Source organism: Neolamprologus multifasciatus, chromosome 6, assembly GCF_963576455.1.
Source record: "Neolamprologus multifasciatus chromosome 6, fNeoMul1.2, whole genome shotgun sequence".
Classification (NCBI taxonomy): domain Eukaryota; kingdom Metazoa; phylum Chordata; class Actinopteri; order Cichliformes; family Cichlidae; genus Neolamprologus; species Neolamprologus multifasciatus.
Genome location: NC_140444.1, coordinates 22890802 through 23005627, shown reverse-complemented (window position 1 = coordinate 23005627; position 114826 = coordinate 22890802). Strand labels below are relative to the sequence as shown.

Genomic DNA, 114826 nt, shown 5'->3' with positions numbered 1-114826 from the left:
ACAGCATAAGTTAAGCTTGAATTAAATTTAAAATATTTTAAATTGAATTTTACTTAGATGAGTCATGGTTCCAATTAAGCTTTAACCACAAATAGTCGCAATTATCGCAGAACAAAGAAATAGCTTTCAGCAGTGAAGCCCTTGGAGAGCGTTGTCAGTTTAGTTTTCTACAATTACAATTACTTTCTTGTTAAAAGCCCATTTAAACATCACAGAGCCACAGAAACTGTCTCTTAACTCAGAATAGAAAACTGCTGAGAAATGTACAGCTCCTGTGCAGTGGGCTAGTTAGTTGGGCAGTCTAAACGTACTGACCTGAAGACGGACTCGCAGAGATGATTGCTGTGTGTCTTTTATGTGCCCTGCAATTACCACTTAGCTCAGCCTGTTAACTTTTCAGGAAATACAAATATAACAGGCCCAAAACAAAAGTGACCTATAAGACCTAAAAGTGATCTATTTTGGCTCTCATGTGGCCTGGTCCTGCACTTTTCTAATCCGGGTGATGCTCCATTTGACTCAGTTCTTTCCGTTTTAATCGTATATCAGTACAGAAGCAAATAGAATAGTTAGAAAATATAGTTTTTCCCGTTCTGTACCAGAGCTGTTGTGGTGGTTTTGTCTGAATGGTGACACCTATCATATAGGAAAACACTGCAGATCTGTGGCCACTGTTTGACTGCAAAGCGATCAATGCGGGGCCCTAAAGGGGCCCTTAGTGAGGTCAAGTTGATCATGATTCTTGTCAGCAAAGCCAGTTAGAATCTGTTGAAAATATTACTTAAACTCAGCGATCACATCTGAGCCATTGCATTATTGGATGCAATCCATAAAGCAATGGATAATCAGACAAGTCAGCGTGGGTAAAGCAAACTGAAGGGTGTCGCACATGAGCCTGCGCATCGACAGCTTTTTTTCTTACTATCTCCACCTTCCTCTAGCATGTAGCGGTCTCGGTTGGAATCTGGCATCATTGGAGTAGGGGTGGTGGTGGTGGTGGTGTGCTGGGTGACTGGAGTGATTCTGTGATGAGCTTGTCCAGGTGAAAGGGTAATTGCTTCAAAGGGGTTCCGACCGCAGAGAGCGAGGCTGCGACCAGCGAGAGGGAGGGCTCGACTCCTCCGCGAGAGCACTTAACACCGCCTCCCCGTGCATTCATCTTCCACACCCCTCCCTGCTCCCACCTAGCTTCTAGCTCCTGCATGCCCAATGCCATTGCCATTACTGCCTTTTCTTTTTTTTTCAATCCTACTCTCCCCTCCTCCTTCCACCCCTCCATCAAAGTACCACTCAGCAGCCTCTTCAGAAATTACAATCGCTCAGGGTTTAGGCAATTTGACCAACTGCAGGGCCTGCATGTAAGGACAGGGAAAGGGGGGGGGGGGGGGTGTTAAGACTGCAGGATGAGCCTTTGGGGGCAGGGTGGTGGTGGGGATTGGAGTAAAATTACCAATTCAGTGGCTGAAGCACTGCAGTCATAAAACCATGGACACCAAATGAGGAAAGCAAAAAAGAAAAAGAAAAAGGTACCAGAGAGGGTCTCATATCCAAGAGAGCTAACGGCCTCAAGTTTCATTTGACAGCTGCCTGAACCAAAATGTAAATTTCTGTCAAAACCACTCATTGTTTTGGTAAAACATAGAGATTAGTGAGAATAATGTTCTTTAAGCATCTCATTCATCTTGCAATCACAGAGAGTTGAAGGATTGTTGTTGAATTTTTATAGGGAAGTGAGTAGGCAGAGGGGGGTGGAAAAAAACTATGATTTCCTGGATGATGACACTTGATCATTTCAGGAAGAAATGCAAAACAAAGTCAGAGCTGATTTCATATACTTGCACTGCGTTGCCAAAGAGTTTAAATTCAACCCCAAAAATTTACAATTAAAATTGAGATCGATACAGAGAAGGAAAAATTAGGGGGCGACAGAAGAAAACAAAAAAAAAAAACCAAAAAAAACCCAGGAGAGTCTTTGAATTCTAAGATGAATGTTGATTTTACAGCGAGAAAAACACAAGATCCAATTCCACACAGAGAGACGTAATATACTGTAGCATGGGTCATAAATGCCTTGGGGAAAACCCGTCCCCTGTGCCATTCGAAACACTAGCGGAGGTATTCAGCGAGCACCAATTGCTCTAAGGAAAATGCCTGATTTCCCACTCCATCATAGGTTGAATGGTAGGCTTTGGGATGACAGTCCATTTCAGAGTTTTCCATCTCACTTTGGTATAAGACAAGAAAAGAAAAATGCTTGAATCACATGTGAAAAACGCCATCCAACTATACTCATTTCTGCTGATCACTAAGGGGAGGAGATATTCCTGCAACTTATGGAAGATTTAATGCTTTTACACGGATGCATACTGCGAATAATATACCTCAAAATGAGCTATAGACCCGGAGTCGGTCTAAAAGCGCAGAGCGAAAAACCAAATACGTTTCTGTCACTCGTCATTATCTGTCAGAGCAAAGTGTGACTGCCTGTTGACAAGCCTCGCAGTTGGGATGATGTGGGAAAACAAGCATGAACTAATTCTAATGCAAACCCGTGAATCTGATGAATCGCAATCATTCTGCGCGCTGTGATGAATGGCGACGATGCTAACTAAGACCATTCATCAACTCACCATCACTTATCCTAAGGTGGCTTAATGCTTCATCCACTCAGACCTCACAGCGAGCGGCCAGCCATCCCTCATCACACCACGATTGCAAGAGCTTTGCACACATTTCAATCTCGTCTTGTCATCTCTGCCTCGGGCGCCGAGATCCACCCTCAAAATCATCATTTTTTATCAGCTCCAGTAAACCTTGGGACCCTGGACAGCATTGAAGATGCAGATTTTTAAGGAGTGGAGAAATATAAGAAATCAGTGAGCCCAGTCTGTTTGTTTATGTCTGTGTGGGGGGTGAGGTATTTTGGTGGGGGAGTGGGAGGTGGGAGCGTTGATGAGGACGGCCAAGACAGGACTGAAGGGGGGGGTAGGTGCAGTGACAGGAAGTCTTTCAGCATAATGGTTACAGTAAATTAGCATTCGAGCTGCGCCGCGTGTTTAGCACTTTGCGATTGGGTTCAGCAGAGGCCTTGCCCAGACTGTCCCTGGGGGAACTGTCGGCAGCAGTACAGCGGCACAATGGGCGTTACCGGGCTGTCAAAATTAGATAATAAAGCACCGCAGCGCTGGCGGATAAATGCGTGTGAGAGGGCATCCATCTTGCAAGCGTGTTGCTGAAGAGGATGCTGCTAAATGACAGTGAGGGCTCTGTGTGTGTGTGTGTGTGTGCAGAAATCTGTGAGATGACTGTGGGGAACGGTTGGGAAACAAACTTTTCTTTTCAGTGCTGCTTTACCCTCAGAAAAAAATCTAATATAAGGAATTATGATTTGAGGGTTTATGAAGACGAGGAGAAAAACGTTGAAAGGGGACTACCGAAGAGGTGGAAGAGAAGGAGAAGACATGGAAGTGTGACATAAAGAGGGAGACTGAGGAAGGAAATTAAATGTCGGCCGGGCACTTAACCTTTCCCTAATAATGTGTGGCCTGCTGAACCAGCAGAGCCCCTGATGTTTTATCAATACTCCTAATTAATGTGCAGCTGCCATACTTTTGACGCAATATGGCTGAGTAATGCAATCGATAATGCCATATTCGCATTCTATATCTCTCTCCCTTCAAAATGAGCATGAACTTTAGCATTTAAGCAGCGATGGTAAGCCATACGCCTGTATTCTTGTTATTGTTAATAAATGGCAGGTTGGGTGACATGACTGTGAAGCTAGTGTGACTCACCAGTCGGGCTATGGCGTTATGGGAAATTTGACTTTTTCAGGCAGTCGTGTTTAAAGAAATTCAAATTGGCACGTCAAATGAAAAATACGTTTGAAAAGATCTGAATGCAGTACATGTAGAGGAGGCACTTCTAAAACAGGAACTTGACCAAGCATCCGACATCACTGATCAACCTTTCAGTGCTTTTCACACCACAACATTAAATCGGTGGCTAAAAAATTGCTCTCTTTAAATTCAAATACCTTCAACAGCCAGATGTTTGGGTGTTCTTTTAAAAGTCCATCACTCTAATATCTTCTTGACAAATGTGCTGAATGGACCTGTTCCTCTACAACAGTTTAACTGAGTGGTGTTACAGGAGCTGAAGTTACTGACAGCACAGGCAGATGTCGGTGACAGGAGAAGAGCATTTTACTTCCTGCATAACCTTTGGTGTTTTCTGACAATGGAAGTTTCTCCCTTCACTCAGAATTTAAGTTCATTTTTTTCCCACACATATATCTCACAACAGGGTGCGTGTTGTTTCCAAGATTTTATTTTGTATTCACATGGGGTGGCACAGCAAGAAGGGTCCACAGGAAATCAGAATATTTGTGTCAAACTGGTGTAAAAAAACACAAATTTCTTACGCAGCACCGACTCTTACTGTAGATTTCTTATTAGAAAAGTGGAACTGACAAAGAATTTAAACAAAATTTTGTCTTCGGTAGTTGGGTACAAGGTTGTTAGGCATTTTACTTAAGTATAAGTTATAATCCTACTTAAGCAGCTTAATAGTGCACAGACTGTACAATCAAAATATTTATTTAAAACACTTTTCAGAATTATATTCAGTGTCATGAAAAAGTCTCTGCTTATCCTTATCAGTATCGCAGAGGCAAGCCGGACTCTATCCCAGCTACGGCGAGAGGCATCGTACAACCTGGGCGCAGGTATAACACAGAGAGACAGACAAACATTCACACTCATATTCAAACCCGTGGCCATTTAGATTTATTGTTCAACTCCACCACCTGCCCTTGGCCTTCCTGTGTCTGCGTGCGTTCTCGCCGGATACTGCGGTCATCAAATCTTAATATTAGACCAAAGCTATGTAAAAAAGTAAGTGTCCTCTAAACATAATAACTGCTTGTGCCACCCTTGACAGCAGCAACTGCTATCAAGCATTTCTGATAACTGACAATGAGTCGTTTACGTCTCAGTGGAGGACGTTTGGCCCATCTTTGCATTTTGTTTTTTAATTGTTTAATTGTTTAATTGTGTGTGTTTCTGATGGCTGGAAACACACACTTCTACTTCAGGTTTTGCTGGTAGAGAGCAGAATTCATGGATCCATCAATTACAGGAAGATGTCTGAAGCAGCAAAGCAGCCCCAAACCATCATGCTACCACCACCATGTTTGACTGTTGGCTGATGTTTGTTTTATGCTGTGTTAGTTTTATGTAACAGGATTCAGACCTTTCAAAAAGTTAAACTTCAGTCTCATCGGTCACAGAATATTCTCCTGAAAGTCTCCGGGAACATCAGGATGTTTTTTAGCAAATGTGAGACGAGCCTTTCTGCTCTTTTTGGTCAGCAGTGGTTTTCTCCTTGAACTCTCCCATGGACACCTTTTCTCTCTTTCTTATTGTTGAAACATGACTGCCTGCAGTTCTTTGGGTGTTGTTCTTTATTCTTCTGTGACCTCTGGGGTGAGTCGTGGATGTTCTTGGAGTCATTTTGGTAGGCCAACCACTCCTGGGAAGGTTCACTGGTATTCCAAGTTTTCTTGGGTGGGATTGGTTATGTTTTTAAATACAGCCAGGTAGGTAGGTAAGGTGCATAATATTTACCATATTACCATATTTACCTGTGGATGTTTGTGCTGTGTGTGAATATTCATGATCAGTTTTGTGTGTTAATGACAAGTCACCGTTAACAGCGTCTTTAAGCAGTGTATTTCAGTGTGATGTATATTTCTGCCAGATGCAGGTATTTTGTCTGGAGAAACCAGAAACCGTTGTGTTTTAACCTAAACTATCTTAATAGTTATCTGAACCCAACCCAGTGCTTTTTAGTCCCTAAACTAAACTTAATAAGTCACAATATTTATTTCTTATTCATACACAAGAATCAGTACTTATAACAGTGAACTGATGAAACATATACATAAATAACATACAGAGCTGAAAATTAGCCTAATCTGTGAATTTAACAGTAAGCAAAGAATATAATGTTACTATACTCATCAAATATGAAAAAATATTCTTTAAATAGGAAAGTGATGATTGATATTGTTTTATAGAATAAAGACTTTTAAACGTCTTGAATACAGTTTAGAAGCAGAAAGACTCAGTTTCATGTTATCTTTTTGTATTTAGACCTTATATCCCAATCGATGCTTTAGCAAAGTAGGCTTGAGCTATTTGTTCAAATGTACAGCAGGGCGAGTGCTCGTCCTCAGATTTCATTCTCCGCGTAAATAGTACCTGTCTTTATAGTGCTGCACATGTATCTCGCAAAGAGAGACACTTTACAAATAGAGATATCTTTCATTTAATCATCCGTCGTTCATTCTCCTTGGTGTACATTGTGCTTGCCATTGTGAGCAGCACTGCTGCTTCTTGATTAATGGCTTTTTCAGAGAGGTGCTGCTAATGGCTCTTTAATTGCTTCGACTTCCTCTCTGAGCTTCCAGGATTTCTACTCCTGTTCCTTACACTGCAGGAAAGAGACAGTTTATACGGCGTGAGGGGAAAATAGTTTCCTACAACGCTCCTCCCTGCAAGGCGCTCTTATGTTATAATAACTTGTGAAGAGGCTCACCGTGGAAAAAGTATAGCAACGGTTTCTGAAGGTGCATACTATGTTGGAGAGTTTGTGGTTACCCTGAAGAGACTTCTGTCTTTTATATATGCTTTTATACTTTGTTTTTGTTTTTTAACGTGAACGTTCTTGTAAATCTGAAACACACAAATCTTTACACCATATTCAGAGAAGAAGAATATGTGGTTTTATTTGCCCAAAAAAACGGTTCACAAACTGATGTTTTCACCAAGAAGGCCTAAAAACAATAAAATGCATTGGCACGTTTTCCCACCCACACAGAAACACAGTGAAGTGATTTTGTGAAAGTCGACATCTAGCCGGTAAGAAGCCCGTATCTCTGCCTGTGTTTAGAAGGGGAATATGCAGCAGGCCCTTTGTTGTGGTTTTCACAGCCAGGTTTATCTCATCTGGAGGTCCGTAGCTGTCATAAAGCAGAGAGCACGGCGAAGCATGGCAGGTCATCTATCACCCGTGCACACGCTCGAAGCTACCGCCTCTATAGACATAAATGCATCAGTAGAATCAACTGTTACATGTGGGCCGGTGACAAATTAAAGGAAAACCAGAACACTTCAACCTGCAGTGAGGGGATCTCATGGTTTTCTTATTTTGTTGGTATGATTTGGGTCCGCTTGTCCCATTAGAAGGAGAGGTCACTGTATATACATTTTCTTTATTCTTTGATATCTTGATGGGATACCAATGATTCAGTGTGCTACACTGGAAAAATGTAAGATCTATCTTACTTTACTGCAAGGCTTACTGTAAGGTAGTGTGCACGGGGCGTCATATTAATATGCATTACTGCATGTATTATAAATGTTAAGAGCAATATTTAAAACATTCAAACACATAGGCCTACAGTGCATGCATGATAATGAGGATTTGTTATTTTTATAAACTTACTTTCATTTTCAAATTTGACTGTGAGATGTTTCATAGACTACTGAGTGATACTTTTACTAACATCTTCATACAATACAAACACAATGAAATTCAGAGCAACACTTTACAGTGTTAAAAAGGGTATAAATAATATATATACAATAAATAAAGGGAAAAATAAATCAAGCTAAACAAAACTAAATGTGTACACCATCCCTGCGTCAATGATTTTGCACTGTTCCCATCAGGAATAATTAAAAACAATTTAAAGTGTTTAATTCTTTAGTAGCCGTGGGGCAGAAACTGTTCTTTAGTCAGTTTCTCCTCTATTTTTCTTTTTTCTTTTTTCGACTTGTATGGCAGTAATTCAAACAGATTATAATTTGTACATGACGTGTCACTGAAATTTTGGGGAGTTTTTGGACCAGGACTACGATGACACAGTAGCTCATTATGACTGATCATAATCCACAATTAGCACAAACTAATAACAGTAAAAACCAATTACAAGTCATGAAGGCTCACAAACTGTCACGTGTAGCACAAACTGATCTCAGTTGCTCTAGCTGAAGTAGTGATCTTTGTGACAGACAACGCCATCACGTTAGCTCGTTGGTCCTTTGGCCAGATGAGCTAAAAATGTATGAGGCTACAGTTTTAAACAAAGACTGTAAAAACATGGATCGGTAGCTCCTGAAGCCAATGCAGAAGTGCCAAAAAATTCACATTCTGTCTGAAGGCCACCAGATGGCGATAGTGGAAGGTTTCCGATCCTGTAAAAAATCTATAGGAAAACTGCTTTCCATCTCGCCCTCTGTTAACACCTACCTTCTGAGTTTATGGGCTCAGTCACTTGCTTTGGGTCACACTGAATAAAAAGTGAATTCAGTTTCGTAAATCTTGGTAACTAACCGCATGCTCATTGGCTAACAAACCATTAGCCAAAGAGTTTGCTGTTTCACAGTAGAACCCGCCCTTCCTCCTCATACCCATTTTTTGCAACCAAACTGCAGACAGTAGAAAAAGTAGCTTCGAAACAGAACTTCAGAAACCAAATGGGTGGCATCACAGTAGCTACACCCATACGTCTATACAGCCCATGGTTTTGAATGTTTCATAGATACAGCAGGACAGTCGTGCTTATGTGTTGCATGGAATTGCATGGACACTAAAAACGAGTCAGCATTAATTTAAACAAAAACCTATCGCAGATGAAAACTTCTAAATGTATTGTCCAGTTGTTTTGAAGTACTGTTTCAGTTTTACAACACAGTGAGAATACCCAGACTTTTGTAGTCTAATAGCTGGGTACAAGAAGGGAATCATATGGTGTTTGCTTCTTAATTGCAAAATCTGAAACCAACCAAAGCCCCAGCAGATTTTGGGCTGCCATGTCAGACAGCATTCCACTTTTCCATCAACACCAAATGAGGGAATATCTTCTGAGGAATGGCCTCTCATCCATCCAGCAGAGCTCTTATAGCCAGTGTTAAGGTTTTTGTTTTTGTTTTTGATGTATTATCAACCGTAGATATTACAGCATTAAAAAATTAACACAAGCTGACAATATAGCACGTACTGACGAGACATAGCAAATTTAATAATCAGCTAAAAATAAAATATAATCATTAAGGGTCAGAGTTTAAAGTTGTCCATCTAAAATGCTAATCCGTGGGTTTAACAGCATGTGCAACAAGAATCACCCTCCTCTTCAGATATTGATTGCCATGCAGACAGATATTGGAAATCATTTCTACACAAGCTTCTGGTATCAGATGTACACAACAGCTGCAAATAAGCTCAGTGAGTTATCCGACATGCCAACGGCTCTAACATGATCAGGAGAGCAAAGCTTTTCCACATTGAATGCTTTTTAAATTTTATTTTACTATTTCTATTTATTTGAACAAAGGTATTTTCCTTTACAACATTTTAATGTGTAGGGGGTTTTTTTCAACTAAAAAGAAAAAGTGAGGTGCATGATTGTACATCAGGAGCAAAGAAGAACCGATATACGGAATATTTAAATGTACATGCACGTACAGCTGGCCTATGACTTTGTATAAGCCAGCGTAAAGTCAGGGGTCCATGCAGGCTGTGAAGGCATGTATGTGTGACCTTGGGAAACAAGTCTCACATTATTATGTGTTGAAAAGAGTCACCTTGTGTGAAAGCAATAGTAAAATAACTGCTGCCATTTCTCTAGTAGATTTGGGGATTTTGGGTTGCAGGATTTATACTTTTTTTTTTTAAAGGAATGCTGTTTCATTATGAATGAACATGACAGTTGTAACATTTTTAAAACATTCACATTACATGATTCACAGGACTCCAGATGGATTTTCATGCAGCAATAAGTGAGGAACTGGAGCAAAGAATCCACTTGACTAACATATCATACAACCAGATGCAGGCGTGTCCATGTTATATGCAAAGCATGTTTGTTGTGGAGGTGCTTATATTTACAGCCGTAGCTTTAAAAAAAAAGCCCCTATTATTGATTCAAGCTTCTGACTAATTTCTAATTCATATAAATAGAATGAGCTGTGGAGCATTGTAACCTCTACCCATCATTATTAAAATACTTGAAAATACAGGTTGTATCAAACAAAAAAATCTGGGGTCACTGCAGCCTCTGCCACTGTTATGCTACGTACAGGCAACCACTTGAAGGCACCCAGTGCCCTGTTTCTAACAGCACGTGTTTCAATCGTTACCAGTGAACACTTTGAAATCGAATTATTCTTTTTGATACACCCTGTATAAAATTTCAACTGTACAGTGTAACTTTTTTAGTTTCATGGATTTTTTTTTAAATCTTTCATTGTCATGATACATATTAAGCTGCCACGCGGCTACCTACACATTACACCTACATGAAGCTCCTGGCGCTTAGTTTTTGTGCTGATGTTAATGCCAGGAGAGGTTTGGATCTCTGCAGTTACTGAGCAAGCAGAGCGCTGGTAAGTTGTATGTGTGTTTGCTAAACACTTCCACTTTGGAGTAATACCAACTTATAGTACACTGTGAAATATCTACAACAGAAGAAACAGCTCACACTGACTTTTTTCAATGGTGCCATTCTTTTACGGAACCACGCTTGAACTCAGTGAGCTCTTTAGAACGACCCCTTCTTTCACACATGTTTGGAAAGGCAGACTACATGGCTGGGTGCCTGATTTTTATAAAGCTGTGGGAGTGAAAACACCTGAATTCAAAGATTACGAGTTGTGGCACAACACTTTTGTCCATATAGTTCATGTTTCCATGCCTGACAAAGGTTTATGCAGCAGTTTCCTCATTTAAAAATGCTAGTGTTAAGTATTATTTAGTCCAGTTCTTTCTTCCAGCACTCATCTAGCAGCCAATCAACATCCAGGTCCAAGTCCAGCTGACAACAGGCGGTCATCAGTGAGTACTTTTCAAATAAAAGTGATTTTTATAGCACACATGTGCAGCAGTGCTGGGGTTTGATTGCAGCTTGGTAGCCTTTAAAAACTGAACAAATATGATTTGGTTTTAAGTAGCCTGCTATTACCCTCCAGCTGCAGTAAATCACTGTATGAAAATGTGACATTTCAGTCTCCAAATCCAGCAGTTTACTCCGTAAAAAACTTCATGCTGGAAGATTCAAGATTCAAGACTCTTTACTTTAAACATAACGATATTAAAGCAATATGTAGTAGTGAAAACAAATGGAAATGTAAATATACAGATTTAACACAATATAATAGATGCTGCACAACAAACCCCGACCTCAGAATCTGCAAATCAGAATAAATAAATAAAATACTATTGATTTCCAAACAATTAATCTAAAAAAATCTTTTCATATATGTCCTTGAAAAGGTTGAATACAAAATGAAACAGAACACCGCAAAAACAAAAGAATGAAACAAACAAAGGAAACAAAAACAGTAGAAATGTCTGAACCAGAAAACACTGATCTGTGTATTACAGCAAGTTTGATTTTATAACTTAAACTTTGGTTCACTACATCTGCTCTTCAGTCTAAGAAATAAAATAAAAAAATGTTTGTGTGCTTTGGCACAAGGCGTGAGCAGTAACTGCACATTGGATTTCCAGCACGTCATATTATATATCCAGTGACAGATGGATGTTCCGATCAGTCCCCAAAAGCAGCTTAAATGAATTCAAGTTAAAGTACGAAACTTTTAACGCATCTCAAGAATTGATAATACGATGACCGAGCCTGACTCTTACTGCCACAGCGAACGATCTGATTGTTTAGTACATGAGAGATTTTAGTGTTGGTGATTTTGTTCAGAAAAACATTATTAACTTTGTCATCAGGAATTATTAGTTTGATGGGCAGCCATGATGTTTTCTTTACACAAGGTTACTAAAAAACAAACAAAGAAAAGTTAATTTCAAGGCTTTCCAGAGTACTGGCTTTTCATTCTCCTGTAGATTTCCTGAGCTTTGAAGGACATTTTTTTTTTTTTACCAAGGCTATTTTATGCATGTGATCCTTCTTTTAAAAAAACAATTTAACAATCAAAAATAATCTAGCTGTAAGAAAAGAAAGGGACTACCTGCATTTAGCCAGTTTGCCTCACGTGATGAGCTTCAGCCTAATTTCTTCATAGCGTGCAAAGCAGATGAAAAACTGAATGCAAACGTAAACACACTGCAGCATTATTGATTACTTTATACCATGTAATAAATTACTGTGTGCACCATGCTGAGCTCAGAGTATAGTTTTCCTGCTTTTGGGACCTGTGTCAGTCACATGCTGGTGTATTTGTGTTACACAGCATCACCTTCAAAATCATGCAGGCTAAACTGCAGACAGTAGCTCTCCAGCTGTTGTTGTTTTGCTAGTTTTGGGCTTGTTGGCCTTCTGTACCATGGCTCTGCCTGTTCCTTTTTAATTGCCCATGACTTTTTGTTATGTCTGCAGAATGCAAACAATTGGAAATCTTTTTTTTCTCCCATGCATCTGCCCCTCTAAAGGTCTCTGCACGGCCCTGTTCTAAACCTTAGTGCAACTTTTTGCTTTTACTCAGTGATGTGGGGAGCCCAGCATCGAGCGGGCTCTTGCTTCTGGTGTCAAGTGCCGATACTCGCCGGGGGGGTGACTCGGCACCTGGTGGACAAGACAGGTGGGGGAGCTTGGCTGGAGCGATACACCTGCAGGTGTCCTAAGGTGTGCTCAGCAAGGACAGAAATCTCCAGTGGAGCAGAAGGACAAAAGCTGGCTTGATCTTGGTTTTCAGTATGACTACAGACCATGAAAGAAGGGCCTCGCAGTCCTTCTGACTTTTTGGGTTTAAAGTAGGAGATGTCAGAAAACTTACCACAGGGATAACTGGCTTCCAGCAGCCAAGCATTGTTTTTTTTAACCTTGAGTGTCAGTGCTTCCTATCACTCTGAAGTAGAATTCACCGAAATTAATTTGCTATTACGTAGGTGGCTTTGGCTCAGCAGGACGAGCATGTCCTCTAGTGGTTTGATCCTCTAGGTCCTCTAGTCCTGAGGTACATGTTTGTGTGAATGCTTGAAGTAAGAAAGCCCTTTGTCTGGATGAATAAAGGAGAAAAGCATTATGTAACCAAACCCAGTCCATTTAAAGTCCAGAGGACTTGCCAAAAAGTCCACCATGCAACAGAAGGTAAGATTCAACATGTTTCACAGTCACTGAACTCTTCATTAACCATGATGCTGGTCTTTTATATGAACATAAAAGAGAAAATGAGACTGAACAGAATTAAATCATAGACTGTTTTTAATGTCCTAGCCTGATAATGCATGGATGTGAAAAGCAGTCAATAATACCCCAGTTTGTTCCATCAGACGTCACATAGATCAGAAATGCTTCCTTCAGCATGTAGTAATAAAATAACATCTGTAGCATTTATGCATGACTGTAAAAATGCTCTCGACATTTGGTTGCGTATGGTTTCAAACTGTATTGATTTCAGTGCAGAAAAGCCTGCGTCAACATCACCGACAACCATCAGCAAACCAGCGACCGCAAACCTACAAAACAAGCAGAGCTGGCAATAAATCGTCTGTTTTTCAGCGGCCACAGTGCTGGTGGTCGTTCATTTCTCCATTTCCATCTTTTTTTCTTTCTTTTTTTTTCCTAACAAGGGAGGTTCGGGTGGGCATATCGTTAATAACGGAATAGTGATTCATCATTTAATTATGATTTGACAAATGCTCGCGCCTTCCCCATTCTCGGCATCCTCCTCCCTTTCAATTCTCCGCTCTGCCAAACTGTCACGCACTCCCCCCGTGGGATTAATTCGAGCTGTCTGTCTTTGTGAGGCTGCCGGCGCTCTCAGGGCGGCGGGTGCACGACACTGTCAATGAACAGAGAGCCTGACACTTCCAGGGAGCCGCACATAGACGCACGCTCCCTGCTCCCCTTGTTATTGTTTTCACCTTAACCCCTTCCTGCCTGATTCCATGCCTGTGTGTGTGTGTGTGTGTGTGTGTGTGTGTGTGTGTGTGTGTGTGTGTGTGTGTGTGTGTGTGTGCGTGCGTGTGTGTGTACCTTCCTCCACCTCCCCACCTCCTCTCTCTCTCCTGTCTCCTTTCTCCTGTCTTTTCCTCTAGCTTTCTGTGCCTCTGTCTCTCTTTTCCCCGTCTATCTCCTCTCTCCTGTCTGTCGCTCTTCTTCTCCCTCCCTCCCTTCCACCCACCCAGTCTCTCACTCTCCCTCTCTCTCTCTCAACCCTTACAGAGAGAGGGACAGCACCATCAGGAGGAAATATCACACAAAGGAAACGTGAATGTAGCGCCAGTGGGAAGGAGATGTGAACGGAATAGTAAAAAGTCATCAGTCAATTAAAATATTTTTACCTGCTTATAAAAGTTCAAATATAGATTGTGTATCTATTCTAGGACTTGTGCATGTGCAGGATGGACACACACACACACAAAAAAAACTCAGATCCATTTGGAGCCATATAAAGCTTCCTGGTGACAAGTGACGCTAATGGGTGGCCATTAAAAAAAGGCATGTTTGAGCTGAACTGGAGCACTTGTGTAGCCAAATCCAGCAGGCCTTAGCCCCAGCTGGAGAGATAAGGTTTAATACCAGTCACGGGGCCCGGTCTTATCTCCCCCACTGATAGAGAGAGAGAGGAAGAGAAGGGAGCGGGAAGGGAGGGCAGGCGAGGAGAGAAAACAAGAGGGACAAAAACAAGTGTCTTGCAGGGACCCTAGCTGGCTGGCTGCGTGAGTGCGTCCTCCTGCCGTTGGCATAGAAACTAATCCACGTTCACATTTAGCACCTGACTCGTTTTTTCTGTGGTTGTTTTTCCCCACCTCTCTCTCTCTCACACACACACACTATAGCTGTGGTGCAGTGGGAGTTGGGGGAGGAGAGGGTATCTGTGCGCTTTCTCCCTCTCATAATGAGAGGAAGGAGGGAAGGGGGGGCGACAGGGGAGAAGAGTTGAGGAGGGAGGGTAAGCCGCCTGGATGGTTGTTCGGCTGGCTGACACACTTGGCCTAAAGTATCCAGCTGTGTCTCTCTGTAGGACACAAATGTATTCACACATGCCTAGATCCTCACTTCTTCTGCTGATCTTCATTACACACCTGGACGACGGTAGAGAGTATCGGGGAGGGTATTGACTGACCGGGCTAAGCGCGCAGAAATCAGCTGCTGGGCGTCTTGTAGTGATGGGATTTCTGGCTCTTTTTAGAGAACCGGCTCTTTCAGCTCGGCTCACTACAAAGAGCCGGCTCTTTTGGCTCCGAACCAGCTCTTCAGGTTGTTTTGTTGCTTTAATTAATTTATTATTAACAATAATATAAAATTATGCACAAAAGGAATTACTAATGTAAAAAAAGTGGTTTTATTTATATATGTTTATATATAATACATGCGGTGGTCCCTAGAGACAAAACACGTACAAACTCCAAAACACATTTCTAGCTTTAACTGAACTTCAAAACAGAGCTACCTAGATCACTTAAATTACACAATTGAAAGCATATGTGTATTGTTTGTGTATTTACACACAAGCACTCATATATATTCAAATAATTAAAAAAAAAAAGTTCATTTACCTGTTACTACCACACAGCTTGTGTAGCCACTAGGTAACAAAAGCTCAATACAGCGCCTAGCATCCTGGAGCTCTTCTGTTGTCTTTTGTACGTGTTTTGGAGTTTTTACGTGTTTTGGAGTTTTTACGTGCCTTGTGTCTAGGGGCCACCGTAAATATACTTTTATTTATTCACTCCACATAAAATGTAATAAATAAATCATATAATACAAAAACCAACTAGTCACAGTTCAACTTTTAACTATTTAAATTTTCAGCTTTTTCCTTTTAAACAAATTTAAAATGAAACAACACAAAACACTGCAAAACCACAACACAATTAAATATAAATTACAATATGAAAACAAAAAGAAGATGCACATTCTCTGTCATATGGGCCTGCATGAATAAACTTTCTAAATCCTTTATCATCTGAACTGAAAAATAGTTTGTGGATGATTACTATACCTTTCTAATGTGACATTGTCCCTGGCTCTCTTTCTCTCTCATCTCTCCCGCTCTGTCCCCGAGCTAATCGAGCTGTAACTACCGCCACCTCCCCACCTCTGCCCCAGCGCAAAGCACAAGGCTCGCATGCTGAGTGAAGCGGGAAAAAAAGTGTGAGAGAGAGGTTGAGAGAAAAGAAACAAAAAACAAACAGGGCTCGCGATAAGGAGCCGGCTCGCCTCGTTCACGTCAAAGACCCGGCTCTAAGAACCATTTCGTTTGCGACCGACACATCACTAGAGTCTTGAATGTGTTTGAGACGGGTGTTTAAACGTCTCCCATTCTTTTATTACAGCGCACCAAGCGGTGTTGTTGTCTAGCAGTCCACAACATTACACTCAAGGTAACTTTCCACTACTGTAAGACAGAAACTGTTTTGTTGTGATTCCTCAAGGCTTCAGATGGAATTTTTTTTAGTAGCCTAAATTCATGTGATTTGTTTAGAACCATAGAAATGTGCAACATGTTGTCATCTCATAGAATCAGATACTGTCAGGAATACACTTTGTGGAGAAATATCTACAAGGTATGTTTTGAAATGGTATTTTGAGATGCAGTACAGGGAGCCGAAAAGGTAAATCTGTTTCTTTTAATCAACTCTGTATTAGATGTCAATAACACAGAACTATAGACCAGCAGCAATCCTAGGCCACCTCGGCTAGCTAAAGAGACATTTTGTTATCCTTGACTGATTGGTGAGCGGTTGTCCCAAAGAGGGTGCTAAACCAAAAACCTCCTTGATATTGCTTTGGTTGTTGACTTCTCTTGAAGCACTTGCTACCTAACTGAGCGGTATTTTATAAATGCTTAGCGAGCAGTTAACGAGTTAGCAACAATCTGCTAGCAGCCAAAGCAATAGCAAAGAGGTTTTGAGTGCAACAATGTATCCCTCTTTGCAATCACTTAACACAGCAAGCAATCACCTGCAACACACGCTGAAGGGAGACAGGAAATGTGTTTAACTTTCCAATAACTTCCAAGAAGGGTTTAGCAATTTAGCATAAATTGATGCAAATTAAAGGAGAAAGTGACATAAAGGAAATACAATTATAAAGTTCAATGCCTCAAGCCATAAAAAAACACAAGAAAACCAACACCTGGTTTTAATTTTAATCCGATAATTTGCTAGTAACCTTGGGCTTGGGGGCGGAGGGGTGTTGCTAACTGGTCTCTAGGGCTTGCGTGACGGGGATTTAGCAATCAATTTCAACAGCAAATGACAGAAACCCCTTGCAACTAGGGATGGGAATTTATCAGAATTTAGCGATAGGCTGGGGTCGGCATTTGCTCAACTTTAACATAATTTAGAGGTTTTGCCTAGCTTAGGGTTAGTATGCATTATAATGCAGCTGTTTCTCTCCTGGATGCAGTTTGCACTTTACCATCCCACTCTGGTCCTTTTGTGCATAAAAATAAAAGTGATGTCGATATTCATGCTGCAGACTGCCATTATTTTCCTCATCTGGTACATGAACTGAAGTCACCTAATTGTAGTGCAAGTGCAATAGACAAGTGGGACTGGTAGGAAAGGAGACTAAGATGTTAAAACAGCAGTATTTAGCAGAGTCAGAATGAGAACAGGTTAAGATGTTTGGAGGAACACCTAGAAACTACAAGGGGAATTGAGGTGACCGTTTTGTGTTAATGAAACTAAAAGCTAATGACACTCATCTTTTCAAATTCAACACACTGCATTTTGCCTCAGTTTCATTTTTTGGGCACAGGCAAAGTTCTAGAAACCAGCAGAAACAGAGACATCTTCTCTTTTAGTTATCTCGCTTATATTCCTAGTCAGCTCAACAGTTTGAGGGGATGATATGGTTGCATTGTAGAAGCTGTGGCTTATGCCTCTTCCATCAACTACAGACGTGGAGCAACCAATGTCTTTTTTTAACTGCACAGCAAGATTTTTTTTTCAAATGCATTGTGTTCTGCTACAATCAAAGCCAGCTCATGTGACACCACTTAAGGTAGCTTGTCAGATTTTGTAAAGCTCTGGAATAGAGATTTAACAAAGTCAGTGCCCATTTTATGCCACTTATCAGGGCTTGGGTCACTGTGGCAGCAGTCTGAGCCGAGTTGGCCCGACTAGCCGCTCCCCAGCTTCCTGCTCGAAGCACTTTGAGGTACTCCCCAAGTCAAGAGACATAATTTCTCCAGTGTGTTGAGGGTCCTCCCTGATGGACATACTCCAGACACGTCTGCATCTCAACAGCATCTCTATTGGCTCGGTTGGTTGTGAAGGTTTAGCGGCTCAACTCCGATCCACTTTTGAACAACTTCCATTTCATTAAGGAATAGCCCAGACACCCAACAGAGGAAGATTATTTCTGTCATTTGTATCTGGATCTCATTATTTCTACAGTCTGTACTAATGAAGGACAACAACATAGAAGGATGGGTAAATCAACAGCCTTACTTTGACGCTCAGCTTTCCCTGAGCACACCCTCTGCACCAATCCATCCATCAGTCTCCCGCTCCTTTCTTCTCTCAGTTGTGAACAAGAGCCTGAGACACTTGGACTCCTAGACTTGGGCCAGCAGCTCATTCCCAGAAATCCAGGCTAGATGGTCTCATTGTTATGCGCCTGGTGGATAGAGGGTTTTGACACAGGATGGGAGCACAGTATCTCTATTTTCGGTAAGAGTACTTGGTTTTTAGATTTTACCTTTAAAAGGCTCATCTGAATTGCAATTAGCCTGACCCTCACCCAGAACCAGTTGGGAGCCTTGGGAGTTCCTACAAGAGCTAGCTACCCTGGCAGTAGAGTACAGGGCTCACTGGCAGAAAAAAACTGCTTGACCAAGATATGTGGCGGGAACTCCTTCAAAAGTAAATATAATCTCAGCGGATTATGGTTTCAAGATGTTTCTACACATAATCTTCAGACTGGCCTGGATAATCAGCTCTTAGTGTGAAGTTGGCCTCTCTGCCATGTCAGATGATTTCAGGGAATTTTGCTGAGGTCAGCAAATCTGTTTGAGTTAGACAAATTTAACAAATGGGAATGTAGTCTGTATTTACTGGAGGATGCTAAAGACATGTTAACTTTTCTACATTAGCAGGCTGACAAGTTCTGACCCTGTGAGGGTGATGACTAGGGATGGGTATCGTTTAGGTTTTATCCGATACCAGTACCAAACCGGTACTTTTGAAATGGCGCTGGTGCTTAAACGGTGCTCGAACCGGTGCTTAAAGAATGGAGAACACAAACTTTGTCCAAAAACTTCTCATGTTCAGCTGTTTCTTTGTAAAAAGATAACAATGTTAGCCTTTTCTGCAGCTATAGGGCATATTATCTATGGTATCACTCTTGGCTGGAAGCAATGCTTAAACAACGGAAAAAAACATAAACTTTGTCCAAAAACCTACAGGACAGTACAGATATCACATGGGTGAGTTAGCGGGGTAAGGTCCTTCTAATATTTGATTGAAAGTATTTAGGCATTTTGTAAATACAACTCAAATCAGTAAAGTCAAACATCTAGGGCTGCATAAATTCATAAAGTGGCGAGTGTTACGCTAAGCGTTACTTAATATTAAAGTTACGCTTTCTAATTCATATTTTTCTTTGTCTTTGACTAAAAGCACGTTCCTCAGCCTGAGAGACACAAAGGGACACTCTACCAGTAGACTTAAGACAATCTTTTATTACCTGGCTTTACCTCAAGTTGTTTATTGTAAATGCAAATATAATCAAATACACAGCTGAGCCCCATTAACCCGGTAACACACAAAAAAGAAGAGTTTATCACATCTGATATCAATGTGATTTTTTTCTTGCTACATTTTTAAGCAATAGAAATGCAGGAATGTAACACAAACATGAACACAAATTAAAACTTATATATGCAAACGGACATTTAACTTTCTTTAAATTTGTCAGGTTTGATAAAGGTGCAGCCCATGCAGAGCAGACAGGTCTCAGGGCAAGAAAAGGACACATGACAGCAGCTGGTTGACTCATTCAAAAGACAGTTACCTGCTTTGTTCTTACCTGAACCCAAATGGAAATGACTCAGACTTTGCACTAGAGAGGGGCAGGGTAAAATCAGTTCAAATGCTGATTTATCTCAGTTGAATATTTCCATTCTTACAAACAGGTCTTTCTGAGCAATGTCTAGAAAAGTTTAGGGTTGCAGTGCAGGTACATCAACGCTGTGCTTTCCATTGTTCTACTCTGATTTTCAGGTGTAAATCACACCTGCTGCAGAAGTATGATTTATATGCTGCTGACATTAAGTAATACACCAAACCCCAATCACCAGTTTAATATTTCTGAGTAAAATATTCTCTGAAAATGTCTGGTAGAATTGAAAAGAATCGAAATGAGCCTTTCTAAATGAATTAATGCAATAGAACTAGTACGTAACTGTCATTCAGCACTCTCTTAATGATTTTTTGATGGTCCATCATGAAGACGTACTAAAACGTTGCTAAGCTGAAATATGGTGCAAGACACCCACTAGTCAACAAAATGCTCACATGAAAACATTTATTTCATGTTGCACGTGCTGCAAAAACCTACACAAACAATCCACACCGCCACAGTCTGACGCTTCTTAGCAAGATGTTTATTTTCTTTCTTCCTTTTTACTTTTTTTTTTCAGCTCTAACGTCATTCTCCCTTCCCCACCCCACCCCCAACCCCAAATGATGCACTCCCCCGTCTCTCACTCTCTTATTGTGACATCAGTCAATGAGCTGGAAGAAGGAAGCGATGCAAAGAGGCTGCTGGAGCGCCATCTCGCTTCCGTCCCCTACTCTACCTCTCTTTCATTTGTATGTGTGTGTGTGTGTGTGTGTGTGTGTGTGTTCTGGTGTGTGTGTGTTCTGGTGTGTGTGTGTGTGTCTTCTTGTTCACGCGTGTGCGTGCACTCTTGTACACTCACACAATAGTCTCTTAAAGGCTTTTTGGAGGATGCTGTAGTGAGAGCGTGAGGTGCTTTCCCGTGGCTGTCCTTCAATTCCCCACTTACCTCTCAGAAGAGCTCTCTCTGCTTCTGCACTGCCCATGTCACAGCCATTGTCCCTAATTAGGGGATTCAGGACCCAAGCCCATTCAATTAATGTGCAGCAACAAAGCACCACAGACTCACCCACTCTTCACCCTTTCACCCCCTCACCCGTAGCCCTGAAAAGCCCTTTCTAACCCTGTCGCAGTAGTGCCATTAGATGGATTGAGGTAAGAGGAACTAGTTAGGAAAAGGGAATTAGTGTTGAGAGCAAGGGAATTTTTTTAGTAAATTGTAATTATCAATCTGGAGCTAATTTGGCAAAAAGAATGAAGTTGCAAGATGCTGAAAATAAACAGCCCGACACACGTGTATTTAAACCTGAAGATAACACTGAAGTCAATACTGTGACTTCATAATGCAGCCCGTTCTGAGTGAGACGGCCAAAAGCAACCATGTTAAAAATGCTTAAAGACAAATGGTCTCAGGCTCATTCAGTTCAAGTGCATGGACTGATAGTGAAAATGCGGAAAGGGTGATGAAAATGACAGACTATCTGCAACTACAGTTTCATCATCATTCACCTTCCAGCAAAGTACTTAACCCCCATCTGCTCATTGACAGACTGTCGTCCTGTTTACGGGGCCGTCGCACTGTGGCTAGCTTTAAAATTACGAGGACAACTAAACCGACAAAGGAGCACAAGAAAAGTTTTCCTGGAGCCTATTTGGGAAAGTATTATTGTTATATTGTTACTAGTGTTTGTAGCAGCAAGAGGTCCAAAAATTTAGTAAACTATTAATTTAACATTATCCCGCCCGTCTTAGTGAAATAAGTCCATGTATCAGGTGAGTTTTTACCAAATCACCATTTTTTTACACTCTAATAATCTTTCTATAGCTGAATACTAGCACTAGCTATCCTAGCGCCTCTGTGGGGCTGGACTTTGGCACAACGGTACTAAACATCAACTTTTATAATTAGCTCAAAGATTAATGAAAATGTTATTGGTTTTGCAAACATCTGCTCACAAAAAAGATTTGTGATTAAAACTGTAAAAAAATGTACAGACAGCATGCCCAGTGTGTGTGTGTACATTGTGTTACTGCTGGACTCTGGATGTTTGTTGTGGTTGGTCAATTATGCCCTCACTTGCGCATCTTCACTGTTGTGCGTGTTCCCAAACTGAAAACACACACACAAAAAGACTGTTGTCATTTTTCCCTGGTACAGTGAATAAAAAGACCACATACAGTAAGAAACAAGACAGCTTATGAAACTACTTGCTGTCACTTTGAAAGAAAAACACTGTCCGGTTGTTTTTTGATGTATGATTTTAGCAGCAGAGCCTCTATTGTCATATTTTCCAATTTGTAATGCCCCAAATGGGTTATGGGCCACAGACAGGACTTAACAGTAGCTAAGCTCTTTGACTAGAGAGCAATCTTGTTGTAATACATGCTGAATGTGCAATTTACCCCTGCCATGGCTTTTGAACTATATGCTAACCAAACCAACCTTCATCGCTTTGTGGTGATGCCATTGCCCACATTTATATTTGTGCAGACTATGTCGACGGGACATGTAGTTACATTCTTAGAGAGGTGCATGTTGGGTTACAGCGTAAACTACAGTGTAGGATTTCAGATGTTTTTTCAGTTAAAATGTGCCTACAGGGCAGATGTAGCACAGATCTAAATCCCCAGTTTGCCAGAGGACAAAGTATCCATGATTTCCCAAAAAAACTTTGTTTCATCAGTTCACAGGAGCTGTCCAACCTGACCTCAGTGCATCTCAAGAAACATTTCTGTATCTTTATCCCATGTTTGTTTTTGTAACTTATGGATGCATTGACAAATTGCATTAACAGACAGGGGTTCTGTTCCTGAGTCTTTGCAGGAATTTTCATTATTAGTGAAAGTGGTTTAAGATGATGAGGTTCTTTCTTCTGGGAGGAGTTGCTGGTTTTTTATTGTTTGTTTGCTTGTTTGTTTTTATGCTACACTACACATAGAAAAAAGGCTAAAGGGGTATTGAGTGCATTAAAATGTGTTGCCAATGAGTTCTGACCAACCTTCAGTATGCAACTAATGGCGAGTGCAAGTGTGTTGTCTTTGAACAATTTTGCACCAAATCTTATGGTCATCTATCCATCAGTTTCTTCTAAACATAAAATTGTTAAGCACTTGATCGTATGAGAGGAAAAGCTGGGGCGATTACCATATTTATTAAACTCTCTGTACAATATTTTGTGGCAATTCATCCAAGAGTACTCAGCGATCTCCCAAAAAGAAAGGAAATCCCCCACCAGGATAAAAAAGATGTAACAGGTATAACAGTACATGTAGTAAACCAAGGCCCTAAAAACTCTATGCTTGATCTAACCAAACATGTATACATCTGTGGCCACAGTGTCCCTGAGTCTGTGTGGACACCTCCAGCAGTGTGATACTGATCTTTCTTCTGTGTGAAATGATTCAATTACTTACACTCACCCAGACAGGAAATTAGGGATTTTATGTATGAAGTGTTTTGCAGGGGTAGAGGTGTGAAAAGGCTTCTTAATGAAGCGGACTTGCCTGGGTTCATAAAGAAGATATCTAAGGAATGGGAGAAATACTGCATCCTGAACCATTGACCCTCAGGCAACATGTAAAAACACATACAAATAATTGCACCGAAAACAGGCAGACGAATATCTCAGGCATATAAACACGAATGCATTATGCTCTGGTTTGCAGTGGAGCTGAGCGGAAACCTAGAGAATGGCTTTGTGTTTGACACCATCTTTTCCAGGGTTTGCCAGATATTGGAGGTGTGTGGAGAGCAAGATGGAGGAACACTGGAAATCTGATTGTTAACACATACATCATCATCATCTGCACTCTGGGCCAACCCATTCTCATCCGAGCACATTAAACGCTGCCTTTATGTCAGCTGCAAATGGCATCGCAGCTCATCGTACCCTTCTGGAGTCTCAAGTCTGCTGCCTATGTTTTTAGGCGCTATTGTGACCAAACAGTGGAGAAACAGGCAAGCTGGGATAAACAATGGCTAACCTCAGAGTTAGCCTTATGATCTATGGGTCACCTGATCTACCCAGCAAGCTAAACCAGCAGCCACTATGATGTAAATTTAAGAAAGAACCATAGGTCCACTGTTATATATGTTCAGGCTGAACTTTGATGGGAAAAATGTATAATATTACTTTGTTTGACAATTTTATCTCTCATGAAAAAAATATGAAAATTCCCAGCATTTTTAGATGACACAAATTTTAAATCGCTCCAGCTAAGCCACTGGGAGGGGTTTGTCAAAATGTAACAGCAGTAACGTTGAAAGAAAATAAAGATCCATTAAAGTCAGAACGGCTGCTTCAAGGCTTTTCTGTAAGTTCCAACATCACATATGTATCTAAAACCTATTTTGCCTGATCCACACCTGATCCACACATCTTTTGACAGAGTTTTGTTAGCTTCTAAGCAACTCATTTAGAAACGAAATAATAATTCTAACCTTTGTTGTTAGGTTATTTTTAGTTTCACTGGCACAAACAACAATGTCCTCCTCTGGTGTAGATCTTCATCGACTATTCAGCAACAGATTGCAAAATGTAGCTATTCTTTAAGGGCTAATAGGTATGTAAGTGCTTTTCAGATTTCTCGTCCATAACATTTGAACAGTTCCAGCAGAAAATGAAATTATTTTATACTGTATGTCTGTAGCGGGGACAAAAATGGTGTACACATAAAGATTTTGCAGTCATAAACTAGGGGATTGACTCAAACATAAAAATCACAGAGGAAAGTTCAAAATCAATATATTTACAGTGCTGCGAAAAACTATTTCTTGCGTTTTTTCACATTTGTCACACCTACACGTTTCATGGCTTCAGGGCGTGAACCACAACCATGTTTGATTTTATTCTAAATGCAACAGGATTTAAACCTTCCAAAATCTTAAGTTTTTGTCTCCTTAATCTACAGAATATCTTCCCAAAAGTCATCAGTGTTTTGTGGGGAATGTGAGACGAGCTTTTGTTCTTTTTGGTCAGCAGTGGTTTTCTCCTTGAACTCTCCCATGGATGCCTTTTTGCTAGGTCTCTTTCTTTGTGTTGAATCATGAACTGTAAACTTAAATGAGATAAGTGACACATCCAGTTCTTTAGATGTTTTTCTGGGGTCTTTTGTGACCTCCTGGATGAGTGATTGAGTAATTCTAGTACGTCGGTCAGTCCTGGGAAGGTTCCCCACTGCTCCAAGTTTTCTCCATTTGTGGATAATGACCCTTACTGCGGTTCATTGAAGTCTCAGAGCCTTAGAAGTGGTTTTGTAACCTTTTACAGACTGATAGATGTCAATGACTGTTTCGTCGAATTGCAGTCTGATGTATTGCTTTTGAGATCTTTTAGTCTGCTTCGCTTTGTCAAACAGCTTCTATTTAAGTGATTTCTTGAATCAACAGGTCTGGCAGTAATCAGACCTGGGTGGGGTGAGTGAAAATGGTAAATCACAGTTAATTCATGATTTAACAAGGGGGAGCAGTTACTTTTTTACACCGGATTTGGTCGATTAGGATAATGTTTTCCCTTAACAATTGAAATAATTTAAAAACTACATGTTATATTTACTCGGGTTACCATCTTTTAATAATTTGTTTGATGATCTGAAATATGTAAGCGACAAATATGGAAAAAACTGAGAAATCAGGAAGGGCGCAAATATTTTTTCACGGCACTGTACCTGCACGTGATAACTAATTTACAACATCGGGCTTGTGGGTGTAACTCACATTCATGCTTTGGAGGCACACTTCATGCATGAGATGTCAGTTAGTGCACTAAACACTGCAGGCCAGGAGCATTAAATACTTACTGACGAGTATTTAATATTTAAAGGCAAACAGAAACACAAAAGTTATGTAAAAAAAAAAAAAAAAAAGCTGAAAAATAATGTTAGATGCTTAGATTTGATACTAGGTTCAAATTGTCAAAAAAAAAATGTTTACTTTGAATACCAGATCTGAAATGTCCATTAGTGTACTGCAAGGTATAAAATATGAGAAAAACAATCTTTAACAAAAAGCGGTCTGCCTAATTTTGACAGTGAAATGCTGCAAATGAAACATGGCTGAACAATCACTGCAGCTGCTCAGCTTTTTTTTTTGTATTTCCACCACAACTAGTGGAGGGTAATAGCTCTCGTCTAAGTGGAATATATTTATCCTTCACAAATGTCAAACCGTTGTTGCCACAGCATCGTTGCTACAACAGCAACGGCGTGTGGCTAGCGATTGCCACATGGGCATATCACACAAACACACAGCTGCACAGGCACATACACACACACGCACACATATAACACACCTGTAAACATATACCGTGTGCTGGTATGTCAGCAACTGTCTCCTCCTCTCATCACATCCATAATACACATTTTCCTTCTGCTCCCTCCTCTTCCACACCCCACCCTCCCATCCATCCACACAGCCTCCCCTGATGTTGTGGCCTGCCCGTGACAGTAATTGAGGGAAGCTGGCTGGAACAGAGTGGGGAGGGTGGGGGGTGAAAAGGGAAGGATGGGAGGAGAGAGAGATGAAAAGAGGAAGGGAGGGGGAAACCATTCATCTGAGACCCATGGATGTGGAATGGCATATTACCGGTCTAATGTGTAATTAGATAGATAGGGAATAAGGTCAGTGTGCTCTGAGAGGGGGTAATAGTCGTTGGCACAGTGCCATCTAGTGGTGCAATAATAAATGGGAAGCCTAATCCTCAGGTGGACAGTTGTGGAATAAATAGGGATCAAATTAGAAGTTAACGATGATTTATGGGATATTCTTCACCGCCTGCGAGTGGAATTTCTCATGTGATTGTTTGCCATTGGCACTTCCTGCGGTATAGCTGTCACATTTACCGCCAGACAATCGGGCATTTATTCATTGTCATCGCGTGGTTTCTGAGCTGATATGGCCACCTGATTTTAATGATTTTCCTGCTGACTGCTTATAATTTACAACATTTCAATTAGGAAATTAGATACTTCAGTTTACCACAGAAGGCAGGAGACACAGATAGATGCCACACACACATACATAGTGTCTCATAAAGCTCGTTTTCACATGTTTGCTGTATTATGATCGTACCTCCTGAACAGAGATACCGGCCTTCACTCTTTGCATCCATATGACAGGTGGTTTGTCCAGACCTCTTGGAGCCAGGCAGATCACATGACAGGAAGCTGTTAAAGCTGTTGGGCCCGTGATAAACAGAATTACTCCCACCCTGTGGGCAGGCAAATAATCTCTCAGTGCATTTACTGTAAATCTACAGGTATGTGTTAATGTATAAACAAAGCTTGTGTTTTGCTAACGTCATGGTGTGTACCCATGGAAATTATTTATTGGTGCATATGAAGGAAGTACACATTAGTGTGGACAGTGTTTGTTCACATTTCATCAGACACCACAGCTAAATAAAAAACATATTTTACATTTAATTGTCACAGACTGGCAACCTATCCAAGTCATCCAGTGACAGATGGAATAAGCTCAACAAGTGGTTAAGAAACTGGATGGATGACTATGAGCACATCTTACAAATTTCAATCAATAGTCCATAAAGGCCCTAATTCTATTAAGCTATAATTCTGCAAAGCCTGTCTGACAGACTTTGTTCTGTGCACATTTGCACTTTCCAAATCCAGCTCTAGCATGCATAAAGCCTGCCTAACTTGCACAAAAACGGCTTTTATTATTACTTTTAATGAGTTTAAGCAAGCTCCTATACTGTGGGGCCTGCTTCATACAAGTGAGAGAGAGAATAGAGACATTGTCATTTCTCATTAAATGGTTTAGCTTCTCTTGTGATACACATTTTCAGCAGGGATAATGTGTAATACGTGCGTGCATTGTTAGACTATTGATGGGCATTTTTCACCTGTGTTTTCGACCTTTTCATAGAATATATGTACAACTGGAAAGAATAACAATATCTGAATAGAAAAAAAAAACAATTATTATCCTCTCCCCAATCCACCACCCCTGAGTGTCTGCAGTTTTTTGTTCTTACCAACACTAAAAGAAGGAAAACAAGAGGTACCAAAACTGGACTGCTGGTTAGCCTGCTGTCTCAACACAACCAAATCAAAATGCTCAGGATATTCACTATAACATACAAAAGTGTGTGTGTGTGTGTGTGTGTGTGTGTGTGTGTGTGTGTGTGTGTGTGTGTGTGTGTGTGTGTGTGTGTGTGTGTGTGTGTCCACACCGGCACCCTCCTCTATCGTTCTATTACATGGGCCAGTGACTGCGGCATCTCTCCAGTTTCACCCCTCTGCTCTCCCAGACGTCTCATATTGCCCGGAGGGATGGTGATGATGTGGGAGGCGGGGGAGGGAGAAAGGGTGGGTGACTACACACATTATCTGTCTGAGAAGAGCTCAAACCGCACTGCCGTAGCCTCTATCTCCTCTCTGCTGACTTCAACATCTAACATTTGGGCCCAGTAATCTCGCGTTGCTTTTGTTCACGCCGCAGCGTGAATTGTTCGTTTTGGTGGCCGATAAATCGATTATTCGCTGAGACAAGATGAGTGAGGAGGCACTCATCTTTAAATCTGTCTGAGCAACATGACAGATTTATAAAATAGGCTTTCATAGCCACATGAGACTGGTTTCATTAGTACATTTTACTTTTCCTAGACACCACTTGGTACATGTGTTATTTATTAGGTACACATGTTCGATTCATTTTTATATACGTAGCGCCAAATCACCACAGCAGCAGTCTCATCCACACAATTATCTAAGCAGCCAATCATATTGAAGCAACTCATTGCATTTAGGCATGCAGACACAGTCAAGGCAACTTGATGAAGAACTTGGAAAGAAAAGCGATTTAAGTGACTCTCAATGTGATTGGGTTGTTGGTGCTAGACATGCCAGAAAACAGCACAATCATCTCTAGAGTTTACAGCAAATGGTCTAAAAACTGAAAAAAATCTTCAGGGAGCAGCAGCTTTCTCTACAAAAATGCCTTGTTGATGCCGGAGGTTAGAGGAGAATGGCCAGACTGCTTCAACCTGATAAGAGGCCAACAACTTCTCTCAGTACTTGGTACAACCGAGGTATGCAGAAGAGCATCTCTGAATGCAGATGAGCAGCAAAGAACCACACTGGCTGCCACTCCAAACTTCAGTTCCTTGCATTACTGATTGAGGATGTGGTGGTGCAATGGTGTGCAGGACATTTTCTTGGCACACTTCGGGTGCCATATAATCGCATGTGCATTGCTTAAACACCCAAGTATTGTTGCTGACCATATCCATCCAAGGGTACCCATCTTCTGATGCCTGCTTCCACAAAGTTCAAATTATCTCAAACTGGTTTTCCGAACACGGCACTGAGTTGACTGTACTCAGAGACAATAGTGAAGCGATTTATCTTCCAGAAAGATCAATTAGATAATCAGCAGCCTAGAAGCATGGCTGCTCCTCAAGGCAGACTGTGCACAGCAAAAACCAGTGCACTTTTCACCATCCAATAACCTTTTCAGAGCTCAACTGAGCACCTTCACTGTAATGAGTGTCACTATTCTGCCCCCTAGTGACAAAATGTTTTAAAAAATCCTCAGTCAACTATAATAGTGAAAGGGTAATCTAAGGTTGGCTGATTGTAAAATAATGACCATAAAAGATAATTGGCATTTAAAATGCAATAACTGTTACTAAGGACACTACATAAGTTATCTCTCATCGTAAAGCAAAGGTCTCTGGCATGAAAAGTACAAGTGATTGCACCTTTGAATCCTAGGACTGGTTTATCATGTGACGCTACTTTTTTAGAGCGATAGGTTTCTCTTTCGGTTCATCTTACAAGTCACCCTTGCACAAAAAAGCAGGAGACTATTAATACTCCCCACCATCACTGCTCATTTATTCAGCTGTTTAATTATGAGGTAAATCAATACCTACACTATTCATGTCTGGCATATTTATCTTAAATCGTGTTTATTCATGGTGTCTGTAAACCGAATATATTCACTTCCTCTGTGTCTGATATCATTTTTAGTTAATGGTTCAGCCTTAATCAAACCACGCTCTATCTCCACTGACTAAACGCCTCCGCAAACACACAGGAAGTGAGCACAGAGCACAGAGCACAGGGAACTAGATTTCTTGGAGAAAGCATGGACAAAAATCTGAGACAGAGATATGTTTACTTCACACTCATTGCTTATGGACGAATGAAGAGTACAGTAGAAATCCTGATGGCAGGATAAACAACTGGGGGGAGACAGCTGCCTAACACACCCTTGCCACAGAGCAAACACCTTTACTGGACCCCACCTTTTAACAAAGCTATTATTATTATTATCTCATTACGCTTTAATCTGGGAATGCAGAAATAAGCAAGGGTGTTCCTAGAGGGAGTTTGGGAAGTGCAAATAATAATTACCTGAAAACCACATAATTTCCACATAATTATTTTCCTCCCCCAAACTTCCCTCTTCATAAAATTTCTCGCAGCTTTCCCTGAATCTTCGTGGATCTCCATTTTATATAAATATGACACATTTCCATAAAGCTGCCTCTGAGCCAAACATGCAGTCACTCAGGCCACCCACACAACTCTGAGCGGACATGACTATCTTTGGCAGGAACTCATTGAGGGGAAGGGTTGATGTAACGGTATACAAAAAACCTCAAGATGCTTTTACATCTGTGGGACTGTGGTAGAAAATCCAAATTCCGAGTTTGGAAAAACCTCTGACAAAAATTAGGAAAACCTTTTTTCTTCTTCTTCTTTTTTTAATTTTTACCATGTTGTATACTAGTTATAAGACTAACAAAACTTGCTGGGAACAATTGAGTAGATTTTTTAAAAGGTCACATCAATCACTTTTGTCCTTACAAAAGCGATTGTATCCTTCTCTGTTTACATAATTACATTGCGCAGGAGTGTGTCCTAAAATTAACTTTAGAAAAGCCTGCAAAGATGCCACAACTAAGTGTGTGGCATTTTTCGGCATTATTGGAAAAAAAAACACACAAAAAAAAATTAAAGAGCTACAACCTTCGCCTCACAAAAACAACACTTAAGTTATTATTATATTGATGAAACATTAGAAAGAGCTCGTCGACATGATTCCACCAGGTTATAAAGAGTTCATAAACCCATTGGTTTTGTTTGTGTAAGCATATCTTAAGGTGCTGCCAGTAATCACAGTCATAATAAGGAGGAATGATGTCACCTTTTCTTGTTAATCACTAACCAACAATGGAAGCAATGCTGCCTTTATTACTCCCTCAAGTCCAAATCTGGAGAAACACACATCTATGAGCAGACTATGCAGAACATTTCAATATCTCCAGTATCAGTGCACAATGGACTCCTTGTTAGAGTATTCGACTGTTTAAACATTGTAAAAGAACCGCATGTTAGCCTTCTGACAGTCAATATGGCTTCTCACACTTTCCATGTCTCTATCTATTTCAGCATTATTATTAGGGCGGCCCAGTGGCTCGGTGCAGCCGTACATATGTGGGCGGGTGGCTGCTCAGTATGTGTGTGACTGGCACAATGAGAAAATGTCAGCGGAAGCAAATCCTTCCCTCTCTTCACGCTCTGCTCTCTATCTGGAGTCCCTGAAAATTGACGACCTTACATGCCTCTAACAAATAGTCCACTGATACCGTGGATGTGTGTGTGTGTGTGTGTGTGTTTGTGTGTGACGAAATAAGATCAAGGGTGGAGTGCTCTACCCACACTATTTGTTAAAACCATGAATTAATACGCACATAAACTTTTGGATTAAAAAGATGCATTTAGAAGATTTTAAAACAAATTAACATCAGGAATAAACATGTCGTGACACAGAAATGTAAGGCAACCAAGTCACTATGAGCATATTATCTAGTATTTACAGAGAAGACAGATAACCTTTTCTTTGTGCTTGACATTTGGAGCCTAACTATACTCATCTTGAGTAGTATAGAGAGCATCTCAATAAACTCCTATAAGCAAGAATGTCTGCAACTGTGTGGAGAACATAAACTCCCCTTTAAACAGCAAGAAACCTCCAGCAGATCCAGGCTCAGGCAGGGTGCAACTATGTGCTGGGACCGGTCTCAGAGGGGAAAGACAAAAGCGCAACGAAGGGCACAAACAACATGAAGGTAATGGCGTGCAATAGTAGCATATAAGCTCATTAAAGAGTGAAAGAGTGGGTAGCATTAGCCCTTAGCAGCATAACTAAGGGATGGTTTAGGGTCACATAATCCACCTTTAACTATAAGCTTTATTAAAAGGGAAACTTTTGGGGTGACTAGCTCAGGAGGGTGAGATACCAAACTCCAAGTTGCTCTCCAACCGTTGGAGTGTGTGCGAATGTTGGATAGAAAGCACTTATAGGTGCTTTCTATATAAGTGTTTATGTGATTGGGTGAATGAGGCATGTCATATAAAGTGCTTTTACTGCTCATGCAGAGTAGAAAAGTGCTATATAAGAACAAGCCCATTTTCAGTCTAATCTGAAAAATAAAGAGGGCGTCGGTCCCTTCAGCCTGAACCGAGAGCTGCTTCCATTGGCTCTGCCTCCAGTTCCCATTTAACTATGGGAAGCATTTCTGGATTTTACTGGGAGTCAATCGGTGTAAGCTAGAACAACAAACACTGTATTATTTATTGTCCACAGTAGACGATGAGTGTCTCAGTGTCATTTACAACCAACATAAACTAACTTTTCAAGCTGATTTAGAAAAAGCTATTAAAGCATCACTCTAAACTGTCGAGTGTCCAACAATTCATAGTAGAGGATAATTGTGTTATTTAGACCTGAACAGTTCACACTATGTATCAAAAATACAAAATAGTACTCCACAGGCAGATAACCGTGAGTATTTTCCACTCTCTTTATATATTAATACATAAAATATATACTGGAGGCCTTTCAGTTTATTAAGTATTAATATAATTAACTGTGCTCAACTAAATATATATCTAAATATATAAATTACTGTATAATACAATATATGTATGAATTAAAACAAATCCTTGCAGATACAGCCGACTGAAAAAAAAGATCTAAAAGGAGTTTAATGTCTAGAATAGTGTTATTAGCTCACGGATGATGAATGAAGATGGTGATTAGTCAGCAAAAAAGAATGCAAGGCTAACCAAATACGTATCTAATGAATGGATGACTTATAGAGTTGTTAAAAAAGTAACCTAAATACACAACAAAAGCCTCCCTCTGTCTGGTTATTACTCCTCAGCTCGTGCAGACTTCAAAGCAAAAACACAGACATAACAAGGACTTTATCAGCAATACAGTTTACTGAATTATGTGTGCTTAACCTTAGTCTCGGTTTTTGATGTGTCTTTGATATCATGTGCGGTCTGCAAATATTGGGAGAAAGGCTGGATCAGCCGGTATGTCCTCTCTAGGTACACAAGTCACCGAGAAGTCACCGATCCAATGAAAGCCTGACAACAGTTTACATAAGAAATTAATTTTCAGGGACGTGTGAGAAAGAATTAAGTTACCAGTAACATCGAGATGATGCAATAAAGGGAAATAATTAGAAAGCCTGGTGGGTGGGCAGGGCAGGGATTCATCACAGCATGGCGAAATACCACAGATTGTGCAGAACTGCTTAGCAGCTATCAATAGAAGTGTGGTTTTAGTTAGAAAACATAGCTTCACGGTGTGCTGATGCCACTGGGTGGAGGCAAAATGAAGGTGGAATATAACTTTGTAAATATGCCTTTGTGTGTTTGAAGAGGTTGACATAAAAGCATACTTTTTAAGTTGAACTGCTGAACTTGCTTTTTTTGCTTTGAGGAAGAATATAAACAGACCTAGATAAACAAGACAGGCCTGCCTCTGCAAACTAACGACAAGCAGCATCAGAATATTTATATTAAATTAATTAGCAGGCAGCCGAGACTCAGGTCAAAACAGACAATAGAAAAAAAAAGGGGGATTTTAAACGAAGAGTCAGCAGGAGGTGATTTCATTCGCCGGGAATCAGAGCGAAGGTATTCCCCTTCTCGAGGACTGTGGTTAGGACGGCGGCAGGCACAGAGCAAAGTGCGAATGGTGAGAGATAAAAAACAAAAACTGAAGATCCGAATCATTAAAAGGTTTTGTTCACATTCAGAAGCCATCGAGAGCAAACATCAAACGGAGCACAAAATTCCTAAACCGAGGAATATAACTTGGAAGAGGCTCTGTGGGAAACGCCATTTAGTTCTATGTATAATTAGCAGATTACAATGATGCCCACATCACTATTGACTGGTTTTCCCCCAAACTAAGTTGCTAAATTTACCTCTGAAAAGGAGGCCTTTCTTCTCAGAGCATTTTTCTGACCAGAAGGACATTCCAACTGCAGTGATGTCACAAAGTTAATCCCTACAAAGAAAAACCGCTGAACAAGACGTGTTTTGATGAATCTGTTTGTTCTTATTATAAAGCTAACTTTAAATGCCCTTTTTCTTCTTCTTTTTTAAACAGTGACCTGTTTATTTTTTCATACATATAAACTGGTGCATAAGCCGTTCAGTCACTGTGCCCTTTTCTTAAACCAAACACAGACACATATACACGAGTGCGTGCATACAGGGGACTTCCAGGCCAACACACCTACACCCACACGCAACGGTATTTAAACTAAGCAGTGACACACTCACTGCATCCGTATGTCCTTGCTTTTACACTACCTTATGTGCACCATAATTTATTACTGTTTTTTAAAAAGAGAGAAGAAAATGCCCTACATACCAAACAGCTGCACAGTCATCCTCGGCAAACTACTACTTTTGAAAAGGAGAAAAAAACCTGCAGTCAAAAATTTAAAAAGAAGCTTTTATTCAAGTGTTTATGCAAGTTTTTTGTTTTTACTATTTAAACTAACATGGTAGCTGCTAACATGTGCAAAGGTTACAGCTTGGAAAATCCTTGCACATTATTGGAACCTAAGTTAACTTCTTACACCACTATTGACCTTTCAGGTCTTGTGCAACAGGTCAGCCGGACGTGGTCAGTCGGTTACACTTCACAGGTTACTGTAATGTGTAAAGTACAGTAAGAAAGATTTGCTGTCATTGGTTGGCTGTATTGCACTAACTAAAAATTATTTAAGTCCACTGTGAAGTCAGGAAGACTCACAAAATGTCAAAACACCCCCCAAATTAAAGTTATGACTTCAGGGCTATTATAACTGAATGGTCAGTAGTAACCACGACCATAAAAAAACATGAAACAATTGATTTGACCTTGTCCTTGAGCACAGTTTGGGTAAAGACCCATCAGTTGACTGTGTGTGTTTGTGTGAGCTTGATTGAATTCCGACCAATCCTGAAGCGGAAGCCATTGTTGTAAAACGTGGAGGCACGTACAAAGGATGACCTCAGTTCAGCTGACTGAGCTAAAAATTGTCTTAAGGAATTTTTTCATCTATTAGCAGTCTAGTGTTGCCAAAGAATTTTATGTATCTTCAGCTTAAAATTCCCCATCATCCAAAAGGTCATTAAGAAATAGCCGTGAGGAGAAACTGTTGAAGTCATGACTACATGCATTAAATATTTAAAGAACGGTTCCTTTTTAGTGTATATCTGGTGCACGGGGTCTACCTACTTTACTCAATGTCACCTCAATTCAAATATCAACCAAATATAGAATTTTAACAGAGAAGGCAAAATGCCAAAAAAGATATAAAACAGACTCTTGTGGTCAAAAGGTAGGATACTTTCTTCTCCTGGTCTTGAGAGTGATCCCAGTCTTAGCTGAGAAATTCAAAATTCGGTATTCAATTTAGATGCATTTTATTGCCCTGAGCTCTGCTTTGAAAGGCGTCTGGTTTCCTACATGACCACTTCAACTTTCTGTCTTAATTTGAGTGTGATAAAACAGCCTGAATGAAGCATTGCTCAACACACTTCATTCAAAGATTGAAACCAGGATCAAGCTGAAACAATCACAACTGTGATACACAATTTGGCAATTCAGTTGTTCTGCACACGACAAAGACGCCCACACCTCTTCTGAGCTCTGTTTTCAGGCTAAAGAAAAAATATAAACCCGGAAGGGAGACTCTTCAGATGCGATTATGTGAGTATAAAGTGTACACAGCGACAAGGAAGTAAGACACTGGAGCTTAATGGGTTAAGCAGAGGTTTTTCACTGGAAAAGCGAAGTTTAAAACCCAAAGAAAGCTAAAATACTTTTCTTTACAGATGCCTGAATACTTACACACGTTAAATAAAGTGCCTTAAAGTAATTCTGTCTTGATTTTTGTCGTTCTATTTCAATCTGAATGCAGCATCGCTCAAAACGATTCATCCAAAGAATGAAATCAGGAACTGCTTACTGCCCACATGTATGCTGACTAGCCATCATCCTAAAACTATTACTAATCATATTACTAATCATACATCAAATCACAAGACTTGCTATGCGTGGCATGCTGCAAAAGCCAGTTTCAAAATTGTTTATTCCTAAGAAACTCAAAATAAGATGGTGAATGGCGTGACAACAGGCAGCAACACAGACCACACCTTCCAGTTCAGGCTTCAAAAATCCTGGACATATGCTGTAGGCGTAGAAACTATATTTCAAGTCTAAACCCAGAATTATTTCAGCAAATAATTTGGTGTATTTTTTTTTTTTTAGAGAGGTGACGCTAACATTTAACATCATTTACAGAGGTCGTTTACATGTTGTTTGTTTTTGCCTCTCCTCCATTATGGCCGTTCATATGCTGATCACAAGGTCAAGATTAAAAGTAAACCTGACCTTGAGGAGCATTGTCGTCTAAGGAAACACCTGCACATTGAGGTTCTCCCCTTTTAATGAGAAATTTAAGATTATGCAGGTGAGGTGTGTGATACAGTACCCAGATCTGATTAGAGTGGGGGGGTGTTGAACTCCAGGCCTCGAGGGCTGGTGTCCTGCAGGTTTTAGATCTCACCCTGGGTCAACACAACTGAATCAAATGATTAGTTTATTACCAGGCCTCTGGAGAACTTCAAGACATGTTGAGGAGGCAATTTAGCCATTTAAATCAGCTGTGTTGGATCAAGGACACATCTAAAACCTGCAGGACACCGGCCCTCGAGGCCTGGAGTTCGACACCTGTGGATTAGAGGTTATAAAAACGTGGTTAGGTACAACGGACAGTGGCCAGGGGAAGATGGTGGCTGAGGAATGCATAATAAAGGATTATAGATTTTGTATTTCTAAAGGGTTAGAGGTTAGACACCAGAAGGAAGTGGAGAGCAGTGAACAGCAGAGCAGCTTGGTTGAGTGAATGAACGTGACGGGAAAGAGGTTATGAAAAAGATTTTGTCATCTGACAGGTAGAACAACCCCAGATGTGGTAAAACTGGTTTAAAAATGAAGAAACACAGCATTGCAGTTTCACTATGACACCAGTTACCATTATGAAAAAAGGAAAATTTAAACAATTACTTTTATCTGTTTTGGCTTAGATAATCACATATATCAGACATAAGGAAACCATTAACTATACAGCTGCTAGTCAATTACCATCGAGCTGTGGAACCTCAAGTCTCCTTTTCTCTGAGTATTGTCATCTATTTAATGTTATCTGAACACAGATTTCTACCCTAATGAAGATAATGTGATACTGAAAACTCTGGCACAGCTATAACATATAGATGGGTGAGACTGCTTAGTCATGTTCTGTTTTTAATGGTCAAATGTGAACTGCACAAAGTAAGTCACAATATTGATTGGATATATTCACAGCCAGCTAGATTGATTTGCTTCTTAACATTACCATATTATAAATGGTCACCCTGAAAAAGCAGTAATTATGCAAAATGTCCCAAATATCTTAAAGTCCTTACTGCTTTATGTCGTAACTTTACATATAACTAGCAGCATAGTAGCAGTAATAAATTAACCTGCCCACTCTGTCACTAAATAGAAAATAGAAATTTAAAAACTGTACTGGAGTAAAAACAGTAAATAGTACAATATTTTTACACTGAAATACTGTGAAAATATAACACTTACATTTAGCTAACTCGTAGACAAAATTATAAATAGGCCTTCCTCAAAGAGGATTCTGCAGCACTACTTGATAAAATGCAGCCTACCTAGTTACTTTAATCCGCTGCGTTTTTTAATTAAATCACGAAAAACTCCCAAACAATTCTGTTTAGTCGAGGTTTGTCACATTTGTCGGTAAAAACTGATTTCCAGCATCCCCTCATAGTAAAAACTCGGTTAAGCACCCGGGAGCAGGACGTGTTCTTTCAAACGAATTTTCTGAGGCGCATGCGCACAGTCGCACCACTGCAACGGCTCTGCAGTCACAGCTAGACGGTGACGTCACTCAATTCAAGTGATAGGCAAGCCCGGACACACACCGGCAGGCAATGAGCGGCGTTACTGATCCGACCCAGGCAACCGGGGGACCCAAAAAAACTGCTGAGCCGGGGACGGCTGAAGACCACACCGTAGACCACACCAGCGAGGAGCCGGGACTATTCGACGTGTACCGTGTCGCGTTAAGTGCCGTTTTTTGTTCCTCGTATAAGCATCACCGGGCTACCTGTCAGAGCAGCCTGACACGGAGCTTATCGCAGCAGGTTTTTATGGACGTGACAATGACTCTCCAGGATGAACTGACCACAGCCGCGGCGAAGGGAAACACGGCAGCGGCGGAGGCTCTTCTGAACAGAGGGGCTCAAGTTAACGGAACGAACAGTTTTGGACGAACCGCTCTGCAGGTCAGTGCTGTCAGTAACAGCCCACTTTCTCCCACTTACACGGGTCTCATCAGACGGGGTAACTCAAAGTTTCCAAATGGCAAACGCAGGCATAAATCCTTATTATTTCTATTATTTTTACAACTATTAGCTATTAGAGATTTATACATGTCATTAATAATAATAGTAATCCTTAAAAAAGAAAGAAAGAAACGACGGGTCTGAAAGTGACGCGCTTTGTTGTGTTTATGGAAGTCGCGTATTTTTATTGAGGAAAAGCAACAATCCCGGATCCCTTTGGTTTATTGTAAAAGCTGTAACGGCATCAGACTATAGTGAAATGAAACTACAATGTTGTTTCTTGCCTTTGGATTGGCCTAAAAAACTAGGCTGCATTGCAATATATGTGGCACAAAAATACTTTAACAATATAAAGCATCGTAATATATTTTTATGCTTTCTTTATATATTTACACACACATATATGTGTATATTTGAATTCATGGCCCACATGTTGCGCTGATCGGTAGTGAAATGCCTCTGTCCCTTCAGTTGTTGCACTACAACAACTACAATAATCCATCCTATCTACATTCTTTGGAGCTTTTTGAAAAACCTGTCGCGTCAGTCACAGCAGGCCTATTTTGGTTGGGTGTAGAAGACTCGGGTTCAAGTAAAATGAAAGTCAACACTAAAGTCAGCCGCATGATAATAAATACATGAATAAATAAACGCACAGGGTTAAGTGTCTGGGCAAATAGTGCAAAACTAATTAACTGGCGCTGTACTTGTGCTTAATGTGCGCCTATATTAGTGAGTGACAGTGAGTTTACACAAAATAGTTTTTGTGCTTCAGACTAAAATAATCGGATTCAGTTAAATCGGTTAATATGATTCCCGGTCATGTTTTTTTTTGTGTGTAGGTAATGATGATGGGGAGCACGTCGGTGGCCCAGCTGTTACTCGAGCATGGGGCGAATCCCAACGTGGGGGACTCAAGTACCGGGGCAAGCCCGCTGCACGACGCTGCTAGGACGGGCTTTCTGGACACTGTGCACCTATTAGTGCAGCACCACGCAGACCCACAGGCCAGGGACAAGCTAAACCGTCTGCCTGTCGATTTAGCCAGACAGCACGGCCATGGAGATGTTGTTGATTTCCTGGAGAATCTGCAAAATCCTTAACGCTGTGATGTCTTTTTTTTTTTTTTTTTTAACCCCTTGCAACCGGTTCTGAAGGTGGACTTTGCAGAGCAGGGGCCTAAAAAGGCCTTCAGCCGAAATTACACACTTGAAGTTTTGCTGTAAAATGCAATATTGCTCTTTATTTATTCACTTTCGGTGTGTATCATTATTTTATTTCTAACGAAATCAGGGTTGTCGATGGGTCTATGTGTAAAAATGTAGGCCACATTTTCACACAACAACATCGCAACTTTTGTTAATTTAAGAATACGTTTTACATGTTGTAAATATAATGTACAGTTTTTCCTAAATATTATATTGTTTGCATATCAGATATTTAAGTAAATAATACAAAAATATTTTAGAAAGAAATTGGAAATTTTGCGAAGTTTGAACTCTTTTTTTTTTTTTTCTTCTTCTTCTTCTTTTTTTTTAATCCGGGATGCACACTACTGAGTCCTAATCTTATTATTACCTGATACTGATATTCTGCACCTTGATGTAAACTGTAACACTGGTTTGTGAAGGCTGGACTGCTGTAGGATGCGTACTGGAGAATTAAAAACAAATGGAAAATACATGAAAAACGTAACTCTGAACTCAGTAGTTCAATTATCCCAAAGTAGCTTTTGAATAAATTAAACTTTTCTTAAGTTGGGGTAGGATTAGACAAGTTTGTAACTGCTCCGTCAAGCTTCCTTTTCCAGCATGTAAATTGACGGGTACGGAGTTGTTGGAGGCAACCCGGTGTGCCTGTTCTTTGTTCACCTGCTTTACTTGTGTTGCTTATTTTAATTGCTCTATTTCGAACATGAAAATAAAAATACAACCAAGCGGTTTTGAGCCGATACAGACTGCATACAGCGCATGGTAAGGATTATTATCATGCCAGTATTTGTGCAAATGTTTATTTATTCACTGAAGAACTGACGTTTACGGAGCTCGCCTAACGGTGCTTTAATAGAGTTTTGGGTTAGAATTACTTTTAGTGGTACATTACTAACTCCTCATTAAAAAATAAAAATCTGAAAAGATAAAGAAAATAAATTGTATAAAGCTGTGTTAAACATGAGGATGGCTTAAGTTCACCTATAACCAAAGGTGTATTCTACAACATACAGAAATCCACTCCATAGTTCTAGTGTTTGCTTCTTTTTTACATTTTTATAAACGGTAACAATAGTAAACCCTTTCAAATAAGATTTAATTGATCCTGTGTCAGACAAAAGTATCTTTAAGATTAAACTAGTGATTAAACTAGTGATGAAACAGGAGCACACTCCTGTTTCAAGAGCAAAAAAAAAAAACAAAACAAAAACCCTAAATTGTTCCCCTTAGGATATAAACACATGCCACAAACCAACTGAGAAAATATTCACTGCAAGTCCAAGTAACTTAATTAACCACAAACTCAACTCGGATTAGTCAAATTCTAACTTTTATTGAGACAAATTATTCATACTACAGAAAACAGGCTGCTGAATAAGAGGAAGAAGAGGCTACTAAATATGCTGTGCAATGTACATAGTAAGTTCAAGTTAAGAAAATGTAAACAAGAAAAATCTCAAATGACTACAATATGATGCAACATGACAAAATTCCCATTTCAATTCATGCTTGGGGAAAAAAAAACCCAAACTGTCAGTATAGCAAATAATTTGTGTTTCCCCGCCACTACCACTGTTGGTACATGTTTACTGCCGATTTGACAGCTTTTCACTGACTTGGTTAGGGTATTTGCAGGTACAAAGCAGCATGCCATTCAAAATTAGATGTTTCTCTAGTCATTAAACACACAGTCAAAAAGAGCAAATAAAAATGAAATGATTCCGTAAAGACCACAAGAGTAGCCAGAATGAAGTAACATGTAGACGTTCAGTCATTCTCATGCTGACAATAGATTCAAGCTTGAAGAGTAGAAGCTTAAATGCAACTAAGGCAGTAATATAGTATTTGTGTGCTAAACTTGCAAAGCTTTAAAAATCATCTTCATATAACCAGAAACTAAGACACCAGTGGCTTACAACCAGCAAACACATACACAAATGTGTCCACAAAATACTGAATACTTAAAACCTTTTATTAGAATGTTTAGACCCAAACGTGGTAACTGTAACAAACATCCATTTCCTCAACTACAGTTAGAGTGGAAGGGCCCTCCCACCTAACACTGTGAGAGGAAAACATGCTCCAGACATAAATGAGTGATCTCTGAATCAGAGTGAAGAGTCAACACAAAACACTGAACATCCAACTAAATAAAGACAAAAAAAAAAAAGTGGATTCTTTAATGTGAGGCACTTTGTTGTGATTCACTGATGACGATTGGACGGGCAGGGTTGAGTTTGCAGTCGGTGTTTGACTCCGTGTGGGTGGTTGTCTGGTCTCTTTATCCTTTCTAGTAGTTTCCTCTGCATTTAGTGCTTCGGTATCATTACTGAAGACTGAGCCATCAACTGGAACAAAGAAAATATGTTATTACCAAAGTGTGTCACTGACACAGTGTCAAGGAGCCTTTTCTATATTTAGGAAAAGTCGTTATCAACATTGTCTTTAAGAAAGTACTAATTTTTGATCAAAAGTTAGCACTGTCATTAAAGAAAGTTTTGAAGAGAAAACTAAGGAATTTCAGGCACAGTCGGTGCAAAAACACTGGAATACCGAGTGTTTTTCAAAATTTTAATTAATACATGTTTATCATGGTGCAAGTACTGCAAGAGATCCAACATAGCACAATGTGTCCTATTGTCTGAGTGAGCCCCCCCTTTTAGAAAATTTTGTTAATAGGCTCCCCCCCCCAAAAAAAAAAAAAAAAAAAAAAAAAAAAAAACAGCCATGCACCATCAGGTTTTGTTATTCTTTAAAAATGCTGAGAGAAAAATAAGTGAGATCAAAGTTCACGATAACCAGATATAAAGCAAACAGACCCTCTTTCACAACTTGCGGAATGGAAATGAATCATCATAAAGCTGACGGCTTACTTTCAATGTATTTATTGTCTGAGCCCAGTCCATCTGACTAATCTGGGGTATTGCTGTTAACAGGATACTGCTAGCTTTGTTTGCATTCTCCTTCATCGTCTTCAGCACATTGTCAACACAGACCTAGGACAAGAAGAAGAAAAGAGAAAAATGTACAGCAGCCATTTAAGAGGAATCACTTGCAATAGTGCAAATTTCACTTCCTTTAAAATGTCACAGCCACACATTTCGAAAATAACCATCTTGGTGTGTATTTTTATTTTGTCTACTTTGAGTGAAGTAAACACTCCTCTGAGAACAATTCTTGAAAGCAGAGCATGATGTAAAGAGAGGCACCATCTTGTAAAATCAGAGCTGTTATTATGAATAGATTATGTATACACTTTAAAAGAACGACGGTGTGAACTCACAGTCGCTAAGATGTAACACACATAATGTGGCCTCCTCTTTACTCAAGTCACAATTACACAAAAACGACTAATTTTACTTTTCATGCCTTCGGTGAACAAACCAGTTCAACATAATGGTGAATAAAATTCACTCAGCTGAAAAATGACACCACCCACTCCTCCCGTAAAAGGCCAGTGCGGTTAATGTAGATGTCTGCTTTTCTCAAGAAAGATACACTTTCATATTCTACATGCAACAACACACAATTTCTTTTGCAGCTATGCATTACAGGTGTAATTTTTAACAATTTGAAAATAAAAACTGATAATCTTTAGTGTGAAAATACTTTCTGCATTACTAAGGTGGTGTGTGGCTATAACTTACAAGATTATCGTGAACAGTACTCAGTCCCCCAATGTGGAACCAGTTTAGTGCATTTCCACAAATGACTGGAAGTGATGCTAAAAAGCCGGCATCAGTAGGGCAACACAAAATTGCTGAGCTAAGAACCACCAAAACCAGAGTCGTGTGTGTGAGAAATTCACAAATGTCTGGCAAATGGAGCACATGCTCTTCTTCCCTGTAATGTTATCCTTTAAAAATAAAATGGATAAAACCTTCAATCTGGCACCAAGGCACAACTGACTGCACCTTCACTGTGCTGGTGGAAAAAAGGTATGTGAATATGATCTTAATAGCACTGGTTTAGTAAAACTATACAAAAATAAATAAATTTAAAAAAAAAAAAAAAAAAGAGGAAAAAAGTTCAATTAAAAAAAAAAACAACTTGAGGTTGTAAAAGAAAACAGATTTTCAAATTAGGAAACAGAATTATGTAAAACATTACTTGACATTATTATTATTTTTTAACTGACTCATTTAAATGAAATATCACTTCACTTTATAAAAGAATTTAAACATTCATGTGCGAGCACAGCAGAAACAGAAAGCTACTGGACAACATGGAGAGCAGTTGATTGTGAAAGTACCGGCTTAACCAAATCAGTCACGTCAGGACCTGTGAGTGAGCCACAGCAGTAGGTGGAAAAACAATATTTTGCTCTTTGCACCTGTACTGGGATTGCTGCGTACATTTTACAACCGTCACCTGTGCTCTGAAATTTAGTGACTCATGGTTCAGTTTCGAGCCTGCTGAACCATGTATACGACACTAGCAATCACTTTACTCACGTGGCTAATGCAATACAATGGAGGAACTAAAAATCAAAACGGTGCAATAAGCAGTTATACAACACAAACCTGGAGTTCTCATTCCCATATTTTTGTATAAATGCAGTGAAGTATTAGTTTATAATCCATCATTCTGAAATTCATTCAGCCACAACTACAGTGTACATTACAGTAAGTTGCACAACATTACTTCCATCCTGTGTACCTCCTGTAACCTTCATTAACCCTTCCCGTGAGTGCTTGTTTTTATGTCACACTCAATGATTAGGTTCATGTTTTTGTGGTATTTGTCAGGATGAAGACAGTGTAGCTGATGACTCAGTGTGACTCAACCTCCTCTGGCAGGGCTTCCACCGGAGGCTGGCAAACAAGCCGACTGGTTGGAGAGGGACGAGGGAGGGGGGGGGAGGCCAGGAGGTAGTATCAAGCTGCGAGGGAGTGAAGGGGGGGCGGAAGGATGTGGCGAGCATTCTCTAACAGGAGGGGGAAGAGGTCAGCTGCAGGAACTCGGAAGTGGAGTTGTGAGTTGGGCTGGATCAGTTCTACATAAGCCAGCGCTCGCCCACACGCAGTAGATCAACTGCATAATCCAGAGCGCCTGACAGAGGCCAGGTCACTCGGAAGCCATAAGAAGCCACAGATACTTTTGTCTACTTATGGAGCACAGATGTTAAAAACCTCCAACCCATCATTTATAGTGAGAGTGAACGATCTGGTTTAGAAACTCGTTGTGATACAGTAAACTTTAAAACTACAGCCACTACTTAAAATACACTGCTCAAAAAAATGAAAGCAAATTTATTCGATTTCAGTGTGGGGGGAAAAATTAATACTGGACATCTATACTGATACGGACTGGGTAGTGTGGAGGAATGAAAGGATGCCACATAATTTGGAAATGAAAAGTATCAACCTACAGAGAGCTGAATTCAAAGGCATCCTGAAGATCAAATGAAGCAGCGGACTAGTCCATTTTGCTGATATTTCATTACTGTAATTCACACTGGTACTCAGTTTGTTTGGCCCCCACATGCTTGTACACATGCCCAGCGATGTTGGACCATGCTCCTAATGGGACAATGGATGGTGTCTTGGGGGATCTCCCAGATCCCTTGGCTCATGAACAGTCTGAAATGAAACAACTGATGCCTAATGACAGCTAGGGTGACGCTCTCTAGCTTAGTAGAGACATTCACACCAGTATCCTGCTGGAGGTCACTTTGGAGCTCTGGCAGTTCTTGTTCTGTTCTTCCCTGCACAAATGAGCAGATACTGGTCCTTCTGATGGATTTGACTTTCTACAGCCCTGTTCAGCTCTCCTTGAGCAAACCTTCTGGCAATAGCACGCATCAATGTGCCATCCTGGAGGAGTTGGCCCACCTGTGCAACCTCTTTAGGATCCAGATATCCAGGCCTCATGCTGGCCAAATGCAAAACTAGTGCAAAAACAATCAGAAAAGATGAGGTAAAAAAAAAAAAAAAAAAAAAAAAAATATATATATATATATATATATATATATATATATATATATATTTTAGTGGCCTTTACCAGTAAAACCATTCCTGTTTTAAGAGTTGTCTCACTTTTGTCCCTCTAGTGCACCTGTTAATTTCATTAATGCCAAAGCAGCTGAGACTGATAAACAGTGCCCTCTGCTACTTAACTGGCCATATAATTTTTTTTACTTTAATTGAATCGAATGACTAAAATTAAATGGCCTAAAACTAACCCATTTACTCTAATTACAAAAAGGCAAGACTAATTTTGTTCCCAGAGCTGAACACTGCAGATGTGACAACATGTTTCTGTACGAGTGTTTATTGCTTTGGCATCATAAACATATCAGACTTTGTTATCTCAGAGGTAATCTGGGAGGACTGGATATAATTGCACTGAAATTATTTTAGTGCGCTATTTGACGCAAGAAGTGGACGTGCATTTAAATTGTGTTGCACAAAAGCAACTGAGGGAACTCGTGACCTGGCCAAGGCTGACCTCGCACAGCTTGCCAAGATGGCCTTTAAATGAGCTTCTGAAGAGCAACCTGGAGTTAAAAGGTTGTCACAGGTTGTACCTGGTCGGCCAGCCAGCAGGAAAGTTCCCAGAGCTGATGTTGTGGTTTAAGGCAGTTTTCTATTTGTTGGTAAATTTTGTTTTCCATTGTAAAGAAACAAAACCATGTCTGCACTGCGTAAAAAGATGCTATGATAAGCAATACTTAGCTTGCTAGTGTCTTCTTTGTTTTGTTTTTTAAATGTATCAACACAAGTCATCAGGGCATGTGCTGGATCAGGCTGAATAGGGTGACTGTCGTTTAGGAGGGTTTGAAAGGTAAACTCCAAAACAGTCTGCTGCGCTTGTTGACATTTAGTCACAGTATTATGAATCTACATACTTTGAGGTGCGATTTCTGTGTCATTTTTTTAAGCTTTGGCATAGGAGAATGATATGCATATTCCTTAACCTCCCAAACATAAGTGTATTGTTAAGAAATTAATGTTAAAAAGTGATTTATTTATTTTTTCCAAAGCCAAAAAACTAACGGAGAACTTCACCTGCAAACTCTGCTGATCACAGCTTAGCAAAGATAAAGTAGGGGAGCCAGTTTGAGGATTGCAGAACAAACAAATGATGATTAGGCTGCAAATAAATGATATGATAAATGCAACCTAATGCCATTAGCTTTATGCTACCCTTTTCTTAAAGTTGTGCAATTATCTTCGGGCCTAATATCAAAAAGCTTACACTTAAAATCAGTCATATTCATTCAGCTCTTAAATAATGCTCTTTAATTTTGTCGTATAAAATTAAAATGTTTAGGTTGGTGTTTGTTGTGTAGTGGGCCAGGGAAGAGGCACAATCCACCGTTAACTGACCCACTTTAACAGGGTATCATCCATTGCCACTGACTCACAAGACAAATAAAAGCTTGAAACATCAAAGTAATAAAAACGACAGTTAGGACCTCTGGCCCGCCACTCACTGCTTCCTCGTGCTCCTTCCAACAGTCGTAGTCTGTTGCCATGGCAATGCTGGCATAGCACAAGCCAGCCTCCTTGGCGAGGACCGCCTCTGGCACGGTGGTCATATTGATGACGTCAGCACCCCACTGGCGGAACATCAGGCTCTCTGCCCGCGAAGAAAACCGAGGCCCCTCGATAGTCAGCATGGTCCCTCGCACATGACATTTGACCCCCAGACTCCGCGCCACCTCCACCAAAACCTGCAGGGAATATCACTATCATTCTGGAATAAATCACTACCCGCTAGGCTGGGTGGCAACTGCTTATCTGTATGCCGTTTCAGTCTACTGCAGATAAGCAGACATTCATTCTAAACACAGACGCTACGCCCATGAAAACACTGTCTCTGAAGGTCCATTATTTTCCTTGACCAGGAGAAGTTTTTCATGTCAATATTGGAAACTATTATGGTTTTATTCAACCTGGTGCATTCTGTGGCCCGAAAACAAAAAACAGTAGGTAACCAGCAATCAGACAGTAAAGCCTTTCCATCAGCACACAGCAGCAGATATCCCACGTTAGTTGAGGCTCCCATTTCTGGAAATGATGCGGGGTTAATATTTGTTAGAATGGTACGTTGGTTCAGTCGAGGGTGCTGCCACAGCAGATGCCCGCAGAGGACAGGACACACAACTCACCACCAAATTACCTGTATTACTTTCCCATCCAACAGGACATCGCTTAGACTTGATGCTAGAAAGCTGGCAGGTTAAAGACCATTTAATGTCCAGTTTGACTGCATCGGATATTTGTGCTCTCATATGCACCTCAGTCATGTAACGTCTAGAAAAGCATCACAAAAAACCTCCTTTACGTTGTCAGACAAAAAGAGCCACAGTGATGTGCATTTTATGCTATCAATACTTACATTGAATAAAAATAACCACTTTAGGAGAATTTAGTATACAGTGGTCCCTCGTTTATCGCGAGAGTTGCGTTCTAAAAATAACTTGCGATAGGTGAAATCCGCAAAGTAGCCAACTTTATTTTTTACAATTATTATAGATGTTTTAGGGCTGTAAAACCCCTCACTACACACTTTAAACAAGAGAGAAAATGTGAGAATGTTCATGCCTGTCTGAGAAAAGTGTATAAACACTCAAAGTTCAAACCTTCGTAGAAAAATAAGTCCAGTATTATAGAATGAAACCAAAGATCAGACCCTATTCTCAGGTCCAGAACATAGGAATAGAGGAGCCGCCAGAGAATTCAACATTAATGAATCAATGGTACGGAAGTAGAGGAAGCAAGAAGAATGAGATGAGTAAAGTTCGACTTATGACTGTTTTGTTTCGCTTAATGCGCCCTAAAATCCGGTGTGCCTTATGGTACGGAAAACACGGTAACTTCTACCTTCCTTTAGCATGTCCAGAAGTCCAACTTTTTGTACGATGATTAGCATCTTCCTCTGCCTTTTGGGTGCTATCACGGGTGCCTTTGACGGTGCAAAACGTTTTGTCGACATTTTTGTGTTTGTTGGGGAGAAAACACACAGTGCAGCACTTCAGAGTCACACTGCTAGCGATCGAAGATTTATGTAAATTTGACAAGCTGAACACATTCTGTACTGTACAGGAGACACGGCATGAAGGAGATTGACTAACAATGGTCTACAGCTGATCAGGACTCAGAACACAATGCACTGTAAAAAAAAAAAAAAAATTATATATATTTATTGATAATAACAATAATAATCTGCGAAACAGCGAGGCTCTAAAAGATGAACCGTGTTATAGCAAGGGACCACTGTACTGAGCAAAATTACATGGCAGTTACAAAATAACAAGTTTGACGTAGGACGTGTTTAGATTTATAGACTTACCTCTCTAGTTTTGTTGCAGAAAGGCTCAGCCATGGGAATATGACAAACACCTGGGGGACTGGTGGGCTGACCATCGTAGAGTGTTTGAGACCTCTTGGTTGTCCTACCAAAAAAAAAAAAAAAAAAAAAAAAAAAAAAAAAAGCAGATTGGGTTTCCATGACAAAAATATAAAAACACTTAAAGATGTAAGATTAATAACTTTGTTTCTGTTTAATTTGTTTATCTGACCTAAAGTTGAGAAAAAGTGTGAAAAGATATGAGGAATAACTGCAGAAATACTGGGAATGGCCATCAAAATCATTCTAGACAACATGTCAACATGAATGAGGTTCAGAAAAGATTCATTTCATAATCATAACTATTTGGCTCATAGAAATCTGCAAATTTTTGTGGCATGACCAGTTTCACAGCAGTCAGGACTAGGGATGGGTACCGGTATCCGGTGCCATGATGGCACCGGTTCTGACATAAACGGTAGTAACCAGACCAAAAAGCAGCGCACATTTCGGTGCTTTATTTCCCTGAGATGTCATACACTTTGGATTCCAGCCAATCATTTTACCTTTCCGAGGATAGTAGGCAGGCCCAGGTACTTACGTTCTTTTAGAGCAGAGCTACAGATTAAAAATGCCCAAGGCGAAGCGGTGAAAAGTCTGGCTGTACTTCACAGCAAAAGCAAAACTCAGCAGCCTGCAACGAGTGCTTTAAGGTGATACTGTGGAAAGGAGGTAACACCTCGAATCTGATGAAACACCTGGCGACGGATAGCGTTTTGTTAAAAGCAGAGAAATGCGCCGTATTTGATAGCTTGCTGCGAGACCTCACACCGAGCACATCTACTGTGGGTGGGTTGCCTGTTATCGGACCCGGAGTTAGCATCATCCCCCAAAAACCCGAAGAGGAGAGTCCTGGCCCCTAGCCCTGCCAGTGTAGGAGAAATGATGACTGCTGATGATGGCAGCAGCAGTCGTTCTTCTCTGCGTGAGTAGCTTAATGTTGTTCATGTGTAAGCTAACCACGTTATTAAATTAATGCATGTAAGGTGAACTAGCAAACACCGTTGTAGTTACATGTGGCTGTCTTCTTGTTTGATGGCAGATACTCCCTTCACCCTGGCCAAAAAGGCTAAAATGACCAAAGAAAAAGTGGAAAACAGCTAAACATGAGGTTTTTGGATAAAGTTCATGTTTTTCCCATTGATTAAGCACTGCTTCCAGCCAAGAGTGATACCATAAATCCCCTATAGCTGCATAAAAGGCTAACATTGTTTTCTTTTTACAAAAAAACAAAACAAAACAAAACAAAAAAAAAAAAACAGCTGAACATGAGAGGTTTTTGGACCAATTTTGTGTTCTCCATTCTTTAAGCACTGGCACCGTTTCAAAAGTACCGGTTTGGTACTGGTATCGGATAAAACCTAAACGATACCCATCCCTAGTCAGGACTATAAACAACAGAATGGAAGAAGCTAGGTCTCAAGCTTCGCTATAACAACCGACCTAAAGTTTTCCCTTCTGCTGAGTCAGTGCTGTTGCAAGAGGCAAAGTGCCAGCCTGTGTCCCCATGGTTCTTCATGGCAATAGGTCAGAATTGCGCAAAAGGCTGATTCACTTATCCAAAACATCAGGATTTCTGTGCTCCATGTAGCCTCTTAGCTTCTTTTGTATAAAGGGAATTCTGTGTGGATGCAGTCTGGACAAAGCCATTTTCTTCACTGTAGAAGAAATTTACTTCATATTACTGATTTACCAAAGTAGCCACTGTTTGCCTTCATGGCTGCTTTGCACTTTTCTTGTACAGCTTGCCAGAAGTGACTCTGCACATTCACATGATTTCCTTTTTAACTGTATTCAAAAGCATTAGCTGCATCATGCTGAGGTTCTGCTGGTATACACCAAACAGACCCATCGGACTACTTTAGTAATCCAAAAGGTGAAAGATTACGTAAGTGAAAGAATTGTGATGATACATTGATGGTGGCTTCCAGCAGTGGTCCTGCATTATACAGCAATACACTTGCAATGAAAGATACTGACCAAACAACCAATCAAAAGGTATGCAGCATGAAATGATGCGCTCGTCAATGGGACACCAGCACTTGTTTTTAAAATAAGGAGGGGAATTCCAGCCATGCATCAAATCTGATGATTCACGTATCAGCACACACTCCACATTGCTTTGCCTCAGTGTGCTTTGCACCTTAAGAGAAATCTCATACTTGAAAAAACACAAAAACACATCATGAAATGGAAGACTGAGTTGCCTCGGCTGCAGATAATTGGTTTTGTTTTCAACATGCATGACTAGAGCTAATGTCAGTGCTTCCCAAGATTTAAGTAGAGGCATCAATTGTTCAGAGAAGGCTGTGTGACTGTTTTAACTGTTACACAGAATAATAAGGAAAGACATGTTTGGGACAAGGAACACAATGAATAGTGGAGACCTGTATGTTGGTCAAATAAGTCATAATGATGTTTCTAACAAAATGCAGTTAAGGTGAAATGTTGACATCTGCAAGAGTAGTTTTAGTTGAAGCGGGTGTGATTGTTCTTTGGGCCGTGCTGGTGACATTGCTGGCAATTCATTTCAGATCTCAACACTTCAATGAACAACAAGTGAATGAACACTTCCATCTCGTTACCACTTCGGCAGGACATTAGCATAAAACACACCTACAGCCTGTGTAAGAACTAAAGGAGGAGAATTAGAGTGCTACACCTGACGGATCTCAATAAAGGAGTGCCTAATTGGGATCCTGAGACTTGAGCCTAATTGGACCACAGAATAAATTTAAAAAAAAAGCAGGAAAAAAAATGCTGAGCATGAAAAGTCTCTTAAATGCTCCAGGTGATGGCCTTATGAAGGATTTGAGAGAAGAGTGTGTGCAGAGCTTTTATGATAGCAAAAATCTGACTTTCAAGCTATGCCAAAAACTCGTCCAGCCAAAAGTTCTGATACCCCAGCACAAACAAAGAAATATATGGTGTATACACAGAGGATTGCTGTGAGTTATACATTGCAGAAACCAAAACACCATCAGCTTTTTGAAGAATGAGGGAAAAAAAATTATGCCTTCTAATACTCATTTTTTTAAACTCTGTGCATAAATCCAGATGTGTCATTTAATAGTTGTAATGTCTTTTTATATACAGCTGACTCATGGCGCAGCTTATTTGTTCCTTTTTTTTCCCCTTGGGGATTACCAAATCCTAAAATAATTATCTTAGAGATCCAAAATATGAATGCCTCTGTCAGAAATCTTTTAAGCTGATGCCCAACCCCATCATAACTCATAACCCTGGCAGTGGAAGAATAAAACTCAGTGTTTGAAAAGAGCTCCAGAAATCTGTGTCTCAGTTTAAAACCATTAAACAATGATGTGCTGGATAAACAAGGAGATGAGTACAATGCACAAGGCTACAAAAATCAAGTTATCATGGTCTGGTGTTTCATTACCATTTTTCACTTCACAATTGCCGTTGTAGAAAATGGCTCACACACCCTGTAATTATCAAAAAGTATAATTACTTCAAAACTATACAAAGAATGTTGTTTGATCCCTTTTGTGGGTTCATCCTCAGGTTCAAACCAAAGTCCCTACTTGAGTCACAGTTTGAACAGTGATAACAATCAGTTTCCAAAGAAATTTAACCAGTTACCCTGCACCTGAATATTTCCTGCACCTGAATATTTCCTGTACAAACAAATCTGAAGTATAAGAATGGATGAAGGGTGTCGGGGCTACCAATCAAACAGGGTGAGGAGCTCAGTCCTTTGGGATAGTTCTGAGTAATGGGCTCCGAACCAATGTTCCCACGTGCACAATTGCACACTGCTGGCACGGTTTCTGCGCACAGAAAATCTGCGTTGCGCACAAAAAAAAAATCTAACCTGAATTAAAATTAATACTTTAACAATTCTGTTTTGCAGTGTTAGTCAGTGAGTGACTGGCTGCTCCCATATGGGATTAGAACGATGCCACCTTATCCCATAGTCCAGCCAATAATGCTATTCACATTCGTATATACGCAGCTAATCAACGTCGTTGACAGGCTATGACAGCGTCCTTATGTGCTGACACCGGTGTTTTAGCGAGCAAAGCGGCGTGGCTGATGTGAAGTGAAGCCACGTTTATGACAACGTGGACAACCATTGGAGATGTGAGCAGGACAGGAAGAACAATTGACGGAAAAAGTGTGGACTTTATACCAGCTTTTAAATTGTGTTGATAGGCCACGAAAACCAGAGTTACAATAAAAATATCTGCAATGTTTGGTTTCCTTGCTGAATACTATCGTTGTTTATATTTACTGCGTGAAGAAACGGTAAAAACTGTGTTTTATAAGAAAAAGGCTTGAAAGCGCTCTCCGCCTGTGAGCAAAAACAAACTCCACCCCCCTCTCCCTTTCCTATTCGTCTAAAAAAGTACCATTCGACCAATCAAAAAAATGATATGGCAACGTGGCGTCTAGTTGTTAAGAAATGGGGGGAAGTTTTAGGAGTGACGGCGGTGCTTTGAGATGTGAGAGATTTGAGACATTTAGCTAACTACACAAATCTTGTGTAGTTAGTGTGTAGTGTAGTTTTGTTGTGTGTGTCAGAACAATGAGGCGACTGCTGAATGTTACAGGTGTTACAGCAGTGATACATCTGCTGTTGTCAGGCCTGCAGGTATCAGGCCGTTGATCAGGCCGTTGTTCTCCTTTATCTCATAGTGGACAGAAATTATTTTTTGGAGAGGCACAAATAATTTGTGTGGCATCAAATTTGATGCAGAACAGCTGATTGTTCTGTAAATAGTTTGAAATGTTTATTTAAAAACGCCTTGGCTACGTTTAAAAAAAAATAGCTGCAAAAAACTTTGTTTGCCAAACTGAGTAACTTTTTTGAAGTAGTAACTATATAATTAATTGCCTAGCATTGGTCATTATATCCTGTATTTTGCAGACAGAGTTACAGGACTCTCTCCCAGACCACAGACTCATAATACAAGTCAGAGCTTTATATTAAAAAAAAAAAAAAAAAAAAATTAAGTTGTGTTTTCGAAATTGGAGTTCAAGTTATTTTTACTTCCAATAGTGTTAACATACTACACAGGTGAATGACTAAAATTTTTTACATTTTCATTGTAAGTGGGCTAAAGCAGTTAATTAAAAGTAGTCTAACATAAATGTAAATGCTGTAATTTGATTATTTTAATAAACCATGTAACTTGGATGGATTAGATGCCGGCGTGACCACAGTGCACACGTCTGATGTTGCTCACAGTGGTCCAAGGGACCGCTCAGGGAGTTTGTGTGTTCGCTCAGACACGTGAAAAATTAGAGGGAACATTGCTCCGAACCCATCAAGAGGAACCAGTTGAGACGGTTCAGGAATCTGACTAGGATGTTGCCTGGACGCCTCCTAGATGAGGCATTTAAGGTATTTCCAACTGGAAGGAGGTTCCAGGGTACAGCCAGGAACAACTGAAGAGATTCCATCTGTTTATTAGCTCAGAAATGTCCGAATGTCCGATGGATAGAGATGGATGAGGTGGCCAGATGGACACAGGTCTGGACATTATTGCTTAGACTGACCCTGCAACCCAAACTCATAAGTGGCCAAAGAAGAACAAAAAATAAATGAAGCAGTAAAGAGTAATTTAAACTTCTTCAGTCATGACACCGATCTTGTGGCCCATTATTAGGTAATGGTGCTAATGTCGGCCATAATACAACGGTATTGTTCATGTGGCTGGGAAAACCTGCAGTTAGTTGAAACCAAAAAAAGTTGTTTGGATCAGTGATGAAACACTTATTGTGTTGAAAACACTGAATCTACATGAACTATATAAACTTTTTTCCTGGATTATTGAGTGTGCATAAAGCAATATAAGACGAGCTGCATCCAAAAGCAAAAGAACTTCTTGCAAAGGGTAAACTTAGAACCTGACAGTCTGTAGATGCATTTTAAAAGTACAATTTAGCACAGTGTTAGCCATGATTAGAATCTGACAAAGTAAGCTCTTATAGTGACCATGTGGTTTGCACACAACAAATAAGCAGAGGTGATGGCACGAAGTAAAGCCTTCAGCAGCACAGCATGCTGTCACATGCTGTGGGACAAGTCTGTGCATGTCCCAACAAGCAACTTCCTCATTTCCGATAAACAGATCTTGTTTGTTCTTGATACTAGTAGTTTATCGACTTCAACAAAACAGGCAAACCCACATGCAAACTCGCTCATGTTGAAATTCATAATAGAACACACTGACATAAATTAGGGAAGGCAGACTACAACTTATCTCAATTCAGCTAGATGCATGCCAACTCTTGAGTCATAAGGAATCCTTTTTACACCTCTCAATGCACATATTGTGCCATTTAATAAAATCTCTGCTGTCAGCTAACTGAGAGAACAACACTCCCACAAGGTCGTGCTCTTGGTATGCTACAGCAGAAGTATGTGTGTATGCCTTGAGGTCAGAAACAGCTGACAAGCTATTTTTTCCCTCCATGAAACAGAAAGAAATTATCAAGGTTTACCAGCAAGTGTGTTTAAGCAAGAATTCAGTCGTGTGCTACAGTTTTAACCACAGCCATACAATACCAGCGATCACTTGCAAGCCATAACCCTTTTATCTACCTCCCCCCCAGTTTGTTTTGTCATATATCATCGTATCGCAATGCTTGTTCTCCCTCTGCTCTTTCCCTTCACCTTAAAAAAAATAAAAAACTGTAGAACATGGCTGCCCCTTCCTCCCCACCATCACCAAGTGCTTCCTAACCAGAGGCTGTTTTCTCTCTCAAGTAGGATTTTTTCCATACAATACAAAATAATGAGCATTAAAGATGAAGCTGCGAATTCTTGTGGATTTTGAGGGATAAAACAATACTAGACACAGTTTTTTTGCCATAAGATATCTAGTGTTTTAGAAAGTGGTTTGACACTAAATATCAAAAGTGCATATATGAGTGTATTCATTTGCATATGTTTACATCTATAAAATCCTCAAAATACTAGATCTTTATTAGTTTATTAATTGGAGATGATTTCTTTTAGTCAAGTATTTTCGGTGCACGGACAGAGACACTTAAAAAGAGTCATCCTTATGTCAACAAGGTTACTCTGAGTCACACTTTGACTCTGTGGACAAGAAGGAAACTGACAGGTTATAAACCAATTCAACCTGTTCCCTTGAATATTTACTGCACATACCAGTCTGTCTTTAAAAAAGCCAAGGATCAGTGTTCAGTCACTTGTCCTGTTACTACCGGTAATTGTTGCACGGATACTAAACGTTCCTTTCAGTCTGTAAGAAGAACTACCATCCCAAAACCAGATTGTACATTTGCTGCACACAGTGTATTTTTATAGCATTGCATGATAAAATATTTTAACAAGCTAACTAATCAAGCTATATTATCCCTCTCTTACTAAATGTTATCAAACAGATAGGAGGTAAACACTTTGAACCTTGACGTCTTTTTAAATTGAAAGCCAAGTATTTATTAGCCAATTAGGATTGATAAGTTACCAGTCCAGTAGGGCTGCCACAAACGATTATTTTTATAGTCGACTAGTCAGCGATTATTTTTGCGATTAGTCGACTAATCAGATCATGCGTCCATTGGACGCAAAACGTACAGCTTATTGCACCAGCACGCATCTGCTCTTATATAACTATCATTAGCTTACAGCTTGAAGTGTTTAAGGTATGTGCTAACTAAAAATAAAGACAAGATGATAATTTATTACATTTTAATGAAATTTGCAGATTGTTTCGGTGAACTTTAATAAACTCCTTGCTATCTAAAATATAACAGGACACCGGAGTATATTCTCGAGCATCTCACACTTCTGATGATCAGTTGTCTGCTTGACGTTTATTCAACTGTGTAAAAACTATAACTTTAATCTCAGCCAAACGGATTTACTCAGAAACAAATAAAATACTGAAAAAAGACAAACAATAACATTTTAAAGTTATCTAAGTGACTTATATATGTTTAATCTGAGTAGCGAAAGACGGCAGTGGGCTTGAAAACGATTTGCCGGGAGTCTGGTGTTCTCAGCGGCTCTAGTAAGCCGTGAACCCCGGCTCGCTATCGAGCTGGTGGGTAACAGAAGTCTCCGAAAACGTCGGAGCGCTTTTGAAAATATGTGGTGTCTTGATAAACTGAGCATATATTTGAGGTTTACACAGTTACATTCTCGCCTGAAAATATGTTAAACATTTATTTTGTGACACAGAAAGAATAATAAGAGTAATATCAAAACTAACTAGCTTCCGCCATTGTTGAAAACTGAGCTGGGCCGCACTATGAATTCTGGGACACAGCTTCTTCTTCATCGGGGTTTAACGGCAGCTGGCATCCTTGTACATGCAGTGCTGCCATCTTCTGTTTCAGCCTGTTATTACACTCTTAAATCCTACTACTTATTCCTGCGTCTTTTGGGATCTTACAAAGCTTCAAACGATGCGTCGACTATTAAATTAGTCATCGACGATTTTAAAAGTAGACGTAATCGTGACTAGTCGACTAATCGTGGCAGCCCTACAGTCCAGTAGTATTTTTTCCAGCTGTTACCTCTGACGACTAAATAAATGCATTCAAAAGACACATATACACAAGGCAAGCCTTTATGGAAAAAGCTGACTGACCAAATGTGCGATATAATATCTTGCAGTTGCCGTTCACCTTGCTCCTAGTAATACGATTACCATCTTTTCTCTGGATGTATCTATTGAGACACTCTGGGGCCATCGTATTTATACATTTAAAAACTAATTTAAGAAAACACAAATGATTAAAACTCTTAAAACTAAGTAGATTATATTTCTTTAAAATGTGACAGTGATGCCACCGAACAGATTTTTAATCCATCATTTTTAAAGATTGATTATATAAGGATACCACAGGCTGAATTGTAGATGGTGCTGCTTGGGTCCAAACTGTCATACAATATGAAAAATGAGAGAATGTCATGGAATGCATAAATAACTGAGCTGCTGAAGTGGGTATATAGTGCCGAATTAACTTAAAACAATTCAGATTAGCCTTGACCGTCTTAGAAATCTTCTTTACATGCTTGTCAAATTTAAGATGTGAATCTAAAATTATTCCTAAAAACTTAAAATCTTTGACCTCCTTTATTTCTTCGTTCCCTAACTTGATTTTAAAATCATTAGATGAACTTCGTTTCCTAATAGAAAAAAAAACAGTTTTTATTTGTTTTTTTAATTCAATACAAGATGATTTTGTTAGATGTACCGTTAAGGTGTCTGCTGCCTCGCCAGGTGACTTAGCTGGTACGTGTATAACTGCATCAAGTTGGCAGTTAGCTTTTGGACAACTGGCCGGCAAATCATTTATAAACAAATTAAATAGCAATGGACCAAGAACAGATCCTTGGGGAATACCCATTCTGTTTTCCAACATGGACGACTTATCTTTATCAACCCTCACACACTGTTCTCTTTTGTGAAGATGGGACTCAAACCAATCAACTGCTTGCTTTGAAAAGTCAAATTTTATCAACTTGGAAAGAAGTATGTCATGGCTGACAGTGTCAAAAGCCTTTTTTAGGTCAAGGAACACTGCACCCACAGCATTACCATTATCCTACTATTATTTGATTCTGGATTTAACAGGATGCCAATAAAGAAAAGCCAATATGGGAGAAATACGGTCTCCCTTTCTAGTCCCTGTCAATACTTATTCTGCAGCATTCTTGATCAACTGAAGGCTTTACAGAGAGTTTTTAGGACAACTTGATAATCCTGAGTAATAATAGTAATACCTGTATTTAGATTTAGGAAATTAGAGGTCATCCAGGGCTTCACATCTCTTTAAATGGTGGGTGTCACCTGGCTTCATGGACAGATAAAGCTGGGTTATCATATGCATAAATGAGGCAGGTGCCTGAAATATCTGATACTATAAGACTGCACATTTGTGCTTATCGTGAACGTCGATGAACTCAAACAGGAAATGTCTTTAATAACCGTTATTAGTTTTGTTTAGGCAGTGATGGGGACAGTCACAAACAGTCCATTTGAGAAGCTCCCCAGGTGCTTGTCACTGTGGTCTGCAGCACTACGAGGACAGCTTCTTGTGGTAGACTTTAATGCTTTCTATTGGAAAATTGTAACATTTTGTTTTTCTTAGTTTTTATAAATTATAAAACGGTGTTGTGAGGCAGAAGAAAAATATTTTTAGGTTTAGGCCAATTACCACCATGATGCCATTTATGTGTGCAAATAAATCAAATTTGAAATAGTCTACTTTAATAAAAACAAACAAAGTGGTCCAATTGCTTTAAAAATGGTAAATAAATACATAAAAGATTTTAAAAAAGACCAGTTTTAAAGGCATCAGCACGAGCACTTGTAAATTCATTAGTTTCCTCAGTGACTTATTTTTGAATTTGGAAGCCATAGCAAGCATGAGTCAATTAAAGCAGTGATACATATAAAAATATTTAAATATAACAATTGTTTATTTCCATCTTCTTTTTTTTTTGCCAAAGCAACAGGCAAATGGGCAAAAAACTCAATAGTTGCTACAGAGCCACAGGCTTGAGAACCCTGAATGGGATACTGTGGATGTGGTTGAAATATAGCATGTTATGCACTTAAAATTTGTTTAAAAAAAAAAAAAAAAAAAAAAGGACAACTTTTATCTCTCCCTCCTAACTGCAAGCTCTAAATTGAAGAAAAACAAATTCAAACACCACTCTCACCGTGCTCTAATGTGAACGTTATAATGAAGACTATTGTAAAACTTGTGGCAGACTAGACTAATATTTAACTAGGCTTATCCAGTAACCTGGCCAATGTGTTAATGTGAATACAAGGTAAACATTAGGGGTGCAACGATACACAAAATTCACGGTTCGGTTCGATACTTTGGTGTCACGGTTCGATATTTTTTCGATACAAAAAAAAAAAAAAAAAAAAAAAAAAAAAAAAAATGTTCATGCCTTTTTAATTTGTCATTTATTAAAATTATAAATATATATTTTAACTCAAAAGTACAGTTTTTAAATTTAATGTTGCTGAAACAAAAAAGTAATAAAAAAATATATATATATATATCTGATCGAGAAATCACTCATCTTTGGAAAAGAGAGTTTATTACAGAGAAATGGCTCTTTCCAAACTAAAAGCTATACTATACGCTTCTTCTGGGCTTTATTCTCAACAGCATATTAAACATATCAGGTCCCCATAAGGAGAATCATGTGCTAACGGCTGTCTAAATGACTCGGGTAAAGTTTGTAGAATGTGTGCTTGTTGTTTTTGTCTGCTTCCACTTGTCTTTGCACTAGGATGCTGTCGGAGTAAATGTGCAGTCATAATCGTTGTGTTCCCACTAGTGCGGTCAGCGTTAATCTCGTTGAAATGACATTAACGCCACAACACGGCAAATCTCCGTTAACGAGCTACCACGGATCGCCCCGTGCGTGGGGCTGGACGGCCAACACGTTAACGAGCTAACGCAGTAGTTCCCACCAATGTAATTGAGCATTGCGTGGCACATCCAACATACTGTTTTACTTTAGTCCATGACGCGCTTACCTTCAGGGTCATACGTCACATGAAAACCAAAAGAGTTCCAAACGCCAGATCTGAATGAGGGTGGGGGAGGTTCAATTTGCCATGTTGCAAGGAGAGCTTAACTTCTGTCTCGCTAGCTTGCGCTGCGCTCAGTGAATCTGCGTTCGACTACTCCGCCTAGGCTGCACTGTCGAGTGCAGATCCACTGAGCACTCAACACAGACAGCATCGTCAGAAGGAAAGTTGATAAAAGAAATAAAAAATTTTGTATTGTTCGATACATATGCGTACCGAACCGAAAGCACTGTATCGAACGGTTCAATATCGATACGAGTATTGTTGCACCCCTAGTAAACATGGTATTCTGCAACAGAATTCTGCAAGCATGAAGTTAATTTAATAATTAGAAAACCTAATCACAGGGATTACCAGTAGCAGTAATCCCTGCGATATGTGAGAGGATGCACAACAGACTCACAGGATAACCACTAATAATGACTTCTGACAGAGTCAGTCTAGATATAGGAACAAAAGTAAACATTTAGCAAAAACTAGTCTGTCTATATACTCAAAAAAGACAAACCCTGCTAGTTTAGTTCAATCAGTACACAGAAACAATAAATGCGCTGTCACACCATATTAATCTTTTAGACTTCCTTCTTGAGTTATCGCATTCACAAGATTTTCAGAAACTTCACATCTGACCTGGAGCTTGAGGTCACGAGGATTCAAACTCATCTGAGAGTTTTAGTAGATACACCTAGCCATGCAAGAATGCAAGTGTTGGGTTAAGAGTTGATTGAATGTCATGAGTGTGGTGCAGAGCTCCTTTTTCATATTTGAATAGTAGAGGTCTTTGTTTATCTAAGAAAAAAATATATATATCAGAACTATTTTTCCTATTCTTTTTTTTGCCATCCCTGTACTGAACTGTTGATCAGCTCCACACTCTATACAGGAAGTGTTCATAGGAATTATCACCAGGTTTTTACTCCACCTACAAAAAATAATAATAATTAAAAAAAATAAAACAAAAAAAATCACCGCCTACACTTAATGCTCTACTTTTCCTGAAAGAAAAACTAGTTTCATGATGTGTCAGAAAACGTATGTCTGAATCTTAACCTACTAATGGACTCGCAGAACTAACCTGTCAATGAACTGATCTATGATGACAATATCTCCTGGCTGGATCTCCTCCCGGAGAGAGCCACAGGCAGTGGTAACCAGCAGATGTGTACAGCCTTCTTCTCTCAGGGCCCAAATGTTGGCTCGGTAGTTGATATTGGATGGCATTATGGTGTGTTGTCTCCCGTGCCTATGAATAGCAAAATTCAACATTTAATGTGTGTAATTAAAAACAAACAAACACACACACACACCTATTACATGAAATAACTAGGATGTGCAAATAATACAGTTGTCCACTAGATGGAGAAAAAGGAGAGGAAATTTTCACAATTGGAAAAAAAAAAAAAAAAAAAAAAAAAAAAAAAAGGGTAAACACATTACCTTGCTAGGAGAACACAGTCCACATTTTTTATTTTCCCCAATATCAGGGCATCTGATGGCTGTTTAAAGGAGGACCAGGATAATTTATATATACACACAAACTTCATTGTCAAGGCAATACAATATTTCACATGTAAAACAGGGCATAACCCAAGTAGAGTCTAATATTTATACTACTTCACCTGGAGCACGACTTCACAAGATACAACTAACCTTCCCGTATGGTGTTTCAACATAGCGCTCAGTTCTGCCCTCCAAGATATCTGGATCATCAAGACCTGAACCCCCGATTATTCCAATCTGAAAGATACGAGAACAGTTCATAACTTCATTCTATAGAATGAATCTCTTGAAACACGTTTTTTTTTAAGACTTTTCAAAATAAAAACAAAACCACAAAGCAGCTAATTACATATTTACTATCATACATGCGAAGAATGGAAGTACAGAAGATATATTGGACAAAGGATGTTGAAAGGAAGACCACAGAATGGATGCAGTAAAAAAAAAATTAAAAAAAAAAAAGCAAAAGAAAGACGGAGCTGCCAACAATAGTGCCAAATTTGCCATTTATTAAATGATTTAATTTATACTTAACCTTTCACTATATTTTAATAGGAAAAAACTACATCCAACAGCTTATTTCGTGGCTCATTTATGATTTTTTTGTCTAGAAAATGTTTAAATGTAAATAAGTGAAATATTTAAGAATATCACTAACGACATAGTCCAAAACAATCATAGGGTTGACACAACATCCCTCTATCAGTTTCAACCAAAAACTGAATATACTTCACAACTGCTTAGCACACACCAGTACACTGTCATAGCTAGTGCAGCAACTCCTGCAGCATCAATATTATTGTTGCATATTTGGTGGCTGCTCTCTGGTCATAAAGGGATAGACATGGTCATTAACATTCCATAGTTTTAAGTCATTGTGGCAGTAAGGACAGACTTGACCACATATTCGCTCTTAAACACATGTTTATTCCGGTTGTCGTTTTCCTTAAAAACACGCCCGCAGCTCTCCAGCTGCGTCCTACACACAACAACAACCAACTCTTCAGGTCCCGGCACGTTTAATAGGGAGGCGTGATGAGCTGATCGAGCTCAGGTGTGTCTGTCTCCCCCACAGCTGCGCCATGAACCAAGTATGTGACTCACTACCCTATAGGGCAAAACATACTTTGTCGTGACAACCAATAGCAGACAGCTAGATGTACCGCAAGACAAGGAGGAGGGGGAACACCTGTTTCTGCTTGGATCATCTATCCATGGATGAAAAACAAAGATATGAAGAGAAACTCCATATTGTGTCTCGGCAGCTCTAGTTAAATCCTTGAAAGTGGCAATGCCTCTCCCAAAGCTCCAGTTCAGTGACATCTACTTGCAACTTGTAGAGAATTGATCACCTTACACTGCTGCCAGGATCAGTGGTTTCAAAGTATGGACAGCTACAGGCATCTTGATGGGTGTGTCCCAGTAGCTCTGATTTCACTTGAAAACTACGGATACTCATGTAGAGTGTGGGGTTTAAACGATGCTCAGTTAAGTACTAAGCGGGCCAAAGTGTGCCAAGAAAATATCCGTCACATTACACCACCAGCAGCAGCCTGAATCCATGCTTTTATGTTGTTTACACCACATTCTATCCTATCATCCGAATGCTGGAGCAAAAATCAATACACAGACCAGGCAACGGTTCTCCAGTTCTCTATGGTTCATTTTAGTGAGCTTGTTCCCATCACCTCGAAGTAGATTGGTCTTTTTCCCCTGACCTGTAGCATTAACAAGGCACTTTTTCCCAGAGAAATGCTCATAATTTCTCTTTCTCAGACCACTCTCTGTAAACTGTGGAGGAATATCCCAGTAGACCAGCCTGTGTAGCACCAACACAATGTCACGTTAAAAGTCACTGAAATCCCCCCCCATCTTCCATATTCTGGTGCTCAGCAGGTCATCTTGAACATCCATCTGCATCCCTATACGCATGGACTTGCTGCCATGTGATTGCTAATTACACATTTGTGTTAATGAGCAGTTGAAAAGCTGCTTGCATACACACGGCAATCAATTTCATTCCCCACTTCATCTTTCTGATAATAAGTGTAGTTATGCAACGTTTTAACATGTAATGGCTTCTTGTACTGAGCTTTTATGACCTGCACAGTTGTCATTTTTTGATACCCTGCTGACAGCTGTAACAGTACAGCAGCCGCGTGCACTTACTCTGGCCACGTGCCATACCAACTGTACCTGACATAATCACTCTTTAGCTTCTTTTAACAGTATGACACCTTAACAGAAATCAGTACGTTAGCACCTGAATTTTACCTTATATTATTAAGGCAGGGAGCGTACTTTACAGACTTGTAAAGCTTTGCTAACACGGTGCTAACGGTTAAGGGCTTTTCCTGGCATACATAACGGCGCCCCAGCAACCTTTAAGTTACATTTTTCATGGATGTTTCTCCTTTGTCAGCGCGTTCAAACACACAGCATTCAATCACTAAAACTTCTAAAACGACATTAAAGTGAATGTTAATACCTTAATAGGTACAGCGGACGCCATAACGACAGTTTTCTTGCTGTTAACAGTAGAGCTAGAAAAATTCAGGCTTTTATACATCCGAAAGGAAGCGGACATCAAATTCCTCTTCCTGTTTGTTTTTTTTTTTTTTTTCCAAAATAAAAGCAAAGCAACATTTGATTACTTTTATGTATAAAACATCCCTGTTATAGTAATGTTTGTTCTGGTCATGATGTTTATATATTTAAATGCACAATTAAAAAGAAAACAAGTAATGAATTAATCGTATGATTGTATTCAGCAAAACAATTTACATCTATATATGACCACGTCAAACGTCCAGTGCAACATTAAAGAAACAAGCCAGGTATATAATGAAAAATTGGTATGCAAGATTTTGTTCACTGAATATACAACCATTTAGTAAAAGATTATTTCCTCGCTTAACTTTCATTTTGGTTTCATATTTACATATCTTATGGTTTACCAACAGTCATGTTGCCGTCCTGTGAAAAACTAAGCACACCCTCACTGTTTCCATACGAATTAAGAGAGTAAGTAGCAGCCGGGTATTGCTAATCAGACGCAGTTGATTAACAAGTAGGCACTCGTCAGCAAGTATGAGCGCCTCTGTTTTTTGGTAGTGTGCTGGTCTGGACCATTCAGGCGTATGTTAAAAAAAATCCCAGTCTTCATAGGAGTGAACGTCAGAGGCTACACCCAAGTTCAGAACATGCAGTGCTCAGAGAGATTATTTTAACTTCCTAAGACCTTCCATGGCATGCATTTTTTTATTTCTCTTTGATATTTGGGCATACTGGGACCTGGTGAATGTAAAAACAAAGAATTACCTGATTTGATTTGATTTTTTACCTCATTTTTGTTTCTAAGAAAAATGAGAGCCACATATGAGGATATTAGTTTAAAATTTCGATAGAACAGTAGCAGTATAATGTCCTTGTAAGTGAATATCAGGCCCTTGTAGAGCAAAATTGAGCAACAAAGTTCATTAAGAGTAAAATTAGAAAATGGATGAACAAGTATGGTTTGTTTGGAAGGGTTACCAAGAAAAAGCTTCTTCTCTCTAAACCAAACTTTTTAGCATAGCATAGGTTTTTTAGCATAGGTTTGCAACTTTAAAAAACACAACTTCTGAAACAATGTTCTTTGGACAGATGAGACCAAAGGGGAGATGTCTGACCATAATAATGTACAGTGACCTGTGTCGTGAAACAAACATGGCATATGAGCACAAACACCTCATACCAAGTGTCAGTGGGGTGATGTAGGGGGTAATGATTTGGGCTTGTTCTGCAGCCACAGGACCTGGGCGCCTTCAAGGCGCCGCCTTGTAGTCATTGAGTTGAGCATGAACTCCTCTGTTTACCAAAGTATTCTCAAGGCAAATGTGACCCCATCTGTCCAACATTTAAAGCCTGGATGAAATTTTGTTGTGAAGCAAGCCAGAGAGAACAGTAGCAAATCTACAACAGAATAGCTGAAAAAGAAAAGAATCAAGGTGTGCAAATTCCAGACCTCAACCTGACTGAAACGCTGTGGCAGACCACTCAGACACCAGTGCATAAATGAATGCATGCAAACCTCAAGGAACAAAGAGTGGGCCAAAATGATGAAGTCACACAGAAAAATTACTCATTGGGTATGCTTAATATTTCCCATGATGGGAGAGTCCTGTGAAATTTTCCTTTTCACACAACTAAAAATATAAATGAACATGAATAACAAGCACCTGACAGAAATGCATTAAATAGTGTCCTGGAAAAATTGTGATTTTAGAATGGTATTTATCCAACATTAGTCGGTATAGTCACTATATAAAGTAAGCTTGACTGCATAAACTAAAGTGTCATCAACAAGTATATTCAATATTAACTAAATGAGATGTTATCACAAAATCAAATGATTTATGAAGTGTTACAGTGTCACTACATATGGCAACATAGTGATGCCATAGCATCTGATAAAGAAACACAAGAAACTTCAGGGGAACAATGATGCACCTGTGTGCCAGCTCTCATTGTTGAACTCTTGATTGTGTGGGAGGAGTTTGCAGGCAAACAAACAGAGATCTCGTCTATTAAATAGTAGGACAATTCAGTTCACCAGAATATTGTAGTCCACTCCATTTGAAGCTTGAGATGTAATATGGGGATTTTTTTGTTTGAATATTTTATTTCTGTTTTGCATTATTATTTTACAACCCTTTAAATTAACACATACCTTAAGTACCTTCATAAAGGCTTTAATTGTTATCATTTTCTGTGGTTTACTGCATGTTTTCAGATTCATTACAAACATTTCACCACCAATTTTTTTCTATAAATTTAATGTACTTTTACGTACATTCTCCATTCACATCTTGGATCTGCCTTGTTTTATACTGTTTGCTTGAGTTTGAAGCTGTAACGTAATACAATAAAAAAGGGGGGAAATACTGTGACTGGTAATTATGCTCTTTTTCTCTGACACACAAGGAATCTTTACAATTTATTTAGAAATAAAATTCAATACAAATGAAGTTATTTTGAAATCAAAACATTATATTCTTTTGTCTCCAGATTATAGCCGACTGATGGCAGCACAAATTGTAATCAGCATTAACCCTGAGAGACCCTCAGCACATAATACAACAGAGTAAGAACTGACTCTTACAAAACAAAAACAAAAAAAACAACAACAACAAAAAGACGACACTTCCAATATTATTCCATTTGTCTTACATAAAGTAGCACATAGCAGATATAAAAGCATTGTTTTAAGTCAGGCCATGGAGGTCTAAAAAGGTCATCTTTCTCATTGTGCATACATCATACCATCAGTTTGTCAGTGTCCAATGTAATATCACTGTAGCAAACATGTGACATGTGCTTTCACCCTACTGAACACTGTTGTGATTTAAAAAAAAAATGGTGGCAGGTTGCAGCAGCTGAGGGTAAAAATCTGAAATAGGATTACAACAGTGTATCTGCAGGGGTAGTGTCTACTGTGTCATCTGTCCTATCGTCTGCGGGCTCATCATTATTAGCATTAGTGGCCTGAGTGATACTGTCATTAGCAAAAGAATCGCTGTCACTATCAATGGTAATGATAGTGGGTGAACACTTCTCTGTGTGTTCGCTGCTCTTGTGCATTTTGCTTTTCTTCTTGTGTTTCTTCTTTTTCTTATGGTGACGCCTGCCCCGCTCATGTGCCTTTTCCTCATTGAGGAGCTCCACACTGAGACTCCTGCTGGTCTTTCTAGACTTCTCTTTGGATTTTTTACGGTGCTTCTCTTTGCTTTTTTTCTTGTGTTTTCTTAATGCAGAGGAGTCACCATCTGCATAGGAGTTAAACGCTGTGGTACTGGAGGGATCCTCTAAATGTCTTCTTTTGTACTTCCTCTTCCCACCAGGCTTGTCATAATGAGATTTCCTTCTGGCAGAAGGGGAGCGGCTGCTGGAATAAGTCCTGGATCGAGAGTGCCTCCTGTACCGTCTCCGCAAATCCTTGTCGCCGCTACTGGAGCGAGAGCGGAAACCTGAGCATCTGCGGCTGCTGTAATAGTATGAGTGCCTTTGTGTGTAATGGAGCCCGCTATCGTTTCTCTCTTGGCTGTAATGGCTATATGACTGGTAGGTGTAATCACTGTCCCTTTTATATCTGTCACACCTGGAGTAGTCTCTGCCATTTAAATAAGAATAACTTTTTTCAGTGGAATAAGTGCTGACACTGCTGTGGGAGATCACCGGGCTTCTGCTAGAGTGCCTCCGCTCTTTACTCCTTGACCTCCTCCTCCTATAGTGTCTGTCCCTTGATTTGTGCCTCTCCTTAGATCTCTCTTTGCTGTCAAATCTTCTACCCTGACCTTTTCTGTCTGACTTCTTATACGTCTTGCTTGATCTTTCTTTTGAACTTGAGTGGTGACGATCATCTGTGTCTACATTTTCTGATAGTCCAGCCCCACTGCGATCACTGCTATGTAAAGTTGCAGGACTGCTACTGGTGAATCGAATGTGTTGAGGCTGAAGAGGCACTTCTTGAGTATCGTCAGCAGACCACTCAGAGTCAGAGGAAAGCTGAACCACCTCAGGAGTCCGATCTGCTGTTGGTTTAACAAAACCCACAACGACACAGTCATCACTATCAGAAGATACACAGTCTTCATTATTGCGTTTGCCCTGAGTCAGGTCTGTTTGGTTATGAGGACTCATTTGCTGTGGTGAAGTTCCAAACTCTTGTGTCTCTTCTTCCAAACTACTGTCAGAGTCTGAGTCCAAGACTGACAGACGCTCTGTCCTGCCCTGCTCTGCTGTCGTAGAATACGACGGCCCAGGTGTCTCATCATCCCACAACGAGAGGCTCAAAGCAGATGTGGAGTCATCTGGGTTGTTCAACCCAGTAGAGTTGTCTTCATCCTCTGAGATAGCGATTATTGATGAGTTGGAGCTGCTGTCTTCATTTGAGGAAGGCGCCGGACAGTCGTAGACAGCGTGCTGATCATATGCCTCCATGTTGAAGGGGGACTTTGCGAAGCTGATGAACTCGTGCATAAAATGCTCTGCGTGACTGTGGAGGTAGTGCCTGAGCTCTTCCTGAATAGCTCCGTCTTCCATGTTATATCGTGTAATGTGTGACATGATGATGTGTTGAACCATGTTGCCCAAAGAGCCATGGGTTCCATATAGCACATTCAGCTCTCTTTTCAACCAGGGGATCAGTCTGTGAAGGCAGGCTGGATTTCTTCTGTAAAACTCCGCTGAGGTGTCTCGGGAGCGGCCACCATCCTGAACATTTCGAACCCTCACCCCCCGTCGGTACAGCTCCCGTCTAAAGTTGATCATTTCTTGCTCTCTGACACTGGCCACCGCCCTGCCTTCCCTTGCAGCTCTCCTCTGGGTTGCCAGCCTCATCATCATGCGCCGCATGTAACGGTCTGGCCGCTGTTGGTAGGAATTTGTTGGGCCTTCAGATATTATACCAATGTCAGGAGCCAGAGACATCCTTCCTCTCAACTGTCGATGGGCTGCGGTGAGAGTTGTGCGGTATCTAAACCGCACTCCCTGAAAATAACCAAAAGAGCCATTGTCCACTGGCTGCAGGTCATACGTCTTGAAGTCTTGCTCTGATTTTATACTGTGATAAATTGAATTAAACTGCTGTTTACACAGCGGACACTCTGCTTTGTTCTTGGACCACTCGAGAATGCAGCGGAAGCAGAACCTGTGCAAGCAGCGGTCAAGGCGGGAAATGTTGCTGAATGTGTCCAAGCAGATGGGGCACTTGGAGTCGGGTGACACCTCTGCAGATTTTGTTTCGGAGGACCTTTTTCTGCCATTTTTTTGGCTCAGTTGCAGGGCGAGCTTGACTGCTGACATGATCTGCCATGATAACAAAAACACGTTGAAAAATGAAAAATAGTTAAATACATTTACCCAAAAAAGGCATTCATGGAGCTCTAAACTTTACTAGTTTGACTTTATAATAAACACTGTTAGAGGACAAGAATGTAACTTTTATGCACTTGATTCCACTGTGACTTATACAGATGTTATTGAGTGGCTCACTTTACATTATACATTGATAACATTTTCTGACATTGCCATAGTAACTTATACTGCAGACCTAACCAGTTCCAGAGCAAGATCAGAGATCACCTCCTACTGACCAATCAATTCTCCAGAAAATAGTGTCACTATTTCTGGAGGACTATTCCAATTCAAACTCTGGTGCATGAAAAGTCGCGGGGTCTGCAATGTTAAAAGCATGTAAAGTCTTTGTCTTTCCCTGATGACCATCAGTAATAAATAATATAAATATAAATATCTCGCTATGGCGAGATACTCCTATGGGGTCGTGAGGGGAAGAGTACACAATAAGGTTACTGTTTGTCTATTAATGAATTTGACTTAAGGTAAGAACACCACCCACACAACTTTTTCTGCTTTATGTTCTGTAATATTTATTTTGTTGCCTATCATACAACATATACACACATGACAATGGCACATCTGTGACAGGCTCATGTCTGAGCACTGATATACTGGTAGGGCTACATGTTATTATATTATACTAAAACATTGGTTAAAAAACACTACAAACAACAGGAATGGGTGCTTGCTTGAGGATAACATGGCGAGCGATATTGTTAACAGTAATATTATTACAGTTAGCCATTCGGAACAACTATTTATGAGCTACATGAGCGATAAAAGACATATTGTACAGCCCTTAAATTGTCTTTCTTGGCCATCGATAATCTCGACAGACATGTCACAGAATAAAATCTATACACTGGAATGACCCTAATAACCGTTTTCCACTTTGTTTCTGTTTATCATTTTGTTAGCTTAGCAACTACAACACTTGTGTTTCCTTTTGGAGAAGTTGAATAATATCTAGAAACTATAACTTAAAAATCGTCTTTAAGAGCTGTTACATATATAGTAACAAGCCCCTGGGATATATGAAATGTTACATAAACACCAACGTGACTTAGCAAAACAATAAACAGTAGTTTGAGCACACATTGACCAGGTTAGCTCAAGTTAGCAGGCTAGCTACGGACGTTACAAAGCTTGGAACTCTGTGGCTACTCGGGACGTTCGAGAAAAGTTAAGTAATAATTACCTCTGAATCCTTCAGACAGCCACGAATGCGGTGACACCTGATTACTTCTTCCCTTATTGTGGAAACACATTAATTTCTATATGGCCATCAGTCCTGGAGTGGCTGTTGACAGAACTACGAACCCCTCTTTCTTCCATAACACACCGTGAATTCAATGAGCAACTTCCGCTAACTTCCTTCACAATAAAAGTTAAATTTTCAGGTTTCGCGGGGGGGGAATGGGGAAATTAGCGCCCTTCACAATAATATCAAGCGCTATCGTCAGATTTACAATTATATTCTTAGTGCCCTTTGCCTGTCAGCAAAGCTATGCCAAAACATTTTGGAGAAGGATGACTTTCTTTAAAACTCATGGCATAAGTGCAGTAGATGCACTTATGGAGTAGATGCACGTATGGCGTGAATTTAGAAATCCTAGGTATCTTATTCTTCTTGAGTTATTGCATTCACACGATTTTCAGAAAACTTCACATGTGATCTTTAAGTTGAGGTCGAGGTTTTTAGTAAATACGTTTTTGGTATAAATTTGAAAATCCCAGGTGACATCTTTTCCACATTATCATGGTCACAAGGTTTTTTTTAAAGGCATCTTTCAAGTGTTCATCTGCACATGGCCATCTTTGCAAAAATCAACTCTGACCGACTGACTGCACAACCTCCTTTCAAATAAATTCTTTACAACTGGCACTGTAAATGGGATTGTTGTTAAGTGTTAAGATCAAGTGACTTTTAAGCCCACAGCATGTGATTTAAGTAGTTTTCATACCCAAGCCATTTAGTCACTGCTCTTGCCCTTGTGGGTATGTAATCAACCCCGTAGAGACCACTACCATCAGGATACAAACTGTAATGATTTGTGAAGATCTAATGTAGTTAGAGTTACTATGAACAGATTTTGTCCTCCATAAAAGATATTACTTTTTACATTTTTGGTGCTTCTGTCTGTTGTTGAATGCTGAAGGAGTATACCAGGTTGTACTGCTTGAACACATCACACAGATTAGTCCTCAGGCTCCCCTTTCCCAGCCAACAGCATCCCTAAAGCTTACCAATTTTTTTTTTAATGAACTTACACATCACCTGACAGAAGAGAACAAATCTCTAACTAAAACATTTTTAAAAAAAACAATTCTACCAAAACCGTCCAAAGACATTCAACTTGTGGGGATAGGTTGATTGGATAATCCAAATTGCCACTAGGTGTGAATGTGCGAGTGAATGTGAGTGCGAATGGTTGTCTGTCCCTGTGTGTTGGCCCTGCGACAGACTGGCGACCTTTCCAGGGTGTACCCCGCCTCTCGCCCTATGACAGCTGGGATAGGCTCCAGCGCCCCCCGCAACCCTGAAAATAATAAGCGGAAGCGAATGGATGGATGGAATTCTACTAAAACACTATCACTAATTTATTCTGTTAAGTCAAGCTCACACTCATAACTTTTGAGTATTTTAATCACATATACAGAATTTTTTACAAGAGAAACTCAAGGAAAAAGCTGAACTATTTCCTCTTCAATGATGGCCATGGGTCTCTGGGAGATCTGGAACAACTTCGCCCGTCTCCAGGATCGTGTCACCCTAAGCACAAAAACAAAAAAAGTATTAGTTATGGTAAAACAAGGTAACATTCAGTTACATTTATACAAATATATGAAGAATAAATGGGGTATTATGTGAGAAACAAAAAATGTTAACTGTTGGAAGTAATAAATAATAAATGGGTCACACTTACTGGGAACAGCTTGGGTTTCAACTCCACAATGCCATACGGCCTTTGCTGTAGGGAACAATGACACGGAATTTTAATATGCTACCCATTCTGATCGAATCAGTCAGATGATCTCCATCTACAAACGAAATCCAAGGTGCAGGGTTCTCTAGTTTGGCCAAGAATAAGTTAATACTGCATGTCTGTAACTTAAAACTCTTTCTTCTTTTTGTGCAACTTACCTTGGTTGCATACTACCAAACAAATTAAATACAATTTAAAAAAAAAAATAGCTATCTTCTCCTTGAACTTCGTATTATGGCTCTATCATCCATCTCCTGTCAGTATTTAAAGGCTTAGATATAAATAAAAATGATCAAATGTGGAAACTTACAGCAACATGGTATTTCACGTAGTAGTGAACAATCCAAGCGGGTATCAGCAGCCGTGTTAATGTGAAAACTCCACCTCTGTACGCTTTGTAGGTCTGCAAGGACACAAACAAATATCAGTAAAGAGAAGAACATACGGAATCATAATGTTTACAGGGACTGAGTTTGTTCTCTTGCTAAAGACGCTGAATATGTGATATACGGTTTCAGATAAAGGGCCTAAAGATTTTAAGTGTTCTACAGATTATGAAGACCGCAGCTCCACCCCCAACATCCTATCTCCAGTATATCCACTAAGCCATACTCTGCACACGCCCAAACCATCTGAACCTCTCCAAACTGATTAACCTGAGTTGTTTCTATAATTTAATCTGATCTTATCTTGCCCATTCACCTTCACCATCTTTACTTCTAGCATCTTCACCATTACACCTGCTTTCCTCTCATTCACACACACATTTATTCTGTCTTGCTTGACTTTCATTTCTTTTCTTTCCTGTGTAAAGTTCTCTGCAGTGACTACCCTTGTATCAACATTTTCTAAAAGCTAGGGATGCACAGATTTATTCTGCTTTATTCCGCTACGTCTTATGGCCTTCGTCAGGGTCATAACAATGCATAATACACAACATTTTTAATAGCATAGGTATGGATTTGTCACTTTTAAAACGTTGTCTGTAAACTTATTGGTGAGTCAATCAAACCATAATTTTTCCCCAGCATTAAACTATAGTGCATATTTTAAACTAAACTAGGTATTGTTGAAGCAACAGATTTTACTGACACCATGCTTAAAAATTACAATTTGAGCATTTATTGTTTGTTTGTTTGTTGTTGCTATTCTGTGGCAAGGAAACAAAGAATCCACTCCAAAAATACATTTTAGTGCATTTTCTGCTTAGTTGAGGCAGCTTAGTTCTTGTATCTAACTAAAGATAATCCAAGGAAAACCTTAGATTGTGTCACTGACATTGAACAACATCACAATATAAGCTGTAGTAGATGCGGTCTGTGTGTGTGTGGCATGAAGCCTGCAAAGTAAACGCGGTCAACCACGTTAGCAGTAAACAGCTACCCTGGCCCTTGTCCTTAATGAAACGCTACTAGTAGCAGATAAACCGCTCGGTTTGATTCCAGCTGTAAATGTCATTATTAGCGGTCGTCGGATCAGCTGTGTACGAGAACTCACGTAAACCCTCCACAGGCTCTTGGGCTCCAGAAAACCAGCCCAGAATTTGGCGACAGGGCCAGGCGGTTTAGCTTGTACCACGGGCTCCCTCGGACTGAGCTCCTGGTCCTTCAGCCACTGCCTCCGGAGTTTCGTTATCTGCTCGAAACGGAGCTTTTGGTCTGGTGTGTACCCAGACATCTCTTATTTACTAATATTCAACCTCGAAAGACCTACAATGACACCATGGAGGACACCTCCCTCTGCAGGAAAGTGCACCGGCGAAGAAGAAGAGCCGGAAATGGGACACATATCGTTCTGTAGTGTATTATAGCGCGCCACCTGCTGCATGAACTGGTTACTGGAGGACCAATGACAGTAGTGAAACAAAATGTTGCACTCAGCTCTAAGTGGAACAAAAGCGGGCTCACACAATAGCAATATATACCGAAATCAGGAATAGATGATAAATTCACAGTATAAATAAAAACATTTTTTAAATGTGTGTGGTGGATACCACAAAGACACAGGTGTTTTCTCATGTTTGTTACCTTTGGGTTGGGCCAGCAGAGTCACAGCCTCCAGGAAGAAGTCCCTCAGTCTGGTGGTTCTGCTCTGCAGCCACTTTCCCAAAGGGAGGGAGACAAACGGTGTGTGTGCTGGGTGAGTAGTGTCTTTTAAGCTTCAGGGGGCTCTTTTCAGCATCTGCTTATGTACATGTCTGTAGTTGTTGGGAGGCTGCTGCCAGGAGCCCTTTGAGGATCTTTCTTATCTCCATGATCATCTCCTTTGTTTTCCTGACACTGATGCAGAGACTGTAATCCCTGCACCAGCTCTTCTGTCACATTAAATTCCTCCCTGCAAATAACTGTGAATAGTTTGATCCAGAAATTGGTTTTGTGGGTGACAAAAGCCTCAAAGTGACCAGAATAGAATGAAAACCTGAACTAATGAGATTTTCATCAATAATTTAAATGTCTGGTACTGTCATGTCTGTGGTTCATCCTGCCCACTAGATGGCAAAATAAACACAAGACTGATATGGAGCCTCAGCGGCCTTTTAAAGGGACAGTGTCTCGCCTTGATTAGGCTACTCCACAGTTCATGTGAGCATTAAAAAAAACAATGATTTCTAAAAGTCTGGTTTGCAAACTGGGATGTAAGTTTGAGCAGAGAGAGCTCAATGACACCACAGCCATGTGAAAAAGAAAGTTGTCACAGGACTCTCTGCAGCCCTGTAAATAAAAAAAAACCCTAAGTGCACTCTTACTGCTTCCATAGAAATTAAGAGAGTAAAGTAGCAGCCAGGTGCTCCTGATGCAATGCATTCACTGATCATCAGCAAGTGTAACATCTCCATGAAAGCAGAAGCTTTGGCAGTTTGTTGGTCTGGGACAAATTCAAGGAGTGTGAAATGATATAATGTGCAACCATACATATCCTACTGCAGGGTGGTCTCATAGTGACGTTTAGTGAACAACTGTAAAAACTGTTCACTGGCTTCATCTTCTCACTGTTTTTCTAGAATTAAATAAGTGTCTTTACTACATTGTAATGGATGCAGCTAATGTTTATTTTAGCTTTTAGCTGACTGTTTAAATTAGAACACCAGCAGGCAAGAATAGGCACGATGGGAATCTAAATACAAGTATTTCATTAGTACTTTTCTGAAAACTGTAGGTTCCTCGTTAAATATATATATATATATATATATATATATATATATATATATATATATATATATATTAAAGGTTCAAAATTCGGGACTATAGCAATCAGGTCTTTGTATCACACAACAGTCTCCAATGCGTGAAAAGAGAAATGTTTGTGAGAGCTTTTACTTTAAAACGACAACCGGAAGTGGCTTTACAGTAAAACGGTCCGACCTACGACTCGGAGCTGGCTGACCGGGTTCATATGACATTATGAATATAACTAGCTAACATCAGTTAGTTTGTTGGCTTTAGGCTCAACAAACAACTAATATTTATTAGCCTAGCATTAAAGTAGCAGCAACTACAGGTAAGCTTGCTTATACTATTTCCGGAATGTTTCACATTTAGGTTAGTGGCCATTTAACGGCACGGGAGGCTACCGAAACTTGAAGTGCGGTATTATTGCTGTAAACCTCTTGTCAAACTCTGAACTCAGTTAACATTAAGCTGTGAAATAACCGGTCTTTTACTTAAGCTCAGTATAACAGTTAGAGGTAAATCACTTGAATTATGTGGCTAATTAAGTGGTTTCTGGAAGCTAACTAGGTAGCTCTTAGCTGTCCAGCAAACCAACGGTAACGATAACCAGCCAACCATATGTCAAGGTGACGTGCGTATATTACGTAAGGACCTACGTCATGTTGAGCTATGAAAATGTGAAAAGTCAATAAAAGATAACAAATGGTGGTTTCAAAAATGTTTTATTGGTGCTGTAATTGGAAAAAAATTTATATTTGGGGACCCATTGAAGTCTATACAACAAAATCGAAAAACTTAAAGTCACCGGCCACTTTATTAGATACACCTGTTCACATTGTTTTAGCTAATCGACTAATCACATCGCAGCAGCTCGGTGCATTTAGGCCGGGAGGTATGCTCCAGATGACCTGCTGGAGTTTAAGGTGATTTCAATGTGGCGTTGTTCTTGGTACCAGGCGGACTGCTCTAAGCATTCAGAAACTGCTGATCTACTGGGATTTTCCTGCACAGCCATCTCTAGGGTTTATAGAGAATAAGCCCAAAAAAGAGAGAGAGAAAATATCCGATGAGCTGGTTGCAGGTCTGAATGATTGTCAGACAACCTTCAACTGATGGAAAGGCAATAGCAGCTCAAATGAACACTGGTTACAATCATGATATGCGAAAGAGCCAACACTACATCAAGCTCTGAAGCAGCAGAACAAGCTGTTACTCCTATCAGCTGAGAACAGGAAACTGAGGCCACAATACACACATGCTTCCTGAAATTGGACAATAGAAGCTTGTAAAAATGCTGCCTGGTCTGATTAGTCTCTATTTCTGAGACATTAAGATGACAGGATCAGAGTTTTTGTGTAAATTATATGAAAGCGTGGATCCATCCTGCTTTTTATTAATGGTGCAGACTGTTGAAGTTGTAATGGTGTTTGAGATACTTTCTTGGCACACTTTGGGCCCCTTATTACCAACTGACCATCATTTACATGCCACAGCCTATCTGACTATTGGTGCTGACCATGTCCATCCCACCCAGCAGTAAAATACTCTTTATTCAGCGTTTTCCCCAACCCTTTTCCTCACTGTTCCCTTCACTTTTGCAGGATCACCACAGACTGTGGATGGAGTCAGCACCAAACTTTTCACTGATTTGTATAATCACAGCGAGGGACCTCAGGGTTTGGGATTCACACCGTCCTGCACATCATCAAAAAAAAAATGGTCAAGTATTTCTGTAGCAGCACCGACATCAGGAGTACATGGGACCATGTTGTCTCTGCTTTCTGGCAGAGGTACCCAAACCCATTCAGGTACTCCAGCATTCTCATAGTCAGTATTTTATCAAAGGTGCTCATTAGAAAACACAAGGAAAGATACCTCTAGTAGTTGTTAGGGTCGCTAGCAGCATGCCTTCAGATGTCAGTCCTCCTTCAGCCGTCACGTGGAGAGCCATAAAAATTGCTACTAAAAATTAAGCTGCCAAAAAAAACGAGTCCTTTTTGACTTTGGGATTACCATTGCTGGCTTTTACTTTTGGTGAACATTTGAATGCTGTGTGATATCTTTTAAATGCTTTCTATTTCCCCTGATCTCCTCACTAGTTGGAAGGTAGGAATTACATTAACTTTGCTGAACTGTGGTTTGGAAAATTTAAATAATTATGTAGTGCAATGTTTTAGTGTATTGTTTAATCATTCTTCAAAACTAGGCAGTCGTGCAGGTGATACCTGTATATTGTTTCACTTTTGTAGGCTTGGAAGCAAAACTAAGTTTTGCTGATCGAGGTGGGCAGGTGGTTTATGTGCTTCTTGTTTTTTTTATGCCTGACTTAGACGACATCAGAATATTTTACTTGCATGTATTTTTCTTCTTTCTTTTGGTGTATATTATGATGGTGCACTCTTTGAACGTACACTAGAAACAGATGAGAAGCCTCACAGTAACCCTGTAAGTGAAGTGGCTGTGTGTTTTTGTGTCGCCCAGCACCCATGTTCTCACGGAGGACGTCGTGTACCGGGAGGTAACAGCAGACTACCGGCTCCTCTCCAGGCGGCTTCTAATGAAGACCAATCGATTGCCTCGCTGGGCAGAGCGGCTCTTCCCCTCCGGCATGTCTCGCTCTGTGTACATCATCGAGGACTCCATCGTGGACCCAGTGAACAAGAGCCTGGCCACCTACACCTGGAACCTCAACCACACAACTCTCATGGTGAGGCTTTGTGTTGTTGTTTTTTTCCTGCCGTCTACTCGTTGAGCTGTTTCAGAGAGATTCTAATCAACACGCAGCCAGTTTCCTGTGTTATGCCTTTTTCCTGATGGGTTTTAATCATCATTGCCTTTGTGACCTTGTGTGGTGGAGAGAAATTAAATTTTTCACTTGACTCTGCTTGTTTTTCTGCTGAAGTTGCTGTGAAAGTAGATATGTGTTGTTTGTGTTTTGTTTTTTTACATGTGAAACTGTGTAGGACTTCTGTCAAAGCTGTCATCTTGCTGCCATGATATAAGGAAAGTAATGTGGTCTGACATCACATCACTGTTGTGGTTACAGGTGTTGTAGAGTACTGTGGGTTGCCAGAGTCTGGCACACGCGATAACAGGAATAAAGAAATCAGTTCACACAAGGACAGAGATCCTTATTTCGCACACGCATTTATATGCACAACTAAATGTTATATTTTTATGATCTTTTCTTAAAACTTTAATGAAAACTGCACTACAGTACTGCACAACAGCATGATACTTGATGATGCTTGTGTTTTTAATTTGCTGCAGTTTGAAACATGATGGCTTCATGGGAAAATATGGAAAACATTTTGAGACATGATAGTTCTGTGCAGGTGTTGAGACAAAAGCAGTTCTTCAAATCCTTCAAAGGCTTTTGCAGAAAGAAAGATCGTCTTTAGTGAAGTTACGTCCCCAGAAATCTTGTTGCCAAGACCACGAGTTACTTAAAATCCTGAAATGATGACTTCCATAGTAAATTTGTTGAGTTGCATCTTAGTTTATTATAACCTGCTGTCACTTTTCTTTCCCAATCAAGTCTGTTGAGGAGCGTTGTGTTTTCCAAGGCTCAGTGGAGCATCCAGCAACCACACAGCTGAAGCGTGAGGCGTGGATATCCTCGAGCATTTATGGCTTCTCCAAACCCATTCAGGTACAGACAGACCCCAGCCAAAACCACTGTATGTAAATGTGCCTGAGACCTGCATTCACTCTCATTGCCAGCAGAGGGCAACTCATGTAGCTGCAAGCAGACCTCTATGAGGAAACAATCAGACTTATTTGATTTAGGAGCTCAAAGTAAGCACTTGGTTGCTAAATTCAAATCATGATGTTCCTTTTTTAAAAAAGTTATGATCCCGTGTTTAGTAAAATAAACAGTATAAAGTATAAAGATTTATTGTGCCGTTTTCTTAGTTTCTTAGTAAGATCAACTGTTTGCTCAAACCATCTATAAATGTCTAACGTGCTAAATCTGCAAATTCAAAAAAACAATCCACAAACCACAGAGCGATGTCATGGTTGCTTCTCCCAACTTTTATATACAGTCTGTATTCTGTGTGTGATATACACAAGACACTAAATGAATTCTTTTCTTTCAGTAAGAGCGGATCTGCCCTTTAGGTAAGTTAGATGTCAGTCAGCACAGGAATGATATGAGTACTCTTAGAAGCATTTATTCGTCTGCTTTCATCTACTCTACAGCGGTTCAGATAGAATAGATGCAATTATTTTCACTGTAGAGGCCGATGTCCTGAATTTTCAGGTCTTTACTTTAACGCTCATGCTAAAATAAAATAGTGGGAGAAGTGAAATAACAGCAAAAAAACAAAACAAAAAATAAGTCTACTAAATTGGAATAATTAAATATGGAAGATGCTAGGCTTGTTTGGATATCCCCAGAGACTTGCAGTGACAAGACGGTGTTGTTTCCCAGACAATCTCCCCTGTGTAAAGCCATTTCCTGTTCTGTCTTCTCACAGGAGTTTGGTTTGGCTCGCTTCAAGAGCAACCAGGTGAAGGCCATGAAGGGGCTGGAATACGCGCTGTCCAACCTGCAGGGTATGTACACTTCATGTGTGTTCCAGCTGAAACAGGGCAGAGAGCAGGAGGAAAAGCAGAGGAAAACAAAACAGCTTATTTTTAACTGTTGCCATTTCTGGAAGGGGGGAAACTTAAACAGGAAGTGGAGCTTTCTTTTTGCCCCAGAAACACAGGACTGCTGTCATAACAACCTGAAGGGGCTCACCCCTGCCACTCTGGACTCAACACTAAACTTCCCAGCATCCTGAAAATACATAATTGACAAATAGCCTGAAGAAATCTTACTCCTCCACGTGCCATGTGATAAAAGGCGGGGGGATATGAAACCATGACAGCTACAGTCACAAATGGCTACAATTTCCTAATTTAGGTTTGGACAGAAATAATTTAGGTAGTCAATGTTGCATAAAGAGAGTTTAACAGAGTAAATCATAATGAGGGATGTATGAAGAGATGTATTAAAGAAACAACAACACTTAGAGATGAACCATCTGCAGATGAGTCACTTTTTCTAGTGTTGATTTATCAGTTTCTCATATTGGGTAGGATTTAGTTTAAAATGATAGGACACCAGCTAAACCTGAAAATATTCACATTTGAGTGATTTTTTTTTTAGTACTGTAAGTCTGCACACTACAAATAACCTCAAATAATTTGTACATTAAGTGTGGAAAGTCAAATTTAACCCCAAAGAATAAGATAATATTTACATTGTTCCAAACTGTGTGTTGTGCTGATGCAGCGTACGTGTGTCTGATTGTTGTGATTCCGTCCTGTTGCCACTTTTGTTGATGCCACTACAGGAATCGGCATCAGGCTGAGCGTCATGGTAAGTGTGCTAGGACTGAGGCATCCATCTGCCATCCCAGGCGTTGCCCGGGGGTTGTCACATGTTGCTGCACAGAGTAGACAGCGTAGCTGAGGCAGTAACTTTCTACCCTGTCTGAGCAACAGTGATCTAAATAGTAGTTTAGAGTATAGAAGTAGATGTGTTGTTTAGTTGATTCTGATGTGATTCTTATTTTAAAACAAATTAAATACGGTTGTGATGTTTTGAGTCATCATCATCCACTGAAGGAATTTCATCAAATTTGGCACAAACCTTCATGTAGAGAAGATCACACTCACTGGACTCTTTGTTAGGCAGGCCTGTTCAGATGTTTGTTAATGCAAATATCTAATCAGCCAATCACGTGGAAGCAGCTGGGTGCCATTTAGGTATTTAGACCCAGTCAAGATAACCTGCTTAAATTCAAGCTGTGCATCATTATGAGGAGGAATTTAAGTGACTTTACATGTGCCGTGGTTGAGGGTGCCAGATGGGCCGGTCTGAGTATTTCAGTAACTGCTGATCTGCAGAGATTTTCGCAACCATTTGTACGTTTACAGAGAATGAAAAAGAGTTTATACTTCTTCTACATGTTTGGAAGAGAAGTGTAAGCTTGGGGCAGAGGGAAGGTTTTTCAGCCTTATCTTAAGCAAGAGTCAATGTGAGCATAGCATTTATGAGAGCGTTTTTAAGCACTATTGTTCAGTCTTTGTTTGTACACACACAGCTTCAAAATAACGTCCCAGAGGCATTACAGAAATGGCTACAGAGTGGCAAAACTCACTTTTAGAAGGATTTCAGCATATGTTGTATTCTGGTGGTAAACACAATGATGAATTCGATTTTCTTAGTCAAAAAGGTTTGTCCTTACCTCGTTCATTTGTTAGGGAAATTGTCAGTGTAAAGGAGAAATCTATGGTTATGTGTTAGTTTGCTATGTAAGAGCACATACAGAGAGATGGACTGATGAGGGTGTGTTCAGAGGTCGTCAGGTCCTGAGATGTCTAAATGTAAACAGCCGTATTTGTTTCATAACATAATGAATGAAAATCACCTGAAATGCCACAGCACAGAAACAGACCGGAAGGTTATTTCCCACCCGTGTTTGTAGTCTGCAACGACTCTTTAACGTTCAGGCAGTGTGGGTAAACCCAGACGACGGGAATGCTGAAATATTTCTGACATTTTGATCACACACAGGGGTGGATTTTTTTGTTTGTTTGTTTTTTATTAACATGGTTTCAGCAATGCTGGCAGCTAGATAAATAAGTTTAAAATGTATTAATTAATTAAAAAAATGAACTAATGAAATGAAAATAAATAACTTTAAAAAATACAAATTAATACTTTTTTTTTTTTTTTTTTTCGGCCTGTCCCATTTGGATTTTTAGCCATCAGAATTGTTGTCTGAAGGATTTACTTTACCTATTGGATCATCATGGCCTTGCCATATTGGTCCATTTGATTGACTTTTATTATAATTATGCATTTATTTGATCTGATTTTGGTTGTTACAGACGGGACAGACATGACTGGGGGACAGGACAGGGAGAAAGAATGAAAGAAAGAGAGGGAGAGAAAGAAAAATAGAGGGGAGAAGAGATGGTGAGAAAGGGGGAAGACGAAAAAGAAAAACAAACAAAACACCTGGATCACCTGTATGGAGATAAGTAAAAACAGAAGAGAAAACAAACAAAAAAGAGCAACATAATAAATACAACGCCATCACAATAAACTAGATAACAGTAGATACTAAATATTACATGTTATTGTGCAGTACGCAAGATCGACAGCGCACAATGTGCTTTGAGGTAGCAGCCAAGAAAGGTGTAGTTTGTGTCTGTGAACACCTGTGTGTACACCTGTGTGCACACCTGTGTGGATCAGCACGCTTGTATTCAAAAGGTTTCTCCATGTAATGATCTGCTAGGGAGTGTGGGGAGCCATAGCCCCGTCCCCCAGGGCATGAAGCAGGTATGGAGGAGATCCAGGCCCCAGATTACGAGGACCCAAGGAAGACCACCAGGGGGGCAACTGTGCCACCCTCCTGGGAAGAGCTGAGGAGAGCCCCAAAATAATACTTTTGCTCACATGTGTCTCATTTTACAGTATTTGGGAGAGAGCCGGGGGAGGGGGGGGCAAAAATTCACCTGCACAGCCTGTTCTTGATGTCATCTCTACTCCACCATCTTGCCTGCCAGTGGTGCTTTGGTAGTTTTAGCGTTCAGATGAAATCACTTGGGTTCCAGGAATTTTCCACAACATCTGTGAACAGAACCCGTTCCTCCGTGTTTCCAGTCTCTCAGCTTCGATCTGTTTCCACCTTTAGCAAAACTTTCTGTTTGCTCACACTCGATCATCAGAAAAGTGATTTTTATATTTTTTCTTCTATAGATGCTGAGTGGGATTGAGGGCAGAGGTTAAGATACAATCTTGGAATACAAAACATGTTTTCTTAGACAGTTGGCATGCGAGTACCACACGTCTCCAGAAGTTCATATCTTTGCTGATATGAATTTCACTATAGTTTGCTGATTGGATTTTTTATTTCTTTTTAATATTGCTTACTACATTTAAATCCAATAAGCAATTTTTGCTTTGTTTAAAAAAATGCTGCTTTGTAAAAACGTGAGAGACTTTTGTTTTTGACCGTAAGGAGTCCCTCCCCGCTGTTATTGTCAGCATTCAGACACACAAAGAGCCCTTTCCCTTTGACAGCGCTAACGCACACTCGCAGTTCATATCTACGTCTCGGTTTAAAAAAAATAAAAGCGCAGAATTGAAGGAAATGTATCTCCTTATCATCTCGTGTTTGAGTGGGGGGGGGGGGGATCACTGTGTCTTGTTGTGACTCAGGTTGTTGTTCTCACACGAGGTTGTGGGGTTCATAGTCAGGGCAGACACAAATAGACTGTGCAGCCCCTGGCGCTAAATCCAGTATGAGGCTGTTCCTAACAGCATACAGATGAGAGTGCACACTGCAGCAGTGAAGCCTTTTTAGAAAGGTCCTTGTTGATATGTATTTATTTTTTGTATGTGTCACCTTACCTTTCCTTACCTTTAATGACTGTTAGAGGAAAGTCACAATTGTGATCATTAGGTCTGACTTGGTAACAGTGCTGAACTGAGTGAGCACTGTCTGGTAAAAGTTAACAAGTGCACGGAGAGGAGCTCACTTTATCTTCACTGTAGTAAAAGTATTCTCTTTGATTTTTGAAAGCGTGTGTTTCTGTGTGCTTGTTTCCTGTGGGTGGCTCCAAAAACAACAACAAGAACAAAAAAAGGCAGCACACTTCTCAAGCTACTAAATCATGAAAGTCACGAGAAAATCGGCCACAGAAGTGTCAGTGAGCATCCTGATCTCAGCAAGGATCTCACAGTGTTGCTGATGCCTGTCGTCCTCGTTCTCTCCCGCCTCACCCTCGCTCTCTTCCCACAGGAGAGGCGCCCCAGCGGCTGCTCAGGGACACAGTGAAGGACGCGTCAGAGAAGGCCAAAGAAGCAGCCAAGACGCTGGCTTCAGCTGCTGCCGTCCCACAGAAACCCCGGCAGTTTGTCTGAAAGCACTGTGTGTGTGCCTGTGTGTGTGTGTGTGGACTCGGCATGATTGCCTTTGATCATCTTGATCATCTTGAAGTTTTGCTGTATGCTCGCTGTTTACGATTTCTCTTAATAAGAAACAGTCTGACTCCTCTGTCGGGTTACCTCTGCTGACTAACTGCTACTACTTCTACTTCTTCTTCTCTTTGCTTTCAGAAAATCTCAGGTGTTCGGCCTTCCCGTGAACCCTGCTGCCTTTCAAACCAGCAGCACCTCTCTCTGCTTTAACCGGTGAACGCTGCGTCTAAGCCGCTTATTTAAAGACATTTTTCAAATCTGCTGTCAAAGACGATAATAACAATGTTCATAATCAGCACGTATGCTTTCTTCTCATTGGCTCTTTCAAGTTTATTATATTTATTAACATATCATTTATTATTGAGCTCCAGCTAAAAGCTCAAATTAGACCAAATCATGATCACGTGACTTTGTAATTTTAATTTAACTTCATCGGTTAGAGTTATCAGAGCTGTAGTTGAATGCTTAACTGTACTTAAATGCTTTACGGTTCATTTTTTCAGGTTTGAGACTGCAATAAACTGCAGAGAATATCTGTTACAGGTGTCAGCACACAGCGTCTGCTGTAATATCGTTCTTATGTTTGGAAAGCATATATGTTTCTGCCAGCAGGTCTGTATTGATGCATGGATAATCACAAGAAAAAAGTTAAGCTAATATAAAGCTTTAGTAAATCTTCTTTACTGTTGAAGTTTATTTTATTGTAAACCAGGGGTGTCAAACTCTTTGTGTTGTGGCAAGCATAGAGAGTAATTTTATCTTAAGTTGGTTGACCAGTGAAACTACAGTACTGCCTAATAAAGTCTTAAAAACACACTGCCATTGTTTCACCTTTAGATTCAGTGTAAAGAAGTTTAACTACGCGCTTAAACGATGATGTGTTTATGAACATGAAGTGCAATTTTAAATATATCTGTTGTTCTGCATTATGAAAAACAAGGACGGCTGCTTGGCTTTCACGTTAAGGAATAATAGCATAAATTGACAGAAAAAGGGTCTTTTTGTTCTGTAATATAACAGAATTTTTTTAAAATTCTGGATGAAATGAAATGAATAAATAAGAGGTCTTTACTGTTAATTTTATAGAATAATTTTATTATTTTTGTTTAGGTGTATTATGCTATGCTGTGCGTGATGTTTTTGTCAGTAATAATAAAATAATAAAACTGACCAAAATACAGTGAAATGTCAAAAATGTAAGTTTTTCTTCTTTGCAATATTCTAAACCCATTTGCTGGGCCAGACTGGACACTTTTGGTGGGCCGGTTCTGGCCCCCGGGCTGTATGTTTGACACCCCTGTTGTAAACTGTTTTCAACAATTGCATCCCCTTCAGGATGGAATCGACTGGATTTGTTTTGTTTTTTCGCTGCAACATTTTATTTATCATTAAAAGTTATTCATGTGATGTATTTTTAAGAAGTCTTTAGGATTTTGTGCTGTAAGATGTCCATAAATCTCTCTGGACTTTCAGTTTAAAAGCTAGACATGTTTTGAAGCTCGTCAGTGTTAAGCTGAGATTTAATAAAAGTTTGTCGAGTTATTTGCGCCTGTTTGTTGACGCCGTCATCCAATGTCTCTTTGCTGTCACGCTGACAAAAGATGAACTCTGAACTTTAAACACCCCCCCCCCCCCCCCCTAATATTCTAGTTTCACAGCTGCGTAAACCAAACAGGAAACCCCGAAACATTTCAACGTCTTTACCTACATTTCAGCTTTGTTCAGCTGTAGGTCGTCAGTTTTTAACCTGCTACCTTCCCCCAAAAAGCACTGATGACACCAGCACACACGGCTTTATGTATAAAACATTTTAATTATATTACAATGAGAGAATACACAATACCTTAAAGTGTTTGCTAAAGCATAGCCAGCACCAGGTACTCGTGTACGCACGCTCACACGCACAAAAAAGAAAATGGAACTTATACATCTTCTGAATTACACATCTGCTTAAAAGGAACATATTCACAGGTCTCTGGCACAGAACTCCCCCTCCTCAGCCCAAACAAACCCCCTCATCATCTCCCCCTCAACTAAATCCAAGCCAGTTCAGCCTCTAGCTTCTATGTGGGTACAAAGAAAAAAAGGAACCATAACGTTGTTGTAGGACAAAACAATTAAGGAGAAAATACAAAATAAAAGGCTGAAGTGCAGAAAGCAGGAAGCTGACCTAAAGCCTACAAGTAGTTAAAGCTATCGTATTAATCATTAAAAAGATTCAAAAGTGACTCTTTATTTGGCAGGAATAAGATTTCATGGAAGTCATTTTGTGGGTTTGTAGAAGCACCTTTAAAGCAGCAGCAGGCTAAGGGACAGAAATACGTGTTTCTCACTTCATCTGTGTGCACGTGAGCTGCAGACGCCCCCCATACTCCGTCATGCCCACCACCCTCTTTCTTCTCCGCCTGCTGACACCCACCCAAAAAACAAACTTTTGTGCTCTTAGAAATCTCTGTGCAACAGCAGCATGAAAGCAATAACATCAAATCTTTTCTTGTGTACTTGTTATGACTTTGTTTTGTTTTTTAAAATAAAATCCCACATTGATGTTGATGAACATTCCCACCCCAGCACCACCCCACTCTCCTCTGTGTCTCTGTGTCTTGCCGTTAACCGTTTGCTTCTTCTGTCACGAGAAGGGAAGCGGAACAAGATGGGGAACTTCGTTTTTTTTTTTTTAAAGTAAGGGCAACTGATTCAACAGTGTTCATTAAGTGGTACAATCTCTTTAAAGAACCCTCCCACCCCCCAAGGCACATCATTAAAAGATTTTCCCATAAACACGATCCATCCAACATTCAAGCAAAATGTCTGCATGTCCAACCAGCTGCTCATACACTACACTGGGTGAAAATATATGCATGTGTTTTTAAAATCTCTAATCTCATATCTATCCCCCCCTCTCACCGCCCCGCTCCCTCCCTCTTTTTTTCTTCTGCTTCTTTTTATGTCAATTATCGCTGTGGGAGGTTCTGTGCGAGAGAATATGCCATTTAGTAATGGTTACTCAGTTGTTCATTTGACTGACAAACTGAAAATAGGACATTTTTGCTACAAACAGTCATGTACAAAGTCTTTGACATGAATGTAAACTCGATGATTAAAAAAAAACCCAAAACAAACAGCTGTTTTTTCCTCATCTATAGTTACTTTTTCCCCCTCCTGCAGAATATGGAGAGAGTGCAGATAGGAGGTAAAAATTTAAAAATATATATAAGAGTTGGTCACCAAAAAAAACAAAAACAAAAAACAATGCACCACAGAGTCAAGAGCAAAAACCACCTGCTTGTCTTTAAAAACCCTGCGCCCCGCCCGCCCCACCCTCCCTCAGAAAGCACAAGATGGTAATATTGCTGTGTCTCAAGAGGTCCCCTGATCGATGGGTAACACTTTGTTTGGGACGCACCACCGGGAAGTCGGAGGATAACACCGTTAAGCTGCCATTGATTGGATTATTCTGTTTTTTTTATCGCTCCTCTCCCAGTGGCTCCCACCGAACAAACAAGTCAACATACAACAATAATAAAATGACAAAAAAAATCAAAATAAAGATAAACACGCTTCAAGCCCAGAAGTTTTTAACCCCGTTGGTGACCATTCGGGGCGACTGGAAGCTGCCATGGGAGTTCACCAGTGTGTGTGTGTGTGTTTGTTTTTTATCTCCATGACAGAGGCGGCACTGGCAGACGGGCGGGCATCGAGAGGGCGGAGGAGTGCCTGGACAGGGTGTAGTACAACAGCGGCTTCAGTAGGAACTGAGATAAAGGGGGAGGTGGGGGGGATAGTTTTTACTTATTTATGAGGTCTTCTCTCTTCACGCGGCCCTCACGCATGGAAGTGTCTCACGTTGAAATTAAAAAAGGCCCCGCCAGAGGAGGAGGAGGGAGGGATGCAAGCGAGAGGGGGAGAGGACAGGGAGGAGCGTGACCTGAGTAGGGGCCAAAGAGGAGGAGGATGAGGGAGGTCGAAGGCTCACCAAGGCACAGAATGACAGCAGGAGAGTCACCCAAAGGGAGAGCGGCCAGTCTATCAGCTCCCCTGCTCCCACTCTCCCTTCATCAAGCCTGGCCTCCTGTCTGTCTGGCTGTCACTCATATTTTTATATATATTTATATATATATATTTTTATATATAGATAAGATAGATATACTCACTCTTTTTTGTCTTTTAATTACAAGAGAACATTTAGGAAAATATAATACAAAATTTAATACAAGAAATATAGACTACACTGGCTAAACTCACTTTCAGTGACGAGTAGATTCTGTATGCAAGTATTTTTCTTTTTCGTTCGAGTCTTTTGTGGTTCTTTTTTGTTTTTTGGGTGGGGTCAGATCCGTCTCAGTGGCCTGCCCCTTTTTGTGTCTGTGTGTTTTTTTTTTCTTTTTCTTTTTAAAGTGCCAAGCTCTAAAGGACTGCCAGAGACCGGGGCTAAGGATTATTAAACGGTCAGAGAGCGACAGAAGCGCCTCGTTCGTCAACAGTGACTAATGTGCATAAGTTACAGACGGGTTAGAGAACAAGGTTCACCTACATCGGTGTTCAGCCGTGCCCGAAGCTTCGCAAATAAGCCACAGATCAGCCGAGGGGATAAGGAAAGTGATTAGTTTGCTAGGTTAGATAAAAACGAGTGCCTCTAAAATGAACGAATCACTACAAGCTTGCCCTCCCTCCCCTCCCGGGTGTTTACAGCTTTGACTTGTTAATCGATTTAAACAAATATTTAAAATACCACCGACTTCTGACCGAGAAGGCGACAAGAGCTGCAGAGAAATGCGAGATCTGGGTAGATGGTGACGCGCTCACAGAGAAGCATCCGTTAGTGAAGGAGATGCAGGTCTGTTAATGGTGAGCGACAAATCCCCATCTAGAAATAAAAAAAGAAAAATAGAAAAAAAAAAGTCTCCCATAGAACCTCATGGTCTGCCAGAATCGATTAAACACTCAGAGGAAGCACCCGCCTCATGTATTTATTGCTACATCAATTAGCTACTGAGAAGGAAACAAGATTTGAGTCAAATGTAAGGAGTAGAGTTTTAGTTTTGAGGAAACTCCTTTTTTTTCTCATTGTTTGACATAGTAGTCCATCCACACCATAGGGTGGTATAGTGTAGTGGTCAGTAGTGTGGAGTAGTGGTTAGGCAACCCAACCAGAGGGGAGACACGAGGGTTTCTACAGTATCTGTACATCTATTTACATTCTTCCTGCTCTGCTGCAGCTCTCGAACCTTCTCTGGTGGTCTGTGGACACATTTTCAGCGTGTGTGCAGAGTTGAGTCAGTAAGAAGTTTGGACTTTTAAGGGCTAGCTTAATTCACCGTTTTGTGGAGAGTTCGATGAGGTGGATAAACTTCTCGCATGTGCACAGTGACTGTGTAGGTATCCGAGTCGTGCTTTGTTTGTTCGATGCGCACGAAAAGTGAAGCAAAATGCTTCCCATACTGGGTACGCTCGGGCGATGGCAGCGGTTTGAGCACATCCTGCCACCGCCTCCAAATGAGAAACTCTAAGGTTTCGTCATTTTTCACCAATCAGATGTTTCAAGGAAAGGACAGGACACCTCCTGCACAATCCTGTTGTGTAAAAGGGAAGAATCTGTATGATGAAAATGACTACCGAGGTTCCCAATGTTGCATATACTGCAGAACAAACCAAACTGCTTCATCTGTTATATCACAAACTGTGTGTGGCATTACTGCCACCTGATAATAACTCTCTCCTTTTACTTTTCTCGAACCAATTAACAGGTCAAAGCTGCGCACCTGACCACAGAACCCAGATTAAAAACTACAAGCTCTGCTCTGCGCTGTTTGGGTGGTAAAAAGGGCAAGTGTTTAAGGAGGGGGCGGGGTCAGGCAGGATACAGTTGGGTGAGGTAGGATCAGTGGTCAGAGAAGGGAGGAAAAGTAAGGAAGTCTTAAGTGTGGACAGAATAGGCTCGGGGGTACTGCCATCGTGGTCTTGTGTAGGTGGTGTAGGTAGTGGGCGGCGTAGCGAACACAAAAGGGGGAGAGTGGGAGGGAGGGGGATGAGGTGAGGGAAGCGTGGATGGGTGAGGAAGCTGGTCGACAGATGGATGTCCGCCTTGGGTCTAACAGTGGTGTGGCTGCAGTCTGTGGGAATGTGTGCCCGTGTAGCTGTTGTCACTGGAGCTGCTCTGGAGGCTGTACTGGTCCTCCTCCTCGCCGTCGCTGATGCTGTCCACGCTGTCTGCCTCGACGGGCGTGAACTCCATGCCCTCAATGTCCACCTCTGTTCACAAGAAGGAAAAAAATACACAATGTTTTGGGGGGTTTTAGTGTTGCTAGAAACAGATCAAGAGAGAAGAAACTGTTTATTTCCACACAACCAGTACGTGGGCATATTTATTAGGAAGCCCGCTGTGCCTGGAGATTAAACCCGGATTTAGGCAGCCATTACCTCCGCACAAACAGCCAGATCTTTGTGCCCCAGCAGATAATCCCTTACATTGACAAACAACTGCATGTGTGTTACCTCGTTCAGGAATATCAAACATACCTCAACAGTTCAAACTAAGCACCACAGAGAGATCTGAGACACAAAGAACCGGCTCATGGAGAGCGTTTACAGTGTACTCTAATAATACGGCGCGCAATCCATGTCTAAGTGCAATCCAGAAAGGTGTGATTGGCTCTTTAAGGACAGCCTACCTTGCTCTGAGTCGGTGGAGATGGTGGAGCCCATGCTATCAGTGCGAATGCGCTCCACAGATCCGGACACGGAGAGCTGCTCCAGGCGGCGTTTGAGGTAGCGGTGCTCTCTCTGAAGCTGCTCCTTCACATTTAAAGCCTTCCTGTCCTGCTCTTCCAGCTTCTGCACACAAAGCACACACAAAAATGCCGAAAAATTAACGACCGTGCTCATCGGATTGGACCACCACCCCGTTTTTGCTCTGCCTTTAAAGTATGGAACTGAAGTGAAGACCTCTAGCATACATATTTTCTTCCTTAGCATACTTAAGACTGCTTTAAAGGTGTCTGTTCTGCAGACATGGATTTTTTTTCATCTGCAACCTCAGTCCATGCCTGTGCAGGGTTCTAGTAATTGTCCTCTCTTTACTGCACACCACATAATACACATGGTTAAACCCACAATCCAGACCAAAAAAGCTTCCTCTGCAGTAAAAGGCAACACTTCTTCCTACTGTGACGACCACAGTATTTTCCTATTGTATCACTGCTGCAGGGTGAAGTATTACTTTAGCTGAAACATGAATATTAGTTCTTGTTTTTGATCTCATCAAGTTAACAAAAAAAATGAAACCAGATTTATCTTTTATGTGCTTTAAATCAGATCTCTGTCAAAGTTACAACACGACCTTGAATTTCAACATTTAATTGGGGAAGTAGCCAAATGACTGTGTGAGGTTCACGGGTTTGAAACTAAAAATAAACTTGAACTCAAAGTCAAATTTTGACTCAGAGTGGGGTTCGATTTTTTTTTTGTGCCCTTATTTGTATATGAAGGTTTTCGGTGGTGAATCAAAGCGAACTCGCACAAGAAGAAACGGTCGCAATGCCGAGAATTAGCACAGGTCGTCTGAGCAGAGAGGACATGCTTAGTAAACAGGAAATGAAGGGTTAAAACTCGCTACGTCTGGATTTTCCACCAACCACACTGTTGCTGCTTGTAAACAGCAAGATCAGTGCGGCGTGTCCTAAAGTCTACTTATGGTTGGTCTTCTACAGCACGGGTAGAAGCACTGCTGCTACTTTTGTTAAGCTCCGCTCACTAGTTGCTGCTGCAGAGCATTTTTTAGCACGTCACTTGGTGTCTGTGAAGTGAAACAGTTTAATGAACCATGGAGGAAAAGTTGGCCAAGCCAAATATTAAATACACAATCTAAACATCAGCCAGAAAGTCTCCCACATATTTCACTTTGAAGGCTCTGTGTTAAGGTTTTTTTTTCCTTCTTCTTTTTTGTTTGATTTTATTTTTATTGAGCACCGATCCATCCTGATTGAAAGATTAGAGAACAACGACACACTTAAAGTGCAGAAAAAAATTACTTAGAGGAAACAGGAGAAGTAGAGCATGAAGCTGGTACAGAGAAGATTTTTAGATTTAGATCTGTTTGCTTAGTCTAGAGGTTCTCATGCTTCTTCTGGTATGAACCCATTTCCAAAAGCAAAAAAAAAAAAAAAAAGTTAAGTCCTCTCACTTGCATCTAATTTTTAATTTAAATTTTCTTCTCCTGGGTGTTCACACCCATGCACAGTGGCTCGGTGCCCCTCCAGGGGGGTCCTCACCACAGAGGAGCGTCAATATTTTATTCAGAAAATAAAATATAAGAAAAAAAATTCAGTCATCATACTGCGAAAGAGTATTAGGGCCGCATTGTGTTATTTTAAGAGTACCCTCTACAAAATGCCTTGTGAGTTAATGAAATTACACTTGAATCAGTTTTAGTAACAAGGAAATGATTTCTCTTTTGGCACTTAAACACAGTGTGGTGACTAGGGATGGGTACCGGTGTCCGGTGCCATCTGACATAAACGGTAGTAACCAGACCGAAAAGCAGCGCACATTTCGGTGCTTTTTTTCGGTGCTTTTTTTTTCCTGAGATGTGATACACTTTGAATTCTAGCCAATCATTTTACGTTTCCGAGGATAGTAGGCGGGTCCAGGTACTTACGTTCTTTTAGAGCAGAGCTACAGATTAAAAATGCCCAAGGCGGTCAAAAGTCTTGCTGTACTTCACAGCAAAAGATGCAAACTCAGCAGCCTGCAACAAGTGCTTTAAGGTGATACTGTGGAAAGGAGGTAACACCTCAAATCCGATGAAACAGCTGGCGACGCATAGCGTTTTTTTAAAAAGCCAAAAAATGCGCCGTATTTGATAGCTTGCTGCGAGACCTCACACCGAGCGCATCTACTGTGGGTGTGGTGCCTGTTATCGGACCCAGAGTTAGCAACATCCCCCAAAAAGCCAAAGAGGAGAGTCCTGGCCCCTAGCCCTGCCAGTGTAGCAGAAATGATGAGGATGATGATGGCAGCAGCAGCCGTTCTTCTCTGCGTGAGTAGCTTAATGTTGTTCATGTGTAATTTACGTTGAGTAGGCTAAACACGTTATTAAATTAATGCATGTAAGGTGAACTAGGAAACACCGTCGTAGTTACATGCAGCTGTCTTCTTGTTTGATGGCAGATGCTCCCTTCACCCTGGCCAAAAAGGCTAAAATGACCAAAGAAAAAGTGAAAAACAGTTAAACATGAGAGATTTTTGGATAAAGTTTTTGTTTTTTCCATTGTTTAAGCACTGCTTCCAGCCAAGAGTGATACCATATCTGCCCTATAGCTGCAGAAAAGGCTAACATTGTTATCTTTTTACAAAAAAAAACAGCTGAACATGAGAGGTTTTTGGACCAATTTTGTGTTCTCCATTCTTTAAGCACTGGTTCAAGCACCGTTTAAGCACCGGCACTGTTTCAAAAGTATCGGTTTGGCACCGGTATCAGATAAAACCTAAACGATACCCATCCCTAGTGGTGACAAATATAAGAATGTTGAACAGATGGCGCAGAAAACTGCTTCTGGTCAGAAAGAAAAAAAAACCCAAAAAATTCAAAGAGCTGGTTGGATTCATGCAAAATGAAATAGCTGACAATGGACAGATGAGAGGATGCCGATGGTTACACCCTCGTGCGGTACGGAGGGGATATGCTGTGTCACAACACACAATAAGACAGCTGATGTTTGATGTTGTTTCACTAACTCATGTACACAAGGCATTTTACAGAGCAGCCCTGGCAGTTTGTTTGACTTGAAATGACAACATCAATCTCCACTTTTTGACTATAATCTTAAAAAGAACGACATATTTTTCTTAAAGTGGCCCTAACACTCCATCACATAAATGCTTGGTGAAAACATTAAAATGTATGCGTCGCTTAAATCCAACATGCGATGTGCCACGTGAACACTTGAATGATTCATAAGGTTTGTGCATTTTAGTACCTTGATGTGCATCTTGGCCCTTTTTAGCAAGCTCAGAGTGGTGTGTCTCGTGCTGTCTGGACCCAAAGGCACCAGCTTCTTCAACTGCTCCAAGTAGAGCCGTAGTTTGGCACGTCTGCAAGCACACAAGCAAACACAGAAGTGAGTCAGCACACATCCACCGGCAGAAAGTGAGAAAGAACCTCCACAAACAGGGCTTATCTGCATGAGAAGCACACACCGATTTTTCCTTCTTCCTTTTTACATGTCCTGCTCTCGTGCTCGATAACGAACGAGCGAATGTTGCGCGATCGTGGCCTGACGCTCTTTTGCACGCTTGGTTTCACTTTGACTCTGGGCTTGACCGTGAGACATTTTCAAAGGGTTGAGGGGTTCAGAGGATCTGTGGTTAGTCATGTTCAAAGCTCCTCATCCACAACAAAGCGCAGGCTGTGCTGTACTTGTGCAAAATTGACACAGAGAGTCTTACATTTACTGTCACTGCTGTGCGTAATGATCTGAGACGAGCTACGTCAAACAGTGATTAGTGAACTAATCAAGAGTTCACGAGCAACTGCAAATATTATAATAAAAATAGTGAGATATACTGTGTTAATGATTAGATTGTTAGAAATCCAGCCACGGTTTATGCATCTTCTTCTTGTAAGCTAACATGTGACACACACACTTTTGGGATTTTCATGAATGCACTTTTCATTTATGAGGTGATTATTCATTCCCCAAACCTGCTCACAATTTTCTGAACACATGTGCACACACTCACTAGCGTATGGGCAGAGTGCCAGTATGCTACACGCTGACCTAAATATCACTGTGCATAGTATAGTAGTCCCCATACTTTCCAGCACAGCTGTCTGACCGACATTTTCCAAACCTCGTGTGCGCAAAATGGCAAACCCACCGTACGCTAAAACTGAGAAAACGTGCAAAAGAAGAGAAAAAAATTCGTCACCAATCACAATGGCAGCTGTGATAAGGTCGCAGAGCGAAACTGTGAACCCTGCATCCCTGCCAAAGCCCTGCAGGCCAACAACCCTGCCCTGGATCCTCGAGTAAACAGCGTCATTTGGATGCTTATATGAGAGACAGTGAAGAGTTAAATTTTTTATGGATACTGTATGTTATTTAAGAGAAGACCCTATCAGCAAGATCCCCTCTCTGACTTTGCTCCATTCAGACTTGTTCAAAAAGCCCTTTGAATCCTCCATTAGTCAAGCTAGTCCATGAACTGTTTCATTCTTCTGAGCTAGCCTTCCCTCCATCACCACCACTACTGCCTTTCTCCTGTTCCTTTGAGGAACTCTGACTATATGGTAAACAAACTCCAACAACATAAGGTCTCCACCAGCCATTGCCGCAGCTCTCTTTGAGTCCACGGTTAGTGTGCAATCATACACAATCTTTACACACTCTGTGTTTTTTTCCCCCGCAGCTCTTTTTCAGGAAGGGCGTCACCTTCATTTTTATGCAAAATGAGACCATCTCAGTAGCCACGTCTGTTTCACTTAGACCTCGACCAGAGGGATTTGATTGCACAATTATTAATTGCACACTATTAAGAAAATAATCTTAAAAACAGAAAGATATGGCTTTAATAAACAACGTGTCATCTCTCTACAGGTGCACGTAGGTGTGTGAAAGGGTCATGTGAAAGTGCTCTCAGTCTTTTATTACCTCCTCTCCCAGGAGGCAAGTCCGCCTAACCCCCCATCCGCTGAACCCCTTCAACTCTCTGCTCCACCCTGCCAACACTAACACACCCTCATCCCACTGGAAAACAAATGTCTTCTGAGGACAGGGGTGGGGGCCACCTCCAGCTTACCCCATTCGAGCCACATGAAGCGCTTGGTTTGCAGCCAGGGGAAGCAGGCAGGGAGGAGCAGGAGTTCTGCAGCGGGGTCCGAGTATGTGGATGACTTTCTCTCTGGTTTGAAAAAAGGACCCTTTCAGTGCAGTGTGCTCAGCTGCACTAGGCAGCGCTCCATACGCATCATCCAAAGGGTAACTTGAGCCAATGGGCAACCATCTTGCACCTCACCCTGCCCCCACTGCTCTCTCATAGCGAAAAACAAAAAACAAAAACAAGGCGTTTCCCTGAATACTCTGCCCGACTACCCACCTCAAGAAAACTCTTTTTCCGTGTTTTTTCACCAATGTTATTCACCTCAGGCCCTTCATGTATCCTGGCCTCATATTTTACCTGCCACGCAGAAGAGAGAAGTGTGCCCTGGTGCCCTTTGACCACATAAGAACAAATGAGCAAAGAGTTAAACGCACAAACTCGCCACCAAAGGGAGAAGGACCACACCCATGTTTTCTGCAGCTGCAAAAAAGATTAAAAAAATAAAGTGAAACGCTGCCGGGACCAAATGAAAATATTATTTTGCTAGGGTTGGCCGATTCGCTAAATATGTGGCTAACAGCTTCTTGGAAAGGGTCTTACATGTAACATTTTTTCGCTTTGCTATGCCGGTTTAGTTGCCTTCAACCTGGGGGACAGAATCAGCTCGGGAAAGACTCCAATATAGCCCACTGGACAGGTTTAGAAAACCTGAAGGAGGCCCCTCCCCCTTTTGCCATCCAAGTGTCAGAACACTTTTAGTATATACCCAACTTTAATAGCTAAAAATGAGTAAGAAGAATTTGTAGGCCAGAGACAAAATATTTGTTTCCAGAAGCTTCCTGGCTTAACAAAGGTTGTGCTTTCATAATTTGAGTCGATCTTGGTTCAGTCCACACTGCTATCAAGCAATAACGAGTCAGTCTTTAAGAAGCTTGGTTTTTTATTTTTCTGCATTCATATGCAATGACTGGTGGAGACAGGTGTCTGTCGGCTGCACCTAAAAGTTCGTCGTCGCCCCCCCTGTGAAAAAGTCAAATTCAAATTCTTCTCAAATGTGATCTCTGCGGTTAAAGAAAAAAACTTATCTTAGCAGATCTTCAGTTCATGAAACTGGTGAACAAAAACCCACTTGTTCATTATTTCAGATGAGAAGACTGATACTGCTCTGATATCTGAATACTTACTATGAAGGTGAAACCAGCATATGGTTAGCCTAGCATTACACAAAAGTTAAATGAGGGGAAACACCTAGCTTTTCCCACACCATCCCCACTAGTTTACCTTACAGTAACAAAAGTGTGCACTCCGCCCCGGCCGAGAAGAATCAGGCGCTTCCCCCGTGTAAAAACAACATCTCTGTCAACACACGATTAGCTGCATATAATTAAGAGAATTAAACCTGGCACGTGTGTCCCTGAAAGCTCCCTCGCATTAGCAGCAGCAGGGGTTCTCCCGCCACGAGAAATTTTTCTTCAGGAGCACACAGCCGATTTGGAGCGGGACTTAGGACCCTCTCACACAGGTTTGTTATTACTTAAAAAAGCCCCGGTCACGCAGTGTTTATCAGATTGCCTAAAACCGCTGTGCAGAGCATTGCACGAGATGCATATGCTATGTTAATGATGGAAAGCAGACTGCCCCCACCACCGGGCCACATGGTTGTGAATCACTGCAAATTTTCCAATTTGTCTGGTTTGAAAATAGGATAGCCTTTGATTTGGGGTTGAGGCAGATTTTGTTTGAAAGGATTGGAAGTTCGTTATACAACAATATCAATATTTGCAAGATGTCTCTTTTTGTTTGTTTGTTTTTATAAAAGTTTGCAAATAAAAACTGCTAAAAATGCTAAATCAGACTGCCCCATACTCTTGCCTGCAGTTGAGGATTTAATAGTGAATCTGTTTGATCAACTTGTTTTCTGCCCAGAAATCACCACCTGACTGTTCTCATGTGCTGCCACCACGGGATGATTGTGTCTGATCTCTGGCCTTCCCTCCCCCTCCATCTTTTTTCTCCATCAGCAGCTCAGTGCCAAAACAAAGCACAGACTAAGCCGGGGAGGTGAAAAAAAAAAGGAACTTTTGCTCAGAAAGCTGCACACTGCTGAAACTGGAACAAGCCAAACCGCTGACTTGCGCTCCAAGGTTGTCGGGTACAGATCAGGCCATTCTCACAGACCTCCTCACACTCTGGGCCTTGGAAGGAAAACAATATATCTTGTTTTCCAGCTCAAGTGCATCTGCGGCAGGCTGGGTGTGCATGTTAGGGGTATTGATGTATTGTGCACCAGAGGAAAAAGGTTGCAGTGACCATTTGTGCAGTGTTTTCGCACACACACGCTTTCCTGGTGGACACAGTGTCCCTCAGGAGGCTCCATCGGCACACAAAGGGCCTGAGAAGGCGAGCTAGTGCAAACAACAGACCTTCACCCCTCGCTCACTGTACTGTTTAATGAGCTCACTGCAGCCCAGCACATTCCTCCACCCATATGCACAGGGCTGAGTGGATTGTCTGGCACAGGGCCAGGCCTACTAAACAGAGGTCAAAGGTCACCAGAAGCCATGATACAATGCTAGCTCTCACTGCTAGAGCTGCCCTAGTACCCAGAAGCAGAAAATGCAACAACTATGCCTGTTCGTTTATTTTCCTTTTGAGCTGAGCCCACAAGACATCAAGATGAAGAAGAGTTGCTGATCAGCTCAGCTTTAAGCAGGCACAGAACTGCAGTCATTCAATCTCAAGACGCATATGAGAAGATACAAAAACTGTGTTCTTGAGAAATTGTTATTCTTATAGTTTTATTCGTTATTCTTACAGCAAAGCTTAAAAAACAAGGCTAAGACCATGCATTTTACCATAGCTGTACATGCACATGCTTGTGGACTTCTTACTGATATTTTGTACATGGTTCAGGTTTTACCTCCAAATAACCTGCAGTAGTTAGTTTGGGTTATCATGTGATTACATTTGTTTTGAAATAAGTTTCTTTAACCTGAAGGTTTGCTTTAAACCCATGTGACTCTCTGACTGCTTGTTTGATTATATGACATAACCATAGACTGCATATAAAAGATGGACATAGGCACCGTGGTGTCATACATTCAAGTCACATTTTAAAGCCACTTTTCCCCCAGATCCAGAAGTGCTAAGTATCACACAGACTCTGAAACCCGGTAGTAACTACAATTAACCACAGCAGAGCTTGTTATTAGTCAGAAAACAGCACCATAAACACGGTCGACAGGTTGCAGCTAAGAGAGCGAAGTTGCAGCCAAGCGTGAGCAGTCTAGTCGCCATAAACTTGACATTGAAAGCGACCACGCCCCTTTTTACTTCTAAGTTATAAAAAATGTACTACCTGTACAGTTACCATCCATGCAGCCATAGAAACCAAAACTATTTTTTGTTGTTAGCTATAAACATGGCAGTTTCTGCTACAGGTTTATATCAGGCTGAATATATCTTCAGGAGTGAGAGAGCAGGGAAGTTGAGACCCTGCCCAGTGGCCTGCCGACAGAAACACAAAACACACCCAGCCTTTCAGCGGCCCTTTATTAGACTCACTGTCACCCTGCAGGCCTGCCCCGTAAGTGTTCCCATTTAACAGCAATCTCACGGAAAACAAGACGGCAGAAAAATAAGACACGCTCATGTGAAACTGACAGAGTGGTTCACCATGCTGCCCACGCCAGTGAGAAGAAAGGCACGCACCGAGGCGCAGGGAGACACAAGAAGTCTTTATCTCGCTCATATGAAATGTCAGTCGTCTGGGACGAGTTGTGTTTGTTTTCTGTCATCGGGGACGCCACACCCACACGCCCACTGTGTGCAGTGACAACTCTGTAAGGTGAGACAGACGGATACAAGTCCCCCATAAACACATTCTCCTGACGGCAGGAACATGGAACTCGCTCTCACATGACTCTGCTCTCACACGCGAGGAGCAAACAGAAACCTGAACACACACACATGATTGCAGCAAAGCAGGCAGAGGGAGGTTACTTCACTTATCGGTGAATTACTCTAAAGGAAAAGCTCAGCATGCTTTTCTGGTGATTAAACAACAGGAAAGAGTAGAAGCAGTGTGTTGCTCACTCACTGTAGTACAATTTCCACAAAACAAACTGGAATTTCCACGGGGCATGCTTGGGAATGCCAAGTAATTAGATTCATTTGATTGTTTTCGTGTACTCAAACAATCCCCCCTGTGCGAGCGAGGATCATTACAAAATCCCTTTCTCAGCACAGCCAGCTTACTGCGGTGTTAACACAGAAACAGATGTCAAACAGATTTTAAAGGGAAGAGCGTGCGAGCGAAACAGAGATGGCAGGGGCTTAAAAATAGAGGAAGGTTTTTTTCTCTGCACATCCCATTTCAGTGCCAACGTCAGATGACAGACCTGGACATTAATTGCCTTTCCCTGCGTGCCATGAAAAGTACATCTCGCAAATCTTGGGACAGACTAGCAGAGACAAGTTCAGCAAGCACCATAAATACGTTCCCCTGACATGGGGCGCTCTGGTTTTATAATGGTCCTTGTCAATGATTAACATGCAGGAATCTAGTGGCATGAGAGAGGATTCCTGGCTCCATGTTGACTGTAAAAGTTGGAGTTGTTTACATCTGAAGGAGGGTTTTAGAGCAGTGGGGTGGGGTCCTGCATGAAGGTCTGGGCCTGCCTACGAAAAAATCCAAAGGGGTCAGGAAAAGAGGAAAGAAGAGATTTCCACTACCTTCCACTTTTACGTTGTTTCTCCAAGGAGCTACTTTAGAGCTCGCTTACCAAAAGGTTTAAAACTACTGCTGGACAAAAGTGCAAAACCAGAATGCCTGCAGCTGTAATCTTACCTATCAGTGCATAATCATACAAACATTCACTTGGGGCTCACTTGTGCCAAAAAAGCAGACAGCGCCGAATGCGGAGCATTCTAGTAATACTCGGCCTGCTAGTTCTGTGACCCCACCTGCCATCCATCTTCAAACTTTCCCCCTAAGCCGCCTCTCTTATTTAACTCTGCATTCCAGTGTATGTGTGTATGCTCCGCTGACCTGAATTTCAGGGTGCCTGGCTGACACACATAACAGCCACGTCCTACACTGCCTCGAGTTCCTCCCTTCAGCAACACTCAAGAATGTCTTTGTCTCCTCCTTCTCCACCTCCTCCTCAGCCGTGGCCAAACCATGAATGGTTCAGTCATCGCACTTCTGTCTCTAGTTGTGTCTTTCTTTAATTGCTCTCTTTTTCCTATCCTGGAAACCCCAAAGCTATTCGCACACCTTGTTAAAGTGCATCCTACACTGCTGTTTTTTTATGAGCACCGACTGTTTTGTGCCAACGAGCCGAGTTTACTGCGGAGAACGCAGTAACACCTGAGCTGGAACGAGAACATTCTTTTGTAAATGTAGGTCTGCGGTGGCCTGAAATATTTGCATTACGAGTAAAAATACCCCCCGCGCCTCACCCACCCGCCAGAGCAGATCGTCCACGGGCTTTACAAAAAACCAGGTTTGACCCAAGCAAAATGATGAACTTCTTAAAGCTGGGTGACCTCAGGGTGGAGAAATTCCACATGGGAGCACTGCTGCTGACGTCCAGCTGTGGCCTGTTTGTTACCCTTTAGTCACACACAGCTCAGCTACAAACCCAGACTGTCCCATGCCTAAATAAGTAAACACACACACACACACGTTTGGACAAACCTTTTCTTTTACACGCCAACATGGCCACATGTATTAGGAGAAAGCATCAGCTAAGCCAAACTTTACTCTCTTTAGCTATGTTCTTCCAGGTAACGACGCAAACTAATAAGGACTACGTTTGTTACATTTTGATTGTAAGTTGACAGATATATAATATTTTTTTAAGTTGAGTTATCCAACGTGATTTTAGTGCCATTAGACAAAAATCCATTATGGGATTTTTAATCCAAGACAGAACTAGACCTCCTACGCCTTGTTTAGGCTCTAAAAAGTCAAATGATGCCACTGACTTATTTTTAGTGTACACACATATGTCTGATGAGTAGTCCCCAGCAGTTGCGTATTCCTTTACCTCTAAGCTGGCTGTTGAAGCTGGGAGTGGCGTAACTCCCAAGTTGATTGCGTTCCAGCATTCGTAGTAGCGGTCGGAAAAGCGAGGAAAAACTGGATTTGTTTTTGCTCATACAGAAAGTAGAGCCATTCATGCATCTCAAGCAACCCTGTTTTTTTTAAAAAAACATCGCTGCAGCACGTTGGTGGACAGAGCCACGTCACTGCTCAGTGCATGCTTTTTTGAGCGTGTCACAAACACTTAGCGTTTGTGACACTTGCAGACAGTTTACATTTTTACTACTGTTTACATGCTCTGTCGACATCTTGGATTGTGATGTCATTGATGGGGCTTTTCTGACTTTCCCAGTTGACAATTCCAACTTGGAAGTCGTGATTTCTGATTTCCCACTTCAAATGGAGCGCACCATTAGATCAGAGAGAGAACTGCAGGATGAGGCCTGTCAAAGTTCAAACTAAGCCTCTTCTCCCCCTCCAGTCTTTGCTTGTCTAGATTTTATTTTTATTCCCACTGCATCTTAACTCAACCCAGATTGTTCTGTTTCGTCTGCAGACAGTTTTTTTTTTGGTGTGTTTTTTTTACACTTTTCAGTTTTATGTCACTTTAAAAATGTCACCTTGAATTTTTTACGCAATTTTAAAATCAAAACCATCAACTACAATAATGGAAAACTATTCCAGATAATAAAAGAAAAACTTAGTTATCCATATAGTCGACTATGTGTAGTTGACTCTTTCAGCACTGGCTGATTCAATCTCATGACAAATAACAACATGCTTGCTCTACAAGTTCTGTAATTAGACTGCGTACAAGACATCATTAACTACAATGATTCCTCCATGATGCCAACAAAGAGGGGAATTTAACTGGCATTGTGACAGCAGGGAACTAAAGTGCACATGCAGTCACATGTGAGGACGTCATACCAAAACCAAAACTGGAAGGAAAAAATGAAAACTTTCCCAACTTTAATTACATAGCAGCCCCTGAGAGGCAAACATGACATTTAACTTCAAAAGAAAAAATAAGCAGAACAAGCAGGATATACAGCAGCCCTTAAAAGCAGCGTTGCACATTTACAGGATAAACTTTGGTATAAAATCGAAGACACGACAAAGATTTACACCTCAAAACAGGAGAAATGGGAACAGATGAGTTTTGTCACTAAGAAAAAAAGAGTGAGAAGGAAGAGAGCACTGCCCCTCCTTCTCTTCCTCGCTGCCTCAAGTTTCTGCTGACTCAGGGGCTTTTAGTAGGGCCGAAAAGGAGAGCGAGAATAAGGAGAAGGAAGAGGAAAAAAAGACAGATAACAGAAAAGACAGATGTGGACTCTGGAAAGTGGGGGTGGGGCAAAGAAAAGATGTCAAGGAGGTGAAGTAACAGGGCCGTGGATGGGCATCCCTCCCACCAACACGCTGCCGTAACTCAAAGAGGTGCTGCCCGGCCGGCATAGACACACATAAGTGCGCTTCACTCGAGGAAAAAAGGAGCTTCTCACTGCCAAAAAAAGTGATCCATTCACAGCTGGGAGTAGAAGAAACATGGAGAGTAAATTTAATTAGAGAGAAGACTAGACCATGACAAATGGAGGGCTTGCTCCCGTGTCCATGAAGTGCATGTAAATTTAAAGCCGAGTTCAATGGGTGCTCCACAGTTGCTGCACATTGTCTGCAGTGTGATACAGAGCGTAGTGTAAGAGGATACTGTTTGTCAAAATCAGCCTGCAAGCTTTGCTACGATCTCGAAAAACTGAAACCAAGAGCACCTGAGAGCCAAAATGGGTGGGGATAAAAATAGTAACTCTAAATATTTCTCTTTTCTTTTTCAATCAAACATACCAGACAGCTTAGATTATGCAGACTGGACTTGGGCTTCCTGTAAACAGGTGATATGTGGGAAAGTAAAACATCTAGTTTCGTAATTTCTTGGCGTTGCTTGAAAAGGAAACTTGAGCTGTCATAAGCGTGATCAAAAGCGGTTAAAGTCAGAAATGGGAAGGAAGCAATGCTCGTGGAGAACAAACACACTGCACTTAAGTTTCACATAGACTACGAGCTGATGCTCTGCAGGTCTGACGAGGGAAGGAAAAAAAAAAACAAAAAGCAGCACAGTCATTCAAGAGATGATCTAGAGCTGTCACAGCTAAAAATCAGGCTGCAGCAGATAAGTGTCAGGACAGCCGACTCTGTGGGACTCCACACCCACCAAGCAGCTGACTGACTCTGATAATGGGACAAAAATATATGCAGGGTGTCTCCGGAGTGGCTGCCAGAGACACCTAGCATGCACGAGGTCAGCGAACGGTACCCAGAGAGCCAAAAAGTTCCAACTTAATCAGCTTCATATAACAGCAGCAATGAATAGTTGATTAATCATTTAGCTGATTATTCAGCAAATGTATCGATTAGCCACACCGTTTCTGTCTTGGCCGCATGTGGAAAGTTTGGTATCTTTGTTGACAAACAGTTCTAAAAAAATATTTTAAAGTAATCAATAAATAAATAAAAAACAATAAACAAGTAATAACCAAACAAAAAAATTATCTTAAAAGATGAAAACCTTCCAAACACACAATACACTGCACACCAGTTTATGGGCTGCAATGAAATAAGAAGGCATGGAATCTGGTGCAATTCACCAGTTTGTTTGACATCAGGTCTTTCCCAATTTCAATCAACATTTTTCAAAGTTTTATCTCCTTTATTTTAACATATTTTGTTAATGAAACAAAAATAATTTCATAGTTTTTTTGTCAATTGCTCAAAGTTAAAAACTGCATACTAAAGTGTTCCCTTATTTAATCAAATCTGGTTAGAGGACATTCTCATGCAAGAAAACGTGATTTTGGTACTATTACATTTGATGCCTTTCGGCCTCTAAGGAGATGTTCATCCGCCACCTTATCTCGTGAATGTATAGTACAAGGATTGCTCTGTGCAGCAGCGGGGGGAAACAAAAACACAACACACGAAGAAACAAAGACAGTGAGTCAGGGCTCAAACAGCAGCCACCTCCCTGGAGTAGCATCCAAGGGCGTGTGGGAGGTACAGATTTCTGAGGCGATACCGCAGATCAAACAGGGCTGATACTTTAAGCAGATACCCCTGAACTGGTCATACATTCTTTAAACTGGTTGAACAGGACACCTAAAGACTTTTGGTTTTCTTATGAATCAGAAGTTAAAAATTCTTTTCTTGAGCATGTCTGTTAAAGCTCTTCTCTTTATCTTTTAAGCTACAAATCAAATTTGAGAAGCTCGTCAGAAAGGTTTATTGCAAGTTTCATATACTAGGTAATCTGACTCTGAGGCCAGCGGCTGAATATTCAAGGCTTCGTATATCTAGGATAAGGCGTCTTAGTCCATCTGTCGGTGTGGAAGAGGAAGTCTGAAAAATTCAAAAATAAATTTGCACATGAATAATGTAAAAAGCTAAATCTTCATTGGATGATAGCTACTGGTTATCAGATATAGACTTTCCGTGTGACTGCAACAAAAGCCTGATCACGATTGATAACGTGGTCAAGTGGCATGCCAGATTCTTGATAGTCATACGCAAATGTCCGTTTACAAGTTTGAGGAAAACATTCTTCAAGTTGCTCATTAGCTTTAAAAAGAAAATCAAAAGATACTTGAGCAAAAATTGCCTCATTTTAGAAGCTCAGAAGTCTCTTTTTTGTCAGTTATAAAAAACTATTAGTAGTTTCAATGTTGCGTATTAGTCACACAACGGTCGCTAGTACAACAGACATGGCTGTGCCAAAAGGCAGAGTCTGAGCCTTGTTAACACCTGTATAGTGGCTGACCATGTAATTTGTGGCCACGCTTTCAGACGGGGGTTTGACTCAGGGTGGACCGCGTGGCAAAACCTCGTGACCATGTAGCCCTGTCATTTCAAATAAGAGGGTGGAGATGTTTCCACACAAACGGGCATGGTGAATGCAAAAACAGGAAAAAACACAAGGCATGAAATTATACAGAATAACTCCTCGCTTGTCACAGGTGATGATGCAATGTGACAGCGTGTTTGAACGCAACTTTATTCTTCAAAGGGCTTCTTCTTCTTTTCCTTCCATCATGGAATCAGTGACATGTCTGTCATGAAAACTCCGCTTTTTCAGAAACTCGTGGCTGCGGTGATGACAAAGGAAGTGAGTAAACCCTTTACTGGCACCCACTTTTGTCAGTTTGACTGGACGTCACAGGCGCTTGGTAACCAGCCACACCCATCGTCGGACATGAAGTAACTCCTGTGTCTCAACACCTGCAGTGTAATCAGCCGGGGCCTTCCTGTGCCTCGCAGGTCAGGGAGGAATATGTCCCGGCTTGTTTTTCCCTCTGCCACACACATCCATTACTCACTCCTGGCCATGTGACTGGCCTTCATCGTGGGTGACAGCATGTGTCATGCTCGCTCACACACGCAAACACTCACACACCCTTTTCAGCCACTGCTCACATGCTGATAGTCACATCAGCTGTTTTCTTATTCCTGTCTGCAAGGCAATTTTTAAAGAATCTACTCTGAAGCAGCAAGGCCTTTTTAATATCAAAGAGACGTTTGCTTCCTGACAAGAAACTCTAAAGCTGTGAAGTAAAAAAAAACAAACCCCACACACACAAGCAAACCATGAGCTGCGACTCTGTGCCTCCAGGAAGGAGAAAAAGCCCAATTTCAGTACTGAATGATAGGTGAAGTTCAGATTTACCGCTTTTCTTTTCAAAGTGTCAGTCTGGGCAGGATTATAACCCAAGATTCTTCCTTACAAGGACACGAGTTTCATCCGTGAAACGGAGACAGCGTGAAGGTGCTCTTTGAAATCAGCTTATTATCTGTTTTTCAGGCACAAGAATTAACAGATTAAATCTTTGGCTCTTTGAAGACGACCTCTGATCTGATCTGTCGTACTAGTGTTTCTGATTTGGAGAAAATATCTGAAAGCCCCCATGAAGCTCTTCAATTACTACCTATGTCAGGAACTAAAAGACACACGCACTCAACACACAATCAAACACGGGCAAGGTCGAGGGGGTCAGATGTCATCTTACCTGTGTTTCTCCAGCTCATTGTGCGATGATCTGAAACGACAAAGATGACTGTCAGGGCAGGAAATGCCAAAATACTACAAAAAAATCATCTGACATGACATCAGATTCAGTATAATAATGAGAGGCTTAGTTAGTACACGTTTTGATCAGAGAGCAAGGCAGATGAAAGCAATTTGGGCAAATATGTTAAGTAACAGATCTGAGAAACAATCAGAAAAATGTGTGTCAAGAGATCAAAGAGAAGCCTAGATTTGTCTCTATGTTCTTGCTCTTCTGCCTTCCAGTGGCTGTAGGCCTTAAGAATTTGAATGCTGCTGTAGTATAAGAAATAAATGCAGTATTTTAATGCTTAAAACAGGACTAATTTGTTGTCTATGGATACCAGTCTGGTGGATCAAGGGCACAGACATGCAAAGACTGGGCAATGTATGATAAACGACTTCTAAAATCTTTTCCCATTTCTGTGGGACATCTGTCAGAGAGCACGCACACGAGGGCAAAAATGGCCCTGAGAGAGAGAGAGAGCTGTATCTGTGACACAGCCTGCCTGCCCCCCCTCTACACATATACAAACAGCATCCACGCACCACCGCCCCCGCCGCTGCTGCTCAGCGTGGACACGGGATAAAAACACTCTCAGACGTCTGGAGGCTCGGACGCAACAGAATTCATCAGTGTGTGGGCTATTCCGAGGAGAACCCCTATTATGACACGCAGCCAGAAGCGGCGAGGGCACTGCGGTCCATTTGAAACAGGCCCTCTGTTCATGAGACCGTCATGGATACCACGGCAATAAAAACAAAAACAGCAACAACAAAAGGGACAGACTGACAACAAGCCTTTTCAGATTTTCCACTGTTTGAGGCGCCCTTGTGCTCGCGAAGCAGTGGTTCCCACAGCTGTGTGCCACAACGCCGTCCTGCGCACCAAAACGGGTTACAGCTGACCGTGCGACTGCTATAATGTGGCGTCTGCACAAAATCATCCCGAAAGACAACACAGGATGTTGGGCGGCCGATCTTAGAAGCCGACAAAGAGCCATCGTGGAGGAAGTTGTGCTATTCAAACCTGCACAAATCAGGGAAATGTCCCAGTCAAAGCACAGGGCACGACCAGGAAATCATTCCGAGGAAGAGAATGTTCACAGACCTGTAACTACAGCAGGTTAACCCACACCTTTACATGTTATGTAAAACCACAGGCATGAGGAGGACTTTTACATGTCATAAAATCATCCTCTAACAATCAGAGGCATTTAAAATAAGCCTTTTATCACTTTTTTATGAGCTACAAATGGCCAAAAGGCAAGCTGGGAGTTTTCCTACATTCAAATCAAGGAATTAGAGGAGGAAAACGAAGTCAGCTGACCTAAATTTTCACATATGGTGTGACAGAGCGATGAAGCAGGGTAATAACAGCTTTTAAGTAAACGCTTTAACACGCATTATCCGTGTTAGGTTGCAGATGTGACATTAAACATTACTGCTTTGTTCTGATTTTATAACGAGGAGCCTGCATCAGCTCCTGTCTACACTTAAAGAAAAAAAGAAGAAGCTGAGGGCGAGTGTAAAAAGGGAAACGGCGTAACGGGGGTGGGGGATGTGCCCCAAGCTCTGTCACGAGAAAAAGTATGGAAACGCAGGGCTGGCTGCATGAAGCCCAGCGAGTGGTCTGGTGTTTGTCATAGATGCTTGCGTAGATGCCCGCCTTATTCAGGCGCCGCACCCACCTGCCACATCCACACCACACCCCTTCACTCGATCACATGGGTGTACACAAAATATAATGCACGTTAACTTGTGGATTAGAGGAATGTGGAAGGTGCTGCTTTCACATTTCTGCCAAACGAGTGCAAGTATCACTTTCATATCAGAACACCCACACGTTGTAAACAGGAGTGGAAGTTAACAGAGACAATGGGAATGGAGCCACACTAAAAGTCTGATGCTCATGTCAGAAATGCGTGCAAAACACTTTTGTTATTTTGTTTATTTAATGCTGTTTTATTCATTTCTGTGCCAGTTAAATCAAAATATTATTAAGTATCATCTGCAATTATTTGAAGCCTTTTCGCTCTTCATCTTAAGAGGTTTATCTACAGAGCTATCTTTTCAGCAGTCACCTGACACAAAACTGCCGTGACATGGAGGACAAAAAACAGCAACTGGCGTCAGCAATCGCCACCTTATTTGCTGATTCCGATGCTCTGTGTCACCCTTCGTAATGACACTACTTTCTAGCGTACATCTACGTGCACTGTCGTAACCATCAGACTCATTGCCGAGCCATTTCCACACTTTGCTTCCCTAAACTATTATTAGCCAATGCTTTTTTCCCCTTCTTTTTTTATCTTTCACTTTATTAAATCATCGTAATGTGTTAATCTTCTAAGGAACGGAACTACATTGACACAATAATTTCAACAATAGCCTATTTACTGTAAATGAGACAGAAGGGCAACCAAATTTGCATATAGCCTAGAAAGCAAGTTTCTCCATGCCTGGTGGGGATGAAAAAAAAAGCCGAACACTAAATGGATCCAGCCTCTGAAATGTGAGGATTTCCTGCTTTTCTTTGTCACATGGCCTACTTTTAGTTGAAAGTTTGGAAGTTGGTTTTTTTTTTGCTTTTAGAAAGCAAACATAAGCCTGAACGGGTGTTTTAACTTCATAGGTCACACATTACACAGCCACACATTAATTGCCATGATTGTTTTTAAATGACCTTTAATCTGCCAATGGCACTGGTCTGAGAAGAAGAAGCAGACAAACCGAAACTGAAAGCTATGCCGTGCACTTATGTAATATATTTCGCTTTAACTTCTTACACAGCTGCACAATAAAGGGGTTAAACTCGGTGGGAGCAACTCAATCCTCCAGACAACACCAGTAATGAACTCTGGGTTTGCTGGGCTGAGGTTCCCCTTCCTTTCCAAATATCAATTTACTTCCATCAGAAGCACGAAAGCTTAAACGCAACAACCACATAAAAAAGACAAACACATGCACACATTTGTTTAAAAGCTTCACACAGTTCCAGAGGTTGGATGCATCTGTGTGAGACCAGGTGCAGAAACGAAAGGTTACGGGCGTATGCGGTGTTTTCTCTCCTCTCAGAGATAGGTGTGAGTGAAACAGAACAGTGAGAGCAGCAGGCTTGACAGTGTACGCGTGGCACTGTTTACTGGAGAGCCCAAAACAGAGAGCCCAGCCCAGGCAGCAGACAGGAGAGTGAGACAGCGTGTGTGTGTGAGAGAGAGAGTGAGTGTGTGTTTTTATAAGCTGGCATGAAGTCAGAAATAAAGCTGGGGGGAAGGGAGAAAGGATTATATTTACCTATTATTCTGAGTTTTTTTGGAAATTGGCGAGGTTTTCGTTTTCTTTCGGGAAAACTCGGCGCTGTACGGTAAAACCGAGGCATACCCGTGCTCTGCTTCTGTAAACACAGAAAGCAAAATGAGTGTTACATTTAAGCTTGGCCTGCAAGGACGGCAAAGCAAATAAACAAAAACAATTACAATCATCATAATAATAATAGATGACAGTGAGTCATTTTGGAGAAATAGTTGAGACGTGAAATATCAACCGGGGACTCAATTAAAGAGGAACAACACGTAATAAATCATTAATAAGATCGATTCAAGTGCAGTCTTTTTTCTTTCTTTTTTAGCACCGAGGTCTATATTATGATATAGCCACCGCTGCATAACGATTTCTGTCCTATATTTTCAATGTCAGGCTTGTTTACTCATTTTCTTACATCCAAATTCAAAGGAAAAACACTCGATTGTAACAACACACATTCGGAAATGATACTAACATATTTTATAAAAAATGACACACTATAAATTAAACATTTACACCTATCACTGTCTAGCATATAGACTCCCAGAGTGCAGCTTGCACCCATCGCCTGGTCTATGTCCCATTGTCTGTAAAGTGACATCATACCTGCACTATGGCAGTGCACGTCAAAACGTAACAAATTATTTTAAAAAATGAAGTTAGCTGCCGTCCCAATCCCCATTCACGACAAAATTACTGGCTTAGAAATGCTGACAACTTGTCAGTTTAGCTTGAAATACCTCTGTCTCTTCTTTCCAAGTACTCTGCAGCCTCCAGCAGAATTAACAAGGAATTAAGCTCCATCTTGTTGTTGTCTCGTTATTTAAAAAAATAGAAACTACTTAGTCATAAAGTCATAAAATGAATGGAATGAAAACGTTAAAAAAATGTTTCAGAGCGGTATGTATACGCGGCTACGTTCACTTCTGAGTCTTTGGTGACTCCAAACTACATATCAACAGCAGCTAACTAAAACTCACTGAAATGACTGATGGAACCGCTGGCCAATAGGAAAACCGTATAGGCAAACGTTTGGCATTCGTCTCAACCAATAATTCGGCGGAAACTATAAGATCCGACGCTATTGGCTGAGCGGAGTTAAAGCAAGCAAGGACATGCCCTAGCAACAAGCCTGAGCCGTCCGCCTTCTCCGTACATGATAGGGTTGACGCGGAAAAATAGCCCTCTGATTGGCTGGAAGGAAGTCTTGGGCGTGTGCTACGATTGAACTTGGGATGTTGTTTTGGTTGCCAAATTTAATGACTTCTCAAAAAGTATGCTTTTGGTCTTGGACTTTAGCGTAAACTGCCCCCTCCGGTCTGTTAGTCAACAAGGTCTATTTTTTTGTCTTCCTTTAAATATACGTCAGCAATTTCACGTATGCGTGTGTGACATGAGAAATTTTTTCAGTATTCGTGTTCATTTCCTGCCCAAGTCATTGTGAAAGTCTTTTATGAGTCTGCAGAAAGTATGCAGGCTTTACTGGTGCAAAAGATATGAGATGAACTACTTTTCTTGTCTGGTATTTTGAGGAAAATAAAGGTAGTTCCTTTGAAATTCTCTCAACTCGTTTTTACAAAGCAGTTTTAAAAAAGCAAAGCATCCACCTTGAGGTTTAAAAAAGTCTCTGGTTTTGTCCAGTCCAAGTCCTAATAAACCCCGAGTCCTCAAAATAAAATAAAATAAAACTCACCTAATTTAGTGCCGTTAAAATACCCCCCCCCCACACACACACACACACACACACACACACACACACTTTTTTTTCTAAAACTTTAAGTTTTAGAAAAAGATGTCTGCAACACCTTTAATTTCATCTGCAAAAGTGTATCAGAAGCGAAGCCCAGTGTTTATCAACTTTCAGCTGTGTAGGCTTGCAGCTAAACTTCGGGTGTTGCAATTGCTGGAGCAATAGGGGGGATGCCTGCAGATGCTTCGCATGGCTGGCAGTTTATGTTTCTAGCAGTCAGATATTAGATTGTTGGGAGTGCTTTCTGAAGAAATACCATTGAGGGGGAAGTGACTTTCGGTGTGGATGATGAGGAAAAGGTACTTGAGAACCACAAACATTGTTCTTGTTGTACTTTATTGATACTATGTGTTTCACAAGGGTCCTTGTGATGCTTAAACTGCAGGCAGTATATCATGAATTGCAAGATTTAATACAATACACATTAAGTCTGTGACAGTCAGCAAGTTTACACGTGCGATGTGCAAAGAAAAAAAAAAGAGCACAGCTAAAATGTGTGAAGCTGTGTACGGGTGCCACAAGCAGCCAAACCAACTCAAATTGAAATATACTACCATCTTTATAAAAGCACACAGCAAACAGGCTAATTCTTGACTATCATCTTTATAAGCATTATATTATATTAACCGTACTGTCACTGCTATCAGCTGGAGAATTTACAGTCCACTTAAAACTGTGCACGTTGCTCAGGATGCGGGTGATTTTAGATCGTTTGATATTTTGAAAAAAAAATTTGGTTTTAGAATTTGGCTCAGTCATCTCAAGCCATGCAGAAACCACAGTCAGGTGCGAATCAAGTTGTATATGAATCGATGGACATCCAAAGCTTTTATTTCCTGTGTTTTGCATGACTTAATATTGAGTGTCAGCCTGAACTCTTGTTTTTGCGTAATAATGCTCCAAAATAAACAAATGCATTGAGAAATGTAATAGACAGGATTGCACGAATGCTTTCCATGCTTTGTTTTTCCTTTTAATACACATTTATGAGGCATGCCTACTTGTCAGTAAACAGATTTCTCCTCCCATGCAATTATACACAGATCAGAAAAAAGGAAGAATTTGCTTTTTTTTTGTCTGCGTTTCCTTTGAATTTAGACAATACCAAGGAGGCCTGAGAATATGTGTGCTTGAAGAGCACAGTAAACAGAGACGAAATTAGCCTTGCGGCATTTGAGTACAGTCATAGTGAGAATATAACCCATCACACATAGAATGCAAGTGTTTCACAACTGCTCAGTTGCTGCATTTTCTCCGGCCAGGCCTGATGCTGCGTTTGGACTACATCTCATGACTATTCCTTGGGTAATTACAGAGACGTTAGACAACTTGAAC

The 114826-nt window shown here is 40.7% G+C and overlaps 6 protein-coding genes and 1 long non-coding RNA gene across 13 annotated transcripts; 2 read left to right on the top strand and 5 right to left on the bottom strand.

Moving 5' to 3' along the window:
• Positions 1 to 38314: 38314 nt before the first annotated feature.
• On the top strand, positions 38315 to 40606 carry cdkn2a/b (cyclin-dependent kinase inhibitor 2A/B (p15, inhibits CDK4)). 2 transcript variants are annotated; one of them, XM_085163021.1, is made up of 3 exons: positions 38392 to 38505; positions 38600 to 38740; positions 39643 to 40606. In XM_085163021.1, the coding sequence occupies exons 2-3, from the start codon at positions 38606 to 38608 to the stop codon at positions 39901 to 39903; spliced, it is 396 nt and encodes a 131-aa protein (XP_085019147.1). In that variant the 5' UTR covers positions 38392 to 38505; positions 38600 to 38605; the 3' UTR covers positions 39904 to 40606. The 2 variants fall into 2 exon arrangements, with proteins under 2 accessions (XP_085019146.1, XP_085019147.1); XM_085163020.1 differs by having other exon boundaries at positions 38315 to 38740.
• Positions 40607 to 41323: 717 nt separating this feature from the next.
• Positions 41324 to 65050, bottom strand: mtap (methylthioadenosine phosphorylase). Its single transcript, XM_085163019.1, has 8 exons — positions 64921 to 65050; positions 62583 to 62669; positions 62370 to 62428; positions 62008 to 62175; positions 49312 to 49414; positions 47450 to 47689; positions 42885 to 43007; positions 41324 to 42359 (listed from the first exon to the last, which is right to left on the bottom strand). The coding sequence occupies exons 1-8, from the start codon at positions 65017 to 65019 to the stop codon at positions 42321 to 42323; spliced, it is 918 nt and encodes a 305-aa protein (XP_085019145.1). The 5' UTR covers positions 65020 to 65050; the 3' UTR covers positions 41324 to 42320.
• Positions 50615 to 62001, bottom strand: LOC146517022 (uncharacterized). Its single transcript, XR_014874575.1, has 2 exons — positions 61139 to 62001; positions 50615 to 61044 (listed from the first exon to the last, which is right to left on the bottom strand). It is a non-coding gene; the product is annotated as an uncharacterized LOC146517022 (long non-coding RNA).
• Positions 65051 to 67482: 2432 nt separating the features above from the next.
• Positions 67483 to 72827, bottom strand: toporsa (topoisomerase I binding, arginine/serine-rich a). The gene is made up of 2 exons (XM_085163017.1): positions 71530 to 72827; positions 67483 to 70280 (listed from the first exon to the last, which is right to left on the bottom strand). The coding sequence occupies exon 2, from the start codon at positions 70275 to 70277 to the stop codon at positions 67875 to 67877; it is 2403 nt and encodes an 800-aa protein (XP_085019143.1). The 5' UTR covers positions 70278 to 70280; positions 71530 to 72827; the 3' UTR covers positions 67483 to 67874.
• A 133-nt stretch (positions 72828 to 72960) lies between these two features.
• ndufb6 (NADH:ubiquinone oxidoreductase subunit B) lies at positions 72961 to 75098 on the bottom strand. The gene is made up of 4 exons (XM_085163022.1): positions 74816 to 75098; positions 73629 to 73721; positions 73259 to 73303; positions 72961 to 73104 (listed from the first exon to the last, which is right to left on the bottom strand). Exons 1-4 carry the CDS (start codon positions 74993 to 74995, stop codon positions 73039 to 73041), a joined length of 384 nt encoding a protein of 127 aa, XP_085019148.1. The 5' UTR covers positions 74996 to 75098; the 3' UTR covers positions 72961 to 73038.
• A 1558-nt stretch (positions 75099 to 76656) lies between these two features.
• Positions 76657 to 87019, top strand: LOC146517018 (PRELI domain-containing protein 1, mitochondrial-like). 6 transcript variants are annotated; one of them, XR_014874410.1, is made up of 8 exons: positions 76658 to 76816; positions 78090 to 78296; positions 78970 to 79195; positions 80027 to 80140; positions 80970 to 81048; positions 81834 to 81859; positions 85299 to 85429; positions 85616 to 87019. XR_014874410.1 is itself a non-coding variant. In XM_085161847.1 (7 exons), exons 2-6 carry the CDS (start codon positions 78205 to 78207, stop codon positions 85418 to 85420), a joined length of 633 nt encoding a protein of 210 aa, XP_085017973.1. In that variant the 5' UTR covers positions 76658 to 76816; positions 78090 to 78204; the 3' UTR covers positions 85421 to 85429; positions 85616 to 87019. The 6 variants fall into 6 exon arrangements, 5 of the variants coding, with proteins under 5 accessions (XP_085017974.1, XP_085017971.1, XP_085017973.1 ...); XM_085161847.1 differs by lacking the exon at positions 81834 to 81859; XM_085161849.1 differs by having other exon boundaries at positions 85299 to 87019.
• On the bottom strand, positions 84679 to 112727 carry mxd4 (MAX dimerization protein 4). Its single transcript, XM_085161850.1, has 6 exons — positions 112482 to 112727; positions 111733 to 111832; positions 108398 to 108427; positions 95455 to 95569; positions 92149 to 92311; positions 84679 to 91729 (listed from the first exon to the last, which is right to left on the bottom strand). Exons 1-6 carry the CDS (start codon positions 112543 to 112545, stop codon positions 91569 to 91571), a joined length of 633 nt encoding a protein of 210 aa, XP_085017976.1. The 5' UTR covers positions 112546 to 112727; the 3' UTR covers positions 84679 to 91568.
• Between the last annotated feature and the right edge of the window lie 2099 nt (positions 112728 to 114826).

Excerpts from the sequence above, each read along its gene's own strand:
- mxd4 (XM_085161850.1), bottom strand. The coding sequence starts at position 112,545 with ATGGAGCTTAATTCCTTGTTAATTCTGCTGGAGGCTGCAGAGTACTTG. Across the intron at positions 111,833-112,481 it reads CTTGGAAAGAAGAGACAGAG|AAGCAGAGCACGGGTATGCC; the intron begins GTATTTCAAGCT and ends CTGTGTTTACAG. Across the intron at positions 91,730-92,148 it reads CTCCACCGACTCAGAGCAAG|AGGTGGACATTGAGGGCATG; the intron begins GTAGGCTGTCCT and ends TCTTGTGAACAG.
- LOC146517018 (XM_085161845.1), top strand. The coding sequence starts at position 78,205 with ATGGTCAAGTATTTCTGTAGCAGCACCGACATCAGGAGTACATGGGAC. Across the intron at positions 79,196-80,026 it reads TCAACCACACAACTCTCATG|TCTGTTGAGGAGCGTTGTGT; the intron begins GTGAGGCTTTGT and ends TTCCCAATCAAG. Across the intron at positions 80,141-80,969 it reads GCTTCTCCAAACCCATTCAG|GAGTTTGGTTTGGCTCGCTT; the intron begins GTACAGACAGAC and ends GTCTTCTCACAG.
- toporsa (XM_085163017.1), bottom strand. The coding sequence starts at position 70,277 with ATGTCAGCAGTCAAGCTCGCCCTGCAACTGAGCCAAAAAAATGGCAGA.
- ndufb6 (XM_085163022.1), bottom strand. The coding sequence starts at position 74,995 with ATGTCTGGGTACACACCAGACCAAAAGCTCCGTTTCGAGCAGATAACG. Across the intron at positions 73,722-74,815 it reads AGAGCCTGTGGAGGGTTTAC|ACCTACAAAGCGTACAGAGG; the intron begins GTGAGTTCTCGT and ends GTGTCCTTGCAG. Across the intron at positions 73,304-73,628 it reads ACGTGAAATACCATGTTGCT|CAAAGGCCGTATGGCATTGT; the intron begins GTAAGTTTCCAC and ends TGTTCCCTACAG.
- cdkn2a/b (XM_085163020.1), top strand. The coding sequence starts at position 38,387 with ATGAGCGGCGTTACTGATCCGACCCAGGCAACCGGGGGACCCAAAAAA. Across the intron at positions 38,741-39,642 it reads TTGGACGAACCGCTCTGCAG|GTAATGATGATGGGGAGCAC; the intron begins GTCAGTGCTGTC and ends TTTTGTGTGTAG.
- mtap (XM_085163019.1), bottom strand. The coding sequence starts at position 65,019 with ATGTCCGCTTCCTTTCGGATGTATAAAAGCCTGAATTTTTCTAGCTCT. Across the intron at positions 43,008-47,449 it reads GGAAGGAGCACGAGGAAGCA|GTCTGTGTTGACAATGTGCT; the intron begins GTGAGTGGCGGG and ends TTCTTGTCCTAG. Across the intron at positions 42,360-42,884 it reads AGACAATAAATACATTGAAA|TTGATGGCTCAGTCTTCAGT; the intron begins GTAAGCCGTCAG and ends TCTTTGTTCCAG.